General features: G+C 34.8%; 1 protein-coding gene across 3 annotated transcripts; it reads right to left on the bottom strand.

The window, feature by feature from the left end:
- Positions 1-3870: 3870 nt before the first annotated feature.
- Positions 3871-103284, bottom strand: LOC126974107 (G-protein coupled receptor moody). Of its 3 annotated transcripts, none has more exons than XM_050821524.1 (10): positions 103021-103284; positions 69070-69115; positions 37864-37944; positions 32915-33055; positions 27036-27206; positions 21331-21458; positions 14704-14857; positions 9999-10222; positions 8248-8391; positions 3871-7643 (listed from the first exon to the last, which is right to left on the bottom strand). In XM_050821524.1, the coding sequence occupies exons 3-10, from the start codon at positions 37932-37934 to the stop codon at positions 7528-7530; spliced, it is 1149 nt and encodes a 382-aa protein (XP_050677481.1). In that variant the 5' UTR covers positions 37935-37944; positions 69070-69115; positions 103021-103284; the 3' UTR covers positions 3871-7527. The 3 variants fall into 3 exon arrangements, with proteins under 3 accessions (XP_050677481.1, XP_050677480.1, XP_050677482.1); XM_050821525.1 differs by having other exon boundaries at positions 7499-7643; positions 8166-8391; XM_050821523.1 differs by lacking the exon at positions 69070-69115 and having other exon boundaries at positions 3871-7641.
- Between the last annotated feature and the right edge of the window lie 18612 nt (positions 103285-121896).

The following is a 121896-nucleotide window of genomic DNA, read 5'->3' as shown; positions in this document are numbered from 1 at the left end:
TGTCCGGAAAGATACCTTCAGCCAAAAGTTGATTTAGACATTTTGTTAATTTATTTATTATAAGATTTTTGATACATTTTATGGCTTTGGTACTTATACCATCCAGTCCTGTACTCGTGTTGGGGTCTAAGTTGTCTATAATTTTGGAAACCTCATTTATGGTACACGGAGTAAATTGAGACAAATTATGATGTTTGGTGTTGTGGTTAACTATGGGTAGTGTGTATGTGTTACTATTATGAAACTGTTTAGGTATTTTGTTAGCCAAATTTGTCCCTATATTTGCAAAGAAATTGTTAAAAATTTCGCATACCTCTATTGCGTCCGTAGTAACAGTGCCGTTTTCAGAGGTTAGGTTTGGAGGAGCACAACTATTAACAGTTTTGTTATTAGAAAGGGTATTGATTAATTTCCACATTTTTTTCGGGTTATTTGTGAATTTTGAGAATTCTCCGTAGTAATATTTTTCTTTTGTCTTCCTTATTATTTGTGCTAGGTTGTCTCTTTTTGTTTTAAAATCTTTTTCTAGTTGACTATTGTTAGGGTGTTGTTTTAGTCTACACCATAATTGATTTCTTTCATTAATTCCTGCTAATATCTGTCTGTTGATCCATTCATTTTGTGGCTGATTAAGTGTTTTGTATTTGTATATTTTATTTTCGGAGATCATCTTTTTAATGTACTCATCAAATAGTGTGTAATCAGGAGTATTGACTTCTAAAATTGTCGATTCAACCGTTTTATACAATTTCGCAAAATCTATAGACTCGTATTGAACTATTTGTTTCTTTGGTGGTCGTATTCTTTTTAGTTCTGTATAGATATTCTTATGGTCTGATAAGGATGACTCAATGATAGCTGTATGAAAATTGTCTTTCTTTAGATTTGTAGAAATGTGGTCTATGATTGTTCTAGTGGTTTCAGTCTCACGTGTACAGTATTTTGGATCAATTTTGTTAATCAGTTTATAGCCGGATTCCATAAGCATGCTACTGTAACGTCTAGTTGTACTGTCAGAGCTTAACAAGTCGATGTTTGTATCTCCAAAGATGATAGTTCTCTTTTGTTTAAGAAGTTGTTCCTGATAGTCACAAAGAAAGTCATTAAAATTTGTGTGTCCAGGCTTATACACAACCCCAACTGTGAGTGCATATTTGTGGAGATATATGGATAGGTAGTTATTTCCACCGACATATAATGATGTAGTTATGTCGTGTTTTAAGTTGTTATGCACATATATGGATACACCGCCTCCGATGATATCTGGTCTGATATTATAGTAATGAGTATAGTTTTGAATTCGAAATTGTTGTACTTGTGTATCCGACCTTATCCAGGTTTCAGTTAGTAGGACTATGTGTATACATTTTTTAAAGGAATGTAGGATACAGATGAGTTCGTCAAATTTACCCGGACTACATATGCTTCTTACGTTGGCGTAGAAAAAGTTAAGAGTTGATTTACAGGTAAGTACATTTTGGTATGTGTCAACTACTTGATATGTCATTGTGTCTTCACTGTTTGAGTTTGCATTGCGGGTATTGAGTTTGGTTGTCATATTTAGTTTTTTGAATCATTGATTTCAATAATTTTTGGTAAACCCTTGACATACTTTATTGTGATGTTGTTTTCTCCATTAGCTTTACGCTGCGCTAGTTCAGTTTTCAAATCTTTCAAGTATTTTTGTTGCGCTGGTGTTTGATCTGAGTAGATTTTTATGTTCTTACTTAATTTATCTTTATTACGAAGTAGCAGTTTCGCGGTATGGGAAAATTCGAAGCAAACTTTGATGCTACGGTCTTTTTTTGCATTATACTTCCCAAGTCGAAATATTCTGATAGGTTTTGGGCAGTCCTCTAATAGGCTATTTGTGATATTGGTTACCTCCTTCATATCATATAAGCGGCCCTCCTTAGTGTTCGTAGAGTTACATTCCGATATACCCATCAAGATAATATTTTTTTCCCTAGAGTAACGGTCCTGTAATTCATGAAGAAAGTTTTCATTGCAGATGATGGTACTCGCAATCGTGTTGTTTTTCATTCCCATAATATCAGATTCAATTGTGTGAATTTTAATATCGGTTGTAGTCGCTTTGTTAGTCAGATCAGATATTTGCTTCTTCATTGATATCTGTTCCTTTTTTAGGGAGTCAGTTGCTGCTTTGTTATTCCTCCTCCTCGATAAAAAACATACATGTATTTCCTATTACAAAGTTTGACAGATTTAAATTATCAAGACGAATATATACTATTAAAATTTTGTGGTTGTTCTGCGTCGTTGAAATCTGTTCTTTGTAACAATAAGCCACTGTTTTGCCTGCATATATCTGCTCAAAGAGCATCGACAGGAATTTTCGGATCTGGCAAACTACAGGCCCACTGCTATTACTTCCCTGCTCTCCAAAATCATGGAGAGCATAATTAACCCCGACAGTACGGCTTTCACCATGGTCGGTCGGATGGAGATCTTCTGGTATAATATGTCACATAGATGGGCGGCGGCTATCGAAAGCAAGGGGAAAAGCTGGCATTTTGCCTGGATATAGCGAAGGCCTTTGATCGTGTATGGCACATGGCGCTTCTCTCAAAACTTCCATCATTTGGGCTTCCCGAGTATGTATAAACTACAAGTAGACCTCCAGCTTCCTCACTGGGTGCAGCATACAGGTCGTTGTCGACGGCTTTTGCTCAAACTTGAAGCCTGTGAACGCTGGAGTGCCCCAAGGCTGTGTGCTGTCTCCCACACTGTTTCTTCTGCATATCAATGGGTTGATGGACACCTCTAACATACATTGCTATGCAGACGACAGCACTGGTGATGCCGTATACACGGGTCTCTCTCGGGAAATCGTCGACCAGTGCCGGGAGAAACTTGTGTCTTCTATTGAGTCCTCTCTTAAGAAGGTCGCGGAATGGGGTAAGTTGAACCTTGTCCAATTTAATTTTCGCGTTTACCACTAAAAAACCCCCATTTGTCGTATCACCGCTCTTCTACAACACTTCCCTTAAAGCCTCGCCTAGTATCGGAGTACTAGGTCTCGCAATCTCGAGCGATAGCCAATTCCGTTGCCACCTGGAAGGCAAAGCCAAATTGGCTGCGAAGACGCTGGGCGTCATAAATAGAGCACGGTAATACTTCAAGCCGGTCCAAATTCTAGCGCTCTACAAAGCGCAGGTCCGCTACATATTGTTGTCATCTATGGTCTGACGCACCCCAGTATGAGTTGTCAGGTTACCAGTGCTCGTATGCGTAGAGACGTCGCTTCATTGTGTGTTTCTACTTCTTTTATCACGGGGAGTATTCTGAAGAGCTGTTTCACCTGATTCCTGCCGCCGAATTCCACCTTCACATGACACGCCACAAATTAGGATATCATCTCCACCATCTGGATGTGTTGCTGTCCTCTCAGAGCACTTTTCAAAGAGCTTTCTTCCACGTACTACAAAGCTGTGGAATGAGCTTCCTTTTGCGGTGTTTCCGGGAAGGTACGACATAGGTACCTTCAAAAAAAGCGCGTACAACTTCCTTAAAGGGTGGCAACGCTGCTGTGATTCCTCTGGTGTTGCAAGAGAACGTGGGCGGTGGTGATCACTTAACACCAGGTGACCTGTACGCTCGTTTGTCGTCCTTTTCCATTATAATGATAAATTTTCGATTTGAAATCCTATTTTGAGTAAAAAATATACGAGAATATACAAGTAGGTAATAATATGACCAACGCATTAGATATTTGTGTCGTTGCAAAATATTATATTATGTACCTACATATTTATATAGCTATTTTTATTTATAGGGCGTCAATTGCCTCCTGTTAGATAGCATACCTTACCTCTACTTTTCATTAGCATAAGTAAGGATAAGTAAAAAAAAAATCATAAATTTTTTATTTTAACAACTTCAAGTCTTATTGTCAATTTTATAATAATTAGGATACCATTATACAAACCATATTCTTTTATTAAATTACAATTTGTTTTAACATTATCTACAAATCTCATATATGGCATTTTAATAAATAGTAAAATTATTGATACAAATACCTATCCTATCGTATAATTAAATTATATATCAAGACTACTAAAATACCAATTCTTTGGTTACATTGGTTAACATGGTCTTTTTTTATTTTAAATAAAACGGAATGTTTCCAAATACATTAATCCTTACGTCGTATTTCATTAACAAGCGATGGTTTACAAAGAGTATAATTAGTTAAGAACATTTACATATTCTAAGATTTACAGCCTTACAAAAAAAGTTGGCATATAGTTATTTCTGAGAATAAAAAAAAATATACAAAATGTGGACTATATCGCTGACAACATTGTCAATACAATGTTGTCAATAATTCTCACTAAATAAATAAAAAAAAAAATTGTGATAATTCTCATTTTATCATGTGTAAGCATTATTGTGTTTCGGTCTGAAGGGCGCCGTAGCGAGTGAAATTACTGGGCAAATGAGAGTTAACACCGTATGTCTCAAGGTGACGAGGGCAATTGTAGTGCCGCTCAGAATTTTTGGGTTTTTCAAGAATCCTGAGCGGTACTGCATTGTTATGGGCAGGGCGTATCAATTACCATCAGCTGAACCTGTCCCTTAATATCATAAAAAAAAACTTACAAATAAACGCGGGAAAGTCATAATAAAAGTGGTATTCGCTTTCTACGAGATTCGCACATACTCGGTAGCGAATTTATAAAGTAGATAAACAAAGTAACTTTCCTATTTCCTAACCTTTCCAATTTTAGATTAATAAATTTCAAATTGGTGCTCTATTTACAGAACATCAATAATTGTCTATGGTCTTCGCCCTGTTATTAAAATATTAGTTTTTACGTGGAGAATAGAGAGCAAAGTTATTAAGGGCATACATTCAAAAATGTCAATGTAATATAGACATAGCTTAAACGCATAATGTCTTTCACCTTAATACGAGGTAAAAGAAATAGCAATTGGGCGAAAATAGCCCAGAAGTAAGTCAACTCAGCAAGATTTAATTATTATTAATAATAATATATTTTTTCAATTTATGTAATGTAAATAGAATATAATAAAATAATGTAGGTAAATTATGCGTTGTTTAGTAATGGAGCGGTTAAAAACGTCACGTAAAGGAATTTCCTTGAGGCTTGTTTTCAAGGCAGCACTGGTCAAAAATAATGTATCAAGAAACTAGAACTCTTGATCACATCATTATCGAAGGAAGTAAATATGGCATTTTTGAAGGTAGGCCCTTAACGAGTTAAGTAGGTACGTAAAAACTACTAGCATAATATAATACCCGCGCGTTGAGACAGAGATAGGCCGCCATCTTGGTGACGTCATAAAGACGTCAAGTTCAGAAATAACCAATCAAAAGTTCAGTTTGTTAATAATCGACTACATGCTGATAACAAGCAGACGGAAATATGACAAAGTCCCATCCCTGTTCCAACGCTCGAGGACTGAAGGCTCCACAACAGCAGGTGCAGAAAGGCACTTGGTTATTATTTAAAATTAGTTTTTTAATCTTTATAAAAAGTTGACGAGTAAAATCTAGTTGTCTTATTATATTTTAATTCTAACTAATATCATGTTAATAATATGGAATGGATGTCGAGTCAGGTGGGTTTTTACTAACCTCAAAATAAATACCAAAATGAGCTATCTACAACATAACATACATACACCAACAATTAATAAGAGATACCTATATTATAACTTAAGTTATCCGCTTTTATAAGATTTAATTTAAAGTAGCTGTACTATTAAATTAAATTTTATTATTATAAAAAGCTAAAATATTGACTCGATTTCATTTGAAATTATATTATATAATGGAGATTAAAAAAAGAGCTTATAGATATTAGTTACGTTGTGGACTGTGGTTATACGGAAATTATGATTACCGTTCTAAAATATATTTTTTTATATGCAAAATATCACAAAGACCTTGGCTGAGATCTATAGAGCTAGTACTTAGACTTTGCTTGGACTTATCTAGTGAGTCAAAGTCCGTATTTATAAAAATCGCTTTGAGTACGAACTAAGCTTAAACTTAGCTTCCACTTAAGCCCACCATAACAACGACTTAGGAAAAACATAGACTGTAAGCCGAAGAAACCAGAAATGGACAATTCCCTGTGTCTTCATAACTGTCAAGTTCCATAAAAATTTATTACATTTTATATATATAATGAAAATGGTATTTGTTTGAGGCTCTTTCACGCCTAAACCACTGATCGTATCGACATGAAACTACCACCATTCGATGCGAAATTTATCCTAGATGGTTTATGGCTACTTATTTTTTTGTAAATTTAGTTTATTTCCTTTCAAAATTCGCTAGCAATTTTATCTCAATAATATAATATTTTTATTGTTGTTGTTATAATTGTTTAAGAAAAATGGAGAATGTTAATAAACCGCGCACTTTAGTTTTGTCTTAGCAAATTGTCAAATAACATTAAAAAGATTAAACTTACAAAGATTTTTTTATGTTTAATTACATAAGTTCAGGGACGAGAGGAACAGGAAGTTCAGTCGATGATATTTGATACGTCCTGCCCATTACAATGCAGTGCCGCTCAGGATTATTGAAAAACACAAAATTTCTGAGCGGTAATACAATAGCGCTCGTCACCTCGAGACATAAGATGTTAAGTCTCGTTGTAATAAGATATTATAATCATAAGATTACACTAAGCTTGAATTCAGGTAAGATTTACATAAGTAAAGCCTAAGCAAAGTCTAAGTAAACTGTATAGATATCAGCCTAAGTTTCTATATAAATGAAGTTCTAAAAGTAGACTACTGCATCATCAAAGTAACTGCTAACTAGGCTAAATGCTAAAAACTTACTAATTCATTTTGTTCAAAAGTAGCTATGTAACATGAAACTTAACATAATGCAGTAAGTAGGCACATAATTATAAAATAATTGCTCTTGTAGGGAGATTTTTTCTTATCTTATAATACAATATACAATAATACCCTTAACTTTAAAAAAAATAAATTAGTTACAAAGGTACTTAATTATTTTACAATATTTCTGTTGGCAGCTTGTCGCTCGGTGTGGACGGAATAAATTCAATCTTTTTAATAATTATTAAATAATTCATTTATATAACATACTTACTAAAATCAGTGTCCAAATATGTTTATTATAATTTAATTAAAATGTTAGTCACATTTGGCTCATTATGGGAAATATACACATGGACCGTTGGCCCATCACCTATTATTATAAATAAGAAAAAAAAAAGTTCATTAATACGGGTAAACATTTCATTTAGTTCCATTATTACAAACTGTTAAATACCTTTGGCAAAAAAACATACTTAGTTTTTAGTGTATAATGATATTAACATTTACAAAAATATTTGGCATTGTCTATGGTACATCAACATCAAGCGGCAAGCTGCTAGATTTTATCGATATCGATTTCGAATCTCGTAGTTTTTAAATTCCGTTGCGAACCTATAGCGGTGTCTGTCTTCGGCCGAAAGGCTATTGGCCGAACCGGAACGGGGCTGGCCATAATTACTTGCGGGGGATAGTAGTGCCCCGAGGTTCTGTCCTCGATTCGTCCAGTGACACTTGGCTGAGCACCGTTCGTGTGTTGCTGAAGCTGTAGCCGTGACGCTCGTTCCATTTCTCTAAAAGGAATTAAATACTAATTACTAGTGATTTAGATAATTTGACAAAAATATGAAGACATTCTGCAATGAAAATGAATATTAAAGCTTAGTACAGGTATAACATGATTTATTATATTGTAATTATGACGATTGTTTATGAATTTTATTTAATTATTGACTAATTAATGAAACAACATGATAATGACCAATGTAAATTACTGACGACTTAAACTTTATTTGAATATACCTGATCTTCCCTGAATTATTTTATTTAAATCTTCTATCTACCCTAAACCTTATAACCTAGGTCAGGAATGAGGAAACAACACTGGGATACGGACTACTTTTATGAAATATAGCCATGACATGCCAAAAAAGAATCTTGACTGTAAGAACTAATCCATAATGCACATAACTTTAGCCTCTGTAACTTTTTACTGATGATAATTGTTATTTTGGCCGTAAAATGTAATGTCGCATGCTTTTAGGAGTATCGTAAGTTCGCCATCCCTGCCCTAGATATCAGCGAGTATCTTATACCTTCATGATCGTATATAAGAAGCGACCGCCGTCGTGCGTTCAGTCCTGATATGTTGGCATGCGGGCGATGAAGGATACGCACCGCTGGTTAAGCCCGAGATTCGCGACAGAGGGCAGCACAAGGCAGCCGCGTACGCCGCCCGGTACTGCGCGTTCATTATAACGTAGATTATAGGGTTCACGCAGGCACTTGCGTATAGGAGCAGGTAGCCGGCTATGTGAAACACTGTTGACAAAATACATCAGTTAAGTTTTCATGGATAAGCAGAGGAAAATCGGCAGCAAATCTATTTTTTTTGGGAAAAATCGGACAAACACGCCGCAGACATTTAGCAACAAGGTAAGAAACAAGGTTTTCTTCTACTTTTTATGGGAATGTTTGATAGATAACTTACATATAGCTATCTATATGTATATATCTGCCTGCCCGTATTGTGTGTAAAGCTTTTCTGAAGGTACCCATGTCGTATCTTCCCGGAAACACTGCACAAGGAAGCTCATTCCACAGCTTTGTTGTAAGTGGAAGAAAGTTCCTTCAAAACCGCACGGTGGAGGAACGCCGCACATCAAGAGGGTGGGGATGATATCCTAACATGTGGCGTGTCGTGCGAAGGTGGGATTCGGTGGCAGGAATCAGGTGAAACAGCTCTTCAGAACACTCCCCGTTATAAATGCGGTAAAAGACACGCGATCAAATGGTTCGAGCTGATACTGGGGTGCGCCAAACCAGAGATGAAAGGAATTCTTTATATTTGGCCGGACCTGCACTTTGTAGAGCGCTAGAATCATCGGTATATCTACATACTTGATCTTGTAATTGAAATCGGCGCCAGGAATGAGGTTTACAACCAGCTCTTGGAAAACTTAATTTGAAAGCATTTCTAGCATAGACTAACATACGCAGAATAGGGACGATATATAAACGTCTAAAATGTGTAAGTAACTTTGTAACGATACATGAACTATCGGAAATAGGAGCTGCCTTGAGAGTTAATTAATCCTTTCCTTACTGCAGACTAGATAACTAATCTCTTTGAATAAACTACCAGTGCGGTTGACATTATCGCTTACAATAATTAATTATCACTTTAGACAGCGTACGATAATAATTTAAGTCGCTTTTAGACAACCGCTGCCTGATATTAAAATAATTTGCAATAATTGGAGCTGTTAAAATTTGTAACTATAATTTCATAGTAACATTCTTGAAAATATATTCAAAAGCCGACATGCAGTCCACGCGCGAAAAGACACTTTACAAACTTAAAAAAATAACAATAGCACGAAAATATCACGACATATACCTCACGCTAGTGAAACTGCAAGCCGTACTGACGTAACAGGACGATCGTAAGGGGGTGAAAGATAACGGGAAGGGGCTTCACGTTCCAGCGACGTACAGAGATAATGTGGAAGGGAATTAATTATTATTAATTATTGCCTCGCTCTTGAGTACGGTGTAACACTAAAGTGGCGCTGGGTAGGTGATGTAGCGAGATTCATAGACAAAAGATGGACAGTAGAAAAGACAATTGGGGAAGGACTATCTGGCAAAAGAAAAAGAGGCTGCCCAAGAAACAGATAGGTTGATTGTATAATAAAAATAGTAGGAAAAGAATGGAGAGGAAAAGCACAGACGAGGGATACATGGAGTAAGCTGGAGGAGGCCTATACCCACAGTGGGGTTCCAATAACATAACTTTTATATTATACGCGTAGTCTTAAGATAATATTATTATGTATTTGAAGGTAGTTGGAATTAATTAAAGGCTTATTATTATTATAATTATTGCCTTGTATAAAATACCAAGTATTTGTTCTTGAGATTCTTACCAGGGTAGTGTACATGACTATCAGCAACCTTCGCTATGGTGATCGGCAGGTAGCACACGAGGAAGGAGAGGAAGATAGCGAGCACCATCTTGGTGATCCTCCATTCGTTTCGTCGTGCCTTCGTCTCCCGGGTGTCCTTGATGGTGGATCTCTTTGTGGTTCCGTTGTTCAGCGTGTTCTGATTTGCCTGCGACCGCTGGTGTTCCCGCATACGTTGCTCTGAGCTGTGAAGTGAACGAGATTTATTTACTAGAATTAGTTACAAGCAATCCCTTATTTCTAGTGCTATAATAATGAAAGTCACTATTAAGAGCAAAAAGTGACGATTTTTGTGAACGTATATACGGGATCTACACGAGGAAGAAATCCGACACGAGACTCCAAGAGAGAAATGGTTTAATAGACAACAAAAATAATTTTCAAGGCATCAATATTGAAAAATGAATTAATTTCCAAAAAATATTGGACTCTGACACTGTTTATCACTTTTTTTTATGAAAATAAGTCACCTTGAGACATAGGATGTTAAGTCTCATTTGCCCAGTAAATTCACTAGCTACGGCGCCATTCAGACCGAAATACAGTAATGCTTACACATTACTGCTTCACTGCAGAAGTAGGCGCCGTTGTGGTACCCATAATCTAGCCGGCATCCTGTGCAAAGGAGCCTCCCACTAGTAAATCACTATTATATCTTATATTCATTCAATTTATTGTTATATTTATTCAAGATGAAACGACCTTCTCGTGCGTTTATTTGGTCAACCTATCAACTTTGCTATCTTTATGAGACGTATATAAATAGTGCGCCGTTTTCATACTTTAATAGATTTTACGAGGTCCCGCTCGTAAAATCATACAGTTTCTATTAAGATGGTGGCACAGTCCAAGTCTGATATTTCAAAATTACCATATTGTATTAAATCGAGTTTTAACTCTATTGTGTTTATACATATATGTAATTATGCAACATATCTATGTATACAAATAAAATTTGAAAAACAAAACTTTATGAACGATGCGGGACTCGAACAATATTTTCTTATATGCAAGTATTGGGGTTGAGCAGGTTATCAACTGTAAAGTAGATCCTGTAGATGAAGCCACAACCTGAGAGTTGAACAAAGCAAACAGAATTTTGTAACGAGGCGGTACTCGAACGGTTAGCTCAGTTGGTTAGAGCACCGGCACGGAACGCCGGAGGTCGTTTGTTCGAGTCCCACATCGTTTATAAAGTTTTGTTTTTCAAATTTTATTTGTGTATTAATCCTATAAGTGAGAATATCACTTTAAAAACATAACATATTGTTTATATTTATGTATATGTATGTGTATAATATTTTATACAATTGACACTCTGATATTAGTTCCCAAAGAACGGTTTAATTAAGAACTTTGCTATTAAGAAATACTTAGATGTGTACAGCTGAAGTACTAAATATGTAGTAGACAAGAAAAATTACAATGTGTTAGGTAGGTATTAATATTATTTAATTGATTATAATATTAATTTTTAAATTACATATTCAAAAAAAAAAATAAGTCAAAATTATCAAAATGTACATAAATTCTCTAATAAAACTAAAAAGTTTCGAAATTTAAAAACGGCAGTACCACGCTTCTGTACAAACATGGTTTGACAACTGTGTCATACTGTGGGGTAACAGTGTATTAAATAACTTTTTATTTTACAGAAAAAATATATTTATGTACTTGCAAAATAAAATAAATAGTCAGCAAACTTCAGTTGCAAAACGTTAATATTCTAACAGTGCCGTGCTTCGGTATACAAACTTGAAATATATACTAGAAAACATCCAAATTTTTACACCAAAATAAGCGCTTTAAGTTTTAATTCCAAGATCATGGCTGACTTAGAATACTGTTTGCAGGAGCGTGCATATTATATAGGCAATTAGGCAGTGCCTACGTCGTTATAAACCTAAATATAGGACTGGTGTTAAAGTTGTTTAATTTGGTTCCATTATTTTATATCAAAACATCTATTTAACACCAACTCAAAAAATTTTTCCTTACGCTAGATACCAAATGCCTATCGTAAGATATCTTTGCATATTCCAAAGCTCAACTACGACTTAGATCGAAGTTAAATCCACAGAAAAGAAGCGAGAAAACCAATGCACGCCGCTGATTGTATGATAAGTGATAACATAACCATGTTAAGGTGCTAATTACGTACGTGGCTGACTGTTGACGTCTTGTAAATCAAAATCGGTTACAGTAACAATATTGCTTACCTTTTCTATCTTGATGTATCTCCGTTAGAGAAGTTCTTTCTCGCACACTCTGTCTATCTAAATGCTAGTATCTCTCAAACACCAGGACAAATACTGGTATACGTACGCCACTGCACAGAATGTTTGCTCTCCATAACTCTAGATTTAATGATGTAGATATGTTTTCGTGTTCCTCTAAAACTTACAAACTCAGAATAAAACAAATCCTGGCAACAACAGAGTAAGTTAGAAATCACGTAATTTCATCTAAATTGTAACAATGTCTACAACTGCATTATGTTAGATTTATTTATTAACTGGCTGTCTGCAACTAAGTGTAATTTAAGTGTAAATTTAAATATTAAGTGTACTTAGTGAAACTGTTTAAGGAGACATCCTTGTGTCCATATTTCTATTTTTACTTTATCTACTTTATGTTTAAGGATATATATATTTGTTTCCAAATAAATAAATAGTATATTTATCTATGTAATAGAAAATGTGTATCTGTCACATTCAGACTATCAAGGACAAAATATAATTACGTCATTCCACAGATTTGCCGAAAACGGAGATCATCAAAACTTTCCGTTGATCGATTATAGAAATGCCAGGAGCAGGATGTTAATTAAAATATTATTCTCGAATCTCGGCTCGACAATTTAGGACTGCGATTGAATTTAGAAATTGGCTCTAACTCATTCAAACCACATAATACTAAAGTTCAATTAATGATGAAGAACTACTGACTACTTGTCTGCCACATTCCTTTGTTGTGCGTAATAAGTGATAACTTCTTATGGAAGGGTAAGCCGCTTCGTAACGTAACGCGTTACGGCGCCAGTCTGTTGGCTTCCCTTTCTCTCACGCATAAGGCAGCATTACGCAGGCTCCAGCTAGATGAAATAATTATACTAATAATGTACATACACTTAATCACCAGTGGGAGGCTCCTTTGCACAGGATGCCGGCTAGATATGGGTACCACAACGGCCCCCTTTTTCTGCCGTGAAGCAGTTATGTGTCAGCATTACTGTGTTTCAGTCTGAAGGGAGCCGTAGCTAGTGAAATTACTGGGCAAATGAGACTTAACATCTTATGTCTCAAGGTGACGAGCGCAGTTGTAGTGCCATTCAGAGTTTTTGGAGGTTTTTCAAGAATCCTGAGCGGCACTGCATTGTAATGGACAGGGCGTATCAATTACCATCAGCTGAACGTCCTGCTCGTCTGAGCCCTTATTTTCATAAAAAAAATGTACATAATATATTCAAGAATTGTAACTAAGATTTAAATATATTTTATGATAAATAAAAGATTTTATTTTGAAGTAAAAACTTCTTTAGCGGCGTTGAGCACTTTTCTTGGGAGTGGTATAAAATGTTAAACTCGCGTCAGGATACGTGACCTGATCGAAAATTCGTAAGACAATTGTTGAAAATTATGGATAAAAGTTGATTTTTCTGAGAGATAAACGTTTAAATGTAAATAATTATAATATATTTTAAGTGTTTAATTTTTTATGTTATATAAATTGTCATTTTTGTGTACGATAGCGCAATAATGTATATTGTATTCAGTCACATTAATGCTTGTACTTTTATACTGATAAATAAAGCAGTTCATGCAAAATTATTCCCTAACCATTCCAAAATATTCAAAAATGCACAACGTTAATGTTCAAGTTTTCACTTCTGCAGGCACTGCCGGAGTGCAACCCGCATTTTTAATTAATAAATAACCTTTCCTTACATTATCATATATAATAAACATTAAATATAAGTAATAACCTAGGCTTTTCTAAAGTCAAACAATTTCATTATTAAATAGTTCAACTTAGATTTAGTTTAAGTTACAACTTCTGTCAGGCGTTCCGCGATGGACGTTTTTTTTATTGCTCTCAGAACAAGAATCGTAGGCAGTGCCAACCTCGTTATGAACCTAAATAAACTAACAGATTTCATATACGAAGCAAGCAGCGTTTTATACAACTTATGTTGTACTGTCGGAGTAAAGCGCTATTATTACTTTTAGTTGGATCTACAGTGCCTTGCTAGAAAACCAATTCACGCCCCGCGTCTCCGTGGATCTAATTATCAATTATTACGTCAGTTGGTGCTGGGGCTGCTGCTTCGACTGCCGAAGACAGCAAGGTCACAAATATGTTGGTCTCAGTGAGTCATACATCTTTGTGCCGTTTGGTGTCGAGACACTTGGCCTGTGGGGCCCAGAGGCGCGGAGAATGTTCAAAATACTATCTCCGCGCCTCAACAAGGCTACTGGAAGCCCAAGCGCTGGCAACTATTTCGCTTCCACGTAATGATAGTTTTAACTTTATGTAGTCTTAGTATTGTAAATAAAGTTATAAGATTTGTTTTGTTTAAATAATAAATTGCTTACTTATTATCAATTAGTATACTAATTAGTTAATATACTACGAATATTTTACTAAAAAAATATTCTAGAAATACCTGTGGACAACCCAGAAAATTCGTGCGTAACATATCAGAATGAGGAAGGCTGGGACAATGAAGGCTATCACGAAGAGTGCTGTCTTCGCGGAGTTGCCGTTATCATCTGGTACTATTGAGCACGTACCCAGTTCAGCATCGTAGTCGAACTTACCTGGAATACAATAGAAATATTTGAATATAAGAATATAATACTTTTTATTACCTATAGGTTCACAATAATCAATCTTAATTCCTTAGATTAAGGATTGGTCTCCGCTGCGCTCCAAGTAGATACCGCGTAGTCGCAAGAGAGTCCAAGTGGGCGAACTCGAGCCAGTGTTGAACAATGTGTGACGTTGACGTGCCACATGTTCTGTTAAACTTTGTAAAACAAATACTACAAAAAATAAGAAAGACAGTGGGATCACATATCATCAGTAAGCATTTTATTAATTTCAATGTTAAAAACACGAAGCGTATGTTACAAAAATTTAAAGATGCCATTGAGTGTCAATATGGCATACAAGCATCTAATAGTTGCCGTAATAAAAAAATCTTTAATTCTTAGGTAGTGCGGTATCTAGTTGGCGCGTAGCGGAGACCAATCCTTAATCTTAGCTTAATTCATAATTTTTCAAAGATAAAATTGATGTTTTTTTTCATTCAACAATAGTGGAGGGCAATGATCTTTATTATATAGTTTAGAACTGAAATTTTCCACTGTTGTTAAAAAAAAGCTTAAACATTGATTGAACCATTTAATTTAATTTAATTTATTTATTTGTAACGTGTTCAAATGTTATTCGTTTTAGTTTTCTTTTTCATAAAAAGAGATGCAATGTTCCCGTATTATTTTTAAATTTAATTATGGATTATAAAATTTCAATCTGATAGGAACACGCGTATATTTAGTAAATAGTAGAGGTCAGTGCCTATACTATTTACCACTGGACTGGCGGCTGTCAAAGTGCTTTTGTGCCTGTTTGATATTCGCCATTTTGGCGCTGTTAGCCATGTAGCGAGAGTCTGCGGTACTAAAACTAGTGATGACAACCTCAGCTAAACAAACATCGATAGGAAAACTATTTACAAAAAACATGTGTACTTTATTACGTTGATTCCTGAAGTATAAATAACACGGAAAACGAACGTAATTAATTCAAAATGCAATAATACATCCAGAGTACTATACGCATATCTCGCAGCCATTTGTATTATACGTCTAAATTAGTTCTCTGGACGCTTCAAATAGGCGGAAAAGAATTGCTGTCAAACATAATATGGAACAGCCTATCCAGTGGTATTTATACAGGTCAGATTCGAAACGTTTTGCGTAGAGATGTCGCTTCATTGTATTATTTAGTAGTATACGGTATTTATTAAGGTGAGTATTGTGAAAAGTTGTTTGAGTAGATTCGAGATAGTATCGTACCCAAGAAAATATAAACGCAAGTAGATATAGTTAATTCAATAGTTAAGTGCAGTATCGTCTCCTTTGGTTTGTAACGAGTGAAGGCAGTGCGTTAAGCCTGAAATTTATGTCCTTTTACTGAACAATCGCTTATTTATTATTCAGGTCTTGAAAAGCGAATGTATACTTTTATTTTTACTTAGAGTAAATATTTCTTAAAGAATTGTCAAACTAGCGTTCTGGTCATCTGCTGGTAATTGGTATATACAAAGACAGAATCCGCTTTTTTTAAGAAACGCGTGTAGTGTCGTAGCCTGGAAGCACTGCTGGTGAAGCGACAAAAACTTTTTAAATTTAATACAATCAATAAATATATAATACAAACAACAACAAAATAAATGATAATGTATTATGTATATATATAGCGATTAAAGTTGTATGTTGTTAGTAAGCTGCTTGTGGCGGTGACGTGGGGCGGGTCGTTCCTTTTCCTAAAATAGGGTCGACGGAGGCGATGGCTGGTCCACGCGTTACTTGTGGTGGCTAGATAGTCCTGTTACCGGGAAGTCAGCTTCATGTTTTTTTTATTTATTTTATTTTATTATTAATAAGTTATTATATTTTTTTATATAATAGCTAATGAAAGATTCGCATAATGTCTTTATTTATTTTATGGTGTGTGTGGATTGATGAATCTACTGTACTCAATAACTCTCATGTTTTTACTTATTCGTTTACATTTTTTTTTACTTTCTAGTGTAAGGCATTTAGTGTTTGACGTTTGAGTGTTTTTGTTGCATCACTTTGCATGTATTGTGATTCAAATGATTTGAAATTGAATTGAAAGTAAGAACTTGCAACACCTAATCTCTTTTTGAAAAGAGCAACCTTAGAGTTTCTTACTACTTCTTCTCTAAGGAAATATGCCTTCCGAATGAGAAACTTTTTGTTGCTCTCATGCCATGGTTCCATGTGCTATATTCATCTCCCAAGATAAAATATTTTCCTTTCGGACAGGATTTCTTCGAATTCTTCCCTTACTCCTTTGAACACCTTTTTCGTACGAACACTACGTGGCCGGCCAGATTTTTTTCTGTCTCAGAGGAGGTCTCATTGTACCTATTAATAGGGCGGTACATTACAAACATTTTACCCATACCAGGATAAGGAGAGTTTTAAAAATTGCATTTGGCTCCATTCCTACTTTGTCTAATTTAATCACAGTGATTCGGTTCTCTTTATCACCCCACTCCATTTTAATATCGCATAATATTGCACCATGTATTGGCGCCAAAATGAGAAAACTCAATGAACAATCATATAGAACTGACAGATTCCAAATTCAAATGTAATATTTTTAAATGTAACAGTATTTATGGCCAGACTGAGCAATAAAGTTATAATTGATCTATAATAATTGTATAATCTGTACCTAATATAGTGTTTTGTGATGGGATACTGTTTTAATTTTCACTGACTGCTTTACAAAATGTTATTAGGCTTGATGCTAGCATATTATTTTTGCTACTTTATAGCTTCGCGGTCGATGTCGCGGGCATCAGCTACTACGGGATAACTTCGATAATTATATGACACTTAAGTTGGAGATTGTAGGTTTGATAATCATATCCGTTTAATAGGTGCTAGGCCTGATATCTGTCTGCAAAGTTCTCGGGATCATGATACGACTCGCAGATTAGAGGACTTTACTACATACATAAATCATTTTAATCGTTCTGCTTGTATGCTTAAGTTGGACTCAAGTATAATCTTTCGTAATCTACTGGAATATGACTTTGCTAAGAAAATGGCTACCTTCCTTTTTATTATCGCATATATAAATATGATCAATATTATTATATTGATTAGTTAATATGTGTGTGTGTGTGTGTTATTGCAGAAAATCTCCTACAATGGCATAAAAGACAACCTGCTTCGTTGATTTCCATCCTATCTTTCTAACCGTACCCAGAAAATTGTCATTAGTGGTTATGAGTCTCGTCCTATTAATGTAACATACGGTGTTCCTCAAGGATCCATTTTAGGACCTTTACTATTAGTTCTATTTATTAATGATATTCACACGTCATGTTATCTAATTTTTTAAATTCTTACTTAATGCAGAGGACTTAAAGATATATAAAACCATATCAAATCATCCTGTTACTATTCTCTTGCAACAGGACTTAAATCGACACGAAAAAACTGCAGCTGCACTGCAACGCCTGTCAAAAATGTCAATTAAAATTTTGACAAAATATCGGTATTCCACTAAGGAGGCATCTTGCAGTCAATTATTTTGAAGGAACGCTGCGATGCAGAAATAGCTATTCCACTAATAAAACTGCAAAATACTCATATTCTGTTAAATTATTTTGACATTTGAACTGTAATTACAGCAGTTTTCTTACAATTATTTTACGCACAAAATTAAAAGCTCAGACAGCCATTAGAAATTTTCACTTTAAAAATAAACACTATTTATTGTAGGTAAAATTATGAATTATGTATTTCTCTTATCATTGGCGGGGTCTATACATAACATTACGGTCTTAACTAAATTTGATCATACTAGTATAGCAAATGTTACTCATATTTAATACGTAAGTATCCATCCTTATTCTGTGGTAATATCAAGAAGTATTTGTCCCTAGTATGAGGTAATATTATTAATCTGTAGTGTGTTACCTTAGAAAACACTTAAACAATTTTATTTAACTTTTTAATTGTTTAATTGTTCAACCACGCCTGAAGGTAAGCTAGTAAATCTAATTTAAAAAAGGGTGGCCTTCTAATTGAAATATATCACCGACTTAGCACGACCGGACCAACTTACGGTCGCATTTTTCATTCTGATATGTTTGGTACTGGTACAAGTAAAATTAAACTTTAAGTTTTTTTTAATTAAAATAAGGGACGAGACGAGCAGGACGTTCAGCTGATGGTAATTGATACGCTACAGTGCCGCTGAGGATTCTTGAAAAACCCAAAATATCTGAGAATCTGTGAATTTCACTAGCTACGGCGAACACCTTAAGACCGAAACACAGTAAAGTTTACACGTTACTGCTTCACGGCAGAAATAGGCGCGCATCTGGTACACATAATCTAGCCGGCATCCTGTGCAAAGGAGCTTCCCACTGGTAAAACAATATAAACCTAATATAATGGAAAACCTGTATTAATTTCTGACAAAGCATCTATATAACAATACGTAAAGCGAAAACTTTGTACGCCTTTTTTCAAAAATTGCACGTGACATTTTAACACAGTTAATGTTTGTAAGGAGTAGAAGTGCATAAAGCTTTTTTTTTACATAAAATGCAAGATTTGCAACATTAAATTAATCAAAATAAATATTACACACACTACTGCTTGAAACACAAAACATTCACATAGGTAATACATTATGTATGTATTTGACAAATAAACAATTAAAAAGTTCAAACTTAATAATAAAATAAATTATGGTCGAATTTTGAGCTTCGAGCGGCAACTAGTACTATTCAATATTTTACAATGTTATATAAATTATGTTTGATAAGATTGAAGATTTTTTTTTACTTTAAATGCGTCAAACTCAGTCAATCAATCGACAGATTCTACTGACTAGGCTAAACTAGACTACTAATAGAACTAGGCTACACTCTCAGCTTTAATCATAGACTTACATACTAAGAGACAATGCAAGAGAGACGAACATCTGTAATAGAGATAACTACACCAAGACAGAAAAGGTAAGCGGATCTATTGTTACTGTAACCGGTTTTTATTGACAAGTCGTAAAAAGTCAGCCATCCATGTCATTTGCTCATAAGTATTTTGAATGTTAGACGCACATATTGACAAATCAAAATTGGTCTCGCATTTTCGGGATGACAGGTCACCTATACGCTACTATATCGTTAGTATATAGTTTTAATATTGATAATTATTGAACAGTTATCAGATGAAAAGCTGTCTTTTAGTCACTGGAAAGAGTGAGAAAAGTGGCCGATTCTTTCCCAGCAAGACGACTTTTGTCCCTCGTACCAAGGATTAAAAGCGAACTTTTGATCCAGGTGGGAAAAAATCGTATACACACCACGTGAGATAAGTAGGACATTGCCACCCGCGATTGTCAAAATTCCGCGGGTGAGAATGACCTACTTTTCCCCCTAGAAGAATTACTAAGAGTGTTCTAAAGAACTATTTGACTTTATTCCTGTTTCCGAATTCCACCTTCGCTCGACACGCCACAAACTCGGATATCTATCATCTTCATAATCTGGATGTATAGTGTTCCTCTACAGTGCGGAATCTTCTTCCACAAACAACAAACTATGGAATGAGCTTCCTTACGCGATGACTCCAGTGCGATACGACATGGGTACCATCACGTACATCTTCTTAGAAGACCGGCAACGCTCTTGTGGGTAGTCTGGTGTTGTAGGCGAATATGAGCGGCGGTGCTCACTTAACATCAGGTGACACGTATGCTGGTTTGTCCTCCGTTTCATTTCAAATACGCATATCCATAATATACTATGACTTTATAGTAATGATAAACTTAAAAACTACTCAACATATTTGAAAAACTCTTTCAAAGCTATATAGCGACTAAACTGGCTATATTTTATAAAGATTCTTAGGAAAATTGCAAAAATAAGTACCCATACATCGTATCAATGAGACGCGTCCAAATGAACACGGACGCTAATCACAGGTTAGAGAAGCGTGACTTTGTGCCAATTGGTAGAAAACCACGTGCCAATTTTGTGGCAATTGGTAGAAAATCACGTGCCAAAGTCTTAATTTACAATAAGACTGTCAATTTAAATACCACGATGATAAAGACAGAAGTTACTGTAATCCATAAAACTTATTTCGTAACAGTAAAAATCTGAATGAGCAAAACTTATACAGGGCGGTAAAAACCACACCTATTTGATATATTAGATGATATTAGGTGAGTCAATAGAATTATAATATTAAATGGCTTCGCTCTCTTCAATACTGATTGCCTATGTATGGCCTATTGCCATTTGTCCTCACACTCGCAGCGGTATTGCAAAATTCAGCACTAAACTAATAGATAAAACCTTTGGATCAATCAAAGAGAAGAAGAAACAAAAGTTCTTATTAATTTTTCTTGAAAACTGTACTATTATAATCGCAGATAAAGCCACCATATTAGATTCCGCGTTATGTCTCAAATCATTCTATCACTCATTACTATTAAGACAACACCTTACCCCAAATGCCAATGAGTGTGGGTATCTGCATTCCGTAGGAGAACATCCATGAAAACACGATCATGAAGGCTATGTTGCATCTGCGATAGACGCGGGAGTACCAGCTATGATGGGCGATCATAATGTATCTGAAATGAAAATAGACTGATGAAAATAATCCGACTAGTATCTATTTCGCATCGTACTAAAATTAAATGAAATAAAATCTTTAAAAATAAGCTTGGCACGTCTTTCAGGAGATTACGAAAAAAAGAAAGAATGGTCCAAGGAATCCCTGCGGTACACATATTTTAACTAGAGAAGTCGAAGATATTTTCCTACTAGTACAATCACCTCTTGTTGATTTGCACTCAAATTATGTCCCTTTTTAGCAAAAAAATTAAACTTTTATAACATTTAACTATATGTCATTATTACATGTAAGTACATGTAGACATGTACTTATTCAAACGAAACTGATTATAACTACATTTACAATACTATGATTACATTAAATTAAAACTATCATTACAGGCTAGTTGCAAGAATATTGGCAGCATTTCCGCTTTAGATAGGTAGACTGATCCATTGACCGAAATAGTTGCCAGCGTTTGGGATTATAGTAGCCAAATTTAGGAGCATATAGTGCTATGTATTTTCTCCAACAACACCAATAGAACAGGGTCGATAATTTTTGAAACCAAAAAATTGTAAGATGAAACCAATTGGAAAAGGATATTACAAAAATGAAAGGAAAAATAAATTTCGGGCGATCTGAGGTCAGGAAGTTTAAGGCCCCTTCCTTCAACTGGGTCAAAGGGTAAAAAGCGGTTTATCTCGATTTCCGGCAAAACTACAAGTCATATGGATAAAAGTTAAATAGCAAAGTTGTAGGTAATAAAAAATCTACAATCATTGTAATTTCACTTTTTTCACATGACCTCAAAGGTGGAAAAATAAATATTTCATATAAAAAAACAATGTGTGTGAGACATAAAAAGCCTTCTTCAAAAAAACTTTTCACTGAATATTTTGTTTTCTGTAATAGATAAAAATAAATAACCAAAACCTTGATGATTTGAATTTTTCATAAATTTTGAGTTTATGTGAAAAAAGTGTAAAAACAAAAGTTGTAGATCTTTTTCTTATCTACAACTTTGATACTTAACTTTTTTCCATAGGACTTGTAGTTTTGCCGGAAATCCAGATAAACCGTTTTTAACCATTAAATCCCCCATTCCTTCCACTTACCGACCTCAGATCGCCCGTAATTTATTTTTCCTTTCACTTTTGTTGAATTCTCTTCCTTTTCCAATAGGTTTCATCCGATTTTATTTTTTTATTCACTTTTTATCATTTTCTAAGGGTTCAGAACACCAGAGAACATACGGCACACACTGAGACCGACATATTTGCGATATTAAATAAATCGCTAATATTATTATTCTAAATATTAGATTGTTTAAATTCTTATGTTCTTAATACGCGTTCACAGATAAAAACGTAATAGCGACAAAACAAACACATTAAGTAGATATATTTGCTCAGGTGTTCGTTGTCATAACTTGTAATAAAGTTTTTGTAGAAAAAATTACAGAAGGCTACACAGAGCAGTGTGATATAAAAATTGCAAACTTTATAGATAAAGTGATGAACTTAAATTTTTATGAGTAAACTTAAACAAGTTTTCATGCATAGCATATTTACCAAGTTTTATAAACTTTAGTGACTATGACTTCGTCGTAAAAATTTACTAGTAAATAGTCATAGAAATTTAAGCTCTTTATCTTTAATATTATTATAAAAAGGAAAGATTTCATAGTATGTTTGTTTGTATATTTGCATTGATTCGGCTCTGAAAGTGCTGTACCGATTTGAATACTTCTTTCACTGTAGGGAAGCTACACAATCCGCGGATGACATAGACTATATTACCATTTCCAAAAAATTGGGGATCCTTACTAAAACTCCAATAAACCCAAGGTGTAAAAAAATAACGTAAAATATTCTTTACATCCCGTTCGCTGCAAAAAGCTGATGATAGAATACATCAATATTTACAAAAAGTGCTGCATATGTGTTAATTAATTGTTCTTTTATTTTAAAAATTTAATTGAAATGTCTCTACTACGTGTTCAGTACTGTACATATGCGGACGAAGTTGCGGGGTATCAGTTAGTTGTAGATATTATAGTTTTATTTTTTACACGCTTTTTATTAGCTTCGCCTGTATGTTTGTTTATAACCGACTCATTTAGGCGCGATTTTGACCCACTTTAAACGATTTGTCATGTTTTTAAAGTTTATTGTTTGTTTAATGTTAAATGTTTATTTTATTTGTGTATTAATATTAGAAATGAGGGTTATCACTTTAAAAACATAACAAATTGTTTAGATTTATAAGAGCGACATCTCAAGTCAATTTCCTAATTTGCAAATATTGGGATTGAGCAAGTTATCAACTGTAAAGTAGATCCTGTAGATGAAGCCACAACCTGAGAGTTGAACAAAGCATACATGATTTTATAACGATAGGACACTCGAACGGCTAGCTCAGTTGGCTAGAACATCGGCACGGAACGCCGGAGGTCGTGGGTTCGAGTCCCGCATCGTTCATAAAATTTTGTTGTTTTTCAAATTTTATTCGTGTATTAACCACTTTAAACGGCCAGATTTCGTTCAAACATCGTAAATTTATTGAGGACCGATGAAAATACATTAATTTGATAAAAATATTCCAGCTATTCTCAAGTTAAACAATTTCAATATTAAATAGTTCAACTTATGTATGTTTAAGTTAAACAATTTGTTATGTGTTAAAGTGATAACCCTCACTTCTGGGATTAATACTCAAATAAAATTTGAAAACAAAATTTTATGAACGATGCGGGACTCGCTCACTTTTTATTTTCAAATTTAATCTGTATAATTGATCCCAGAAGTGAGGGTTATCACTTTAAAACATAACAAATTGTTTAGATTTGCAAGAGCAATATCTCACGTCAATTTCCTAATATGCAAATATTGGGGTTGAACAGGTTATCAACTATAAAGAAGATCCTGTAGATGTGGCCACAACCTGAGAGTTGAACAAAGCATACAAGATATTATCAACCATACGTTACTCGAACGGTTGGCTCAGTTGGAAAGAGCGCTTGCACAGAACGCAAGAGTTCGCGGGTTCGATCATACAATTTTATTTGTGTAAGTTTAAGTTATCATATCTATTTGGCGTCCCGAGACGCACATGTTATTAATTTCAAAAGTCCCAACGCCGGTAAAATAGTAATATAAATAATGCCCAGACAGGGCTAAATTAGACAGATATTCAACCCATAGTTTGGCAGCAAGAATATGAAAAAGTCCTTGTGATTATCAATATGAAATCCGCTAACCATCAAGACAAAATTGGATTCTAAATCATACTATGAAACAGGTGTGAAAATATTATTTAGAAACTGCGATGAGACTTAATACGAGTAGTAATATATCTGGCAGGTGTTCCCGGCATAAAGATTGGTTTCGGATTATCCTGATCTAAGAATACTGAGAATAATGTTATATCAGTAATAAATAATACTAGTTAAAGTTACTGACTTCTTTCCTGTATTAATTTATTCGTCTCGACAAAATTAGAAAAACGAATTTTTATTAACTCTTTATTTTCTTAACTCTTAACTTAACTAAATACTACTTACTTACTTAACTTAATAGAAAATATTTCTTACTTTTTAGTTTGGTTTATCTACAAAAGCGTGATTTTTTGATGTTTTTAAACTATTTTTTGCATTGTTAAATTTCCTTATGCTTAAACTTTATGTATATTAATTAATATGATAATGTAAGGAAAGGTTATTTACTATTTACAAAATATATTTTATTCTTAGTTACAATTCTTGAATATTTTCATAGAATTTTGTGTTTGTACATTATTAGTTTTATTATTAAATCATATAAAAGTAACAATTGGTTAGAGAGAGCCTGCCTACCGCTGCCGTATGCGTGAGCGAAAGGGAAGCCAGATAGCCTGGCGCCGTAACGCGTTACGTTACGAAGCGGTTTCTCCTCTGATGTGAAGTTATCACTTCAATAAATTGTAATGATATGATGAGTATTATCGTAGAAAAATCCCAATATGATATATTCATTAGCTACATCCATGCTTTAAATCCTCTATTAAAGATTCTACAACAGTTAGCTTATTGCCAACATTAATCCAATGTCCTAATAACCATTAAATCATCCAAACGAGTGTTGCAATGAAATTCAGTAGAACATTATATCATCCGTTTTCATAATAACACTCGATTGGATGATATTATGGTTACTAGGACTGGCTTTTTTAATGTTAGCAGTAAGCTGTGTCGGAATCTTTTAAAGAGGATTCATATTATGGCTGTAGGTAAAATCTTGTTTGTAACTGTTGATAATTAGGTATTAAACCACGAATGTGGGTGATCACGTGAATACCACCCCTTATTGCACAACAGTTACATACGAGTAAATAAGTATTATCATTTATTCGGTGCGGTGTGAAGCGCTCGACTAGATTTTGCATAATAGTATGTAAATGTGATTAATAATACACGAGTGTCGGTATTTGTTTTGGAATCGACACTGTGTTTCGGGAAACATGAGATACCCTTAGCCGATTAGGTGACGATCGTCAAACTATAGTCGTTCTGAGGATTGGAAGCAAGGAACAGAAAAAAGAAGATTGGGGCGCTCTCGAGTTTTGTGTTTCAAAATAGGATTATGTAAAACGAATTTTGACAGGTGTATATCTCTTGAAACCAAAGACGAACAATATACTGGCGTAAAGACAAACAAAACATGCGATACAGTAGAATATCTATATCGGAGATACAGAAAAATAGATGTGATAGTAACTTTTTTAACGACGTTGAGCACTTTTATTTGGATGGCTATAAAATGTTCAACTCGCGTCAGGATACGTGACTTGATCGAAATTTCGTAAGATAGTCGTTGAAATTATGAATGAAAGTTGATTTTACTGAGAGATAAACTTTTTATTGTAAAATAACTGTAATAGTTCCAAAGTGTTAAATTTTTTATGTTACATAAATTGTCATTTTCGTGTACGATAGCGCAATAAATGAATATTGTATTTAACCACATATATGCTAGTACTTTTATACTGATAAATACAGCAATTTGTGTGAAATTATTCTAGCCATCCCAAAATATTCAAAAATGCACCACGTTAATGTTCAAGTTTGCACGTCTGCCGGCACTCCCGGAGTGCAACCGGCATTTTTTTATTCCTTGTGTTATTTTACGTTTGTAGAATGAACAAAATTGTAATAAAGAAGGTATTAAATACAACCAATGAAAATATTATTGTACCGCACTGTAGTTAGTTAAATAACGTTTATATCTAAATATCATTTAAATTATTTTTATACAATTAGAAAGAAATAATTTATTTTTTTACAACTTATACATGTTGAAATTTAATTAATTCTCGTCCATTGGATAACCTTATGGTTCAGTAAACATATGAGTTACAAGAGGCTTTTAAATGGAAGTATGATACAAATGGTCTATTGACCTGCTAAAATCAGGGTGTCGAATTCGTGTGACGGTGTGCGCGCGCATCGTAACGATTCGCTCTGGTATTTTTTCCCTGACGCGCCAAAAGAAGTACAATTTCAAAAAATAAGATAGATTAACATTTCCCAATAATAAAGGGTTGTATTACATACCTGTTCAAAGTAATAAGGGCTATGCTCAGTAATGAGACTCCAACGTTTCCATAGCGTAGGAAAGGCACCAGCTTACAGAGCACTCCACCATGGGACCATGTCCTAGTCCAGAAACCAGATATAGCGAACGGAAGCACCATAGCACAGAACAGGAAATCAGCAATGCAGAGGCTGAAAAATAAACAGCAAAATTAATAAGAAAAATCAGATGTTTTATATTTAATAACCGACTTCAAAAAAGGAGATTCTCAACGTCGGTATTTTTTTTATGTTTGTTACCTCAGAGCTTTCGACTGGGTGAACCGATTTTGTTGAGCCGGTGTCAGCCAAGGTAGGTTTGTAACTACATATTACATAGTTATAGGTGAGATGTGCTTGTGTCGCACGCGCGATGTGAGAAGCCGAGAGCGGGGCCGCGGGGGGAGGACACAGATTCCAAAAATAACAATAATCGTAGTAACATTACTAGAATTGTAAATCATGTACCAGGTAACTCAGAGATTGTGTATTTGAACGAAGCTAACAATGCTTGGCTAAATATTGCAAACATTCAAAATTTTCCAGACGATTTAAAGTGTCAAAAAGCATGGGACGCACTTCTTTGTAAGTCAGCCTTTGATGATCTTTTGATCTCATCTACTGACATAACAGAGCGTGCACGTCTTTTGGCCGTGACACAAAATGAGTCGGGCTTTTGGTTACAAGCCTTGCCGTCTGCGCCGATTGGAACGCTACTTGACAATATGACATTGTCAATATGCGTATCACTCCGGCTAGGTATAAAACTGAATGAACCACATCAATGTAGATGTGGCGTTCAGGTAGATGCTCTTGGACGCCACGGGTTATCCTGCCTAAAATCGGCAGGCCGTATCAGTCGTCACGCCAGCATTAACGAAGTCATCCGCAGTTGCCGCTCTTAATATACCAGCTGTTTTAGAGCCAAATGATATTACCCGCCGCGATGGCAAGCGTCCTGATGGAATGACGCTGGTGGCTTGGGCACGGGGGCGCTGGTGTGGGACGCTACTTGCGTCGACACTCTGGCTCCTTCTCATGTCCAAGTTACATCAGTTGGTGCTGGGGCTGCTGCTTCGACTGCCGAAGACAGCAAGCGTCGCAAATATGTTGGTCTCAGTGAGTCATACATCTTTGTGCCGTTTGGTGTCGAGACACTTGGCCCGTGGGGCCCAGAGGCGCGGAGAATGTTCAAAATACTATCTTCGCGCCTCAATAAGGCTACTGGAAACCCAAGCGCTGGCAGCTATTTCGGTCAACGGATCAGCCTTGCTATCCAACGCGGTAATGCTGCCAGTATTCTTGGTACGCTTCCACGTAATGATAGTTTTAATTTTATGTAGTCGTAGTATTGTAAATATAGTTATAAGATTTGTAAATATTAAAAAATATTCATAACAATAATCGTTACGATAATAATTACATTGTATAAAAATACGCAATTATTTTTAAACTGTTTAGTGCAAATTATATCTATTGTTTTGGAACAGTGTTTTTGAAGTCGGTTGTTTTTTTGTTAATATATTTTAATATTTGCATTAAAATATATGTCCATATATATACGTCGTCCAAAAAAAGACTAATTCGACTTATTTTATTTTCGTTGTGTTTGTTTCTGGTATAAACATTATAATGATCATAGTTTCTAATATATATTATATTAACAATAATATAGTGACATGTATGTTTACTTCTTTAAAATTATTCTTAAGGACCAATTTTATAAATAGTAATAATAATAATAATAATCTTTATTTGCGAAAACTGCCACCAATTTTTTACAAATACCTGTATAGCCGAGTGGATAGCGATCCTACCTACTAAGCTAGAGGGTAAGGGTAAGCTACCGGGATTCATTTGGGTGCAATCATTTATATGATGAATATGGATGTTAGTTTCCGAGTCATGGATGTTTAAATGTATTTATGTATGTTTATAAGAATGTATGTATGTTTAAGTAAGTGTTAAACATATCATTGTCTTGTAACCCATAACACAGGCTATATATGCTTAACTTGGGGGAAGATAATTTGTGTAAAAAGTGTGTCAATAGAAATGAACAATTAACATTATATGGATAAAAGAAAAATACAAAAAAAAGGTTAAAAAACAATAAAAAAGAGATATTAATTCTATAAAAACATAGAAGGAATATTTTAACAACTTACAATGATAACAAACTAGGCAGCAGCGAGTAAATTCCTAACACTGATATTACGAGTATGAAGTTTCTAGATTTTTTCCGTGCTAGCTATCGTGGTAGTAATGTGTGAATTGTGAACAAAATAATTATAATATTAAAATATATATCGTCTACTTTAACCAACAAAACTCAAAATTTAATAAAGAAATATTAGTAGAGTAGAGTAATATAATATAATATACATAAAAGATATCCATTAAGATACCTACCCTCACTAGAATCAAAGTACTTAATTTAGTTTTTGCTCTTGCAATAATAGCTTTTGGGAAAGTTGTTTTTAAAAGATTCCTTTGTGTGTAAATTTCGAAAAGACGGTGGCAAATAGCGCGAATTGCCTTCTTCTACAGAAGAAAGATGTCCCATAATAATATACCGCGGAGCATTATACTATGAAAATAAAGTCGCGCCGTATCTATGTCGGTAAATTGTAAAATCTTTGTAATTATGCATCGAACATAATTTGAAAATATGTTAATTGGCAATTACGTTACTTACTTTTGTACTATTTTGCAGATTTTCTATCTCTTTTACCTTGTATTGGGTTGAAACCAAACCACGTACATCTTCCGTAAGTCCCGGCAACGCTCCTGTGATTCCTCTGGTGTTGCAAGAGATTGTGGGCGGCAGTGATCACTTAATACCAGGTACGCTCGTTTGTCCTTCTTTTCCATAAAAAGGGTTTATAGCACGCGATTAAGCAACGCCTAAACTACGTTTGCATTTTTTTTATTTATGGCCCTTGGCGTACCTTTTACTTATTGCTATAGTAAACATTAGATCGCAACCATAAATGAGGATTAATTTGTTACATATAAACAAACACGGCGCTATCATTTATTAAGAAGGTATACATACGGTAAGCACAATACAGTTTCTATATAACATCCTTAAATGAATTACCGATGGACTTTTCCTCTCTATTGAAGATTATACGGCAGAACCCGCAATGCCTACTTGAATTTCCTACGTAATTTACTGTGCACATAAGTGGTAGCAATGAAAAGCCCATAACTGTAAAGAATACAGAGGCTTTTAAGGGTAATTGGACGTGGTATTTCCTAAGTGAATCTGACCAAATTTTTCTTATATAACAGGAGGAAAACCGATTAAGTTACCAATCGTCCAAAGAAATAAATTTATGGAAGTTTTTTTTTATGAAAGTAAGGGACGAGACGAGCAGGACGTTCAGCTAATGGTAATTGATACGCCCTACCCATTACAATGCAGTGCCGCTTAGGATTCTTGGAAAACCAAAAATTCTGAGCGACACTTCAATTGCGCTCGACACCTTGAGACATAAGATGTTAAGTCTCATTTGCCCAGTAATTTCACTAGCTACGGCGGCCTTCAGTGATGTTTACACATTACTGCTTCACGGCAGAAATAGGCGCCGTTGTGGTACATATAATCTAGCCGGCATCCTGTGCAAAGGAGCCTCCCACTGATAAAAGAATTGGAAAGAACTGGTAATAGAATAATGACGACGTCGAATAGTTTGAGTTATCTTTTTTTAAGTTCTTCTCCTTAAATGGGAAAGGCAAAGGCAGTGCATTGCAGCCATTGGGTGGAGTTAAACTGGGATGAACCAAACCAGAGATGAGTTAGGATGATGATGGAATACGACGTAGTGTAAAGCCGGACCTTAGAGGTCACTTGAATCACTGTATTGGAATAACTTAAAAATTTATCAGCAGCCTACAAAACAGAAGTTTAATATTATAATTTTATACTTAAACACGCTAAAAAACGCTAGCTACCAGGTTTGATTATGTCAAAATAGTTTACCTGTGATAGCTAAGTGTAAATTTTCACGCAACTCCGACACAAAAACCCTGTAATGATGTTAAATGAGGTTAACTGGTTAATACCAGTTAACGACACACGGTACTGTCATATACACAATAAACCGTCTACACCGCGCCCTTCTAAACCGTTAATTACATCTCATCACGTCTGACCCATTTCCGAGGGAATCAAACCTTCCCTCACATTCTCCACATTGTTAGTACGTGACGGCTTTTAAAGGGTCATGAATATTGTAGGTCATTTTGGAAAAATAGGTTAAATATCTGGGGTATTTCAGATAGACATGTCAATTATTTAGACTCAGTTACTTGAGTATAACGCGCTTGAATGAAAAGTCTAAACATGTAGTACAGGATCCGAATAGAAAGCGACCGCCACTCATCTGTTTAAGAGATGAAAAATATTTTTATATCAATGTGAATATGCCGAAAATGTATCATGAGTGGATTGTCTGAAAAAATTATGTCTTGAAAAAATTCGTTATAACTATTTTTAATCACTCATTCATTTACGAGCCAAATCACATACCAATAAAAAGTATCATGCCTATAGAATATGCAATCGTTAAGTTGAGTATCCCATCACAACTATTGGGTTGGCAGATACAGCCTAGCGAAATTCTCTAAGAAAAAAGCGATTCACGCGATTTTATCAAACGTGCAGTCATTGACGAATTGACAGATGACGGCTATAAGCTTGTAAAAAAGGAGACAGCCTAAATCCACTACGTTCTAAGCAAGTTGTTCTCTTTCAAACTTAGCCGGATTATACTTTGTGGCCAATCGCAATACTGTAATTACTACTATTTCAAACTTATGTCAAATAACTGCACGCTTCATGCTAAACTAAATTTAAATTTTTACTTAGGCTGTCCGGCCTCGTATTACGTAGTATTTACATCCTCTTTGGGCGGATATAAAAACAGTCAAGTCAATATTAGTAATCTGTTTAATAAATAAACTGAAAAATAAAATGTCTGCGAAAAATCTGTTTTAAATTGTGGTTGAATATTCATTTATAAATTGACAAATTTTTCAGACAACCTACTCTCGACATTTTATTTAATTTGATAAAAAACAGACAGATGAAGGTCGCTTCCCATCCGGATCTTAGACTATTGCTTAAAAATGATATTTCTCATAATATAATCTGCTGAGAGCTGGTCTTTTGATATATAATTTTTAACTACAATAATTTAAAAATTACAAGCGACCGTTACCAGGTATCTCTTATTCTGGTAATATGGATTCAAGCTGATTCAAATGTATACCCATAAGAATTATTATTTCATTAACTCACACGGGCTGAATTGACAAGATTATTGTTCACAGAGCCACACTTTGGGATCAATACATGCTTTGCATTGGCCTAGTTGACATAGACGATGTCTAAAATTTGACAAGAAGTAAGCAGTGGGAGGCTCTTTTGCACAGGATGCCGGCTATGGGTACCACTACGGCGCCTATTTCTGCCGTGAAGCAGAAGTTAATGTGTAAGCATTACTGTGTTTCGGTGTAAAGGGCGCCGTAGCTAGTGAAATTACTGGGCAAATGAGACTTAGCATCTTATGTCTCAATTTGACGAGCGCAATTGTAGTGGCGCTCAGAAATTTTGGGTTTTTCAAGAATCCTGAGCGGCACTGCATTGTAATGGGGAGGGTGCATCAATTACCATCAGATGAAGGTCTTGCTCGTCTCGTAGGGTTTCATAAAAAAGGCTGCCAGCTAAAAAAAAGTAGAACAGTTACAGTGAGTCTTACGTTCAAAAACCACTTGCGAGGGTTTTGGTTTCTTATTATTTTTACCAAAGATACCTACGGTGGCTGAATTTTGCACTGACTGTATGTACTAACCTTATAATAAAAGCAGCCGCGACATTCCTTACTTTCGGGCACTTGAGAAGAGCTACAACGGTGAGTAGATTTCCGAACAATCCTATCATCATAATGAAGCCGGTCACAACTGCAGCAAATGTTAGGAGACCGGGAGAAAATCTGAAACATTCCACCAATTTTTAGTACAAATAAATCGGTCGAAGATGGGTGAAGTTTTAAAAATAATATGTACACATAGTTTTTAATCAAATTAATATTTAAATAACTCTCCTAATTATTATATACCTTATGACATTAAAAAAATTCGTCCGTAGTACCATTTCAAGACTAATTCGGACTATATTACTTCTAGCTGAATGGCAAAATAACCCTGAGTTATTATTTATTTGTGTAGAGAATACAGATAGAAGTTTCCCTATTTTATATATTGTTCATTCATATTGAAACATTTTTCAAATTCAACGAGGTTTTGTAACCTTACCAATGTTTAATATAATCTTATATTTTTATCTGCTCTACAAATTCAAATTCAAATATTTTTATTCAAAATAGGATGTGACATCACTTATTGAAAGTCAAAAACTACCACCCATTCCAAAACGAATGCCTCAGACTTGAGAAGAACGGGCGCAACAAACTAAGCGGGCTTTTTTTGTTCATAGAAAAAATTATTTTACAATTAAACTTATTATTTGATAGCCTGAGGGCGGTCGCTCCAATCCTAATCTGTGGTATCATTAAGAAAGTCATTTATGTTATAGTAACCTTCACGACACAAACGTTTTTTAACAATTAGTTTGAATTTCGTATTACTTTTGTTCTGAACATTTTCTGGGTTCTTGTTCTAAAAGCATAAACATCGCCCCACAATAGACTTACTAACTCGACTCACCCGAGTATTAGGCATTATAAGTTTACACAGAATTGATTGCCTGGAGTTGTTGCCTGGATAGTTGGTACTATTCCATTTACAAGAAAATATAAATATTTAAATAGCATTTTACGCTAACTCATTTACAAACATACATCCGTACTGCCCAAAGCCACTCTATCAGTCTTTTCAATAAACTATACTCCTTTTTCACCCCAGCACACGGTTGGTCGGAGGTTCGAGTCCCGTTGGGTGACTCTCCGCGGCTGTGAGCTGTAAATTTGTTTTTTTGGCCCCGTTCGATGTCGCTGGAAAGGCTTTTAAGCTCTCACCAAAATAGAGGAGCTTTTAAGCCGGTGGTGGATTTCATCTGTGACTGACACGGGGCCTACTCCGCCATTGCGGTCTAAGATCCCATAAATGTATCCCCTGATTGCGAAGCCGAAACACCGCGAGTCGTGGGATCGAATCTCAGCCATGAAATTATTTTAGTTTAATTATTGATTTTTAAGCTTTGTCATTAGTGGAGACTCTCCCTAAAGCGATAGTTATACTACGTATTTCTTTGTTACTTATTACTTTGTTTAAATAAAATATTTCTGCTACACTTTTCCTCGTGCAAATCACCTGAAATCTAATTTTAGCAAGTATTTGTGTGAAAATAATTAATTTAATATTTTGTAAGAGGTGTTATGAATAGCGTCAGTTTACGAGTACACATTCTAACAAAGGCTGCATTACCCACAGTAACCTTAGTGGGTATTTCAAAGGATCTATAAATATTTTAATGTCTATAATTGCACCCACGATTCGAAGTTTATATTTAGATTTTTAATCCACAGTAAAAGAAGAAAAACACCAGGTTTTATTTCTTTGCACACCGATTTAAATAAACCCTTCTAATCATGTTTACATGATGTCTTTCGTTTGTATCTCGATAACAGATTTAGGAACTGGGCTGAAAAATGTATTCAAAACTATAAACTAATGGGTATTTCTATAGGGGTCATAACGCATTTTCTCGGCCAAATCACTGTACTGTAAGCAGAGTAACTTTTTCATAGATAACTCATATTTGTTTCGAAAGTATGTCTAACTTAGGCAAAGAAAGGAAAACCGTAAATAGCGTTCTTTATTTAAAAACTAGCTGACTCGACAGACGCTGTTCTGTCAATAGAAAAAATATGTAAGTATTCGGGAAAAAAGTTAATGAGTTAGAAATGAAACAAAAATATATATCTGAATGGTTTTATAATATGTAGTACTTAATAAAATGATAAAAATTAATATCGTATTTGTGTAAACAGCTTTTATATAACCGCTTTATAATTGCCAATTTTTTAAAGTATTAAACCATACATTATTTAGTTACATTTCAAAGGGTTTAGACAGCGTATTCGTTGTAAGCTACCAGATGGCTTATTTTAACTGACAAATCCAACAAAATATCGTTAATGTATAAAAATGTATACAAAAATTTTACAAATGATATACTAAAACCTTCCTCGAGAACCACTCTATCCATTGGTGAAAACAGCATCAAAATCGGTACCGTAGTTTTTGAGTTTATCGCGAACAGGCAGACAGACGCACCGGAGGACTTTGTTTTATAGTATATAGTGGTATAGTTCCCGCTCTTAAATATTCCCACTCTTTGACATGCTTTTCTTTGCACATCTGCGTAACTATTGTCCAACCAGAGGAAGTCCTTTGAACCCGCTGACAATATTCAACACATGTGGGTTTTATAAGCTTTTACGTTATTCTTTGTCTAGATTCAAATAAGGCATTTAAAACGTGTTTAAAACAGAACAAAAGAGTAAATTCACTGTGGGAGTATAAAAGAAATAGTGTTGAGCGCTATTGTTTTAAATGTTTTAATATATAAGAGTTTATGAGCCAGACTGGTGTCTGATATTAAGGCTAGCCTTTTTGTTTTGTACGGCTTTTACGCAATTTATTTACTGAATGAAACAGACGACGGTAATTTATTCTATGCGAATATCTTTATGAGACCATGAAATCCAGAGTTGCCTCACTACATTAATTACAATATTAATTATGTTTACGATTAATAGTTAAAATTAATGATTTTGGTAGAATCACAGAAAAATTACAATAAAATAAGTTTAATAAAAAAAACAGTTTTAGAACATTCTGGTTCTACCAAAATGATGAATATAAATTTGTGTGTATATGAATATAAATTACCGGCTGCAGTTTTCCGGAACCGATACGACTTAGCGACCTTCAACCTTCGAGGATATTCCCAACTTAAGGGCCAGCAACGCATCTCTTGACACATGGTATTGCAGATATCCATGGGCGGTTGCCTTACCACTTCTCATCCCATGAGCCTCTTGCCAGTTTGCTTTTTTAATGAGTCTTCTTTGTATTATTAATGACTGTCGAAAGTTTTAGAAGTAAACACTTCTTTAGCGGCATTGGGCACATTTCTTGGGATGGGTATAAAATGTTAAACTTGCACCAGACACGTGGTCTGATCGAAAATTCGTAAGACAGTCGCTGAAATTATAGATGAAAGATTTGAACTTGTAACTAATTATTGTTCGGCTATTTCAACTTAATGATCATACGGTCATTGGATAAGTGGTTGAATTATTGTGATTGCGAAGCCGAAACACCGTGAGGTCGAGGGATCGAATCATAGCCATGAAATAATTTTAGTTTAATTATTTGGTTTTAAGCTTTGTCATTAGGCTCTCCCTGAGGCGATAGTTTATTATGAATTTCTTTGTTACTTATTACTTTGTTTAAATTTTATATTATTATTTTGTTTCTTACTTCAGCTACTATAAACCTATTGTATCAGTTTTAGAGATTAGCGATGATGGTGCTGGTAATGAAGATGGTGAAATCGTTGATGAAAGTTGATTTTTCTGAGAGATAAACGTTTTAATTTAAATTAATTGTTATAGTCCTGAAGTGTTAAGTTGTTTGTGTCATATTTGTTTACGATAGCGCAAAAAATAAATATTGTATTAACCAAATAAATACTAGTATTTCTACACTGATAACTGAAGCAATTCGTGCCAAATTATTCCCTGACTATTAAAAATGCACAACGTTAATGGTCAAGTTTTCACTTCTGCCGGCTCTCTCGGAATGCAACCCGTATTTTTTCATACGACTGTACAAGAACTACGAAAACTGTTCCGTACATCGCAAGGAATTGAAATTAACATTTTTTAACATGAACATTAACATTTGGGTATCACGTTAGATAAAAAGCTTCAGTGGGGTCCACATATTGCCCATCTAGCAGATAGACTCGGCTCTGCGGCATATGCAGTTAGAAAGATTAGAGAGTACACGAATGTTGCGACCGCTAGATTAGTGTACGTCAGTTTTTTTCACAGCATCATGACGTACGGTATATTACTGTGGGGTCATGCTGCTGACATTGATATAGTGTTTGCTCTGCAAAAGAGAGCTGTTCGTGCTATATATCAGCTTGGTTATAGACAGTCAGTACATCTATGAAAATTTAATATATGTTCACAAAAATCGTCACCTTTTTGCTCTTAATAGTGATTTTCATTATTATAACACTAGAAATAAGGGATTGCTTGTAACTTATTCTAGTAGGCTTCATAAGATACATAATAGCTTTAAGGGTAAATGTGTACACTTTTATAATAAAGTGCCAGCCACTGTTCAGGCATTATCTATAAAAAAGTTAAATGTTTTATGAAAAAATGGCTCTGTCGTAAATCCTATTACTCCACTGCTGAATATCTAAATGATCGGACAGCCTGGGACTAGATTGTGATTATTTTATAGCGATAGAAATGACTGTACAATATTGTATATTTTTATTGAAAAGAGCGCAAAAAATGAATGCTGGGAGAGTTTCTTGCGCCGCTTCTTCTCTCTCAGAGCGCCATTTGTTTCCGAAGCGGTAGTAGTATCTAGTAGTATAAGAAATGACATCAAAGAGAATTCTAAAGGAATCAATTTTGAAAAAATACATGCCTTTTAACAGACGTACAAACTTTAACTCGTTATAATATTACTGCGAAAGAGAAGTAACAATAATGAACAATGCAAATAGCGTTGATTAAAATTCACTCACTTGGATAGTTCGCTGGGTCTCAGGTTAGTTGCAATTTCCTCCGTTACATTCCAGGCGTCTGCGTCCGCCATTGTTGCACCGCTGAAACAAAGAGATTCATTTGTTCTATTATGGATTCAATATAGAACTATTTATTTGTTCAATAGATTTTAAATTAAACCTTTTGAGCGAACAATTACTACGTTCTCCAGAATAAATATTTATTATAATTACGTCACAAGTACCAATTTGACCAATCACTTCGATTTGTCATTGGAGTATGTAAAACTTTTAATTGAAGAGTAGCTTTACGATTGGGATACACTGTTTAGACCAGGTTCGATAATTTTTGAAAATAAATTATTAATTTCAATTCCGATACAAGTGAATCAACTTTAATGTCCTGTGACACATACAGCTTTAGACCAGGGCTGAACGCTTCGAAAATGTTAAAAAAGGAAAAAAATAATAGTAGGATAAAACCCATTGGACAGGTAGACAATATAATAAAAATGAAATAGAAAATTAATTTACGGGCCATCTGAGGTCGGTAAGTGGAAGAAGGGGAAAATATCTAAGTAAATGTTTTCCATATATGCAAAGAAACAAAAAAAACCTGAAATCCGAAAAACTTGGTTAATTGAATTTTTTTTACATAAATTTTGACGTTATATGAAAAAAGTTGTAGATCTTTTTATTACATACAACTTTGGTATTTAACTTTTTCTATAGGACCTGTAGTTTTGCCTGAAATCGAGATAAACCATTTTTTAGCCGTACCCAAGCCACCAGGAAAATTAAAAAAAGACACAATATAGTGTACCTAGATGATAATCATGAGATGCAGTGCATAGCTACGATATAGCGCTTTGTGTGGGTTTTATTAACTGAGGTTATAAGGACAATTGACGCTAACCTCAGCAATTGGGCGTACGAAGTTTAAATGACGTCATAGTTATTTTTAGATAATATCATCAAGTATGTACTTCAATTCTTCAAAAGCATAGAGAAAACAATACGCACATTGAAATGGCATCCCCATTTCAATAAGTAGGCCACTTTATTAGGGATGAAATACCAAAATGGACTAGAGTAATAATTGAATAGTACCCTAGAGGAGATAAGAGGAACAGGGGAAGACAGTTCATACGGTAGGAGAATGAACTGAAACAGATAGGAGGACCACTATGGACTAGAATATCAAGGAACCGGAAAGAATGGAAGACCTTGGAGGAGGCCTTTGTCGAAAGACAAACATTTAACAGAAAGAGGACACAGACTAAAACAAAGACAGACTAAGACAGTTTAAAAGTAACTGCATATAATTAATAATTATATTAATAATATAATTATGTAAGTTAATTAATTAAAATAAATTACATTATGTAATACATGTTAGTAAGTAAATATTAACTGTGATAAAGGCTTTATTATTATTATGTACTTAAATGAACTGTAGATAAAATTTCATCTAGAATTATCAGACAGGTCGTGCTAAGAAGCCTTTGATCACCAATGTTTGGATCAACATCACCGTCATCTTCATTGACGACCTATAGTATAGCCGAGTGGTTAGCGATCCTACCGGTAGGTGCAAGCATTTATATGATGAATATGGATGTTTATTTCCGAGTCATGGATGTTTATATGTATTTATGTATGTTTATATGAATTTAGGTATGTTTAAGTAAGTATATTGTATTTAATATATCATTGTCTTTACCAGTGGGAGGCTCCTTTTCACAGGATGCCGGCTAGATTGTGGGAACCACAACGGCGCCTATTTCTGCCGTGAAGCAGTAATGTGTAAGCATTACTGTGTTTCGGTCTGAAGGGCGCCGTAGCTAGTGAAATTACTGGGCAAATGAGACTTTATATCTTGTCTCAAGGTGACAGGCGCAGTTGTAGTGCCGCTCAGAATTTTTGGGGGTTTCAAGAATCCTGAGCGGCACTGCATTGTAATGGGCAGGGCGTATCAATTACCATCAGGTGAACGTCATGCTCGTCTTGTCCCTTATTTTCATAAAAAAAAACCCCATAACACAGGCTATATATGCTTAACTTGGGGCAAGATAATTTGTGTAAAAAGTGTGTCAATATTATTATTATCCGAGAGTATTAAAAATAAAGAATTATAGAAATATGGCCAGGATTGACGGACTTTAATTTGCCTCATTCCTGAGATATTACTTGGTTGCTCAAGTCAACTCTCAAATATTTTTTTTTGGTGATTGTAGTCCTGAGCTTATGTCTGATCGTGGAATGAAAGCTTAGGTCAACCCTTGCCAACATTTTTATCAACTTCCGTTCTGTAACCTTCGCCAGTATCCTATTCAAACTGAACTTTTATTCCACGCGTCCTTTTATGGATTGAAGTGAAATTGAATTAACGTGAGTAAGGAAACAATAATAAATTTTCCTATATAGTCAACATATTTTAGTATCTTTAAAAATCTTTACAATTTAGAAAAAGATAACACGAAAAATGCAAAGGCACGTGAACCATACAGCATTGGTAATAGAAACTTTGAATGGCCATGTATGTTAATCGACGTTAAAATGGTGCTCAACTTTTCTCTTAGTGTTTCTATTTTTTATCCTTAAGCTACGAGGTCCTTAAAAGTTTTAACTTTTTTCAAGCAAATAATAAAAACTAGAGAAACAATTATTGCATGACCAAATACCCCCTCATCTGAACGACAACAATATCATCTAAACTCCAAAATCCATCTTCCTAATATGAACATCCTGCCCGTCATAACCGAATTGGAGTTATGACACCTCGACGCTTTATTGATATATAACGCGTCGGAAGTGAGCAGTTATGATTAAAGACTATCATAATATGATCGAATGTGTCGGCTATGGAGTACAAACATCGCTGCGGTGTCAGGAAACTAACAATCAAAAACATTTTAAACAAACCAACCAATTGGCCTGCGGTTGTAGATTTTTGATATTTAATATTCAAAATTATTGTATTTTAAAATCATTTAGGTATACAAAATAAGAACCAATATGCCTACGTTTTGCAAAAATGCAAGTTCTCATCAGATCTCGACGTCAGGTCATAGGATCTTGCCATGACTACTCTCAAGAGGTTTTCACTACGTCTGTATGTAGTTTAGTATGTGTATGTGTGTATGTGTATTTACAACTTTTGAACGGTTTGGCCGATTTTATCGTGGTTTGCGACATTCGAAAGGGCTTGACATAACTTCGATTTTGAATATAATTTTGATTCGGACCCATAGAAATCTGAAAAAAACTACGAAAGTATTTTTTATGTGGTTTTTTTGGGTTAACTTTGAAACGGCTATACCGATCGATTCCAAAAACTAATCAGCTCTTAATCTTGATCTTGAGCTCGAAAAGCTGAAAAACGACGACTTAGATAAAATTAGAGCGCTTAGCGGGAAGTTCCACGGATGACCTTTAGGTCAACTGTTTTTCCAATTTTTAGGACTGACGTATTCTTAATGTTTTGATTCAATTTCGTTTCGTCATTATTACAAGGCATGTTTTAAAATGTTTGTTTAGGTGTAACCAACTGAATGAGAGAAACTTTATCTTATCTTACAGAGTTGAATCTTTACATGTTGATTCAGCTTTGATCACAAAGTATTTGAAAACACTTTTTACTTTCTTTGCTTGTATCTATGTAAGTAACAGAACCTTAGAATGTGATTAAAGTTTATTAGCACCGCATAAGGAAGTTTGTTCCATAGTTTGGTTTGTATGTGAAACAATACATGGCTATACAATATTTTCAATAATTTGGCCTTGTTTCCTTACCAGGATTACCAGGTAAGTTATAAATAATTACACATAAAATGTTATATAAGAAATAATCCAGCTATTTAATTATACTTTTCATGTCGTATACTTAAAATATATTATATGGAACATATTATTATAATAAGATAAATAATAACTTTAAGGGTAAATGTATACACATTTAAAAAAAAGTCCCAGTCACTGTTCAGGCATTATCTATTTCAATAAATTTAAATGTTTTATTAAAAAATGGTTCTGTCGTAAATCCCACTACTGCTGAATATCTAAGTGATCGGACAGCCTGGGATTAGATTATGAATATTATATAGCAATAACAATGACAGTACAGTATTGTATATTTTATTAAAAAGCGCGTAAAAAATAACGCTGGGAGAGTTTCTTGCGCCGCTACTTCTCTCTCAGAGCGCCATTTGGGTCGGAAGCGGTGATAGTGTTAGAAGTGACATCAAAAAGAATTAACTAAGGGAATCAACTTTGATAAAATTAATGCCTTTTATACCTTTATGCTTTTTAATGTAGTTTGGTTTAAAAGTCGTTTTTAAAACAGAGTTTGTTATATAGCAATGGAAAACTTTATTGAGATTTTTTTACATTTCATCACTGTTTTTTTTAGCTTTTATTTTAAGCAGTTTTATGACAAGTATGACAGGATATCCAGGATTACATCCAAAAAAGGAACAATATCTTAATTAAATTCTTTGGTAATGAAACTTTGTAAAATCTCTTAATTAATTTCTTGTGTGTTACAAAGTTGTTTACAACAACGTAACAAAGTTTCGTAACGTGGCTTGCTGTGGGAATTGACTTATAGAAATCTTCATCACATCAGGAAACACGCGTTGCTTGGTTTGGTTCTGTGAGGCGTTAGGCCCGGTATCCATCAAAGCGCACAGGAGAGGAGATAAGCCGCGAAGCTGTAAGGTTGTTTCCACCAAAGCGGAGAGGAGATGTGAGCTGTGCTAAGTGATACGCTTTCGGGTGTGCGAGGCGCGGGGAGAAGGCAGCGGGGAAAGGGGTATGTCTATACGCAACTCCGCTCCGCCAAGCCGCGCCGCTTGATCACTCGACGCGGGACAAAAGTCTATAGACAAATGAGACATCTCCTCTCCTCTCCGCTTGATTCATTTCCACTGAAGCTAAGCGAAGAGGAGATATGGTAATAACGAAATCTGATTGGTCATCAAAATACATCTCCTCTCCTGCCCGGTTTGGTGGATACGGGCCTTATAGTTCGGACATTATTGTCGAGTGTGTGCAACCATCATACTTGTTATGTTCTGCGCTTGTTGTTTACATATTCCAACAATTCAGCAGTGCGTGTGTCTTATAATTTACACCAACAAACAAGTTAAATACTAGTCTGTATATTATAAGAGATTTCAACCTATGTATTGACTCATCACGATATCTCTGGAACTATAAGGCGTAGAGACTTGAAATTTGGTAGGAATATTTCTTTCGCCGAGTCAGAGGTCAGCTTACAATGGATTTTACCAAATCTGCAACAACGTCTGTTGGGTCAGCTAGTAAAAATTATAGAAATGAAAAAAAAATACACAGTAAAAAGATGAGAGAGTAGAGAGAGAGAGGGGGAGAGGCGGGAGAGAGGGAGAGAGTGATAGAGAGAGATGTATGAAGGCGACATACCGTTTTTTCCGTAAACAATTAAAATAACCATACCAAATTACACTCTGACTTCAATTAATTAAGTGTACTGTACTTTATAAGTACAGATTTCATATCGTTGCCAGGTGGATTGGTAAATATCGTATTCGAATGGGCTTACATTTGAAAGACGCTTTAATATTAAAATCACGGTGATCCAATATGGCTCAATTACCCGATATTACTGAAAAAGTTGTTTAATTTATACGATTTCACTGAGTAAGATTAGTTTTATGTTTTATATCTATACTTACTTGGGATTATAGATCTTAAATCCATGTATAATAACACATATACATAATAATAATATTAACACACTTTTACACAAATTATCTTGCCCCAAATTAGGCATAGCCTGTATTACGGGTTGTGAGACAACGATATATCTAATACAATATACTTACTTAAACATGCATAAATACATATAACCATCCATGACTCATAAACAAACATCCATATTCATCATATAAACAAAGAGATATATTCATTGAGGTTCAATCCGTAAACCTGCTTCTTACTTGGACCCATTTAAGTAAAATTTTCAGACATTTTTTTGGTCAATTGCAAGGTCGCTATTATACGACTAATTATTATACTAAGCAAATACAACGAAGCTAAGGAATTAATATTTTTTTTCCATTCAAATGTGAACTCATCCTTACATGAAAGATTTCTTCTTGAATTTCCGATTCTTCAATGAATCTCCGTTTTCAAAAATTATTCTCTTTGTTTTCAAAATAGGGTGAGAGAACTAAAGAGGTCGTTACTAAAATGATGATGCTACTACCAAATATTACAAAAGAAACCACAAAGTACATATTTCATTTGATGTTGGCTAAGCTTCTTAGGTTGAATTACATTTGGATCACAATCCGCCAAAATCTCATCATACTCACGTGGTATTTTATGATATTGCCACAGGTGTTAACAGATAAATAGATCTCTGTACATTCTGCCATTCTGCTGCTATATCTTACTAGCGAGATAAATGAAAAACGAAAAAATATTTATTTCAGTAACAAAAATGGTACAAAAATATTAGTGAATGTGATCTTCTATTAAGTGAGGAACACCTGTGCCAGAAGGCCACGCTCTTCCATATCAATTAAAATTAACAATACCAATAACTAGGGATCAAATTCAACTTCAAATATTTTTATTCAAAATTGGATTTAAAATCACTTATTGAACGTCAAAAACTACCACCCATTCAAAAGAGACTGCCTCAGACGTGAGAAGTATGGGCGCAAAAAACAATGTGATATCGTACAATAAACATTTATAATTAAAGAGCCTGAGGGTGTTCGCTTTATTCCCAGTCCACACATATTAAGTCTATAAAATATAATATAACAGGAGAAAAATATTATACGAACAGGATGTCTGTTTGTGTGTATGTGTGTGTCATTGTTACTTTTTTAGGTTTACCTAAAATTTACTCCGTGTAGTTAAATAGCTTCCATTTCAACATAATTTATAGATTTCAACCAAGTGGTTATACTTCGTCTACATTCCAATTTGTTAAGTTAGTTAGTTATGAACATGTTCTGATTGATAGGTAGGAAAGTTTATATTAAGTCACGCTTAATAGTTATTTTTTAGAGGAAATATTACAAGACGAGCAAGAAGTTCAGCTGATGAAAGGAATACATCTATTTAATTTACAGGGTCTAACCAGACACCTCTGGAATACGTAATGGTTCCTTAGACCTCCCTATAAACGAATTATAGCTATTGGCATTTAAGCGATAGTTCTGTATTTACAGAACAAAATTGATTTCAAAGATCTTTCTATAATTTTTAGCAAAGCAATGTAAAGTAATAATAATAAGGGTCAATGTCTCTAGTAAAAAGTTTCTAACGAAACCTTATTTTTTTTAATATGATCGTCTAAGATCGTTGGAATTGAAACAGGAAATAATCTATCTTCAAGAAGGAGAAGTTAATTCTTATCTAAAACTTAAAATTGGGGGCCAGAACAATAAATATATTGGTAATGTCAACCCGGTGTGAAATTTGGAAATTTTCGCTTAGAAAAAGTTCGCATTAAAATTTTTACTAAAGGCCGATTGGGCTAAAACCTCGAAAAAAGTAACAAATATGAATTGGCGAATTATTGAAGTTTCCAGCATAATGAACGCGTTCCTAATTTAAATTCTAAAAAATGAAAATGAGATGTTTTTGACTTTTATCAATATTTACTTTGGTCATAGAATTGAATAAAACCATACCACTGATCTGTATAAATATCACTGGACAGGCTGTTCCATATTATGTTTGACAGCAAAATTATTGTGCGTATTTGAAGCGCCACTCGCGAGCGTCCAGAGAACTAATTTTGACGTATAATACAAATGGCTGCGGAAGGTACAATACTCTGAAGTATTTTTGCATTTTGAATTAATTTCGTTCGTTTTCCGTGTATATACTTCAAGAATCAACGTTATAAAGTACAAATTTTTTTTTGTAAATAGTTTCCCACCATCTATCGTTGTTTAGCTGAGGTTGTCTTCACTAGTTTTAGTACCGCAGACACTCGCTACATGGCCAACAGCGCCAAAATGACGAATATCAAACAGGCACAAAAGCACTTTGACTGCCGCAAGTCCAGTGGTATATAGTAGAGGTCAGTGATAAAAACTCACAGATATTTATTATGTCCACAGGTATTGCATAGAAAGCCTGACCTAGGCAAATAACTCAACGCCTTGTGCACATAGTCCTTTGAAAGCTTACTGGCATCTGGTGAAAATGACAAAGCTATTGCCAAAGTAGAATGTAGCCGCAGTGCCAGTACTAATCCGACGACAAGGCTATTTAATTACACGGTCAATGACACAACATGAATGGTATTTCACCATTGTTTGACGCCTGAGTGAGCACGCGTTGGGTGAGGCTATCGGATTGTGTAGGACACTTTGTCCAATGTATTTATTTAACTGTAGAGCAGATAATGCATTACTTTATCCACTCTCAATTTTTCTATATAAGTCTTTTACAGCAATAATTTTCCAATGACCATCAGCAAGCTACTCTTGATCGCAATATCTACAACAGTCCATTTCATGTACTAAGATTAAGGCGAAGAGTAAGCAGAAAACACGCAAACATGGTGTTTTTAGACAAGTTTTGTGGTGAAAGTATAGCATTTCGATCTATGAACACTACTTAATCCTGTTACACATATCCTTAAGTCTTATTTGTAGGTTGCTTATGCCTGTTATTGGTTATAGTTAACACTGCCGAGCCTTTTTGAACTACCACTTTTCTTTGAAAAGTTATTAAACAAGTTTTTTGGCATGGCATGATTCATTTTTTTGGTACTTCTCTCAGAAAAGTTATTCTTATAGCTTGTACTTTTTTGTGTAGGTTCATTTATTCAGATTAGTAGTGAATAACGAGGATTGTTACCACATACCTAAACTGTTATCCACCCAAGAATTTTGAAAATATTGGCTTTGTTACATAGATGGCGGGCCGGCAGCCGTGAACTCATATCGCTCAAGGTTGCTGGCATTTAGTGTCGCCTTAAATTATCTCTGAACCTCACGTCGATGATGTCACATTGTCGCTTTGTTACGGTCTGCAAAACAAGCATCACTAAATAATATCCAAAAATTATTATTAATAAATAAACTACGGTTTCTATTTTCAGTATTATAGATTGATGTAAAGGTGTTGTGATGTGATGCTGATAATTATTATATTGATGAAAAATCAATGAAGGAATCTGTGTTAAGTAAAAAAAAAGTATTTATTTTTAACAGCAGAAACTACAGAATTATTAACAATAAAATTTTGAACGTAACAATGAAAACTTCAATAACAAAGCAGTGATAGCACCAAAATATCACGACAAGTATTGTAGGTAATGAAACTGCAAACCGTACTGACGCAACAGGAGTGAAAGGGGAACGGCTTCACGTTCCAACGAGGTTCATACAATATAATGTAGCCGTGTAGTACAGTAGTGGAAGAAAGCTGAAAAAAAGATTTACTATAAACCTACTCATTTTTATACGCTTTATATTAGCTTCACCTGCATGTTTGTATGTTTGTAACTAACTTCTTTGGGCGCGATTTTGACCCACTTTCAACGGCTAGATTTCGTTCAAACTTTGTAGATTTATCGAGGACCGATGACATTACACTAATTTGATAAAATTATTCAATTAATTAAATAATATAAAAATTAATTAAATAATAGTTAAAAAAAACTAAAAAACACAAATAAAAAGCACAAATACACGGTCTTTTTTGTATATTAAAGTCCTCAGCGAGCCAAAAGGTGTTTTCATTTCAAAAGCGGGCTGGATGCGTACCTAACACTTTCTACATACTACAGTATAACATATAATTTATAAGAAATAACGCGTTGCGTGTTAATTGTAGTGAAAAAAAAAAGCGTGGGTGTAGAAGAATTATTATTTTAATAATATCTTAAAAAGCACCCCACGCTTTTTTTACAATAAAATATATTTTTTTTACACTATTTTCAATTTAAATTTATTTGTGCTTTTTAGCTTTTTTATTATTCTGTGGCTTAGCGCGTTGCCTAGTTTAGGTGTTTTAACACCAAGTGATGTGTTTATGCAAACCTAACAGGATGGATGGTAAGGTGACCTAATGTAACTAAGAAAGAACGAAGAAGATTCTTTATCGGCAAATATTTTGAGAATGTTTCTATCGCTTATGATAAAACTAAAATATAAGTAAACGTTTGAGCGTACCTAATACATTTATCGTTCGTGACGCAGTCAGTAGCCAATGTTCAAAAGAGCTCGTTTTATCAGAACCCAGTGTTGTAAGTACGGCAACTGGCAAGTGATCTGTTATGTCCTGGCACGCAACAATTACTTTCACTACAATTAACACGCAACGCGTTATTTCTTATAAATTATATGTTATACTGTAGTATGTAGAAAGTGTTAGGTACGCATCCAGCCCGCTTTTGAAATGAAAACACCTTTTGGCTCGCTGAGGACTTTAATATACAAAAAAGACGTGTATTTGTGCTTTTTATTTGTGTTTTTTAGTTTTTTTTAACTATTATTTAATTTTTTTTAGTTAAAAAATTTGAAAGTTTGAAAAATTGAATAATTTTAACAACAAAAGAACAAACAATTATTTATAGCGAACAATTAAGAACAAACTACGAACTAACGATATGCGATATTGAAAATTCAAAAATAGAAACAAATTTTTTTTTGGGGGGCTAAGTTTGATGAGCCCAAATAATATCTCAACTGCTGTCAACTAGCAGTCCCCTGAAAACGTAGGTACTCTGAAAATGTCACGAAACATCGGGTTAAATAAAATACTAGTAAAAACGTCGCTTTTACGCAAAAATGTAAAAATACAGTTGCAATTACCCACGTTTTAATCCTTTAAAAATTATTTTAATTCAAATGTGTATAACACTCGCATTAATTAAAGAAGTTACTATGAAATATGGATTGAAGAAGCTCAGTATTAAACCTTAGTTTAAGGATTGGTCTCCGCTGCGCTCCAACTCGATACCGCAGCCGTGGTCGCAAAGTGCGACAACTAATATTACGCCCAAGTGGGCGTTACTCGAGCCAGTCAATGAACGTGACGATGACGTGCCACATGTTCTGTTAAACTTTACTAATAATTGAAACTAAAAAGACGAGAAGTAAAACTTTATAAAATTAATACTACAAGAAATAAGAAAGATACTGGGATCACATATCATCAGTAAGTATTTTGTATTTTATTAATTTTAAATTTAAAATAACATGAAGCGTATGTTACAAAATTTGGAAGATGCCATTGAGTGTCAAAATGCCACACACACAAGCATCTAATAGTTACCGTAGTAAAAAAGCTATTGTTCTTAGATAGTGCGATATCTAGTTGGAGCGTAGCGGAGATTAATCCTTAATCTAAGTATTATTAGTAGATTTTACAACGAGTGCACAAAACAAACCATTTTTATCCGAGACTTTTAGCAACCCGAGCCGAAGGCGAGGGCTGATTGTAATGTCGAGGATAAAATTGTTTTGTGGACGAGTTATAAACTCTGCTTTTCATTGCGATTGCGAGGAAATAAAACAGTTGTATAACATAATATTTCTTTAATTAATATTCAAAGTAAAATGATACTGAAGTAAATTGTTTTTCCCGGCATATTAACGGTATTTTTCAGAATTTTGCATAAGCGTATTAGCAGAGAGTGCTAAATCCTTTTCTTCACTGGTCATTTCAACAATTTTAGCAAACTTGAAGAAATTAATAAACGCACGAAAAAACTAGACCCGTTTCCCGCCGCTTTTTTTTTAATCTTACGACACTGATATTAGGCTTGGGCTCCAGACCTATACAGCCGACTATTAAATTAATTTTGTAATATATATATTTATTTATTTAATTAAATAACCTACCGTATTTTAATTTAAATTTTAATATCTTATATGTCTTAAAAACACATGAGGCAAATAAAATAAAGTAAATATTATAAAATAACAAATTCTATCTCTTAACTGTTTATTTTCTTTGGCTGTATGGCTCATTTTCTTTGCCTTAATATAGATACATTTATGAGCAGATACGTTTATGCACTTGTGCACAAAAATCGATTTTGTGCAGCCTATATCGTGCACAAATAAGCAATTTCAGAGGATGAGAAGTGAAAAACCATATTTCATGTAAACTATTGTGACCTGTCTCAGCTATGATAAAGGTAAAATCGTTGTTATGTTGATTAAGGTAAAATCGAGGGTAACACTAACCGTTAATTTCAATTTAGCCGTAAACTACGTAGATAAACATCCTAAACTTTATAGTCTAGTCAGCAAGGGATTATTTACCCTAACTTGTTTTGTTTAAACTTCAATGAATCGATACAAGAATGAAATTGTTTAAGTTTGATTGTTTGATTATCTAGGATAGTATTAATTATATAATATTACTTACTGACCCAGCAAACGTTGTATTGGCAATTTTTGGGGCATAAAAAATAGATGACGACCAATTCTCGGACCTAGCAAATGTATCGTACATAAAATTTATAGTACTACAATAAATGTATTCGATTGCAATCTTCAACCCTATTGCGGATCTGTAGATCTTTAACTTTTTGAACTTATATGTATTTTTAATACTGAATCATAATAAAATAAAATTTGTCAAAAAAAATAATTAGGGTGCACCCACCCTTATCATTTAGGAGTATGAATAAGAGATATTGGCCGACTCTCAGACCTTCCCGATATATACACAAATTTTTACAAGAATCAATTAAAAAAATAATTTATAGTAAAAAGCCAGAATATCTGTTCGAAAAACCGAATTGGATGAAAGATACACGCAGTTTTACAAAATATTTACTTAAAGTACCTAGACATAGAACTTCACACTTAAGAGGTAGTTTTAGATTTCTATCAGCAAGTATATGGAATGATCTGCCTCCCCCCCTCCGAGGGAAAATGAGTGCATATACATTTAAACTCAAGTTTATAACTGCCTTACTAAAACGACAACTTGCTGGTGAAAATCTAAAGTTTATTTTAAATTTTCTTGGTGATTTATATCTGGTGGACGTGGACTCTAATAGTTCCCTAATAACACCTCAGGGAGGGGGGCGGCTGAGAACCAGCACTGCTTGGAGTAATGAACGCCGAGCAGCAGAAGATAAGGCGCTACCTTTTGTTTTCATTTTAATTTGTAATCTGTAGCATGTAAGTTAAATAAATAAATGTGAATTTATTTTATTTATTTATTAAATTTTCAAACAAATTGGTTTTGCCGTCTAGGAGGAGTTTAATAACAAAAACCGGGACACGAGAATTTCATATAGTAGTAATATCTAATTATTCCATTAAAACTGCTGTTTACAACTTGTATGAAGCTTAGCCCACAAGCGACAACTCTGGTGGCACAGGTTTGAATCACGCATCGATCTTACATTTTGAAACAATTATACAGGATGTAATTAATCTTTAAGCGACCACACGATTATTCCTTAACTAATCTCATACTAAATGTATATCTACATACTTTTTGTTTTATTTTTAAAAAGTTATTTATGTCATTTTACTGATACGTAACGAGCTTTGGATAAAGTTTAAAGTTTTTTGATATCTGTAATAGTTACGTAATAATCACACTTAACGATTACACCCAGTATATTTGGATTTCATATTCCGAGAAGTAAAGGTAAAACTTTCATTCATTTAAGTTCCTATATCCCCTAGCAGTTCCATCGCGATCGGTCCTGAGTATCAGTCCAGGTACCACTCCAGGTCTTTCTGAAGTCTTACGCTTCGCCGATGACAATCCGCCGCCAGGTTTGCTTTGGACAGCCACGTTTGCGTTTTCCTTGAGGGTTCCAGTCTAGGGCTTGCCTCGGTATATGGTTAGGATCCCTCCGGAGTGTGTGGCCTATCAAGCCCCATTTGCGGCGTTCTATCGGTTGGTCGATTAGAACTCCATGACAGCCTTGCCAAAGATGATCGTTAGAAATTTTGTCGGGCCAGTAAATACCAGACAAACATTAATAAATAATAATATGTTTCCACCATAGGTACTTAAGTTTGTGGAACAACTCGACACACATATACAGGTGCAACTGAAGAAGACGCTTTTGCACGAACCGTCAGTCATGGAACTTGAAGGGGGATACACATTAGGGCTTCCAAAATCCCGCGCCATTTTCCAATCCCGCGAGATGCGGGATTACAGGCGCGGGATCTGCGGCAATTGCGGGACTGAAAAAAAGCGTGCATGCGATGCAGAATAGGATAATCTGCGTGAAATATTATTCTTAATAACTCAAGTTTTTAACTGTTTCGTATTTTCGTGAAGTTTATTGAGACATCCTGAATCATGAATCTTTCATTCACGTACAAACACTTAAAAGGAATACCGCCCACAAGTGTGGAATCAGAAAGGGCATTTTCTGCTGCAGGCTTTATTGCGTCTAAAATACGCAGTAGTTTGGCAAACTAAATTAAGTAATAATTTATCAGTTTAAAATGATTTTTTTTTGCTTGATTTTTTAATTTTGCTTTGTGTATTTTTTGAAAACGATTTGATTTGTTTTGATTTATTTTTACTCAGAATTTGTTATTGGTTTTTTTGTGAAAAAACCGTATAATTTGATTGATCTCATTTTAATAGTAATATGTACGTAAATAAATGTGGAGTTGATAAATTCATTCATTTACAATGTGCATATTTTCAATATGCGGGATCCCGCAAGTACCGAGATCCCGCGGGATTGAAAATTTGTAGTCCGCAAATGCCGAGATTGAATACAGGCCGCGGGATTGGAAGCCCTAATATACATGCCAGTAAATCGAGAAAGCAGTCATGAAAGTAAACGTTTTTATAATTTAAAATTATATCCACTCCTACACAATTAATTTCAAAATCATTATCAACTTCTCAAAACATAATAGACAATTGATACTTTTGAAGTCAATATGTAAGCCAAAAACAATAAGAACTTTGAAAAGATTATAAGTAAAATGTGTTTTAACAACAAAACAAAACTAAGATATTATTCCACAGGGAATATTTCAGACAGTCATTCAGAACTAATGAATCAAAGTAAGTGAATGTGGACACGAAAGTACAACAGATGAATATAATATACAGAGTAAATTATATTTAAACAGCTTACGTTTTAAATTTTGAATGGCTCATTTCTTTCTACCTGTAAAAAATAATTTAATTATATTTAAATATATTATTTAACCTAACTGGCCGTTCCGGCTGGCTTCGCTGGGTGAATTTTAAATGAAAATAAATTAAACAATAAAATAATAGCCATAAACCATCTAGGATTAATTTCGCATCGAATGGTGGTAAATTCATGTCGATACGACGAGTGGTTTAGGCGTGAAAGAGCCGCAAACGAAGACCATTTTCATTATCTTAATATATATAAATTACGTGACACGTGTGTGTCCGCGATGGACTAATGAACGGATTTTTTTTCGGAACGAACGCAGTTTTGTCCAACTTGAGAGATATGATAGTTTTTATTTCGATTTGGGACCCATAATTATTTTTATTTTCAATATTTGTTTTGTATGGACCTATTTTCTATGAGAGTATTTAGTGACGTACGGTTTGACAGATCTGCTGTGAATCAATTTCTTTATAACAACAAGGAGCATTCGTTACGTAATAATTCTTGATCTAGTCTCGTCAGCTAGTATATATATACATATAGATTATTTTATTGGTTGTATTTAAGACCTTCAATATAATGATAATGTTCTGTCTACAAACGTAATAAAGCCGAGGAATATTTTGTTATTAAAATTTTCCGAAGATCCAATTTCTTGGCAACCATGTAGTCATAAAAATATATTTTAAAAGTTAAAACTTACTAAAGCAACAACTCAATGAAATTCAATGGATATTTGAGTGGAGTAGGTTGACCATAGCTTTTAATCAATTTAAACAGCAAGTATTTCTCTGTACATATCTACTCTACTGCATAAAATGTAGGTTAGAAGATCACTGCCCTACTTGGCTTGCATCTCAGCCAACGAGACTGTTCCCTAAAATATTGCTAACTTTGTAACAGTTCCGATTGTTGTTGGCGAAATGGGAATAACAAAAAGTTATAACTGAGAGTACTTGAAACATTTATTTAATGGATAGAGAAGCAGATTTGCCAGAACGGTTTTATTATAATTGGAGTTATATCGCAAACTTTGTGTCCTATAGGAATAATGCTGTCTATTCAGATTACGATTTCTGTCGGCACCGGTAAATAACACATTGACATTTATGGGCAGTTGAAGCTGCTTAATAATCATTATAACCCATTTTGATTGACAGGTTATAAAAAGTCTCCAGTCGCTTAGCAGTAGCTCCTTAGTACTTTGAATATTATATGACACCAAAGAGAATATAAACACCACGTTCAAGAGACAGCAGTGCCATAGAAAATGATACGAAATTTCGCTTGTATGAAACGCGTACTAAATCTTGATACCAACATAATCATCTAATGACGTTGTATCAGAGCTGCTAACACTGACCTCTACTTTTTACCACTGGACTGCCGGCTGTCAAAGTGCTTTTGTGCCTGTTTGATATTCGCCATTTTGGCGCTGTTGACCGTAGCGAGAGTCTGCGGTACTAAAACTAGTGATGACAACCTAAGCAAACATCGATAGATGGTGGGAAACTATTTACAAAAAAAAAATTGTTTACTTTATAAAGTTGATTCTTGAAGTATAAATAACACGGGAAACGAACGAAATTAATTCAAAATGCAAAAATACTTCAGAGTATTGTACGTTCCTTCGCAGCCATTTGTATCATACGTCAAAATTAGTATCCTGGACGCTCGCGAGTGGCGCTTCAAATAGGCACAAAAAATCACAGATCAGTGGCTGCCAATATAGTAAACCAATGTATGGGTTATAATCAATACATAATTTTTATCAATAATTAACTGTACCAGCAAATATGTATATTATTATATCGACAGTTACATTAATATAAATGTGATCTAATTTTAAGGTTCCCTTTGTGAATTTTAAGATGGACCTAAGCCAAGTTTAACTAGTTTAAACTAGGGGTACGTACGACATATTGACAAATCACCATAGGTTACGAACATAAACTTAGTATACTAGAGTAATAGACAAACACTCTCCTGATCACGGCGAGACTAAATTTAAAATGTTCATTTGTGATAGTTTTACAGAGGTGTAAGTGAAGTGTGTAGTATTTTGCTTTTGGTCAATCCCTATGACAAGTATCGATAAAAGGCGTCGTATTCACGTATACAATCACCACCTATTTTTGAATCGCGATTTTTTTATTATTCTGTTCCATCCACAGATTGCGAATCTGGTATTTACAGCATTGCAAGATGGCAATAGAATGTAATAATTATTGTAGTACGATAAAGTTTATGTACGATATAAATGGTAGGTCTGAGAATACCTATTTTATTTTTTATCACATATTTCTTTTAATTAATATAATCTTTAGAAAATAGAGTGTTGACTGCGTACATTAAATGTAAAATTTAGTATTTTATTGCATATGTTCTACGAAAATAAACATCACGAAAGAAGTATTGAAGGATCATTATTTACCTGTAAAATTATTCTCAAGTTGGATTGCTGCTATATGTAACAACACAATCTAATAGAAAACACAACACCATTATATTTTTTTAATAAATATCCGTTAAAACACAGAACACTAAAATAAAAACGCGATCCAATTTGACAGGAGACTAATGGACACAAAATTGTTTCAAAACGGTTTCATGGTCTTCATCTCTTCCGTCTCTTTCTCACACTTCCACTGAACCCGTTCAATTCGATTAATGTGTTCAGCATACCAGTTCCAAATTTGTGAATAATATTCAAGATGGCTGCGGACGGAAGAAGGGTATAGAATTTTTATTGTTTTCATATTAATGAAAGGTTTGGCTGTACGTATTATAAAACCTAGTGCTTTAGACGGTATGTTGATAGCCTGATCAACATGTGCTAGTAATTTTGCTATCATAGACCAAGATTTGTTGTCTCGTTATTTTTTTAATGAAAATAAGAGACGAGACATGCAGGACGTACAGCTGATGGTAATAGATACGCCCTGCCCATTATAATTGTAAAATCTTGAAATTCTGAGCGGCACTACAACTGCGCTCGTCACCTTGAGAAATAAGATGCTACGTCTCATTTGCCCAGTAATTTCACTAGCTACGGCGCTTTTCAGTCCGAAAGAAAGTAATGCTTACACATTACTGCTTAACGGCAGAAATAGGCGCCGTTGTGGTACCCATAATCTAGCCGGCATCATTCTTTTTTTGTGCTCTTTTCAATAAAAATATACAATATTGTACAGTGATTTCTATCGCTATAAAATAATCATAATCTAGTCCCAGGCTGTCCGATCACTTAGATATTCATCTGTGGAGTAATAGGATTTACGACAGAGCCATTTTTTTATAAAACATTTAAATTTATTTATAGATAATGCCTGTACAGTGGCTGGGACTTTATTATAGAAGGGTATACATTTACCCTTTAAGCTATTATGTATCTTATGAAGCCTACTAGAATTAGATACAAGCAATCCCTAATTATTAGAGCTAAAAGGTGACGATTTTTGTGAACGTATATTAAAATTTCATAAATGAACAGTCATAATATTTATAAGTTTCTTTTGGGCATACCCAAAAAAAACTGTCACTACATAAAACGAAAAAGATAGTTCCTCAAGCATTTAATATTTATCTACCGTGAAAGAAATATTAACACGCGGCAGCACCTTTCAGATTTACACTCTGTTGCTTTTACACATCGCAAATAAGATATAATTTAACACGACTTATATAATGGTTATGATATTATATAGAATTAAATATTATATTATCTAACTTACCAATGGGAGGCTTGTTTGCGTAGGATGCCGGCTAGATTATGGGTACCACAACGGCGCCTACCTCTGCCGTGAAGCAGTAATATGTAAGCATTATTGTGTTTCGCTCTGAAGGGCGCCGTCTTAACATCTTATGTCTCAAGGTGACGAGCGCAATTATAGTGCCGCTCAGAAATTATGGGTTTTTTAAGAATCCTGAGCGGCACTGCATTGTAATGGGTATGGCGTATCAATCACCATCAGCTGAACGTCCTGCTCGTCTCATCCCTTATTTTCATAAAAAAAAAACATCTAATTAGTAATAAACACGATACGACAGAATTAAACCAAGGCTATAACATTAAAAAATAACACAGTATTTCTCCCAAATGACATAAACAAAAAATGTACGCAATTTTTTTCCACGCAAAACCATTTGTAAAACAATAGCAACATTTAACCTAAAATATTGTTTACGAAAATTGTGAGTCCAACTTCAAAAGGTTTTTTATCTATTGTGTGAAAAACAAAAGGAAATCTAACACCGAGTCCCAGTTATATAGGACAATGTCGGTGTAAGATTACGTAATAATAAATATATTCCTTCGAAAAGTGGAAGCCATATTTTTTTAGGATAAAACGTTTAAAAATAAGTGGAACGAGGTGTTTGCGTACGCGAAAACGCGGTTATGTGAGGCTTTTAAGATGATTTTTGTAGGCGCGAGAAATTGAAGGGGTATAAAGAGTTTAACCTTTGAATTCTTGATAGAAATTAGAAACGGATTTCTTATCGCTGCTGTTAACAAATGGCTGTAAAGTATGAACATATATAGCGAACATATAGATCATTGCAAACTGGATTCAAAGGGAACTTTCATAAAAAGAAATGGAGTCACAGTAGACATGTACATAATATGTCTACTAGTGCAGTGTTTGATGTCGATTACTAAGACAGAATTCGGTAAAAGCAGTCATGTTGACAATATCTTAAAATGCACCCCACGACTTTAATAATCTTCTTTATCAAACGGAGTTTTTAATTTTTTATTAATATTAGCTATTTATGCTTTTTAGTACTAATACTATGACTAAAGTCTAGCAACTATGATTAAAACTAAGCTGCATTGTAAAATGAAATTCAAAGTTGAAGGTGCCATTAGAAACAATCAATTGAGTCTAATGAACATGGTCTCATTTAGCGCTGTTTAAGACCGATCGGTGAATCATTTCCTCTCGCCGCAGTCGGGAGTAACGAACTAGCAATTAGCTTATTAACACGACAATGTCTAAAGTGGGAACGCATTGTCTCCAAAGGAAACGCCTACGGGATCTGCAATTTGAATGTAACGGGATATTGAGTTAGAGTTCATTGAAAGTGACTTGTTTTATATCATATTTTTATCACAATAAGGCACGAGACGAGTAGGAGGTTCAGCTGATGGTATTCGATTGAACATTACATTGCAGTGCCGCTCAGGATGCTTAAAAAACCAGAAATTTCTGAGCGGCACTACAATTGCGCTGGTCACCTGACGACATAAGATGTTAAGTCTCATTTGCCCAGTAATTTCACACGATACCCTTCAGACCGAAACATAATAATGCTTACACTTTACTGCTTCACGGCAGAAAAAGGCGCCGTTGTGGTCCCAACACCTAGGTGGCATCCTGTGCGAAGCCCACTAGTAAATGCCTTTAGTCGCCTCTTAGGACACACTTGGGCCTGGGACTTCCCTATTCCTTTAATGCCCTGAAAGCACAGGGCAAATATGGAGAGGTTGAGTGAATTCTAGCATTGAGTTGAACGTCTGGGCCGATCCGTGATTGGTCTGGCATTATTCAAGGGGTAAAGGGCAACTTACAAAAATAATGTCTATTTTTTCTGTACTTCTCTTCTTCTTACTGATTTGTCAATATATTTATCAATTATTAGAAGAGCTAAAACACGCTTCATATGTTTTGTTCGATAGAAAAGGCACCAAACTATATAAATTGGTTACGTTTATAAAGTGATAACCCTCAGTTATAGGATTAATACACAAATAAAATTTTATGAACGATGCGGGACTCGAACTCGTTAGCTCTTCCAACTGACCTTACCGTTCGAGTGAACCGTGTGCGGTTGTTTCCAGGACGATATAACATAGTTCTTTCCTTAAAAAAAAGTGTGCACCACTCCCTATAAGGTTTCTGTGATTCCTCTGAAGTTGTACGTGGGCGGCGGTGATCACTTAAGATCAGGTGACCCGAATGCTCATTTATATTTTCCCCCTTCCATAAAAAACTGAAGTAAACCTTTGCGCAATGTTTTGAACCGTTTCAAAATGTTTGTAAGCTGTTTGTTACTTTAACAAAAGTCATTTCAAGAGTAAAAGTACAGAGAAAAACCACACAATTTTATAATTTGCTATATATACTAGGACGTCTAAATTCGCTTATATTTTGAAACTACAAAATACACACACACATACAAGTCACGGGTAAACTGATACTTATTCTTGTGAAACTATGCACTCATACAGTTTTTATATGTCTAAAAACGTCATAACAGCGAGTATCACAATACCTGCGCTAAAATAAAGCTAATAAAATAGATTGAACTTGTGTCTAGAACCTTTCAGAGCATAGTTTGTTGTCAGCATAAAATATTAATAAGCAAATAACGACACAGAGAGAAAGTCGTATTTTTTATGAGAACGTTTATTTTACAGATATTTTAGGAATGCGTCCTATCAATAGCTATAAGTGCATTTAAAGCATTTATTGATAGCATAGATATTTTGCCAGGGTGGGTTGTTAGTGCGAGCTGTTGAGCAAGCAGCGCATTTTTCAATAAACGCAGTTTATCACACTAATGGAGCGATATGACAAGAACATTAACTTGTGTGATAATGGTATATTATGATACAAGTGAGGTAAGTTGCTCATTATACACCAGGTTGTAGCCCGAGCCGTAGGCAAGGGCGTAAATCAGGCGAGTGTCTAGTGCTCACGAGTTTTATACGCACTTTTTGAACACACTTGTGAGGAAAAAACAAACACAAAATTTCACAACAATTTACCACACAGTAACAAATGCGATAGGAACAAAACATGAAAATGATGGGAAATGGCGGGCACGTACTTTTTGTACGCGCTAAATGTGAGGTATGTTTTTTAAATTATAGTTTTAGTGATAAAATGCATACATTTTATAAAAAAATATTGTGAATTATAAATAATTTAATAATAATAAATGTTTTTTATCTTAATTAGGTGTCCCTTTATTTATTCCAAGTGTAAATTGTTTGTCAGCGGCGTAAAACCTCATTGTACAAATACTGTATTACCCAATTATATTAAAAATGCTCTGTTTACGCTCATATAATTTGCAGTTAGGTACTTACTTAACATTTGCATGCACTAGTGTGCAATATTATTACGCACGTGTGTGTTATAGTTAGGTTTATGGCTCTAAGAACGATGTAATAAGGCTCACTTTACGAGAAAGTGTGTAGAAAATATTCTACCAATTGTTACATGGTGGTTCTGTTCCCTTGGTATTTAGCGCGGAAGTGACAAACACTTGTCTTATTTTTGAAATAACACTTAATTTGTGCGTCACAAAAATAAATTTAATTTATTGAGAAAAACTATGAAAAGCTAAGATATATATTTTATCGCTTTAAGGTCAGTGTAACAACAACTTTAATATTCAATTTCAATGCTTCGTTACGACCTTAGATTTTATATCAGGCAACTTAAAGTTCATTGCTAATTTTACCTGCAAATTTAATTAAATCATTTATTAAAACGATGTTTTCGTCAACATTTTATGAGGATTGTTATCGAAATCTGATGTTTAACTTAATAACTTAATTTAGAACTTGGAATTTCAAACTGAATGAGAAAATTTTTTGTTTTTCAACAATTTTCTCATTTTTCGACTTGACGTTTTGATGTAAGAGTAGTTATAATAATATAGCCTTGTGAGCTAACTTTTAATCGGTAGAATATTGTGAACCACTTGAACAGATTCTGGGCAAAAGTTCTGTTACAAATAGAAATCCATAATTTTGGTATATTATATTATTATTATATTTAAGCTTAATAATTACTACCGGAAGACGTAGTGTTGGTAGGCCTCCACAAGATGGACCGACGATCTGGTCAAGATCACCGGAATACGTTTGATGAGGGCAGCGCAGGACCGATCGTTATGGCGATCTTTGGGGGAGGTCTGTGTCCAGTATCGGTCGTCTTTCGGCTGATGATTAATCTTTAATAAAACTTGTATGTTTATATTTATTGAAGTCTGAGCAATTTATAATAAAGGATTCTATTCAAAATAACAACCTTTGGCCTTAATGCAGATTTTTAATTTCTCTGGCCACGAATCTGTGGATATCTGCTCTGTCACTGCTTGATATAGAGATTTCCTATGCGAAACGATGTCGGCGTCTCGTTTAGATCAGGCCATATCTTTCAAACCGACCATAATTTGTAGTCCAAGGGGTCCAGATGTGGACGAGGGCAAGTTTTCAGCTGTTACATTTTCTGAAACATTGAAAATTAAGCCAAGTTTGGGTAGTTCGAGTGAGAGGTCCAAAGTATTTCAAGACATCAAGAGTTTGTCTTACTCCTTTTTAACCGACTTCAAAAAAGGAGGAGGTTCTCAATTCGTCGGTATGTCTTTTTTATGTTTGTTACCTCAAAACTTTATACATACGTATAGCAATGTGGATGATAAATTTACGAATAACTGAATATCGCGCCAACCGATTTCGATGATTCTTTTTTTATTGGAAAGGACATACTTCAAAGATAGTTTGGAGAGTTTGGTTAGGTTCTGATTACGGAATCCATGACAAAGAAACGGAACTCTTCAATTCTTAGGAGCAAATTAACGATACTCGGCCGAATATTTTTTTATGCTATCCGGATATTTAAGTTATCTACCATAACATAGTTATGGTCAAGTAAATGTCGTAGTCGAATATGATGATCAATGGGACTCCTTAACGACTTACAGTATGGGTGCGATCTGTGGCAGAATTTCTAACTGGCTGTAATCAAATTGTTAAGCAGTTACGTTCATTGCTGCATTGAAAATTTTCATTTACACATATTTAGACAAATTGTTAGTTAGTGTGAAATCTAATTATGTTATTGTAAATCCCTATGGTAAATAAATATATTTCTATTCTATTATATTCTAATGACTTTAAAAGAATATGTAAAAAGGGAGGGAAACATTTGCAACACGTTTATTATCTTAGAAACTCCGATAGTTTCAAGAATGTGCCAAATTTGAATAAAAAAAATTGAAGTTATTAAGTGGTTCACTATTTACTCACTTATAGATGAGGCAATGTTATAACGATATATAAATGCGACTAACACAGCCTTTACTTGTTGTTTTTGGGCCAAATATGTGTTTAAGTTGGTAAAGTAGTTTACAACTTTATCCAATAGATATTTACCAATATATTTAGAACATATCCAAATCATTTCCCTTTCAAATAAGAGTTAAGAAAATTAATTATGTTTCCGCAAAAAAAAAATTCCATATTGAAAAGTAAAACTAAAAATTTCGTAAACAGAATCTACGAGAACGGAATCGCAGCCTTGCTCTTAATGAACATTATATGCGTAAACGTTACGGAACCCACTAAAAATGACAGACATGTGCTTAACCGGTTATTTATTAATTTGTAACACGCCGAAGATCCTGTTACCTACATCTTGAACACTAGTGACACACTTGTGCCAAGATGACTCATGTCAAACTTTTACATGGTCTTACTAACAGGTGACTAATTAACAAGTGAATCAGCATAAAAACATGCACACTCTAAAGTCAAGTAGTTTTAGGTAAGAATGGCATTAATTATAGATTTTGGAATGAAAAAAGAAAAAAATTAAAAAAAAAATTTAAGTAAGTACGTAAACTTACAAAAAGCATCTGTAAATAGTCATAAAATGTTCACAAGTGCGCAAAAGCGTCAAAAAGTAAATTACTTAAGTAATTAAAAATACGTCAGTGGATGCTACAGGGTCGCAGAGACTCGCGATATGCATGGTACCGTACTCCAAGTTTCTTTATCCTCAATATATTCCTTAATATTATAGTAACCTTTTCCAATTAAAACAGTTTTTATATATGGCTTGAATGTTTTGTTTGTTATGGTCGTGGGGAGCTTATTATAGAATCTAACAGAATTTCCCAAAAATGCCTTATTTGCCTTAGTGGTTCTAAAACTGGGTATAGCAATTTTATGTTTATATGTCTGGTATCTAAGTTATGCTGTTCACACTTTTTAACATATTTATGCATATTTTTCCTAGTATACATAATATTTTCATAGATATATTCTGATGGCACTGTAAGTATATTTATTTCTTTAAACAGATTATAATTTATTTATTGAATAAGAATAAGAAACCAAACGAGCAGTCTGATCACATAATGATCAAAAATCGTGTTTCAGAATGTCCGCTTCCGCAATCGAAACAAATAGGAAGTCTGCGCAATGAAATAACATTTGTATGAAATTTGTGTACGAAAGCAGAATGCGGAAAATGAATTCGGAAAACCGAATCAGTAAACGGTTGGCGACGTTTCGATGGATATGCCTTTTTGATAATACCAAATACCAACCTAAAATCACCAAGGAAGTAAGTAAAAGAAATTAAAAAGGCATAGAAGGCATTTATTTTCTCAAAAATGATTCCTTTAGAATTTTTTTGATGTCATTTCTACCGCTTCGGAGTTAAATGGAGAATGAGAGAGAAGCAACGGTGCAAGAAACTGTACCAGCAATTTTTTTGCGTCCAATCACTTAGATATTCAGTTGTGGAGTAGAAGGATTTACGACAGAGCCACTTAGCCAATAGAAGCTAATATGCAACGTTATATAATGTAGCTGATACCCCGCAATTTCGTCTGCGTACACATAGGACAAAAGAAATAATAAAAGAACACTCATAACATAATATGTTGTCGCAGCACTTTTTGTAAATAATTATGTGCAAAGCCATTAATACATTTCGCAGCACACGCGATGCAAAAAATATTTTAGGTAATTTTTACAGCTCGTGTTACATTATTGGAATTTTAGTAAGGATCCTTAATTAAAAAAGAAATATATTATAGCCTATGTCACCTGGGGTTAGTGTAGCGTTCCAACAGTGAAAGAATTTTGCAAATCGGTTCAGTAGTTTCGGACCCTATTCAATGCAAACAAACAAACTATCAAATCTTTATACAAATTCCAACTTATAAACTTACTCTGTGACTATATCCTTAATTGATATAGTAAAATATCATGGGAAAATCAAGTTTTTGTACGACTGGAGTTTGTAGCTCATAGCAAACATAGCTGATAAGGTTAAAAGTAAGGTTTGTGGCAAGGTGAGTCATAACGGAGTGATTGGCAATGAATCACTTATAACATTAGTATGTGTTATACAATATATACATGTTCTTGTTATAAATACAATTTGTGACGAATCCGCAAGTTCAATTTGTACAACAGAGATTTGATAAGAATATATTTTAAAACATTTCATCATCCATTGTTCTCGATAGAGCTGTTTCGACGATTGGGTTTGTTCCGTTGATGACCAAATTTCGATTTCTACTAAATTTCATGGACAATGAGGAATTTGCAAGCCTAACCACCCTTATGCATTGGTGCCAGCTGTGGCTTCATCTACAAGATCTACTTACATACAGTCATAGTCCGCTCAACAATAATTGCTTAGATCATTTATATATATATTATTATATTGTATATTATACTGTCGTGTGTATGATTATTATTGTTATGGAATAGTAGCAAAAACGAGCATCGAGTCACTTGAGTAAAGTGATCACCGCCGCCCATTCTCTCGCTCTCCTGCAACACCAAAAGAGTCACAGGAGCGCTCCCGGCCTTTTGGGTAGATGAACGCGCTATTTTTGTATCATCCTGGAAACAAGGAATGTCATTCCACAATTTGATTCAACGATGTTGTTTGAAAGCAAAAGGACCCATCTAAATGGTATGTTCTATGATAAACGATAAATAGTTCCCCTGAAATCGTGTTCTGAAAAGGTCACGAAATGTCAGGTTAGCTAAAATTTAACTTTTACGCAAAATCTTTAAAAAACAGTTTCAATTATTATTTGCGTTTTAATCCTTTAAATAGTGTTTTTATTAAACCCATCCAGATGGTTTCTAAAAGATGAGTTTAATTCAAAAAGTAGTATAAATCTGATCCTACTTCTAGGCTAAGAGAGCAATAGTAGTAAATTCTTCTAACAAAGCATAACTAAGTAACAAATAGCGCCATCATATTTGTTGCATATCAGAGCATAAAAGTCTTAAAAAAAATATGTAACTGCTTGGTGAAATTGGAAAATTTCCAAGGGTCTTTGACATGACCTATTTGGAGGGTAGTTTGGCAAAGCATAGAGGTCTTTGCTCGAAAAGTTTTATGTGATTGAATGCAGCCTTCATTGACAAAACTATCTGCAGTGGGACAAGGATATTACAACATTTGGCATCGTTGGCTTGTGAGTATACAGGGTGTAATCGTTAAGTATGACCAGGCACTTATATAACTATTACAGATATCAAAAAACTTTAAACTGATGTCGAAAGTACCTTACCTAATCAGTAAAATGACATCAGTAACCTGTGATATTACGATGTCACTAACTGCCGTTTTCAATAACCTTAGTTTAACTTACTAGAGGTAGACAAATCTCTCATTTTACGCTTACTTACATTTCAATAACCTATCGACAAAGCATTAGACTATAACAATACTGGATATAACTATGGATAGATAAGATCTTGTCATAAAACGGTGACAGCAATCTATCCATAACTAGAGATACGTTATAGACGGCCGTAAAACCAGGCCGTTAAATTGTAAGAAATGAAGTCGATTGACAATCTACCGTTTTATTATAACATCACTAGTGCAATTGTAATATCACAGCTTTGACAAAATACCTGCGATAGATATACAAGTAATGTGAACTTTACTTCAGTAAAAATCAAAACATAACGTTTCGTCATTAAGCCAAATTTCACAACTACGAAAATGGAAGCAAGATTTCATTTCATTTTGTTTTTTTTTCTCTGTTTCATAGCAGTACATTTTCTAGGAACGACAGTTTCATAATTCAGAGTTGTGTATCGGTGACTATGCAATTTCTACCCTGTGAACGAACTTCCTAAAGCACAAACGTTCCTAATATTATTTGCCATTTCTCCACAAGGAATATATCATAAAGGTTTAGCGATCCCGATATATTATGATATATGAACTCTAACTGATGACCCGATTAACCCATATTTTTATCGATACACAACTTAAGCATGTTTTTTGGAGAATTCTATTATTTTTCATTAAACGGAGTTATTTCCTGTATCTGTTTTTAACCAATTTCAAAAAAAGAGGAGGTTTGCAATTCGTCGGTATGTATTTTTGACCGACTTCAAAAAGGAGAAGGTTCTCAATTCGATTGGTTTAATTTTTTTGTATGTATGTACCTACACCGATTACTCTGATATTTATGATCCGATTTACGTAATTCTTCTTTAGTTCGATGCAGAAGAGATGCCATTTGGTCCCATACAAATTTTACTTACATAGATTGGCCCAGTAGTTTTCATTTGATGAACATTTTTTATGAAAATATTTGTCTACGTGGACGATATAATTGTTTTCATTACGGTTGATTATATATTATTACTATTAACTGACCCTAGAAAGTAAAAAATAAAAAAAACTACGTTTAAAAAAACCGACTTCAAAAACTAAAAAGTATCAAATAACTAAAAATTTACTTAAATACACCTCTTATGCAAACCTTTACCTTTAATATTAATGAAATACTATTATTTATATGTGCTACATTTTGATAGTTTTGAAGTCGGTGCCAAGCCCTAAACAAAATAAAACTTAATTTCGACTGTGTGAACCGACTTTGATCATTATTTTTATATGCTTGTGCTTCCCGTGTAGTCCCATTGTAATTTGGTCCAAATCTGACAATGGCATCCATGAGAAAACCATAAAAGTCTTATATTTGCTAACTCATTAACGCGCCAACCGATTTTGATGATTATTTTTTTAATGGAAAGGATGTATATCCTGACGTGACTTGAAGTATTTCAAAGGTAGTTTGGTGAGAGTTTGGTTAGGTTCTGATTGTGGGATCCATGACAAAGTAACGGAACTCTTCAATTCATAGGAGCAAATTAACGATACTCGGCCAAATCTTTTTTATGATCTCCGCATAATTTTTTGTTAGGATTTACAAACATTTAAGTAGATTATAGCTTATAAACTTACTCTTCATTATATTTATAGCGTTCTGAGTAGGTATAAAAATTAAAATCTAAAGCTGCTATTATATTTAATAGTTAGTGAGTTTCTTGATACTTTAACTCACAAAAATTTAACCATTTCCGAAGTGGTGGAAAGCAGTAAAAAAAAAATGGATAGTTTTATGAAACCCAGATGCAAGTGAAACTATTCCCTCCAAAATAACTTATGCACATCGAAATCGATGAGCAACATAAATCTTTTCAGCTTAATAAAACTTGCAGGTAATGTTATATTATTTTGTTTGTAACCTAAATTGACCTGACTTTGCCGCTACTTTTTGAATTGAAATCTTTTTTAGCGGCGTTGAGCACTTTTCTTGAGATGGGTATAAAATGTTAAACTCGCGTCAGGACACGTGACCTTATCTATAATTCGTAATACAGTCGTTGAAATTACGAATGAAATTTGATATTTCTGAGAGATAAACTTTTTAATGTAAAATAATTGCATTAGTCAAAAGTTTTCTGAAGTGTAATTTTTTTATGTAATATAAATTGTAATTTTCGTGTACGATAGCGCAATAAATGAATATTGTATTTAACCACATAAATACTAGTACTTTTATACTGATAAATAAATCAATTCGTGCGAAATTATTCCCAAACCATTCCAAAATATTAAAAAATGCACAACGTTAATGTTCAAGTTTCCACTTCTGCCAGCACTCCCGGAATGACCCGTGTATTTCTTTTACGTAATAAGTGATCCCGTTGATAACCATTTGGATTCGCAACTTTAAAAACTGTAAGGAATAATGAAACACATGACAAGTGCAAACTTTGGCTGTATAAGATTTTACGATTTACCATTTAAGAACTTTATTTCCCAGCAGAATATTACAATAATCACTTATAGAGAAAATATATTCTTACTAGCTGACCCGGCAAACGCTGTTTTGCCATATAAAGTATAATTCACGCGATAGTTTTATAAGTAATAAAATATTGCCTATATTATAGCCTGTACATCATTTTGTTCTATTGTCAATAGTTTTTGCAGCGCACGCAAAAATAGGTTTTAGATTTTACACCTTGTGTTACAAAATAGCAATTTTATTACGGATCCCTAATTTTGAAAAAAAAACATAGCCTATAGCCTTCCTCGATAAATGGACTACCCAACACTGAAAGAATCATTCAAATCGGACCAGTAGTACCAGAGATTAGCGCGTTCAAACAAACAAAAGAAACAAACAAACAAACAAACAAACAAACAAACACTGCAGCTTTATAATATTATATATTAATATATTAATTAATAGTATAGATAACTATATAATATTATGTGATCTGTGAGAATTTAACAATATTTATATTATATGGATAATTTTTCTTGTTGAAATATAAATATTAACAAAGTAAACAAAATGAAATAAAAACCAGTAAACACATACTAGATGAAACCCTTAAAAATAAAATTTTGAAATATTTTTGTAACAGATTTTTTTTCTGTCACATAGTTTGTTTATATATTCTAAATGGCCAGTTGGTTTTTTAGAAATTTTGATTGAAATTTTTTGTTGTCATGTTTGTAGGAAATAAATTAGGCACTTTATCCCCAGTTGTCACTTCAATACGAAAACGCTTGTCAAACAGGTGTACCATTTTTTTTTCAAAGATTACATATACATTTTTTAGTGGTTGAGACTTCCCAGTAAGTTGTCTTAGGACACTTGTATAGTAAGCAATATAGAAATAAACAGAAATGATCAAAAACCAAATTTTACAATTTACAATTAATTGTGTGTGTGTGCGCGCGCGCGCGTGTGTGTGTGTGTGTGTGTGTGAGTGTGTGTGTGTGTGCGCGTGTGTGTGTGTGTGTGTGTGTGTGTGTGTGTGAGTGAGTGTGTGGATGTGGCTTTGAATTGGACCTTTGATTGGGTCCGTCTATACAATGCGTGTGTTTATCATGTCAGTCTGATCAGAAGATTTTCCACTTCATCGTGTATATATATATATATATACATTCCGTATCAGCATTGTATACATGTGTATTAAACCCGAGACCCCTAGTTAAATAAACACTTACCGCTGGTCTAACGCGTTTGTTAAAGGCTGGATATATGGTTCCGTACCTGTAAAAGAAAAATTAAACAAAATTAAAGACCACATTTATTTTTTATTAAATAACAGTTCTGGTAAGGACTTACTTTTTGAAAGAAAATCAGCTGTCTTAGAGCTGGTGGAATTAAGGTTAAAACGCAAAGTTACTATTGGGCCAATAGACAACATAATACAGTCTGTGTTTTCTTTGTAATTGTGTAATTGAACGATAGCTTTAGTTTCATTGATACATTATTTTAACACAAATAAAATTAAAAACAAAATTTATGATCGATGCGGGACACAAACCCGCGACCTCCCGCGTTCCGTGCGAGCACTCTTCCAACTTCCAACATCACAAAAGAGCTACTTGATAGATTTCAAATAAGTCATCTATGTTTTTGTCACGAGCAGGACGTGCAGCTAATTGATCCCTGCCCATTACAATGCAGTGCCGATCAGGATTCTTGAAATATCCAAAAACTCTGAGCGGCACTACAACTGCGCTCGTCACCTTGAGACATAAGATGTTAAGACTCATTTGCTCAGTAATTTCACTAGCTACGGGGCCCTTCAGACAGAAACAAAGTAATGCTTACACATTACTGCTTCACGGCAGAAATAGGCGCCGTTGTGGTAGGTATCCATAATCTAGCCGGCATCCTGTGCAAAGGAGGCAACTTTATTGCGATATCTTCATTTAATATTAAGTTTTAAGTTAAGCAACAATGATTTTTATAAACACTATGTGCTCAGTAACATGTGTACGCAGACGAAGTCGTGGGTATTGGCGTGTTTAAAATAAACGAACAGGTACGGAACCATGTTACTTGTCCGTTTATTTCCATAGATAACATTATGTAGATATGTAGATTATACTTCGATATATTCACTGATTCCGTAAGTCCTTCTCGCTCTGTTTAATCTTTAACTAAGTGTTTTAAATCGCTGCGTAGATTTATCGCTTCGCTACTCAGAAGTTTATACATTCTGTTTGTTCCGTAACTTTCTATATTATTATTATTATTACACTGAGCAGGATCGCTCTTAGATGATTTTACAAGAGTGTTTGGGTAAAAGTTTTAATTAGTATTCGCAATTGTCATAATTCTAACGACTCTGCAAAAGCGAATGGTTTCCTTAAAGGAATTAATATATTTTCGTGATATGATGATATTTTCTTAATATGGGGTCATGCTGCTGACATTGATATAGTGTTTGCTCTGCAAAAGAGAGCTGTTCGTGCTATATATCAGCTTGGTTATAGACAGTCTCTCAAAGAAAAATTTAAAGAAATAAATATTATGACTGTTCGTTGTCAGTACATTTATGAAAATTTAATATACGTTCACAAAAATCGTAACCTTTTTGCTCTTTATAGTGATTTTCATTATTATAACACTAGAAATTGATTGCTTGTAACTAATTCTAGCAGGCTTCATAAGATACATAATAGCCTTAAGGGTAAATGTATACACCTCTACAATAAAGTCCCAGCCACTGTTCAGGCATTATCTATAAATAAATTTAAATGTTTTATAAAAAAAATGGCTCTGTCGTAAATCCTATTACTCCACTGCTGAATATCTAAATCGGACAGCCTGGGACTAGATTGTGATTATTCTATAGCGATAGAAATGATTGTACAATATTGTATATTTTTATCGAAAAGAGCGCAAAAAAGAATGCTGGGAGAGTTTCTTGCGCCGCTTCTTATCTCTCAGATCGCATTTGCTGCCGAAGCGGTAGTTGTATCTAATAGTTATTAGGAATGACATCGAAAAGAATTCTAAAGGAATCAATTTTGAGAAAATAAATGCCTTTTTATGCCTTCTTATGTGTGCGTATTACACCCACACCAACTAGATTGGGTGCCTGATACATTATTATATCGATCGAACATATTTTAACTTTGAGGAGATAATTTATTAATTTATACTCAAAACGTGAAATCTGAATTTTGGGAGTTTGTACAAGTTTTTTCAATTCTTCGCTTGAAATATATATTAAACCGGATATCTGTTTACAGCGACCGTGACGTATGAATGAATATATTATGATAATTAATAATATTTAAAATTGAAAGAGAGACTGGTGGCCATATTTGTGACGTCATAGTGATGACATGTCCAGGATACCCTAAAAATTTGCAATCAAAAATACCCATGTCACTTTTTCTAATATTATATATCAACCCAAGAAGCGAGTACGAAGATGATTCGGTATTAGAATATCAAAATCTTAGCTCGGCTGTAATCAGCGTGCGGCGCGAGCGCGGACGAGAGCGGGCGCCTGGCGAGCGCCGAGCATGCAGTCAGGTAAGAACTATCGAGCGAGGCAGTACTGCCGCACGGGCATGCCGGGAACACCACGTTCTCATTACGCAATCTATTACATATATAGCTGCGAAGTAAAGTAAAAACTTTCTGAAGTAAAACGTTTCGTATTCGTGTTTGAAAGACTGTGTTTTAAATACACACAACAATGGACAAACACTAAAAAAAATCCAGACATATGACTGACTGTGCGCCATCATATATTAATATGATATACGGGTGTCCCAAGGCTCAACGTTAAGCCGCAACGGGACAGTTGGATAGATGGTTAACATGATCAGAAAAATCAGAAAAAATCAAAAACCATCTCATGTTCTTTAAAAATTATGGGCATTAAACAAAAAAAGTCGTTGTCGGATTTGTATATTAAGCCACTGTTTGCGGCTTTGATTAATGAGCACTTTTTGAAGCACTAACAAAAACAAAAATATCGAAAGAAATAATATTAATCTAGGGTTAAAAACTAAGAAGATGTCGATTTGATTTCACGGAAAAATGGCCACAATTTTATTTCTTTTCTCTTATGTAGATATTTTTTTAAATAAATGGACATATCATTCGCAGTCTAATAGCGGAACGGCAAAAGTGTGCTTAACCTTTCCGTTCTGGGAAACTCTGATCGCGCGGTATTCCTCGGATCGGCGATCGGTATTAATAGATTGCTTATAATTAGGATGATTTGAGTGAATGTATCTGAAACCTATTAAAACAAGCTATAAGACCATGTTAAATAAACCATATTATAAACATAATAAGGGTCAGAACTTGGCGAGGGAATAGTGTGCCGTAAGCCACTCTCGATTTTGGTGTTTTTGAAAAATTTTGTGCCATGCGGCACTGCCGATTTCGGAAGGAGACAATGTAAGCACACTTTTCTCCTTAGTCGTGTGTCAACTGTCACTGTCCGAATCAAATCTGAACTGAATGAAACATGTTTTACATTGCTGCATATTGACCAATAATATTTTAACCTCTGTCAAATGGGTAATGTCAATGCTCTCAAATCGCAAAGCTCTAATCTCCCTCCGTGGGACATCACTGGAGCAATACATTACTCGAGGTTGCCCACAAGGTGGCGTTCTTTCGCCACTTCTATGGACACTAGCAGTAGACGAACTACTTAGTAAGCTGGCAGAACTCAGGATTGATGCACTAGGGTACGCAGACGACCTAGTTATTATCGTCAGAGGTTTCTGCCAAAGCCTACTAAGCTCTATATTGCAAAAGGCACTAAACACCATCTCACAGTGGTGTACAGCCAACAAACTGTCAGTCAACGCAGGAAAGACTGTTATTGTGCCATTCACGAGGAAACGGACACTAAACAAACTGAACCTTGAACGGCTCTACTTTAGAATTCTCAGCAGAGGTTAAGTATCTGGGAGTCACATTCGACCAGAAACTCACATGGAATTCTCACATCGACAAAGCCGTGAAAAAGGCCAAAACAACCTTGGGTGTATGTCGACGTCTGATAGGGAGACATTGGGGAATGCGCCCCAAGATCCTCCTATGGCTATTCACAGCAATTGTGAGACCAACAAGCACATACGCCTCCATTGTGTGGTGGAACAAAGCCAGCCAGAAAACAACTGCAGACAGACTAAACAGCCTGCAGAGACTTGCCTGTATGTTGGTAACCGGGGCCATGACGTCTACTCCTGGTGCGGCCATTGAAGCAATGCTAAACCTACCGCCTCTTCCACTGTTCATACAGCAAGAGGCGAAGGCAAGCATGCTGAGGGCAATCGCCCAGTGGGATTCATGTAACTGGATGTCGCAAACGCTTAGCACTTTAGAAGACTCAGTTCTGCGAGACCACATATTAGGCATGTTAATTAGGCATGGTACCTCATCAGATGATTCCACAATTAATCTCTGTTAAACACTATATCGTGGAACTACCTTCCAGGGACGACCAGGGATGAACAACAAAGTCACGTGGAAGGACGGGAGCCTCATGTGGTTCACCGATGGGTCCAAAATGGAAAATGAAGTTGGCTGTGGGGTCTATGGAGAACGCCCCAGGTTTAAATCCAGCACAAACCTGGGGAGCTTTACCTCCATATTTCAAGCAGAGGTGTACGCCATCTTGGAATGCGCGGAAACCAATATCCAAAAAGGCTACTTCAATCATAATATATACATTCGCTCTGATAGTCAGGCAGCATTGTTGGCTTTAGACGCTGACTTGACGATGTCTAAGTTAGTCAATAATTGCGTTGAATGCCTGAATTCACTAGGCATGAAAAACAGAGTGATTCTCAGATGGGTCACAGGGCATGCCGGAATCATAGGCAATGAAATGGCCGATGAGCTCGCAAGAGCTGGGGCCAAAGCAGTCCAATATGGTCCGGAACCCATTTGTGGACTGCCTAAGAGCGCCATCCGACACACCCTGAGTAACCAATGTAAACAAGAAGCACTTAAACGCTGGAACAACTCTTCAGGTTTAAACCACTCTAAAGCACTGATAAGGGCATTCAACAGTAGCTATGCGAATGAAGCCCTATCTTTGAACAGGAAAAATCTATGCATACTCATTAAGATGCTAACCGGGCACTGTCGCCTAAACAAGCACCTCAGTGGACGGCATCAAAAGCGGCAAAACTTGCAGGTTCTGCCTTGAGGATGATGAAACGCCTATTCATCTACTCTGCGACTGCGGCCCACTAATGCATAAGCGTAACAAAATCTTTGGCGACTACTTCCTGCCACCAGATAGTGTTTGCAACACTCGCGTCAAGGAACTACTGCGGTTCGTAAAGGCAGCAGGGCTTGACGATGAGCTTTAGCATGAGTGGCGAACACAATAGTTCAATTTTGGACGCTGTGTTACTTGGAATCTTTAGGACTAGGAAATAGCCACCCTCTTCAAATAATAAATAATAATAATATTTTAAAAATCTGGAGTAAATGTATACTGTATAGATATAGCAGTCGAAGCATATTATGGTGTAATTTGTGGCATGTTCCATATCTCGGCTTTGTTTTTATATGACGTAACTAACTGACGTTCTAATTAATGTTTGTAGATCTATATCATATACATCGTCATACTTACGTCAACAAGGTATTCAGCGCAGTGCAAATTCAATAAAAAAATTTAAATAAGTACTCAGTCTAAATAATAATCTATATATCTTTATATATATATTTCTTGTGTGCGTGTGTATGTCACTGAACTCCTCCTAGACGGCCGGACCGATTTTGATGAAATTTTTTGTGTGAGTTCAAGGGGATTCGAGGACGGTTTAGAATCACAATAGAACTACCTCCTAAACGGCTGGACCGATTTTGATGACGTTTTTGGTTGTTCCAGTGAATTTGAGATTGGTGTGTCTTCAGGTGGATTCGAGAATGGTTTAGTTTCACTATTGAACTACCTCCTCAACGGCTGGACCGATTTTGATGATTTTTTTTGTGTGTTCCGGTGAATTTGAGATTGGTTTAGATTCTCAATTCCGTCCATATAATATAATTCTCCTGCTCATCTGTATGTTAGTGAACTCCTCCTAACGGCTGGACCGATTTTTCAAATTTAAGACGTGTACAGGACAACGTCTGTTGGGTCCACTAGTATAATATATAAATGAATTGCTGTTCGTTAGTCTCGCTAAAACTCGAGAACGGCTGGACCGATTTGGCTAATTTAGGTCTTGAATTATTTGTGGAAGTCCAGAGAAGGTTTAAAAGGCAAATAAATATGAAAATGCTCGGAATCAATTAAAAACAAAAATGTTGTTTTTCGTTTGATGTGTCCCCCGTCGTTCAGAAATCAAATTGAAAGAATAGTTTAAAATGAATAACTAATAAGAATTTATAAAACAATATGTTTCTAACTTTCTCAGGAGGTGAAAAATAAACTTAATTTTGTATACAGAACAACGTCTGTCGGGTCAGCTAGTAATAAATAAATTTAACAAAAGTTATTGTAAACATAGTGTTTTATTTAGTAGCACATTGTCTACTGTTATTTACATGATTACCCCGTGGAGATATTGTGTTTTAACACCTAACACTTTCGTGCAACAAAATTAAATTTTCTTTCAAATTTTAAATAATTAAATAAACAAAAGCATTTCAATACATTGAGAACATAAGGAAGCTTCTAAGCTATCATAAATGTATCTGTATTATTAGTATGTTTATGGAGATAACGTATCAGATGTAGCAGCCATTATTTTCGGATAGTTAACGTAAATTTTCACAGCTTCCGCCATTGCCGGGGAGGAGCTGCCATAAAGGAGCGGAAACACTATCGTATTATATAAGATTTACAATACTGGTTGTAAATTTCATAACATGATTATAGAAGGAAGTTATTTTTTATAGGAACGGGGTAAATGAACTTATTGTTACATAATTCTTGTTTACCCCGATCTTCTTAGTAAACAATATATTCGACGATTATAAACATTTCGAATGACACGGAAGGATTGCCGCATTTTTTATTATTCAAAATAGCATGGGTATATTATAAATTTCAATAGGATTTTGAAAAATAATTTTGAAAAGATTCATTTGCATTATTTCCTCGTGAATGAATTTCTTTTTTTTTTATATATAATTAAGGAACGAGACGAGCAGGACGTTCAGCTAATGGTAATTGATACGCGCTGCCCAATACAATGCAGTGCCGCTCAAGATTCTTGAATTACCCAAAAATTCTAAGCGGCACTATAATTGTGATCGTTACCATGAGACAAAAGATGTTGTCTCATTGGCCCAGTAATTTCACTAGCAACGGCGCCCTCCAGACCGAAATACAATAATGTTTACACTTTCCTGCTTCACGGCAGAAATAGGCGCCGTTGTGGTATACCCATAATCTAGCCGGCATCCTGTGCAAGAAGCCTCCCGCTAGTATTATTTTAAGGCGTCTTAAAAAACAAAAATAAATAATTATACAGGCCCCCCAATAATTAATTAGCTAAAAACGATATAAAAACTAATTCCATAACGATTGGGAGCAAGCTTTTGAAAATTATTTTCTTTAATTCACACATTCACTGCCAACAAAATAAATAATAATAATAGCTGGGAACTTGCTACTTAACGTGAATTTTGATTACATTTTTTGGTACATATAAATGTTTGAAAATATAGATGTATAGTCGTTTTCGTAAGTCGACTATATTGCCAGAGTTGCCGCACAAAGCAACATTGTCTCGCCTCAAACGCCGGCAATTTACTGACTACTACATACATAAAAAACTACGTTTAAAAAAACCGACTTCAAAAACTGAAAAGCATCAAATACTTAACTAAAAATGTTATTTAATACACTTCTTATGCAAACCTTTACCTTTAATATTAATAAAAAACTATTATTTATATGTGCTACCTATTGAGAGGTTTTAAGTCAGTGCCAAGCCCTAAACAAAATAATATTAAAGGTAAATGTGTATTAAATTAAATCTTTAATTAAATTGATAACCTCCTCCTTTTTGAATGCGGTTAAAATTGAACGGGACGCTGGCTCGGATCCGAGTGGTGGGCAAGGCATGTGTTTGCAAAGTGGGTGGAATCATTTAAAAAATAACAAATTGTTTATACTCACGATCGTGGTGTTTCTTACCTGTTTGTTCTACGGTAATAGTAATAAATAACACTAAGGCAATGTACGGAACCCGAAGAACATTACTGATATATGATTGGAACGTACGACGGCAATCTTCATAGAACTGATTGAGCTCTAAAATGTTGCCAAACTCATTAATGGTTGTCCTAATATTACCGTGCGCATGCAATATGAATTTTAACACCAGTATTAACTACAATATTGTATTCAAGACCATACATTCTATGCACATTCCCTTTGTCTTTGACAAAGCCAAAGGAATCAGATAGGCGTTGCTGGCGTTTCGAGTTAGTAAGTCATTTATTGGGCGATGTATATGCTTCTAAAATATTGTCCCAGAAAATGTACAAAACAAATGTTACGAAATTTAAAAGAATTGTTAAAAAACGTTTGCGTGGGAAAGGTTACTATAGCATAAACGATTTTCTTAATGACACCATAGACTGAGAATGGGGCGAACAAAAAAAAAGCCCGCTGAGTTTCTTGCGCCCGTTCTTCTCAGGTCTGAGGCAGTTTATTTTGAATGGGTGGTAGTTTTTGACGTTCAATAAGTGATTTTGAATCCTATTTTGAATAAAATTTTTGAATTTGAAATTTGGCCTTTTCTGTGGCAGACCAGGCTTGAGAAGGTTACCATGTCATATCGACCTGGTAACACAGCGCAAGGAAGCTCATTTCATAGTTCTTTTTGTACGTTGAAGTATGTTCCTTAGAAGCAGCACAGCAAACAAAATATTATATTAATGTAAATAGATTTTTCCACATTATCAGATTTTCTTCGAGAATATTCTAGGTGGTAGGATTGTTTTATAAATAAAATCCGATTGGGCGACAAACTCGTAGAACGAATTGCACATGTTAGCCCTAGTTGGAGAAACAGCTCAGTTTTATTAATTTCATAAAAATGAAAGTGGTTCTTAACAACGGGAGAGCCCAAGGTTATTATAAATCAAAAAGAAAGAATTTACAGGTGATTCATTAAGGTTTTAATATGTATAACCATGACGTATCACTCACAACCTTCAAAGCTATATAAAGGTCAACCGAACTTCAATTATCATTTTCCCTGTCATCATAGTACATCACGGCCAAGACTTGGAAAGCGGAAAACATTCTATCCGGTCAACGTGTCAGTACATCAACAACCTTTTATTCGGTTTTTTCTACCTTTAACCGATTTTTTTGTGTATTATAAACGTTTTATTAAATAAACCGGTTCAAAGGTTTAAAGCATTAATTGTTTAATAAAAGTTTTAAATTAATTTAAGGAGAACGTAAGATAGTTATGAATACAGTAAAAATACACTTGATTAAAGTTGAAAATAAAAATATTTCAAATGCTTCATAGAATAAGTAATTCATTTGTAGTTAACTGTGTATACGATGTTACAATAATTTGCCTAATGATTTTCAAAATTTGTCAATTATTAGATTTCAACATTATGTTTTAAGTAAATTGAACTTTGAGTCCTATTATTGTTTAAAAGGCTTCATTAATGATGAGGCTATTGGGCTCTGAAATAGATTGCTCTTAATCAATTATTAAATTAGGATATCATCCCCACCATCTGGATGAGTTGAGTGCCTCCACAGTGCGATTTCAAGAAACTTTCTTCGACGCGTCGAAGTACGTACAAAGGTGTGGAATGAACTTCCATGTTCGTTGTTTCCAGGACGATACGTCATGGGTTACGCTCCTGTCATTCTTCAAATTTTATAAGAGAATGTGGACGGCAGTGATCACTTAACATCAGGTGACACGTACGCTCGATTGTCCCCCCCTTCCATTAAAAAAAAGCCGTTCGTCATGCATACATTGACTATCAAAACAGAGAAAAAATTAAATTAATTTATTGTTGATGTCATTTCTGATACTACTACCGGTTCGGAAAGAAATGGCGCTCTGAGAGTGAAGAAGCGGCGCAAGAAACTCTCCCAGTATTTTTTTTTGCGATCTTTTTATTAAAATATACGATATTGTAGTGACATTTTTATTAATATAAAATAATCATAATCTAGTCCTAGTCCGTCCGATCACTTAGATATTCAGCTGTGGAGTAATAGGACTTACGACAGAGCCATTTTTTTTATAAAACATTTAAATTTATTTATAGAAAATGCCTGAACAGTGGCTGGGACTTTATTATAAAAGTGTATACATTTACCCTAAAAGCTATTATGTATCTTATGAAGCCTATTAGAATTAGTTACAAGCAATCCCTTATTTCTAGATTTATAGTAATGAAAATCACTATTAGATAAAAAAAAATATTTATTCATAATTAAATAGTTTAGGATTCCCGCAAAATAATTCAATACTTTTTTTATGTTTTTGGTAATCATAATATTATTTTCTACTGGGTACTGTATTGTACAATATTGTTGGCCATCATTGAATCCAGTGAACCCGCACGCTTAAGTACCCTACTTTAAAAAACGTTACTCACTTTAGTTCAGTACACGAGTATATATGACGTCTTTATTAAGTGGTAACTGCCGAGTAAATACTGTTCGTAATCTGAAACGGAATTCTGTATACGTGCAGCTGACAATTAAGTTTAATTGAGAGCTTTATGGGGCCCGCAATTGTCCACCCACCGATGCATTTACGGTACAATTTGTATTAATTTAGACTCACATAATATAACACACTGTTTTCTATAAATAATAAAAAAAACCGATCAGGTGCAACAAGATATGGCGAAGATATTTTACGAGCTCTTTTTTATACGCTTTGTATTAGCTTCACCTGTATGTACGTTTGTATGTTTGTAACCGACTTCTTTGGGCGCGATTTTGACCCACTTTAAACGGCTAGATTTCGTTCAAACTTTGTAGATTTATCGAGGACCGATGACTACACTAATTTGACTAAAAAATTAAAAATAAATAATAGTTAAAAAAAAACTAAAATGCACGCTTTATATAAAATTCAACTAAAAAATAGAAAATAAATTTAAATTAAAAATAGTGTAAAAAAAACATATTTTATTGTAAAAAAAAGCATGGAGTGTAGTTACAATAAAATATATTTTTTTTACACTATTTTCAATTTAAATTTATTTTCTATTTTTTAGTTGTATTTTATATAAAGCGTGCTTTTTAGTTTTTTTTAACTATTATTTATTTAATAATACAAGTGCTGACCCGGCAAACGTTGTTTTGTCATAATAATGTCAAGTCAGCCGCCAGATGGCGTCATAAGCTATTAAATGCGAACAATAATGGCGCAAACAGTCGTCGTAATGTTAACTGTTAACCGTAACCATCCAATCATCACCGGTTAAAGCTATTGTTAATGTTAAATAGCTAAATAGCGCCCTGTTAAAAGTTTCAAAAAAATATTCGGTATTGACTTGATATTTCACTATTTAACTTTAACTATGCCAAGGAATACGATGGTGAAACACATTCCGCAGTCTATGTTAAAGTCAACGTTAAATTTGACTTAAACCTTAACTATAACAGCTAATACGATGCAACCCAACCTAATTGTATGATTGTAGGTACTATGTCATTGTTTGTCTCAGACAGTTCGATCGCTTAGATATTTCTACTTTTGAGTAGTAAGATTTACATGAGACACATATTATATTAAAACATTCAAATTTATTTATGTATATTGCTAGAACAGCGGCTAGAACTATTATAAACTAGTTGCTATCCACGTGGATGAAGTTTGTGAGTTTTTTTGTATGTTTGTTACGTCTTCACGCAAAAACTACTGAATGGATTTTAATGTAACTTTACAAGAATATAGCTTACACATCAGAATAACACATAGGCTACAGTTTATAAAGATATAGTGTATATTATCAAAAAACGTCGAACACAAAAAAATACTTTATATGGCAATACAACGTTTGCCGGGTCAGCTAGTAATACACTAATATAATATTGACACACATACACAGATTATCTTGCCCCAAAGTAGGCATGAGCCTGTCCTAGGGCTGGTAAGACAACGATATATTTAATACAATATAACACAGATGCTGCACCGACAAGAGCTAGCTCTTAAATTAGAAAGAGATGTCATCATCATCATATCAGCCTGAAGATGTCGACTGCTGGAGAAAGGACTCCCACTAAGAACTCCACGACGTTCGGTCCTGCGCTGCCCTCATCTATCATATTCCAGAGATCTTGATTAGATCATCGGTCCATCTTGTGGGGTCATCATCCTAATACTGCGTCTTCTGGTACGTGGACTTGACTGAGGACTTTACTGCCCCAACGGCCATCTGTCCGTCGAGCTTTGTACCCTGCCCAGAGCCGCTTTTGTTTCGCAATCATTTGGGCTATGTCGGTGACTGAGGTTCTCCTACGGATCTCCTCATTTCAGATGATTTAACGGTGGTAAACAAACTAACATATTTTTTTTTTTATGGAATAGGAGGACAAACGAGCGTACGGGTCACCTGTTGTTAAGTGATCACCGCCGCCCACAATCTCTTGCAACACCAGAGGAATCACAGGAGCGTTGCCGGCCTTTAAGGAAGGTGTACGCGCTTTTTTTGAAGGTACCCATGTCGTATCGTCCCGGAAACACCGCACAAGGAAGCTCATTCCACAGCTTTGTAGTACGTGGAAGAAAGCTCCTTGAAAACCGCACTGTGGAGGACCGCCACACATCCATATGGTGAGGATGATATCCTAACTTGTGGCGTGTCGTGCGAAGGTGGAATCCAGCGGCAGGAATCAGGTTAAACAGCTCTTCGGAACACTCCCCGTGATAAATGCGGTAGAAGACACACAATGAAGCGACGTCTCTACGCAACGCCAAGTGATCCAAATTTTATTACCAAATGTGTCCCTATACACAGTGTCTTCAGGTATGTCGGTATGTACACGACCTATGGGACCCGTCTTTGAGAGATATGCATGCTTTCAATAAATAATACACAGAATCAATATTACATAATTTCCCTTGACACTTTGTTTTGCAAACACAACGAATGACTCAAGGAAATACAATTAAGATACTAAGAACAACATAGTTCTGTAATACTGTATTCGATGACATAAGAGTCTACTGAGCCGCACAAGGTGATAATATTAACAAAGACGCTATATTCTTATTTGAATATTCTAGAATTATATTAAATATCTCAATGTTTGCTCTGTCGGTTTGAAATAAAAAGTTCTTTAAGCGCGTTTAGGGTTACAATCCGTCCGGATTATTCCGGACATGTCCGGATTTTTAGACTCTGGTCCGACTCTCTAACTTGTCTGGATTTTGTTTCTAATAACTACGCATTCGAATAATTTCGATAATTATTAGAATCCCGAATAGAAGATGGACAAAGAATGCAACTGAATGGCGTGGCCCAGTTGGGAAACGAAAGAGAGGTAGACCTTTAGAAAGTTGGGAGAGTGAAATAAAAGAAACTGGAAGGCCGAGGGCCAATAAACTGGTGGAGGTCTTTACTCGTTGAGAGATCCTTCAAAAATAAAAACAATAATGAGAAACTAACATCCTAATTAACCTTTTTATATTTTAAGATTATAACATTATTATAACAACATAATATATCATTAATAATTGGGAGAGTTTCTTGCGCCGCTTCTTCTCTCTCAGAGCGCCATTTGTTTCCGAAGCGGTAGTAGTATCTAGTAGTTATAAGAAATGACATCAAAAAGAATTCTAAAGGAATCAATTTTTGAGAATATAAATTCCTTTTATGCCTTTATGCCTTCATTATAAAATTTTAAGATTAACTAATTAATATTATCTGGTACATACTCAACTTAATAAATTTATGTAATTGTGAATTTTAATTTTATTATGTTTCAATTTTTAACTTGGACCTCACAACTTTTTACGGTAGAAGAACTCAGTTACGAGAATTGCTTTTTTCTTTAAAAGTTATGTTTTTGATAACTAGAGATAGTATTTGAAATAACAACAACATTAGGGCAACTTTTCGACTACTGCTAAAAAACTATTGTCAAAGTTTTATAATGTTCTTTCATAATTATAGATACTATAATATAAGATACATAATAGCTTTAAGGGTAAATGTATACACTTTTATAATAAAGTCCCAGCCACTGTTCAGGCATTACCTATAAATAAATTTAAATTTTTTAATTCAAAAAAGGCTCTGTCGTAAATCCTACTACTCCACGGCTGAATATCTAAGTGATCGGACAGGATGGGACTACATTATGAATGTTTTATAGCGATAGAAATGACTGTACAATATTGTATATTTTTATTGAAATGAGCGCAAAAAAAAAATGCTGCGAGAGTTTCTTGCGCCGCTTCTCTCTCAGAGCGCTATTTGTTTCCGAAGCGGTAGTAGTATTTAGTATATTAGAAATGACATCAAAAAGAATTCTAAAGGAATAAATTTTAAGAAAATAAATGCCTTTTATGCATTTAATAATGACGAAACACTCAATGTATTTCAAACGAGTGATACAAATACTTCGTATTGGATATTCGTCGCCGTAAAATTTTATTTCGCTCACTGTGTGTTGTCTAGTCAGAAGCAATTATGATAAATTCATAACATCGATGTTTACAAGAAACATAAAATTTAGGGCAACAGTTTTGAGCACTTGGTTCGATCATATTAGACACGCTTGGAGGGCATTTAATAAAACAATGTTTTTTTTTATGGATATAAGGGACGAGACGAGTAGGCTATATTTTAAAGTTGTTTGATATATCTAATAAATATCTCTATAAGTTACCTGTTTATATTTGTCATAATAATAATATATAATATTGACACACTTTTACACAAATTATCTTGCCCCAAACTAGGCATGCCTGTACTATGGGTACAAGAGGACGATATATTTAATACAATATACTTACTTAAACATACATAAATACATATAAACATCCGTGACTCGGAAACAAACATCCATATTCATTCATCATATAAATGAATGCACCTACCGGGATTCGAACCGGGACAGCTTAGTAGTCAGGGTCACTTACCATGAAATGAATAAATAAATAAATAATAATAAAAGAACGTGTACAAGACACGGACTAGTAACAAAAATAAGGACTCCGTGTCACCTTACATAACAGTGTAGCACCAAAACAAGCCGATCAACGTGTAAATACATAGTACGCACAGACTTACACTACTACAGGCCGATCGGCGGCCATTATGAGAATTTTCATCGTCTGTGACAGATCAGTTTGCGTCTCAATCAAATATTTTAAAAATGCCGTCGTGCGTTGTGAAAAAGTGTAAAAACGATACTATGTAAGTATTAATGGCCCTATATGATTATTTAAGGGAGAAAAAATTGTGTAACTAGTATCCCCCGTAACCGCACACACACTAGCATAACGGTGCTTCACTTGCTAATATCACGGCGCGGAGTCCTTCTTTTTTTACTCGTCCGTGGTACAAGATGAGACATTGACATTGTTTAAGTTACTTTTGACTCGTGTGGTCTCCATGAAAGGGGCGCCAGATAAAACACGCAGAATTGACAAGATAACCTCAAATGACAGCTACTTATATCATCCAACACATAAATAAACATTTAGCGACTCGTCATAATTAGTCACACTTTATCAAAATAATTATAACAATGCCACGGTCTACAGCACAGTGATATAACTGCATCGTTATTTTATTACTAATTATAATTAGAGAAACTATATAGCTCTTAAATAAGATCTTATATTTATTAACATCGTAAACTATAATTATTTAATGCCTACTACGACAATGGGTCGTGGCATTTGCTTTTACACTGATATTTATGTGACGCCCTCTCAGAACATATTATTATTCTGTTTTGACGGTTCTGTACCCAAAGGTGCTGCCCATCTGTCCGTCTGTGTATCAGATTGAAGCGAAATAATTAGACAACTGAATCAGCATAGCGCAACTCTCTAAGAAAAAAGCGATTGACTCGATTGTATGAAACGTGCAGTGATTGACAGATTGACAGATGGCGGCTATAATCTTGCAAAAAACGGAGATAGCCGAAATCCACTACGTTTTAAGCAACTGTTCGCTTTCAAACTTAGCCGGATTATACTTCGGCACCATTCTGTAGTTACTTCTATGTCAAACTTATGTCAAATCATTGTACGTTTTATACTACACTAAATTTCAACTTTTACTTAGGCAGTCCCGCCTCCTATGACTGATGAGTATTTACATCCTCTTTGAACTGATTTCTTGACAGAATGTATACTAAGCAGCTGCTAAATATCCGTGTCTTTCTGCTGTTTAGCGTTCAACAATTCTTTGACATTGCTTATATTAAAACACGTCATTCCGTATTTATATGGTAGATTTTGATGATACGATGACAGATAGATGACAGCTGTCAAAAATTGCGTTCCGTTCCTTTATTTGTTCCTGTATACTTCAAGTTATATTTAGTAAATAATAAATTGTTATTTGTTATATTCATATCTCGTATATTTTATATCGACATTCGACATGACATTGACTTGAAACATGACAGTGAAAGTCAGAAACAGATGAGAAACTCGCTTGAGTTATGTATTAACACTGAAATGTCATTAAATTATTTGAGACCGTGGACGGGAAAATATAACTAGAGACTTGGCTTCGGCCTGATAAACTGATATACTTCTGAATTTCGAACAAGAGACTTGGCTACAACCTTTAAAAAAAATATGATCGGACTTGACATAATATTGCGAAGAAACTGATATACTTCTGAATTTCAAAACAAGAGACTTGGCTACGGCCTTTAAAAAAATATAATCGGACTTGACATAATATTGCGAAGAAACTAAAAGAAAAAAAAGCATTGAAAACGACGAAGAAATGGCTGTATGGGCTTGAACCCTTTGCCTGTCCTAATATTGGACGAAAAAAATCAAAAAAAAAAAACTTCAGTTTATATTGTGCTTAACGACGTTTTAGTTAGACACGACTACGACAACAAAACACTGTTTGGTAATAGAAAAAGATAAACTCCATTTGAGACGGCGTTATTGGTAGGTCACTGACGTTGTTATTGTTCAATGTTTAAATTATTTTTTTTCTAATAACACCGTTCATTCAGAGCATACATAAAGATACATTTGCACAAATAAATGCGATATAATATGTCTTACAATATGTTAGTTTATCTAAAGTTATTTAAAATATAAAAATCATGTATTCTGCATACAAATCTTTATTATATTTAGAAGTCCTCTTTCGTTTGCAGTTTGTTGCCCCGCCAATCACGCTATTTCATCTTACAACTGAAGCCAAGTATTTAAATCATAACTGAGATGGTTTAATTGGCCGAAGTCATATCAAAACATATATTTTCTCGTTCGTCGACTCTAACGGCCGTTCCCAATATACTATCTACAGATAGAGATAAATTACTACCTTCTACTGTCAGTAATTAGCTGTCAATAATCTGAAGCTGTCCCAATATACCCGATAAGTCATTCTTATCGTCTTATATTGGGACGCGTGAATTGCAATTTCCATACAAACTTCTATCGCTGGTAAGCTATACGTCGTCCCATTGACAGACAGCGTGTACGGATAAGGTGAGTTATCGTCGATTAGTTTATTGGGACAGAAAAGTCAACGATAGTTACGATTTTTATCGAGTAAGAGATAGACTGAATATTGGGAACGGCCGTAATTCCAACAATTCTCTAATCGACGATTAAATTTTATTTGATTTCTAAATGTGTTGGGGAAACAATTATTTAAAACAAAATTTCATTTGTGACAAATATTACCGGATTAATTTAAGGATACCCGTTATAAATTTATTATCTATTTTTTGAGTATAGAACTCAAAATCAAAAAGATTTGAAGATAAGTTGTAGCTTTTAGCAAATTTTAATAAACAGAGTTGGTAAAAGTCACGCAATCAATCTACGGCCGTTTTCACTAACCTATCTATCCTTAGTTTTAGTTACTAGAGGTAGAAAAATCTATCCTTTTACCTAATAACCTATCGACATAAAGAATTGGACTATAACTATATTAGACATAACTATGGATAGATAAGATCTTGTCATTAAACGGTGACAGCAATGTATTCGTAACTGGAGATACGTTATTGAAAACGGCCGCTAATCTAATCTAGTTGTAATTTTAATTAAAACACTTACGTTGTTATTTGAAAGAAACAATTTAAACATGGCTTAAACACGTGTTTTGTTGGACAGTGATCTAACAATAAAAAAGTCAGGGGCTTAACAATAATGATGTCTAAAATGGAGTTTATCTTTTTCTATTATAAAACAGTGTTTAGCTTGTCTTTAACTAAAACGTCGTAAAACTGAAATATAAGACCCAATAAAAAAATAAATTTTCCAGAGTAATAAATTTATACGCAATTTTATTTATAAAAGTCAAAATCAAATAAAAATACAAAAGAGAATGTGGTTTTTTTACGCATAACGCATTTTAACACACAGTTTTTTTTAAACAATCTTTAACCTAACCTAACGTAACAGTATATTAGTAAAATATTACTAACGTCTTTTAAATTTATTATAATAGTTTTATTTAAAGCTGAATTTACTCAAAACGAAACATTTTGAGGTGGTACGAGGATGTATCTAATGAAATTTATTGGAATCTTTCCTTAAGACGTAATATTATAGTGTGTGTGGACTGCAGACAATGAATTTGGAATTATCATTCTGTAATATAAAATTATATATTAATACTTCACTAGACGTCGGTCGTAAAACGACCTCGTCAATCTTTTGTTCATACTAAAGTTTGTTATCAGCTGATATTTCTAATACCAGGGGTGTTCTTTTATTTGGGAGGACAAACGAGCGTAGGAGCATATCTGATGTTTGGTGCCCAGATTCTCTTGCAACACCAGAGGAATCACAGGGGCTTTTAAAAAGATGTACGTGCAGGTAATCATGTCATTTCGTCCCGGAAACAGCGCACAAGGAAGCCCATTCCACAGCTTGGTTGTGCGTGGAAGAATGTTGAAGAAGTTAACAATTCCTATCAAGGGCGGTATCTGTGGGCCTTAAAGTAGAGTAGTCAAATCTACGAACTGAACCATGTTTGTACGATATCCGTACTTATAACATTTCTACCCGCATATATGTACAAAATAGATGATGCGCTCTTAAATACTTTATACGTCTTGATAGAGCTTCTTGCTGTTAAGCAATGCATGACCACAGGCTAGGTTTATTACTTTAGTGTGCATGACAAGCTACGTCGCGATGTGTAATGCGCTATTGTCACAAGTGGGAGGCTCCTTTGCACAGAAGACCAGCTAGATTATGGGTGCCACAACGGCGCCTATTTCTGCCGTGAAGCAGTAATGTGTAAACATTACTGTGTTTCGGTCTGAAGGGCGCCGTAGCTAGTGAAATTACTGAGCAAATGAGACTTAACATCGTATGTCTCAGGGTGACCGGCGCAATTGTAGTGCAGATCGGAATTATTGGGTTTTTCAAGAATCCTGAGCGGCACTGCATTGTAATGGGTATCAATTGCCATCAGCTGAACGTCCAGCTCGCCTCGTCCCTTATTTTCATAAAAAAAACTCTAACCGCATATTTGTACGAAATAAATGATGCACTCTTAAATAATTTATACGACTAGATAGACCTTCTTGCTGCTAAGCAATGCATGACCACAGGTTAAGTTTATTAATTTAGTGTGCATAAAAAGCTACGTCGCGATATCTATCTCACTTAGTGTGCCTCCGTTGCTGAAAATAAAGGTTCGCCGCTATTTTTATCCACGTGTTCACAGCTGTCACAGTCTATCTGGATGTGTAAATTATTTACGGATGCACTTTCGACCCAGTTGTCAAGTCAATACGAAGGCGCTTTCCAAACAGTTGTTCTATAACATTTTTTCTTCATGTAGATAGTTAGATCACGTTTATATTATACTCAAAGAGGATGTAAATAATATTTTATGAAAGTCGGGACTGCCTAAGTAAAAATTTTAATTTAGTTTAGTATGAAACGAGCAGTCATTGTCATTGAAGTTTGAAATAGTAGAAATTACAGTATGGCGGTTGGCAACGAATTATAATCCAGCTAAGTTTGAAAGCGACCAGTTGCTTCAAACGTAGTGGATTTCGTCTATCTTTGTTTTTTACAAGATTACAGCCGTCATCTGTCAATCTATCAATGACTGCACGTTTCATACAGTCATCTTGACACATAAGATGTTAAGTCTCATTTGCACAGTAATTTCACAAGCTACGGCGCCCTTCAGACCGAAACACAATAATGTTTACGCATTACTGTTTCACGGCAGAGATAGGCGCCGTTGTGGTACCCAAAATCTAGCCGGTATCCGTTGCAAAGGAATCCTCCCAATGGTAAATACCCATTAAATAAGATAGTATAATTAGTAAGAAACCCCGAAAGTTTACATAAAACTACATTTAGCTTAATAAGTATGTAAGACTGTTTGTTCGGTACAATTACTGCGACTTATATTTTTGTAAATGTCATCTTCCTCCCGACAATTGTTCTCATGAGCATTCGTAGAATGACAAGGGAAACTCTCCAGGGCAAAATAACACGAGATAAACACGAATAGTAGTGTCTACAATGACTTATACTTGCTGACCCAACAGATGCTGTTCTGTCAATAGAAGAGAAAATTATGTAAGTATTCTGGAATAATGTAGCCTAAAGTCATCGGAAATGTTTTTTTTTATGAAAATAAGGGACGAGACGAGGAGGACATTCAGCTGATGGTAATTGATACGCCCTATATACCCATTACAATGCAGTGCCGCTCGGGATTCTTGAAAAACCCAAAAATTCTGAGCGGCACTACAATTGCGCTCGTCACCTTGAGACATAAGGTGTTAAGTCTCATTTGCCCAGTAATTTCACTAGCTAGGCGCCCTTCAAAGCGAAACACAGTAATGTTTACACATTACTGCTTCAAGGCAGAAATAGGCGTCGTTGTGGCACCAATAATCTAGCCGGCATCCTCCACTGGTAAATGTGTAATCGAAGTTGTTTATGTAGTAATAAAATGATAAGGATTAATATCGTATTTGTGTAAACAGCTTTTACATAACCGCTTGATAATTGCCAATTTTTTAAAGTATTAAAATGTATATAGTTTATTATCCTTACGAGATATACATATACAACCGCGGACTTTTATGTAAACGTATATATAAGATACTAAATTACACAAAACATTATTTTGTTATATCTCAAAGGGTTTAGACAGCGTTTTCGTTGAAAACACCCAGACGGCTTATTTTTTTCCTACAACAAACATCTTTAATGCATAAAAAATGTATACAAAAACTTAAGAAATTATATAGGTACTAAACCTACGCTACTCATTGGTGAAAACAGTATGAAAATTGTTGCAGTAGCTTATGAGTTTATCGCGAACGAACAGACAGACGCGGCGGAGGATTCTGTTTCATATGAATTGATGTTACCGTCAAACCCCGATTTAAGGACAATCTAGTTTTTCCTAGGCTCAATCTAGTTCGTATCTAACTAGTTGAGCCTAAAATCAGTTATTTTTGATGAGGCAGACTCAAACAGTTTATCCTTAAGGTTGCTATCAAAAGAAATCTCCAAAATAGCGCATAATATAAACCATTTCTTATCGGTTTATATAAAGCTTTTATTTCTACAAAAATAATATCTTTACGTTTCTATCTTTGATAGACATTACGAAAAAAAATTGCAAAAGTACCCCTAACTTTTACAGTTGGAGCCATGTTAATCATTCAATTCAGATGAAATTTGTATGAAAAATATTAACTGTTATAAATAACTGTTTACCAACACTATTTAAAATGACATAGTTATGTTATTTTTTTAAAGAAAATTGTCTTACATTTGTAATAAATTCAAAATTCTTCAAATTCTTCAGACGGACCCTTCAGGTCAACCCTAAAAAGCAACAATAATGCTAATAAATAACTATTACTGATACAATACGGCTGGATCACTTGGCGTTATTTAGAGATGTCGCTTCATTGTGTGTCTTTTACCGCATTTATCACTACCTACCGCCGAATTCCACCTTCACACGACGCGCCTAAGATTAGGATATCATCCCCAGCATCTGTATGTATGGCGGCCCTCCACAGTGCGGTTTTCAAGGAGCTTTCTTCCACCTACTACAAAGCTGTGGAGTCAGCTTCCTTGTGCGGTGTTTCCGGGACGATATGACATGGGTACCTTGAACCTTCAAAAAAAGCGCGTACACCTTCCTCCAAGGCCGTCAACGCTCCTGTGATTACACCTCTGGTGTTACAAGAGAATGTGGGCGGCGGTGATCTATTAGCACCACGTACGCTCGTTTGTCCTCCTTTTCCATAAAAAAAAACAATAAAGTTTTATTGGCACAAAACATTCAATAAAAACCATGAAAGTTGAAAAGTAGTGAGGGGCGTTAGAAGAACTTGTGAAGGATTCGTTTAAATAATTTTAAATTACTTCTCCGACTTCAAGAAATAGGTAAGGACCTCGAAAGTTCTAGAACAGTAATTGTTAGCTTAATAATTACTCTACACGTTATAATGAGATAAAGTTTTAATGATGAAACAAACATGTATTCCTTTGCCGAAATGTTACAGCGAATGATTTTGACGAAAAATTCAAAAACTCTAAAGTACTATCGACAAAATTGAATAGCGACCCACCTTTTGCCGGGGCGTAAAAAGAATAGGGGAGTCTCTAACCTATGCCAAACATAGGCGGCCTAGTGCCGCTATGTTTCGCATAGGTTAGTGTCGAGGACCGGAGGCCAAAATCGGAAAATCGTCGACCAGTGCCGGGAGAAACTTGTGTCTTCTATCGAGTCCTCTCTCGAGAAGGTCGCGGAATGGGGTGAATTGAACCTTGTCCAATTTAACCCCCAGAGGACTCAAGTTTGCGCGTTTACCACTAAAGAAACCCCATTTGTCGTATCACCGCTCTTCGATAACACTTCCCTAGACTAAAGCCTCGCCTAGCATCGTAATACTGGGTCTCGAAATCTCGAGCGATAACCAATTTCGTGGCCATATGGAGGGCAAAGCCAAATTGGCTTCGAAGAAGCTGGGCGTCATCAATAGAGCACGGCAATACTTCAAGCCGGCCCACATTCTAGCGCTCTACAAAGCGCAGGTCCGGCCACACATGGAGTATTGCTGTCATCTTTGGTCTGGCGCACCCCAGTATCAGCTCGATCCATTTGACCGCGTGCAGCGCAGAGCACATCACGGGGAGTGTTCCGAAGAGCTGATTCCTGCCGCCGAATTCCACCTTCGCACGACACGCCACAAGTTAGGATACCATCCCCACCATCTGGATGTGTGGCGGTCCTCCACAGTGCTGTTTTCAAGGAGCTTTCTTCCTCGTACTACAACGCTGTGGAATGAGCTTCCTTGTGCGGTGTTTCCGGGACAATAGCACATGGGTTCCTTCAAAAAAGCGCGTACACCTTCCTTAAAGGCCGGCAACGCTCTTGTGATTCCTCTGGTGTTGCAAAAAATGGGCGGCGGTGATCACTTAATACCAGGTGACCCGTACGCTCGTTTGTCCTCCTATTCCATAAAAAAAAACCTTAATTACCTACAGTCATAATAAACAAGTAGGTCGAAATTAGCTTGAACATACATTCTATTCTATTGTTCCTACTGTGACTTCTATGGAAGACGAATTACTATTTTGCCAGTATCACGTTAAAATAGACTACCAAGTTTGAGTATTTATTTACTTTAATAAACCGATAGTGATCAGTGCTAAGATTAAACAAAGTTTTATTTTGCTATAATACTTGTAACAAATTTATATACTGTTACGGCCTTATACCAAGTTTACAATATCGTTGACAGCACTGTCAAAACAATGATAATTCTGAAGTTTTCCGAATGACAAGCTGCCTTGCAAATAAACGCGGGAAACGTCCGAACCAACCATTCGTAAGCAAAATGTAAACATTTTACATATTCTTGGTTTACGCTTAGTTATAACTTTATACCAAGTTTATTTGTAAGGCCGTTAGACTATAATAGACATACACAAATAAAATTACTTAAATACTTAGTAATATCTACAATTTTATCTTGTTTGTTTTAATACAAATATATTTTAATATAATTTTATATACATAGTAAACAATTTTTCGTGCTAATGTAAACCTGTTTTTTGATTAAATTAAAATCATTATCAGCAAAGTGTGTAATGTATTTTGTCACTGGTATATACCTACTTATAATATTTCCTATGACCCATTTGTTCATATGTCCTTATATATAAAAGTCTTACGGCCTTACAAATAAACTTGGTATAAAGTTATAACTAAGCATAAAAAAAGAATATGGAAAATGTTTACAATATCGTTGACAACACTGTCAATACAATGATAATTCTGAAGTTTTCCGAATGACAAGCTGCCTTGCAAATAAACGCGGAAAAGGTTAAACGTCCGAATAAACCAATCGTAAGCGAAATGTCTATTTGTAAACATTTTGGATTTTCTTGGTTTATGATTAGTTATAACTTTTTGCCAATTTTATTTGTAAAGCCGTTAATCTTTTATCAATCTTATAAAAAGAAACAATTTTTGCTGTTTACAAAATTTTTCATATTGTAAATATTTATACTACGGAGAGGGTATCTTCATAAAACCTTCATTAAATGACTTTCCTTTAGATTTTTTATAATAGACCTAATTCGAAATGCCCTGTTTGCTAAAGTACTTCGTCCGTTTCAATATGTAAACCGAATACTGTATATTCAGAGGCATGGTTCTTATTGTTTTCTTTTGTTTTCATACTACACAAGCTTCGGCCCGCAACTTTTTCTGTGTGGTTTTCAAAACAGGAGAAACTAAACAGTATCTTAGTAAGTCAAATTACCTGTCCTATTTCCGCTGTTTATGTATTTATTTGGACGCATATTTTGCATTGAGAACCAGTTGAAACAAACACTTAAAGCCCAAACACATCGGATTTGGCACGGCTGGACCATCGGACTGTCCGGTGGTCGCTTCGGACTAATTGGTCCGGCGTTGTATTCTGTATGATTCGGACGGTAACAATAACAATTTTGTGCAATGGACAATATGACGTACCATCAAATATGGTCCGTTACCATATTGTGTCCGATAGTTTAGCCGTACCAATTCCTATCATGTGTTTAAGCTATTAATCTCACCTTAAGCACTGCATCTGCTTAATGGAAAGTCATGATGTTAGTTAATATCAAATATCTCATATCATTTGACTGAGAATGAATATACAGAATTTATAACCATAATGTTCAAGTTCTGTGAAAAATACCTTAATGTTATGCGCTTCTAACCCAGAGATTTCCACTACTAATTAGACGAACATATTACAACGTAACTCAATTAACGATGTCTCCATCTGCATGTATGTCTGTGATAAAAATAAACTCAGCTTCGGTCATCCTAATATAGCTTAGTTAGTTGTAAACATCATTGCATGAAATTTCATCGACCGTTGCTGTTTCTGTACAAGTTAAATGAATTATTATGTGTCTCTGTAATTATAACTGTATAATTCCGTTTACATCAGTTATTGGTTTATTCGTTTTCGGTATTAATGGGATTTTACGTCTTGTGCTTGGAGAGAGGGGCCAGACTAAGAGCGGCACAGGGGTAGTGTCTCTCTGCGTGTTCCTCTGGTTAGCAGAGGGCACCGTAGTGCCACTACGGCGGGGATATAGGGTTATGTAGGATGGGGGCGACGGGCTGTCGGTCGCGAGACTGACAGCATGGCTTAGGCCACCGTCGGCCGACTCCCCCCCTGACCCGTGGTCGTTAAGGGTGAGGGCCGCTACTCCGGTGGGGGCCACGAGGAAGAAAACCTCTCTAAAAATTACCATGGCGCAAAAGGAGGCGGCGAGGCGGGAGAGGGAAGGCAATCCCCCGCCGAACTCAATCCGCCGCAAGAGAGTGGGACGGAGGCGCCTGGCCTTACCCTTTAATGTGGGTCTCCGGGCGGTGGGACCGGGGGGTACTATCGCCCAGTTGGAGGAGACCCCCGAGACAGCTGGCGTGTCCCGTGTTCCAGCACGCAAGGCTGAATGGTGAGTGGCGCCACAGGTGGACGCCCCACAAGGTGGGTCCGAGTCCGGACAACCGTCGGCGGAGCAGCGGAAGTGTGCAAAAGCGTTCCCGCAGCTCCGCCGGAAGACAGTGAGCTGGAACACCGCTGGTTTTTAGGCGGTAAGAGTCCAGCATAACCCGACAGCGCCCCCCAGCGCCTGTTGGGTATCCATGAGGATTTTCCAGCTTTAAAAAAAAAGGGCTCCTTCATAGGTCTTCGTATCAATTTTACAATAAAATACCAGACAGTACACTAGCGACTCACTGAGCACATATTTAAGAAATATATTAAAGCTTCTTTGACAAAGAACTCTTAATATAGTATAGCAGATTATAGTTCATGTCTGGTTCTTCGCAAGCTACCCAAAATTGTATAAAATTACATTAAATAGGATAAATGTTTATATTATTTTAAAAATGAGGTGGGAGTTTTTTTTTAGTCTTCTCCCCCTTTACGAACTGATGTAGCTTCACGAAGTTTACCAAGTGTTGTTGCAATATGTTATGTTATTGTCACTCCCTATGGTGAATAAATATATTTCTTAACTGCAGCAACACTAATCCGGTAACATTTTCAGAATATTCCAGCTGCAATCTATATATATAAAAATGAATTGCTGTTCGTTAGTCTCGCTAAAAGACGAGAACGGCTAGACCGATTTGGCAAATTTAGGTCTTGAATTATTTGTGGAAGTCCAGAGAAGGTTTAAAAGGTGAATAAATAGGAAAATGCTGCTAAATTAAATAAAAACAACAAATTTGTTTTTCCTTTCATGTGTATGTACACATAATTTCTATGAGAGAATTTATTGACGCACGGTCTGACAGTTCTGCTGTGAAACAATTTCATTACGACAGCATGCAGGGTGCATATTTTACGAAGTAATTTTTGATGTTATGATATATTATTGACAAATTCATATAAAAACATTATTTTATTAATTATATACAGAACAACGTCTGTCGGGTTAGCTAGTTTTATAATAAATATATCATTTAGACGCGTCACAACTGTGGCAAGTTATATTGAAACGCACATTGCTAAAGTAATCTATGTATTTGAATACCCTGTACCAGTTTTGACGTTTATTATTTGTTTCCCTAAATATCTTTCAAACTGTTTCAATTCATAAGTTATTTAAGACTTTGAATAACTTTGGTATTATTTTTTGTTTCTCTCTGGTTGATTCCTGTTTTAAACTGACTCTAAAGCTACTCTTAGCATGTAGTATTTACCTGTTGGTGATTATTCATATCCTGCGTATGTAATGTAAATTGTAAATAGTTAAAAAAAAGTGTGTGTGTACTTATGTATGCACGCAAGAAGTTATACTTATTTGGCCTAACGAAGCAAAAATCATTAAAATAATTTATTCCTTGTGCTATTCAACGTTTTTAGAAAGAAAAATTTTGTAAAAATCTTGTAAAGATGGCTTTGAAAATTAATTATTAAATAATGAATATGGCTGTATGGGCTAGAACCCTTTGCCTGCCCTAATAATAGACGAAGAAACCAAAAAAAAATAACGAATGACGCAAACGTCAGACAATTTTAGGTACCAACTTCAACCTGTTACTTTTGTGTTACAGTGATGCGCGCGCATCTTAAAATTTCACTCTCAGCATTTTTTCATAACGGCCCTAAAGAATACTAACTTCAAAAATAATGTAAGGTCGCAGGCAAACCCAAGGGTGAAATTTCGAGACATCCGTTCTTAGCTGACCTGTACTTGACGAAAGAAATATTTCTACCAAATTACCAGTCTCTGGGCCTATGTTTCCAGAGATATCGTGATTAAAGTAAGTGGAAATCTGTTATTTACAATATACAGATCATTTTTATAAATCAGATTCAAATAAATGCACACTGTAATAAATAGCGGGATTAAAGGGGAAATGCAAAAGACAGTGTACAAATGCTTATTTAAATATAGAACAACATTAATATCAGAAACGTTCCGTGTTCAAAGACCGGCTAATGCTACGCTCACGAAATTTGCGATAAAAGATCTGAGTTATTTTAAACATAACCATGAAGTTAGGTTAGATATACGGTCCTTTTTATGAAAATAAGGGACGAGACGAGCAGGATGCAATGCAGTGCCGCTCGAGATTATTGAAAAACGTAAAAACTCTGAGCGGCACTACAACTGCGCTCGTCACCTTGAGACATAGGATGTCAAGTCTCATTTTCCCAGTAATTTCAGCGCCCTTCAGACCGAAACACATTAATGCTTACACATTACTGCTTCACGGCAGAAATAGGCGCCGTAACAGTCTTACAATTAAACTTGGTATAAATTTATACCTGAGAATAAACCAAGATAGGTACGCATATTTTTTAGACATTTTGCTTATGATTGGTTTATTCCCACGTATAACGTTTCCCGCTTTTATTTTCAAGGCTGCTTGACACTTAGAAAACTTCAGAATTATCATTGCATTGACAGTGTTTTCAGCGAAATAGTCAAAATTTTGCATATTCTAGGTTTATTATTAGTTATATCTTTATACCAAGTTTATTTGAAAGGCCGATAATGTTTTGTCATATATGACGTTTTAAGTAAAACCTTCTTTAGGTGCGTTGAGCATTTATTGTACTGGAATAGAATGAGATTGATGGGTGACGTTAAGCCATGTAACACTCGTTGAGGTCATTTGTCAGTGAGGTCTTAAGCATACACCAATTTAAATAAGTTAATGAATAAATTAGCTAAAATTTGATATAAAGAACATTGATACTTCTTACAAAGTCGTTAGCTAGTTTTAGACAAATCGGCCAACTAATTAAGAATTTAATAATGGAATTCTTTTGAGAATTCTTTTAACGTTGTCACTCGGAACTTCCTCCGAACTTTTCAGTTTTTCCTCTCAAATAAAATTGTTTACGAGTTCAAAGTATCAAGACTCGCATCGAATTAATTAGGCAAGACTTTTTCTAGTATTTTTGTATTATAAAAAGATCTATACAATCTAATACAATACAATGACTCGCGTATTAGTTATAAAATACCCATCGAGCCTATGTTTAAGAATGGTATTCCGGATTTTTGAAGTTATACTTCTTTAGGCGCGTTATGAAAAAAATATGAGAGTGAAATTTTAATTCGCGCGCATCACTGTAACACAAAAGTAACAAGTTAAAGTTGGTTCCCTAAAATTTTTGAAGTTTGCGTCTTTCGTTATTTTATTTGGTTTCTTCGTCCCTTATTAGGACAGGCAAAGGGTTCACGGCCATACAGCCATATTCATTATTTAATAATTAATTGTCAAAGCTATCTTTGCAAGATTTTTACATAAATGTTCTTTCTAATAACCTAGAATAGCACGAGGAATAAATCATTTTAATGATTTTTGCTTCGTTACGCCAAAGATGTATAACTTCTTGCGTGCATACATAAGTACACACACACTTTTTTATAGATGTTTCTCTCAGCAATTCCCAATTAGTTTGGTGTCGGTCAGTCTCCTTCAGATTTCGAGATCGGAGCTTCCTCCATCCAGTTAGACCCTGTAGTTTTCTTGACGTCATCCTTTCATGGCATTTGTAGTCTGCCCCTAGGTCTATTTTTGCCCCACCATGCCCCAGCCATGTTTTCGGTCTACGAGTCCTGCCCACTACAACTTCAGACTTGCCACTCGTTTAAGTACCGCTGAGTTTCTTTCCTTCTTCTCAGGTCTGAGACATACTATTTCGAATAGGTGATAGTTTTGACGTTCAATAAGTTTTTTTTATTTTTTATTTTATGAAAATAAGGGACGAGACGAGCAGGACGTTCAACCGATGGCAATTGATACGCCAGGACCATTACAATGAAGTGGAGCTCAGGATTATTGAAAAACCCTTAAATTATATGGCTGATTTGCCCAGTAATTTCACTAGCTACGGAGCCCTTCAGACCTTACTGCTTCAAGGTAGAAATAGGCGCCGTTCTAGTACCCATAAAATAGCCGGCATCCTGTGCAAAGGAGCCTGCCACTGGTGAGTGATGTAGATGGTATGATATTGAATTTGATGGCATCGGTAATCGGTAATTGCTCTGTATGTATATATACGTGTCACTAATCCACCAGCGGACGCGGATAAGTAGTTCGGAAGCGTTCCTTCCGATTTATTTCACAAATATTAATATAAAAGAATAGATGAGAGGTGCTGCTTAACGCTTAATCTATTATGTAGTAGAAGAAAATGAAAATTCTAGATAGATTTCCTCTGTTCCCGCGTTGGAGTTGCAGTAATGTAATTACACATACAGTAGGTATAAATCAATGAATGTTTCAAATTCAGATCCATTTCTATGTTTCGAGAAATGGGAATTAGAATTCTTAAGACTACGAAGAATTCAATATTAATATATTATTTTCCTATCAAACTTAAAAAACGATCCACACTGAGTCCCAACCAACTATTTGATACTCGAGAGAATAACAAATATTATTACTATTCATCAGTTAATTTTACAATTTACACCATTGTGTTGGTGTTTGTTAACTGAGCATGTTAGTTAAAAACAATGCTGTTGTACATTTATAATCACCAATAACACTTCTCTGTATTTCAAAATAGAAGCTAAATTTCCAGGAATGTGCGCACCAGTGAGGGGCTCCTTTGCACAGGTTGCCGGCTAGATTATGGGTACCACAACGGCCGGCGCCTATCTCAGCCGTTGCGTATGAATTACGCTCAACTAAACGTCCTGCTCGTCTCGTCCTTTATTTTCATAAAAAAAATATAAGCAACTAACAATCATATCTATGCCTGCAATGGAATGAGATTTAGCTTGTGTTTTTAGGGTTACGTAGCCAAATTGCAAAAAATGGAACCCTCCGTCATGTCTGTCTGTCTGTCTGTCTATCCGTCCGTATCTCCCAGCAACTTTTTGCCGAAACTAGAAGAATTATACTTTTGAAACTTGGTAAGTAGATATATTCCGTGAACCGCATCAAGATTTTCACACATAAATAGAAAATAGAAAATTTGGTGGTTCCCCATACATAGGACTGAAAATACAAGGTTTTGCGAGGTTTTGGCGAGACAACACGTCCTGAGGATGCCTCGTGGAGAGGCGAAACACGTGTCGAATTGTTTAAAAACAAATATTGGCGGAATTAACACTAAAGAAAACTTAAATCATTTGTATAATTATGGATTTCCGCAAAGTAACGCCTACTTCAATAAATTTTCATAGAACTGAAACTCATTTTTTTTTTCCACCTGACCCGTATGGAGTATCTATGGAGAGGTCTTCAAAAATGATATTGAGGTTTCTTATATTATTTTTTTCTAAGTTGATTAGTTTGCGCGACAGACACTTACAAAGTGGTACGATGTGTCCCCCTTCCCCCCTGTAACTTCTAAAATAAGAGAATGATAAAACTTAAAAAAGTATATGATATATTTTACCATGCAAACTTCCACCGAAAATAACCGGTAACCTTATAATCGGTAATTTTAGTTTCAATAATTATCAAAGTTTAACAGAACATGTGGCACGTCAACGTAACACTTTGTTCGAGACTGGCTCGAGTACGCACACTTGGGCGTAGCATTAGTTGCCGCACTTTGCGACTACGCCTGCGGTATCAAGTTGTAGCGCATAGACCAATCCTTAATCTAAGCCTAGGATATTTACAGAGCTTTTGCCCTACCCTTTGATTATAATAAAAGTCAGTCCATATGCAGTCACATATTAAATAAATTCTATTACTTTATGAGTCACTCGCCTTAAAGTAAACAATGTGTTTGAAAAAATTGTTATTGATTATTGTTTTTTCCTTTAAAACAATATCGCCTAATGCTTTTCTGTTATGCGTGCTGTAAAAGTGCTTCATTTTTCCGTGATAAATGCGGGCGATGTCTCCATACAGTTTAATACTCCGCGAACGGAACCGACACGACATTTTTAATTTGAAGCGCATTATCTAATGACTTTCTTACCCGTCTTCCAGAACGCCACATGTTTCCAAAGCAGTATATTATTTTTAGATTTGTCTTTTAAGACGGATAAAAGTATTCGAGAACATGGAAAGGAAATAGATACTGGGATATTTATTTTACAGTTAGCTTAAACAAAAGTGTTCATTAAGAAAGCAGCGGTGTTCTAACGGTATTTAATGTTTGTAACTGTTTTTTTTAGAGTTTATGCAAAGTATAAAATGTTATTATGTAACGAGTAACCGCTTGCGACTTTGCCCACAGAATTCCAACTAATGTTTTTGTAAGCTTAGTAGTTAAGTTAGAATGAAACAAACACTTTTGGGCTTGCTAGAATACATCAGTCAAAATCAAAGTTTAGCCTTTCTGAGACTAGTGTGTACAAACACGCAGACAATAATTAGCTGTTTGTGTTTTTTTTTGGTCTCGCTTAATGGCCTAAGCACATGGTCGGATTTGATACGGTCGGACCATCGGACGCTATACGGACCGAATGCAAGCTTATCTCAGCAATGGCTATATCGATTTGAATGCGGTTTTCACCGATATACTAGCTCGGGGCTCACTTGTTCGCTCTCATTATACAATTTATTATTTACAAACAATATAACGTCAGTGTGAAGGAGTTCCATAGCACAGAAACTGATAGGCACTCCGGAATGTCTTTAGGCAGATAAAACCATGTAGTGGTAGGGTTAAAATTAGTTCAATATTATTTTCAAACCTAAATTAAGAAACTATTTGTTTTATTATGAACATTAAAATATTTGAATGTTGCATTTAACTTTTAAATCTGTAACACTATACCAGTGGGAGGCCTTTGCACAGGATGCCGGCTAGATTATGGGTAACACAACGGCGCCTATTTCTGCCATGAAGCAGTAATGTTCCGGTCAGACGGGCGCCGTAGCTAGTGAAATTATTGGGAAAATGAGGCTTGATATCTTATGTATAAAGGTGACGTGCGAAATTGTGGTGTCGCTTCAAAATTTTGGGTTTTTCAAGAATCCTGAGCGGAATTTCATTGTAAAGGGCGGGGCGTTTCAATTACCATCAGCTGAACGTCCTGCTCGTCTCGACCCTTATTGTCATAAAAAGAATACTAATAAATGTTTCTTCCAAACAAAATAAGTAACGTGTACATTAAAAGACATGTAAAGAAGTAGGTGAGCTTGAGTTTGTCTACTGATAGTAACTATTATAACATTTAGTTTTTGTGCCAAGATCTTACGATTTCATCTTATCTCGGCAGTGGTGCTGCGACCTGCACATTACCTAATTGATACGTATCTAAATAAAACACTTTTTAAAGGATTACAACGCGTGTAGTTGTAACTTTGGTGTGACATTAGATTTTTGCGTAAAAGTTACAATTATTTAAAAAGTTTTTTATTTCATTGTGTAACGCTCGCGTTAATCAAGAAAATACTACGATAGGTATCTGTTTTTAGGGACACTACCCTATATTACACACTTAAAATAAAATAAAAAGTAAAAGATCGTCATTTTTATTCTATCTAAGCACCAAGTTAACCATGATTCAAAGCCTATTCGGAAATTTAAAACGTAGGAACGCGTAATTCTTATAAAATTCGCAGTCCTCGCAGGGGGTTTTAAATATTTAACTTGTAATTACCTAGTTATGTATTTAAATAAATAAATAAATAATAATTAAAACGTTTCCTCTTGTATCTACTTACTTAGGAAGGTACCTACCACTAAAACAACCCACGTGGTATCTATTAATTTACAATTTAAAGAAATAGAATGGTAGAAACAATATAATTACTTACCTATTAAGTATTAAACTTAAATAAATAATTAATGTAATCTTAAATCGACAGACAACACGATAAACAAAATTTTTTAGGTCTACAAAATGTTAAATGTGTGTAAAGAAACACACAATATGCAGTTGACTACTATTTTAAGAGGAATGATATTTATATTTGTAAATGACTTTGACATTGAGCACGATGATACAATAAATTAAAATAACATACAGACACGATTGGCAATGATTAAAGAAATTATAGGTAGTTTATTATGAATCACAACATACCTTCACAGTTGTTAACACAAACTTAACAGATATTAACTTGTCACGTATTGTTTAATACTTTTAACCACGTCTAACAGCACATAATACAACACCGTCACAATAACAATTCGAACAATGTATTTTATAGTATCAACTGTCATAATTTACGTAAATTTAACGTGTATGTTTAATACGTCCATGCCTGTCAAAGGTGGCGCGTAGACTGAGCGAAACGTCAACAAAATAATGAAACGGTAGCTCATAATGCGCGTGAGCACGTTTGGTGTTGACTGTTCACTGTTGAGTGTTCTACCGTGAGTAAAAGGGACAGTATGACTCATTCATTACTGTGCCTGCGTCATTCATAGTTCTTACAATTAATTTGACAATACTACAGCTAACTATTCGTGTGGATAAAGTATGAGTTTCAAAATGGCGGTCCAATGTAAGTGTACCATGTAATTGTACTATTATAATATTTTTTTTTGCAATTTATATTTAAGCTAAATACAGAGATTTACCGTATATGACCACCTGCCACTCACGTAGGTAATTTCAGTACGGGAGGAGTTCCCGGGCCCGTTTACACTCATAAATAATTTCACCGAGCACCTGACGATTTATATTGTCACTTCAAAACCATTAAATTGCTTTACACTTTATAATATTTACCAATAAATAGAGAGCCGTTTTTTCCTTCGGTTATACTGCGAAAACTACTGAACCGATCGGAATAATACTTAAATAGTTACCATAATGCAGCGTGTTTCGGAGAAAGTTTTAGTACATCTTTGCAGGTACCTACTTATACGGAACCTAGGTATTTCTTTTGCAATACAAATAATTCAGTCTTTCATATTAAACATCTATATTCATATTTTAAATACGTTAAATAAGCTGTCTCTTAACTTATATCATTTATACGTCTAGATAGACTGTGACAGCTGTGAAAACGTCGACAAAAATTGTGATTGACAGTTAACCTCTATTTTGAGCAATGCACACTAACATAAAGTAACAAAGAAATAGCGAGTGTAAGACGTAGCTTGTCACGCACACTAAAGTAATAAGCCTGACCTGTTTTCCTCGGTTTTCTATCTAGACGTATAAATAATTATCCACGGTGTATAAATTGTAATTTTTTTGTTTAGGTATTCTTTAAAAGTAAGCTTTATCATGGCCTACACTGTAGATTTATTAACTTCTATAGGAACGTAATTAACGATCTAATTCCTTACTAATGTAAGAAAGTCTTAAAAGATTTTCACTTACCCATAATTCAGGGTTGTTCTTGAAGGTGGCTGTTATATCAAATAACTTCTACAATATTAGATATACTGTCGAAATCACCGACTGAAAAGGCCTTCTGTATTCAAATAAATAATTTTTTTTTGTTGTATTTATGGCTCGGATTCTTTCCATTAAGCCAAAGGTTGATTAAAAGACAGCTGATATAAAAATCGTATCTAAATAACTGTTGAACTGGTACCGCTATTTCGATTCGCAGTATCAATGAAAATAAGTTGATTACAATATTGACTTTTGAAGCAGGTTATCTATCTGTGCCATTTTGTAAATGTTTAATTTGTTGTGCGGCGGTCTCCACTTGACAGGTAGTGATGACGTCACTGCACACATTAACGCTATTGATGCCTGTGAGATAATGGAGTTACTAGGCATGCCATGTGTGACATCATCATTAAACAACATATAATTTAATTAGGAGATGGTTCTGGTAAGTCGTTCGGAACTAAACCCACGTCACTTTATGTTACGCCTTTTACTATCATTTCAGGGTTCCGTACACGAAGGGTACACAACGAAAACCCTACTAAGATACCCTACTAGTTTAAACATTGTTTTTGAAGTTATACTTCTTTAGGCACGCTATGAAAAAATGATGAGAGCGAAATGTTAGGATGCGCGCGGATCACTTTAACACTAAAGTTTGGTGACGGTTGGTTTCTAAAATTTTCTGACGTTTGCGACATTCGTTAGTTTGTTTTGGTTTCTTCGCCTATTATTAGGACAGGCGAAGGGTTCAAGCCCATACAGCCGTATTCGTTATTTAATAATTAATTTTCAAAGCCATCTTTGCAAGATTTTTACAATATTGTTTTCTCTACAAACGTAGAATACACACACACTTTTTTTCCACAAAAGCAGAGGTCACAACGATAGAAGTCATCAAAACAAAAATAAAAATATATCTCTAAATAAAAAAATATTTTCGCTTGCCAAATGAAAACCTCGGCTGTTTTAATCGCTTTTTTCAATGCATGTGATATACAATGATATATCACTGAATATAAATCAAGACATGTCAGCAGGATATCAGATTTACGGCGCATACTATCGAAGTTGATTCTAAGCGTGCGGAAAAAGTTGTAAGTGTTATTGTTGCTTGAGATAGTGGAGCTGACTTTACGCGGCGTAAAACTTTATTGAACACAATGCTGTTTTCGTATTTCAATTTACAGCACACTAAAATAGACGATTTTATTTTTATTTTTGCTACTTTCTTCGATTAAATCGAGTGTCGAGTATTTGAATATGATACTTTCAAAATGATTAAAACGAGTGATCAGATGTCATAAAATTTTCTGATAATAATCTAATGCGAAAAACCTATTATGCCTAGTGCTCGGCTAAGTCGAGTTAGTAAGTCTTTTGAGGTCGATTTATATGCTTTTACAAATGTTCAAGACAAATGTATTACGATATTCAAAATAATTGTTAGAAAATGTTTGTGTGGTAAAAGTTATTATAGCATAAATAATTTTTTTAATGATATCACAGATTGTAATGGACTATCCTACTCCTACTAATATTATAAATGAGAATGTTTGTGAGTATGTTTGTTACTTCTTCACGCAAAAACTACTGAATGGATTTTAATGAAACCTTATAATAATATAGCTTACACATCAGAATAAGACATAGGCTATAATTTCTATAGATATCGTGTGAATTATCCAAAATATAACGATAACTATCAAGAAGTAGGAAAAAAATCTGCAATCTGTGAGCTATTCATGTTTGCGCGGCAAAGACCGCTAGAGCTATAAAAATATAATGTATATCGGCGCAGAAAATACAACACACCTATTAGAAAGATGAGAATAATAAGGTTAATACTTTAACTCTAAAATTAAATCAAAAATTATCATTTGATACATTTTGAAGTAAAATTATTGTTAAAAAGCATTAATCGAAAATCGTGCACGTGTGCCAAACCCTATAAATACGGCCACACTGTCGACACTCGATCGGAGCAGACTGTGTGTGGTGGAATGTTACGTTTGTTATCTAAGTGTACGGATCTATTACTAATTCGCGAATCGCATTATCTTCAAAATTTTCTGGCAAAATTGAAGAAGATAACACCCATTGTGGAGGCAACCCTACATCACGCATGTATAGTCCATGTCCACTGACACGCCACGATGGATCCTTTCGAGGACCCGCCACCTCGTCACAGAGCCAAGAAATAGAAGAGGAAGAAACTAAGAAGATGTCAGAGGTGGTTGAGGGTACTTCCCAAGACATAAATCAGATAAATCAGATGATAATTATTATTTGTTCATTTGGGTTTAAAAATGGCATTACTATCGCAGTAGTTGACGGACGCCGTTTGTCTCGAAGAGAAATGGAATGCCTAGTATTTTCTTGATTAGCCTTCTGCAGCCGAGGTGGTATTCTGTCAGACACTATCAACCAAATAAAACGTTGCTAGATCGCTAATTGGCGTGATTTATTCCTGTCCCGCTCAGTACCTTATTAAAATTGTTTGAACTATGAGACACTTGCGGCTGGATCACCGTGCCGAGCGAACCTTTGGTGTTTTGAGGTACCGGTGTCTCACAGATGTAAGTACAGCAATACTTACTTTATTCTGATAGACGTCACCTCAGTAAGGCCGTGCTTGTGCCCTAGTGTACGTGATACGTGTCCTCAGTAAGTAAAGTATACTTCAATATTTTAATTTGTTTTTTTTTGGTTGTTTTAAAGGAGAAATGACTTTCTAATGTAGCTTGCTACAATACAAGTTGTGTGGTGTAATGGTAAGACGAATCGAATTTTTCGATCTATTTCCAATTCAATCCTGACGTGCCTATTTTCATTGTTTCCTAGACTTTCGAACCAATAGAAAGACTGTACAGTTACGAAACGAGACAGTTGTGGAAAGTTTAGAAGTAATATTCTTGATGAAGAGCAAATGGAGCAGTGATTGCAAGGAAAAGGTGAAGAGGAGAAAGAATTTGGTGATTTTGAAGATCCTGACATAGGGTAAGACTTAAGAGAAGTGAGTCACGACTGTGAAAATCAAACTGAACGTGAAAAAATAATTGAATCCAATGAAATTAACAAGGATCGCAGCGATTAAGTTAACATAAGCACCACTCAACTTAAAGCTACTGAGAATCGTGATCAAGATGCTTCGAATTACATAAGCAAAAATGGATTGGCATACTTGGCGTCGATATATCGAGCGACGTTCAGTTCCGTGGTCACTTGGAAGAGAAGGCGAAACTGGTCTTCTAAATTTATAAAAAATACATATGTTAATTAAACTGATATTAAAGAATTCCTAAAAGTTGTATATTTCTTTAAAACATTTCATAAATGATTTAATTTATTTTTTAGGATTTTTTTAATTAATTGAAAGAATAAAGTATGATAAACCATAATTTACCATAATATATAAAATTATAATACTTTACAGAATATATAAAATAAGTCTTATTTAAAGTGACGTCTGACAGACTCCACATCAGTGAAATATCTCCACCAAAGTCACCTCAGTTGCAGAAGGTTACTAATCTACTTACGCGAGTGTTTCACAAGTATTTAAATAAAATGCCTTTTTATATAATGCTTTAATTATTGTAGCTGTATTTTAACATTAGGCTTTTGCTATACATTTTATTATTATTTATTTAATCCGACGTTTCGTGACATTAGCGGGATCACGTTTTAAGAGGTACTGTGATTGACAGGAGTCGATATAGTTATCTATGAAGTTGTCTGTTTTGCTGTAGACAGATCTTTTGGTAAAATTGAATGACAGTTTCCTCTTCCTTTTTGGTAAGTAGTTTTCGGTTTTAATTTAGAAATTATCGGATCCCAGGCGTTAGATAATTTTAGCCCGTTTTCTCTATTAAAAATTGAATATTTTTTAATTTCCATCGCTTCACGTGGGGCATTCTTTTGGTGGGTCGAAGCGGATATAGTGATTTACGGCCGTTTTCAATAACCTATCTATCCTTAGTTTAACTTACTAGAGGTAGACAAATCTATCCTTTAACGCTTACTTACATTTCAATAACCTATTGACAAATAGCATTGGACTATAACTATATTGGACATAACTATGGATAGATAAGATCTTGTAATAAAACGGTGACAGCAATGTAACCTATAGTTAAACTAAGGGTAGATAGGTTATTGAAAACGGCCGTTACACGGTCTGATATGTGTTCAAATACTGCTGTTAGAGTGACTTTTCGCTTGATATTCGCAATGTACTCTTTACTCTTTAATTCGGCTCAAACTGTTGCATTTGGTTTGCCCAAAGAAAAACAGGCCACAGGCACAGCACAGTTAATAAACAACCGCATCTTGCAGGGGAATATTTCATTTAACTGGTTTCAAGAATTCCTAGATCTTCAATTACGCTGGAATATATAAATATAGAGCTACCAGCAATAGAGTCGATTTAAAAAAAAATCATATCGATACAAATTAAATTAAATCCATAAACGAAGAATTCTAAGTTAAAGGTTCCTTCTATTTAAATTCCAACAAAGAATTTATTCTCGTACTCCACAAAGAAAAGTTGCGAACATAATCAAGAACAAGTTAAAATACCATAATCTGCATTTGTCTCTTCAATTCTGTCAACAAACATTAAACTAAGCCCATTTGCTAAGTTATGACTTCCATCACACTTACAGTTCCACAATTTAAACGTTAAAATCTCGTTTTCCCATTCAGAGGGAAATGGCCTCTGTTCTCACACTGCTATCGTGCTAATTTATCAGTTTTTCGCATAACATTTGAGACAAAGGAAAATAATGTAATGTTAACTTCATTATTTACTGTCGGAATGAAGCCTAAATTAGGCCAAACTGGACCTAATTATGGTAATGTAGGGATCGAGATTAAGCCTACTTTAATTTATTATTTTATTTGTTGTGTGCGTAACTTTTGTATTATGCTAATTATTGCTAGTGTACTTTTATGTCAAAAAGTGGTGAACCGAGCAAGTTGTGATATCACATATGTGATGATGGTGTGTGAGTAAATATTTTAGTAACATAAATGAAGCCCTAAAAAGAAAAACAGCTTGAAAAAAGGATTGAGTGGTTTTATGAAACCACGGTAAAAGTGAAACTTTTTTTCACATTATAGACATTTAGCTAAAAATTTTAAGAATATTATTACATTAAGGGCATAACAATCGCTTAATCAATCTTAATTTTATACTTGGAAAATTGGAATGATAATGGGAATTAATAAAAGTTGACTAAGTCTCCAACTAATACTTTTATTGAACTCTGTGCCCTGGTTAAAAATATTGAATAAAAGTTTCACATTAATAAATAACAACATTTAAATTAAACACTGACAAACAACATTTACATCTGACAAAAACAAACAAAATAGCGTGGAGCACTGGCACAATTGACTAATAGTCTATACACTACACGGTCAGCTGCTGCGAACTATAGGCGCCGCCCGACCTTCAAGCGACATGCGACACGCAGACGAAAAAGTTTGAGACAATGTAATAAAAGTTTCACTTTAAAAGAGAAGAGGAGGGGAGGGTGGAGATATCTATAAAAGGCGATGTCTCATGGCGTCGGTTCCCTTTATACTCATCCCCTGTTTGTGATCATCCTTCCGATATGACTAGTCCCAATTAGATAGCACCTTCTGTGCAATATTCGAGCGGATACTCCGAAGGGAGTGCCGCTTGCACCTGTCTCTCCCCATCCTAGCCTCCGATGAAGGCTTTGCGGGCACATGCCTAAAGCCAACCTCAGATGGTGTCAAGTGAGCAGGTAAGTAGGCTCTTGTGAGTCCCACAGAACCAACGCAGTCAGCTGCATTGGTGCATGAGCATTCACCACCTCCCTCCCATAATTTTCCCGGAGGGTAGCCCTTTCCCCTGTAGTAGGATAGTCTGGGAGCAAAAATAAGACGTCGGTTTTCTTCCGCTTCCACCGTTGTAGTTAGGGCGTTTCTCCGTCCGATTACTGTTTGAATATTAGTCATAGCGTCATTATTCGTAATTCATTCTTATAAGCTTCACAAATTGAATTATTTTTGTTTTGTAACATTTTCCTATTTAATTTAAAGTTAAAAATTAACAGTTAAATATTTAGATGTTAGCTTGTTTGAATTTTTTTTATAGGAAGTATTAAAATTACAAAAATCCCTCTCGGTCTAATTTCCTAGACTATAATTATAATACTATGGTAGATTAATAGTAGAATTATATATTAGTTGTTACCATCGTTATATAATATACCTAGTCTTGCCATAAATACTGAAATTTAGAAAAAATCCTGTTGCAAATCACTTTTATTACTTTTACAGTATGTTAGTATAATACAAAAATATAAAACAATTTAAAATATAAAAAGTTTATTCGAAGTGGTCTCCATTGGCTGCAATACAGTCCTTTAAATGTTCAGGCCATTTATCAATAGAAGCACGCATTCTTTCTATGGAAAAATATGACAGATTCCAAATTCAAATGTAATATTTTGTTTATTTTTAATTGAAACAGTATTTATGGCCAGACTAAGTATTTAAGTACTTTCTAGTTTTATCACGATGCTTCTTATATGAGTCGTGAATTGTATTTTTATACACTCCTTGACATCTGAAGTGTGCAAACATTTTATGAGGCGTCTAGCGTTTGTTTATGTACCAAATAAAACAGGGATTATAATAATCCTAGGAGTTAGGACTGTCTGAAAGCTGTCGTTGATACGTGATATAATTATAAACAGACGAACTCATAAGATCATTTTGAAAGCGGATTTCTTAAGGTGGTTTACTCGTATTGATAGGATTATGGATATGGATAATCGTTAGTGATCCAGTATTTTTTCAACGGCTTGATCTCTTGGCGTTGCGTAAAGACGTCGTTTTGTTAGGTTTTCTATCGAATTCTACCAACGCACCACATATTGCCACAAACACAGAAAACTAATGTATGCGATTTTAACACTAATAAACCCCACATGTCGTATCACCGCTCTTCGACAGCACTTCCCTTAATGCCTCGCCTAGTATCGATATACTGGGTCTCGAATTCTCGAGGGATTGCCAATTTCGAAAACATCTAGAAGAAAAAGCTACGTTGGCTTCGAAGAAGCTGGGCGTCATAAATAGAGCACGGCAATACTTCAAGCCGGCCCACATTCTAGCGCATGTTCTGCCACATATGAAATACAGGATACAGGAGTATTAAGATGGTAGCCTGCCCTATTCTCAACTTCCAGCGATTTTACAAGAATAATAACTCTCATAATAAATTGGATGTTAGTAGAAAGAATAAGCATTGTGGCATTTGAAGACCCATCACAATTTCTACTAACACCTTGTCCATACAAGCATTAATGTAAGTACGATGGTCTGAACCTAATTCAGCTGAAAAATAAGATTTTAATTTATAAATGGGTGTGATGCATACACACGCACGTATTAATTTATACATGTAGGTAACATCGACAAAATTAATTCATCTCCCACTTTGCTGAAAATTTAAAAAAAATTAAAAATAATAAAAGGTTTATATTTGCAAGAAATATATTTAACAATTGGTGGACTGTCACTGTCTAATAAAATATTAGCAGTTTCTTAGGAAATGTATGTTCAAGTGAATTTCGACTTACTTGTTTATTATGAATGTAGAGAAATGAAATTGAGGTGGATCACGATTAAGTTTTGTCGATAGTTCTTTTTTTGCCATTGTAAAACAATAAACCATTCAAATATCCTGTGCATATATTCTATTCTACTTATTATATATAATAAAATGTATGAAAATCATAGTATGTAATTATTTTTTTTTATGGAAAAGGAGGATAAACGAGCGCACGGATCACCTTAGTTGATCACCGCCGCCCATTTTCTCTGGGAACACAAGAGGAATCACAGGAGCGTTTCCGCTTCCGCTTGACCATATCCTTACATTTTTCAATGTACAGAGCTTTCATCTTCATTTTAGAAACCTTTTAACTTTTTTTTTCCCATTCTTAATAATTTGTAATATTTTATTCAGAATAAGATACGGTTATCGATGCTCGGGAGCTCGATTGGCACAAGTCCGAAGCTGACAATGGTCAGAAACGGACTGAGGGGGCCGCCTGCACACAAACAAACGCGAGAGCTAGCTTGAAATTAAAAGTCGTAAGCGCCAAAACAGTAATTCTCGTATAAAATAAAAACTATTGGTAATTATGTAAATTCCAATTACCATTTTGAAAAGGGTGTTTATACTTATATGTATATAAAATTAAGAGCCATAAATCGGTTCCGTTCAGTTGTAAAGTGAAAATCTATGTTTTTATTAAGCAGATTTTGAGTATTTTTTTTGTGCTGTAATAGTTGACCAATCGTGTAAAACCAATTACCAATTTGAAGTTAAGCTCATGAACAACTCAAAACATAAAATATTAATTCCGAACGTTTTGTAATTGCTGAAAAAAGTTGAAATCCCTGATGCAATACCGTCAATGCGTCGTCTTAAGGAAGGTGTACGCCCTAGTTTGAAGATACCCATGTCGTATCGTTCCGGAAACACTGCACAAGGAAGTTCATTCCACAGCTGTGAAGTACGTGGAAGAAAACTCCTTGAAATGAATTTATTATTAAACAATTCATGCATAAATAAGCGACAGTTATCTCGCAAGGAATTAGCACATAATTATAACCTTTTTTCAGATTTATATTGTGCTAATGTATGTTCGTAATATAAACATTGTTCGCTGATAAGAGCAAAATAGTTTTATCACAGCTCTATGATATCGAGGCAACAAGCTCAGTATCAAACAGAAAGGGTGGTACATAATAGCCGTGTTATGATCAACGGATAACGTTAACATCCTCATTACAAGCAGGGGGACTGATAAATAAATCGCGGGTAACACAGCCCAAGGTGATGTGCGGAATCGTGTCGGCTAATGGTCGCACAATTGAGTAATGCTGTTGTTATGTAGGGGGTAATTTCTTAATTGGGTCACCTGACTCCTAGTGGTAATGATATAACCGCTGTCTGTATAAGAATAATTAATAGAAATATGTAAACAAATACACATTTGACTGTTGCTTCTTAATATATTGTTGTTAATGTTCCATATTTTCATAAGCACATTAAGGAATTTTTCTAGAATCTGTTTTGTTATGCTGATGCGATGTACGAGTATATCCTTTTACAACAAGATCCCAGAATAATTTCAAAACAAAACTATTACGAATTACGATATTCGAAAGAATTGTTAAAAAACATTTGTGTTGTAAAGGTTACTATAACATACATGACTTTCTTAATGATTCCACAGATTGGCAATGGATCGACCGCCCTCAGGCTATTAATTAATAAGTTTAATTGTACAATATTACTTTGTAAATATATTTTTTGATGAAAAAAAGAAGCCCGCTGAGTTTGTTGCGCCCATTCTTCTCAGGCCTGAGGCATTATTATGAAATTGGTCGTAGTTTTTGACTTTCAATAAGTGATGTCACATCCTATTTTAAATAAAAATATTTGAATTTGAATTTGTCTATAAAAATAACAAAAGAGTTGCCTTTAAGATAGGCACATGCTTCCTTGAAGGTTCGTACAACAACGCACAAGGAAGTTGATTCCACAACTTATATCTGTCATCGACAAAATTAATTCATGACCCACTCTGATTCTTTTAAAATCATAAAAATTGTCTTTTTTTTATGGAATAGGAGGACAAACGAGCGTACGGGTCACCTGGTGTTAAGTGATCACCGCCGCTCACATTCTCTTGCAACACCAGAGGAATCACAGGAGCGTTCCCGGCCTTTAAGGAACGTGTACGCGCTTTTTTTGAAGGTACCCATGTCGTATCGTCCCGGAAACACCGATATTTATATTTAAACACTTATATTTGCACGAAGAAGATGACAACTGGTGGACTATCAGGTCTAATAAAATGACAACAGCTAAATTTTGCCCTGTGCTTCCCTGGGGCATTTGATACACCAGTGGGAGGCTCCTTAGCACAGGATGCCGGCTTGGTTATGGGTACTACAACGGCGCCTATTTCTGCCGTGAAGCAGTAATGTTTAAGCATTATTGTGTGTCGGTTTGAAGAGCGCCGTAGCTAGTGAAATTACTGGGAAAATGAGACTTTACATCTTATGTTTCAAGGTGACGAGCGCAGTTGTATTGCCGCTCAGAATGTTTGGGTTTATCAAGAATCCTGACCGGCGCGGCACTGCATTGTAATACGCATGGCTTATGATTTACCATCAGCTGAACGCCCTGCTCATCTCATCCTTTATTGTCATAAAAAAATGTATGTTTAAGTGCATTTCTACCTACTGGTTTATTTTGACTGAAGAAAAATGACATTGAGGTGGATCGGGATTCAATTTTTTCGATAGTAAGTGGATGAGTGTTCCTTAAAAACTGCACTGTGCAGGAATGGCGGTATTGATATTATTAGGTACCTTAATAATTTGCTTGTCATAAATACATGGAAAACAATCATCTATTTAGTATTAACATGAATGTAATATCTAATTACAATATTTCATCCATTTGTGTCTATAATGGTGCGATATTGGGTTTCAACGGAGGAATCCGATCAAATAGTCTGTTCGGTAAACTCCCAAATTAAGTTCAGGTACAATTTTGTTCTACTGCCAACACATTTATGTTATAAAACAAAGCCGCAGTATCGCAGTGAATAGCTAAATTAGTGAAATAGTCAATGTTGAGGATTAAAAATATTTCGGGGTTCCACAGGGAGCGTACTAGAACCTTCTTTATTTTTAAACAAATAAAGCAAATTAAAACTAATTAATTTAATTACAGCTTACAGGTGGAGATGTACTGTGAAGAAACCCACTGACTTTCTTGCGTCCGTCCTTTCCAGGTCTGATACATACTTTTTCAAAGCAGTGGTAGTTTTTGACGTCCAATAAGAGATATTAAATCATATATTTAATAAAAATATTGAATTTTAACATGCTCAAGAAGGTATTGATGTAGTTTTTCCATAGCTATGCAGAAACTTAATAACAGTAAATTCATCAAAAACAATATGACGAATCTTTTCTATGAGGAATGATGCTAGACTACACATTAAGACTCTTAAGTGGGCTTGTCCTATCCAAACTTTATAATATTTGGGTATAATAATAATGAATAAAATCTTGAATTTCTAATAGCATATGGATAATGTAGGCAAAATACTGAAAATATAACATATATTTTTAACATAAAAAAATCCGAATCGCTTATTTCATATAAGTCGTACATTCTGCAACTTGAACGTGTGAAGAGGCTAATGATAAAAAGTATGATTTCATAGACAGTTAGTTCCACCCAACCAATCAGCTATTTCAAGATGCAGATATACTTACTGTTAGACAATAATTGTTAATTCTTAAAACAATTTAAGGACAGCATGGTATGCACAGTAGAATTAACTATAGAAAATATAAAGAATAAGGCAATTTTACTGCGGACAAGGTTCATTATTATACAAAAGGCGAATGCGATAATATAACATTTACTGAATAAGATACATTATTCTTATAAGAAAGAAATAATAAGATGGCTACTTAAACTCGACTTAGTGAGGATGAAAATCTGCTAGCCTATTTGTATTTTGTATTATATAATTTATACTATAACATTGTATCTAACTTGTACAGCTATGCCAGAAGAAAACCGGAAAAACGCGTGGATGACTGATCAAGTAAAAAAAAAAACAATCCTGTAATACAAAAGACATATCTTTCTTAGAAATCATAAATTAATAAAAAAGAACAAGATGGAAAATAACTTGACTCAAGAAAGTAACGCACGTAATTGGAACACAATTCGGTCTTAGGAAGCCAACCGCTTGACAAATCGCCAAAAGAGAATCGCAATAATAGAAAAACGTCGAAACGATTATTCGAAATTATATTTGCTATAATAAAAGTGTATGAACAAAGTAATATAATCAATTTGATCAATAAATAATAGGGATTCAGGTTGGGAACTATATCGCACTAGGCCATAAATTATTTGATTTTTTATTGCCTCAGTTTAATTGTTTGTCAACTCGTAGTGTTCAGCCTTTTTCTTTTCAAGGCCACTTTATTTGAGGTTATTTAGTAAGACTCGGCTGTCACGCTTGGCTATATAAAGCTCTTTTTATTCATACTAGGCCAACATAACTGAACAAGAGTTAATAATCTGTTTGAAGTGTAAACGAGGAAGCACGTTAAACTGGGAAACTAATTAGATCATAACTGTGTGTGTCTGTCAATATCAAATTGAAACCTTAAAAATAGCCAGTATTTCAGGAAAAATCGAAAATAATAATATAATTTCATTCATACCGAGTATTTTTTTTGTTTTTAATAAAAAAAGGAATCCTTTTGTTTGTTTTCAATTTATTTTACACCAAAGTTTAGGACTTTTATTTTTCGATTGAGGCAGTACCAAGTCTGTCGGGTCAGCTAGTAGTTTAATAATTAAAATACTAAGAAGCTAATGCCAAGCGTGGCTGACTGTTTAAAACTTGTCAATCAAAATCGGTTACAGCAATAATAGATTCGCTTAGCTTTTTATCTTTCAGTATCTCCAATAGAGTTGTTCTTGACTCTCGCATCCTTTATTTGTCTATACGTATTGTAAAGTCTACGATACTGACATCATACACTGCTGCCTTTCACGTATACTGCAGTGGTACCACAAATGTCACGTATACTGCAGTGGTACCAAAAATGTCACGTATACTGCAGTCGTACCACAAATATCACTTATACACAAATGTCACGTATACTGCAATGGTACCACAAATGTCACGTATACTGCATTGGTACCACAAATGTCACGTATACTGGAATGGTACCACAAATGTCAAGTATACTGCAATGGTACCACAAATGTCACGTATACTGCAGTGGTACCACAAATGTCACGTATACTTTTTTTTTATTGAATAGGAGGACAAACGAGCGTACGAGTCACCTGGTGTTAAGTGATCACCGCCGCCCACATTCTCTCGCAATACCAGAGGAATCACAAGAGTGTTGCTGGCCTTTAAGGAAGGTGTACGCGCTTTTTTTGAAGGTACCCATGTCGTATTGTCCCGGAAACACCGCACAAGGAAGCTCATTCCATAGCTTTGTAGTACGAGGGAGAAAGCTCCTTGTAAACCGCACTGTGGAGGACCGCCACACATCCAGATGGTGGGGATGAAATCCTAACTTGTGGCGTGTCGTGCGAAGGTGGAATTCGGCGGCAGGAATCAGGTTAAACAGCTCTTCGGAACACTCCCCGTGATAAATGCGGTAGAAGACACACAATACTGCAGGGGTACCACAAATGTCACGTATACGACAGTGGTGAACACAAATGTAATACAGAGGTTTGTTCTTGCACTACAATCGTCTATTATTTTTTGTTATGGCAAACCATAGTGCAGATATTTTCCTATAGGAAATTGGAAGATATCTATAGATAGTATCTGATTGGCTGATCTAATGCAAACCGTACCTCTCGCGCCGGTTAACCTTGAATCAATCCATCACCGGGCACCGACATATTCGCATATTTCATTTAACCAAACGCCTAGCGGACACATCTTTTAGCACTAACGCCAGGCAGTTCCTAGTGGATTAGTAGAGGCCCCCAGCAGTACAGAATCTCCTCGGAACCTCCTCAGTTACATCTGTCTATTGTTTCGCTATAACTAATTTTCATTTTAAATATTCTCTATATGTTTTCCTACGCACGTGCTAATACCGTTTATATTCAAAATGTTTTAATTTCCTATGTATATAAAAAAACAAATGTTTATTCTAAATACTTTCCCCCTTATTCATAATAGTCTGCTAACTTAAAGCATTGCTAATTCTCACTCTGTCTTCTTCTATTGACCTAAGTCAGAATGAGAAAAAACACTCCTTAGCGGCTGTTTAAAGTTAGCGGACCATTATGAATAAGGGGGTTTGAAAATATTTAATAAATGTAATATATTGTAAATATGATTTAAACAATATGAAAAAAGTTATATTTCGAATTTTTTTTTGTATACTAAGCTCGCACCTTAATGGCCTCACCTTGATTATAGTTTTCATTTCTGTCGTTTGATAAATACGTCATACTTATTAAAATATTTGTGTAGTACAAGTAGCTGTATTGTTGTCTCTTATATAATAAAGTTAAGTTAAAAAATAATAAAGTTTGCCGTAATTTTCAATGCTGGCGCTAAATGGCAAAGCAAAGTGAATTAGGATTTACGAAATATTGCCCTTGCATCAGCATATCCTTTATGTTATCTAGATTAATTGTTTTTTTTTTATGCTGAGCTACATTGGGGTTACCACTGTTATCCCGATCTCCACTTTAAAAAAATGACATCCATTTTATCAAATGTTAAGACCGAGGTGTAACTTTGACATAAAAACTCCTGGATTGACAACGATTAAGCCAACTTTGCCTGCTCTTTCTGACACTGCACTTGGTCCAAAATTCCACTAACTTTCTCATTTCGACACAAAAAAAACATACATAAAAATTCAGGCAAATAGATTTTATTACAAGTTTATACACACTATACGAAAATACTTTTTCCCCGGCCTATTATAATCACATCGTTAGTTTCGTGTTCCTATAAAGGCCCCCATAATCAAGACTGTAGTTTGAGACAGTCATAAATAAAATGCAAACCGAAGCCCATAAAGATATTTTGTTGCCGAACAAAGACCTTATTTTACATTACAATAGGAAGAAAACAGCATAAACTCTCTTCCGCTTGAAAAATAATGTTACGGATCGTTTGTTCCCGAGTTAGCACCTAGGATAACAAGATGTAATGGTTCCATTTATCACCCCTCGTGCCATATGTCACCGTCTGATTTCGGTATCACGTATGCATTGACAAACTGATTTTGCGAACTTGAGTTTTTCGCGTACGAAGGAAAGAGTTGTAACATAAAATCGTTGTTTAGTAGGTGATCACAGTTTTCACTTATTGTCAAATGATAGTAGCAATTTTTTGTTATTGCTATTTACGAGATTTTTGCGCCCATTCTTCTCAGGTCTGAGGTAGTCTCTTTTGAATGGGTGGTAGTTTTTGACGTTCAATAAGTTATTTTAAATCCTATTTTGAATAAAAATATTTGAATTTGAATTAATTGTAAGCACATCAATTTACTACATTAATAACAGCTGAAATTTAAAACAACTGAAATTAATATTTTTGTAAATGGGAATTGGAAAAATTAGGTACTTAATGAAATTCTTTGGATTCTTCCATATCTGAAAGGTTTTCTATGGAGTTTCTATTACACATTATAATAACACTGTCGTAGCTCACCACTAGATGAATATCATCACTTTCATATCATTCACTACCTTGAAATCTGAAGATATACATATATATATAAGTACATAGGTATTCGAACATGGATATAATTTTCGGGCAAGCACTTTTTATGAAAGAGAGGACAAACCATCGTACCTGGTGCTAAATGATAACCGCCGACCACATTCTCTTCAAAAGAATCACAGGAGCGTTGCCAGCCCTTTAGAAAACTTTTTATTTGCTGTTGTCACAAAATGGCGCTGCAATGTAACAAAGTATTTAAGTCGTCAACTAACATTATCGTCCGTTCTATTAACAGCCCTTTTACTAAATGCCCTCTCTTTTGTTGCAACCATCTGGTTAAACCAGTCAGTCAATTAGATATCTTGTCTTTTAATTAAATGACGTCATTCATTTAAAGCCATAGTTTGTTTAATGTTGATTGAAAAAAACTAAAATTTCATAACTTGAACCTAACGAAAGCGTTTGATGCGTCGGTGGCTCAATAGTTTGAACCGTTTAGAACCTCGCCACAATACAGTAATAGAAGGGTACTTTAACTTCATACTAGAGAGCCCGAGACAACGCACGCACACATACACACGATTTCCACGGCCGCTAAGCAATCTTGGGAAGACAAAACTATTGAATGCCTCGCTGTACGCCGCCGAGACTGGTCGTTGTCTGAGTTAAATTAGCTACGCCGCGGCCTCATCGTCCGCGTCGTCAATCTCTTTGTATGTACAAACACTAGCGCTCCGCCCAGACGTAGGTATAACTGAGTTACACTACTGTTCTATTACTTGTATTGTGTCAATATGACTCTACTTTTGAATTTATATTATGCACGTTCATAACTTTGTCGTTATACAAGAGCATGGTTTTCGTTGATCCAATACCATCTTGTGACCCGAATGCTTGCTCATTTGTCCTCCTTCTCCATCAGTAATCGTAATTCTACCATCTCGTTAAATCTCTATACTTTTTCAGCCTTTTTATTGCGCTCGTTAAATGAAAGCAAACGCCGTCCAATTGGCTGGTTGATTCAATCAGATGTCTCCGAGATTTATTTAATTACCTTGACCTGACAGACGTAGTTCTGTTAATAATGAAAAGAAACTTAGTATTAATTTATATACAAGAGCTATAGTGTGAATCTAAACCAATGAAAGTAGTCAGAAATAACACAAAAACGTATTATTGAATGATATTATAAATATCATGATGTATTCATTTTGGGTACTTAAAAGTGGCCACTATTAGGATTAGTATTGTCTAAAAAGGTCTTATGCATAATGACTTATCGGAGATTTAAAACGTTGCTAATATATTCTCCGTGTTAAAAAAAATGTTATTCATAATTATACCGCTATTTAGGCTAAAATACTCTACAATTCGATAAAGTTTATGTGACTTATAGAATACTAGCCGATGTTCTGCCAATAGAAAAAAAAATATGTAAGTATTCGGAATAATGTCAGTATATTCAGTGCAGTAGCTTTTGAGCTTATTTATTTTTTTATTAATTTATTGAATTCCGCCAACAAGGTATACACTAATATAAACACAGTATACTTAATACAAAAACAATAACATTCACATGGTAGGTGATGCTTCAATTATAGGCGAAAATGACATGCTGTTCAATATTTTGTTGTTCAAACATATTTTTGATGAAAAAAAAAAGCCCGCTAAGTTTGTTGCGCCCATTCTTCTCAGGCCTGAGGCATTCACTTTGGAATGGGTGGTAGTTTCTTTTTTTTTGACTTTCAATAAGTGATTTCACATCCTATTTTGAATAAAAATATTTGAATTTGAATTTGAATAACCAACGATCCTGAGTAACATTGAGCCGTCATACCTATATTTCTTATATTGATTAACGCGAGTGTTTTAACTCTTATATATATATATAAGAGATTTCCACGTATATAGTCACTCATCACAATATCTCTGGAACCATAAAGCGTAGAGACTTGAAATTTGGTAGGGATATTCCTTTCGCCGAGTAGAGGCCAGCTAAGAACCGATCTTACAAAATTCCACCCGCAAGAGTTTTTTTTTTATTAAAAACAGGACGTCTGTCCGGTCAGCTAGTAATTAAATAAAACACTTCTTAAAGGATTAAAACGCGTGTAATTTAACTGTTTTTACATTTGAATTTGCGGAAAAAGTTACATTTTTAATTATTATTTTCGTTAATACGCGTTTCCTTTCCAAATCTCGTTTTCAGGGGGACCCGAAAGTTAAACCCGTTACAGTCAGTCACAACTACAATTGCACGCGTTTAAAATCCCTGAAAAAGTGTTTT

This window comes from Leptidea sinapis, chromosome 31, assembly GCF_905404315.1.
Source record: "Leptidea sinapis chromosome 31, ilLepSina1.1, whole genome shotgun sequence".
NCBI lineage: Eukaryota > Metazoa > Arthropoda > Insecta > Lepidoptera > Pieridae > Leptidea > Leptidea sinapis.
The sequence above is the reverse complement of the archived record's forward strand: the minus strand, read 5'-3'. Positions and strand labels throughout refer to the sequence as shown.

Bases quoted from the DNA above. Each gene is read 5' to 3' on its own strand.
- LOC126974107 (XM_050821523.1), bottom strand. From the start codon at position 37,934: ATGGCGGACGCAGACGCCTGGAATGTAACGGAGGAAATTGCAACTAAC. The intron at 27,207-32,914 runs GTTAGTACATAC...TTTATTTTTCAG, and splicing joins GCGGCTGCTTTTATTATAAG to CCTCTGCATTGCTGATTTCC. The intron at 21,459-27,035 runs GTATGTAATACA...TTTTCATTTCAG, and splicing joins GCCCTTATTACTTTGAACAG to ATACATTATGATCGCCCATC.